The sequence below is a fragment of the Sturnus vulgaris genome, unplaced genomic scaffold (genome assembly GCF_052056855.1).
Source record: "Sturnus vulgaris isolate bStuVul1 unplaced genomic scaffold, bStuVul1.hap1 Scaffold_198, whole genome shotgun sequence".
Classification (NCBI taxonomy): domain Eukaryota; kingdom Metazoa; phylum Chordata; class Aves; order Passeriformes; family Sturnidae; genus Sturnus; species Sturnus vulgaris.
The window spans coordinates 2,676,082-2,818,630 of NW_028276185.1; the positions used below are offsets into that span (position 1 = coordinate 2,676,082).

A 142,549-nucleotide genomic window follows, 5' to 3' on the forward strand; every position below is an offset into this window, starting at 1 on the left:
TCTGGCGCGCTGATTGGGCAGAGCAGCAAAGGCGCCATTGTGGCAGCGTCAGTGCGGGCCCGGCAGCGGCGGCAGCGGCCGGAGCCCGGGGAGGCGGCGGCGGAGCTCGGAGGCGGCCCCAGCGCAGGTGGGAGCCGCGCTCGGTTGTGCGGGGGCTCGGGGCTCGCTGCGGGCCGAGGGGGCGGCAGGGGGCTCTGGCGGGTTGGTTGTGCCGGTGCCGGCCCGTGTTGGCGCTGGGCTGAGGGCGCTGCGGGAGCGGCTGCCCGCGGTCTCCTTCCCGCTGGGGCCTCGGCAGGAGCCGGTGCCGGAGCAGCGCTGGCTCGTCCCGGTTGCTGTGGGTGGCACAGAGGTGTCTGCCCTGTGCCCGGGGCTGTGCGGGAAAATTCCCGTGGCCAGAGCTTTGTGTGCCCGCAGGAGACGGAGGAGTCCTGTAAAAGTGACTTTCTTCATGAACAAAAGGAAAAGCCATGCGGCATTTGCCATGCGGTCTCCCCGATTGTTGTAGTACGCAGCCTCCTTTTTATTCTCATTTTCCCGGCTGCATTCCCCCTCTCCCTTTCCCCTCTGGCTGACGTTTTTGGAAGGTTCAGACTTCCCGATCCGCCTACTGCATGTTAATATGCACCCCTCTTTTTGTATAACATGCGATATTCATGGCTTTGTTAAGTGTTTCTCCTTCTCGAAGGTCAGGCACTGAGCAGGATCTTGGCTGAGCAGCTGTCTCTGGAAATTAGTAACTTTTTCTGAAGATGATGGTTTCTCCCGTTACTTCCTTTTATACAAATCCCTGGCCCTATCTCCAGGCATATTCATCTTACTCCTCTCAAATCCCGTTCTCATTTTCTCAGTAATTATCTTTACGAAATTTAATTACCACTGGTTCACTCTCATTTCCTGGATCCTCTTTGATTTGGGATTATTCTCAGTGACCTCATTCCCTGTCCTTTTGTAGCCGTTTCAGGATCAGGAGGCCTGGCTGCCACCTGCATCCCCTTGCTCACCTGCTGAATGAGCTGCACTCAGCAAGGTGTCGTGCATGGTAAAAAGATGAGAGTTGCTGCAGCACATCAGAGGAGGAACTGCATTCGTTTAACCCATGGAACCCCAAAAACTTGTCTAATTCTCATCCTTTCTGCTTTTCTACCAGAATATGAGCTACTTTCTACTTTCCTTTGTTATCTGTTTCACCAGTTTTCGATTATCATCTGTTTGCAAATAGTAGTTTGAATAATTTAATTTTCCACAAATGTGGCCTTCATCTTTGGCGTGGTTTGGTTGTCATGAAGGTCAGGAGCTGGATCTGTCTGCTTCATTATTATTTCGAGGACATCTTGTCATCTAGTCCTGTAGTTCGAATGATAAATGGGTATTTTCCCCAGCAGTTTTAATCTGCGTTTCTAAAGCTCTTCTGACTGCCTGGAACCAAAGGTTCTCTTCCAGAGCAGGCATTGCGTGACTCACATGTGGCCCCCCCACAATCTGCTTTTTACTTGATATCTTTAGTGTTAGAGAGTCAAGGCATTATTTGATTCTGGGCAGGATGTGCAACAGAAATCATTTCATCCACACATAATTGCCTGAGTGTGCAGAGAAAATCATTCCATGACATGTGAGTTTTACTAGATTTTTCCTGAACTTTATACAGTCTTAAACCCTTTGGAATCCATTGGTTTAGTGTTCGTTGCTTCTAAGTTGGGTAGTTCTTAATATTTGGTCCTTGATTACCTCTGGGAGAATGTGCAAACTCCCTCAACATGCTCTCAAGGGACCCTTCAGAGATATTTTGGAATCATCATCCCTTTTGCTGGGAGCCCTTCGTGGCTTTCCCTTTCTACCCTCCATGGGTACCCTGCCATGTTTAGTCCCCGAAGATCCCACTGTAGTCACTGCTGAGATTTTCATTGCTCTCTGGCTGCCGACTCTTCCCAGCCCCCCTGATCTGTCACTCGTCTGTCTCCTGGCCCCAGCGCCCCCCGGCAGGGGAATTTGGGGAGGTGGGAGGGGGGGAGCGCCAAGGCCGGGCCCCCCCGCGCTGTGGTGGCGGCAGCGGCTGCAGTGGGGAGCGAGTGCGGGCGGGAGCGGCCGAGAGCCCAGCGCTGCCCCAGCCCGAGCTGCCCCAGCTCCATCGCTGCCCCTGCGCTGGGATGCTGTGGGTTTGGGGGGAAGAGGGAGCCGGCAGTGGGTGCTGGGGCTGGGGGCAGCAGGAGAAGGGAAGGTGAAGCAGAATTGAAGAACAAAATGGTCAAAGCATGACCTTGGGAGGAGAAGGTGGGATTGTGCAGGAGAAAGAGGAATAATGGGAGGAAGAGGAGTGTGAGGAAGAGTAGGGACACCAGAGGAGGAGCAGAAATGGGAAGCAGCACAATGTTCAACTCCTCCCTGTATGTGCAGCCTCTGCCCCAGCCCCAGGAGCGTTGGTCCCCCCGCATGCAGCAGGTGACTGAAGAGGACCATCCATGATTTTCACAGGGGTGAATCTTGGTGTTTGTGCGGTTTATTGGATTAAATGTTGGTGCTTTGATTTTTTGCAGAGGCTCAATCTTTATATTTTGTAAGGGATTTGGGCTGAAACTTGCTTTTTGGGGAGTTTTTTATCTGTGTCATGATGTTTTGGAGGATTTTTAGGCTGATTCTTGGTATTTTGTAGGTTCTTCCAGGCATCATATGCTCAATAACTTCCTGGTTTCCATTTGGGCAAGGAGGGACCCGCAATTTAAGGCACTCCCCTCTTGTTTTTTTCCCCAAACCAGAATTTTACGTTCCCAAGGTGTGAACAGATGGAGGAGGAAGAAAAGCCCCGGAGATCGTGTGGGACGAGGGGCTGCAAACCCAGCCTAGTGAGCTGTGAGGAGCAAAGACCCTCCTCGAGCCAGGAAGGAGGCTGGAGATGCAGGCGGAGCTCAGAGTTGTTGGAGAAGTCTCCTGGAGGAGAGAAACCCCACAAGTGCTTGGAATGTGGGAAGGGTTTCAGCTGGAGCTCTGGGCTGATCCAGCACCAGATGATCCACACTGGGGAACGGCCCTACAAATGTGGGGAATGTGAGAAGGGATTCATGACGATCTCTAATCTGATGCAGCATGTGCTGGTCCACACTGGGGAAAAGCCCTATGAATGTGGGGAATGCGGGAAGAGCTTCCGCCAGCGCTCCAGCCTGATGCGGCACAAGGTGAGCCACACTGGGGAACGGCCCTACACCTGCTTGGAATGTGGGAAGAGCTTTGGGCATAACTCTGCCCTGAGAAGACACCAGCGCGTCCACACTGGGGAGAGGCCCTACGAGTGTCCCAAGTGTGGGAAGAGGTTTCAGACCACCTCCAATCTCCTCCTACATGAGCGGATTCACACAGAGGAGAGGCCCTTCCGCTGCCCCGACTGCGGGAAGGGATTCAACCGCAACTCCACCCTGACTGTCCACCAGCGCATCCACACTGGGGAGAGGCCCTACGAGTGTCCTGAGTGTGGGAAGAGCTTTTCTGACAGATCAACCTTTACCAGACACCAACGGAGTCACCACTAAGGGAAGCCTTGCGAGTGACCCGAGTGTGGGAAGAGCTTCGTGCTCTGCTCCAGCTCCATCCCCCATGGGAGGATCGGTGTTGGATGATCCCCAGTGACCCCCGTTGGGCAGAGCCCTGGTGATCCCTGTTGGGTGGGGGGAAGGGGTTGGAGAGATTTCTTTCCCTTCTCCTTGTCCCGCTGTGATTTGGTTGGTAATAAATTCCCTCGCTGTGCCCAGGCTGGCTCTGTTGTTCCCGTGCCGGTGCTCGGGCCGGGATCTCTCCTGTTCTTTCTCTCAACTCCCGGGCCTCTCCTCAGCCAATCAGAGAATGCGATGGAGAAGATTCAGCCAATCAGGGAGAGCAGCTGTGATGACTCACCAGTTGCCGGGCAGACCAGCAGCACCCAGTGTTCCCCACCTGGACTCCACCCTCCCCTCCAGCCACGATCCCCCCGCGGGGTCCCCCCGAGTCCCTCCCCAGTCTCACCCCACAATAAAGGGGACTGCGGAAACTGGGAAACTTTACTGGGAGCACTGGGCGCAGCCGGGCTCCCAGCGGGGCTGAGGAGAACACACGACACCCCCAAAATCAGTGTGGGATCGGAGCAGGGGGTCCTGGCTGCGTCGGAGGCCACAGGGCGGGGCTGAAGCCACTGCTGGCTCAGTAGAGCAGAGAAAAGGGGGTGACACCCGGTTGGGGGCCTCAGGGGGAGCACATACGCTCCGGGACACCTCCCCCCCATCTTCTTTCACAGGTCGAAGCCGAGCCCCAGCACCAGGAAGACGAAGCCAAACACGAAGCCCCCGATCCCCATCAGCACCTTGCTGCGGGCGGTGTTTGGTGGCATCTCTGGGGGTCTACAGGGGTCAGGAACCCCCAAAACCTCTCATGGACACCCCGAGACCCTCCAAGCACCCTCCCAATCCCCCCTAGCCCACCCAGGGCCCCCTTTAACCTCCTCCTAATCTCTTTCCAGCCTCTCCAGGACCCACCAAAGCCCCTCCTGTCCCTCTCAGGGTCTCACAGCCCCCTCCTACTTTCCCCCCACTACTCCGGGACCCCCAAAACCTTTTCCAGTCCCTTCCCAGCCCCTCCGGGACTCACCAAGCACCCTTCCACTCTCTTTCCAGCACAACTAACGTCATTCCAACTCCTGCTTTTCCATCCCCAGTCTCCTTTCATCCCCTGCAGACTCACTCAAGCACTCTCCCAGTTACACTCAGCATCCCCACACTCCTTCCCAGTTACATCCAGCACCCGCAAACTCCCTCCCAGTGCCCACCAGCACCTCCGGAACCCCATAACTCCCTCCCCAGCATCCTTCAAATCCCTTCCCAGCCCTTCCAGACCCCGAGGCCCTCTCCCCATTTAGACCAGGCTCTCTCCAACTCCCTCCCAGTTACTCCCAGCACATCCCAGTGCCTCCCCCGTACCGAAGTGCTGTCTCAGCGGCTGCTCCAGGTTGACGTGCTCCACCTGGCGGGTGTAGTTGACCCCAAGCCAGGGGTGGTTTCCAGAAGCACCAGGAGCTGGTGGGTCCATTCGCCGTTGGCGACCACGTCGGTGGCTACCACGTGCTCCGGGAGCTCCTGCTGGCCCTGGAACCATCTCATGGATGTGGGCAGAAGTCCATCACGGAGCAGAGCAGGCGGCCGGGACCGGGCTGGGAGTTCGAGGGCACCAGCGAGATGGAGACACTGGGGGGCACTGGGAGAGAGTGGGGACGCACTGGGATCAGCTTGGGGGAACTGGCAGAGAGAGGGGAGGGGTGGTGTGGAACTGAGAAGGACTGGGAATGGGCTAGGAGAGACTGGAAATAGACTGGGAGGGACTAGGAATGGACTGGGAATACACTGGGGGTGGACTGGGAGAGACAGGAATGGATTGAGAGGGAACTGGGAGAGTGGGTAGAGGTCTGAGTTTGAAATGAGAATGAACTGAGATCAGACTCGGAATGGACTGGGAATGGGCTGAGAAGGTGCGGGAGGGACTGGGGCCTCACTGGGGGGTACTGGGGCAGCACTGGGAGGATCTGGGGGAAAAGCGCCCGGCCCTGGGAGGCCGAGTCCAGCGCGGGGCACTCGGCGCTGCGGATCTGCCTGGCAACTGATGAGTCATCAGAGAGCCGCGCTCTGATTGGCTGAGAGGCGTCAGTTCCAACCATGCATGAGACAGACACGCGGGGGGGCACCAGGATGGACTGGGAGAGCCACGGGGGCCACTGGGAGGGATGGGAGGCCCCGGGAATCGGCACATGTACGCCAGGGGCTCTGGGGTGATTCCCAGAGAGGTTTTGAGGGGCTCCAGGGTCATTGCCAGGGCAGGGCCTGTGGGGACACGCTCTGCCCCACGCTCACGTCTGCGCTCCACGAGGAACGGGGCGTACAAGTCGTAGTTGTACCTGCAGGACGTGTCCACCCGAGCCCGATAATACTCCAGTAATTCCGGGTCGCTGTTTCGGTACTGGGCCAGTTGCTCCCCATGCGGGGTGTCCCCTACGTAAAGCCCCATATCGCTGCCGAAGTGTGCGAGCTGCTCCCGGTTGTAAATGTGCCTCAGCACGAACCTCACCTTCTCCGTGCCGTTAATGAAGTGACACTCGCACTTTCCCATCCTCTGGAACACCGCTGTGTGTGCAGGATCCCCACCCCGCACCCCCTGTGCCCCACGGCCGCCATGGGACCCTCCTGCCCGCGCTCCCACTTCCTCTTTCCCACCCTTCCCTCAATTTCCTCTCCCCTCCCACCTCCAGCCGCTTCCCAAATCACTTTTGGTGTCCCATTCCTTCCACTTTCCCACCCATTTCTCCCAATTCCCAACCCTCTCCCGCTCAATTTTGAGGCCCCACCCTCCCCTTTTCCCCACTTTCCCACCCTCTCCCACCCCTTCCTCACCTTCCCCCAATCCTCAGCCCCTCCCGCTCGTCCTTTGGGGGGTCTCCTCCTCCTCCTCCTCCCCCTTCAATTTCGGGCTCCCACTGCCCCCTTTTCCCCCTTCTCCCCTCCCGCTCACCCGAGAGCTCCGCGCCCGCACCAGGGGGGGCTCCCAGCACCACCAGTAGGGCCCCAGCTGCCGTCACTCGCCCCGTGGCCAGCGCCCAGCAGGTGCCGCCAGCCCCACAGCAGCCGCCGGGGCTGCACTGGGAGCACCAGGCCGGAGCAGGGCCGGGCTCAGCAGCGCCGCGCGCTCTGATTGGCTGAGAGCACTTTTGGGGACCCGTTTTTCTGAGGCTGCCCCTGGCAACTGAGGAGTCATCAACTCTTCGCACTTTGATTTGCCGCAGCGCGCTCCGGCTGCTTTTGGATCGCAGCCCCGGGTGGGGTTTCTTTGCGGAGGGGGAACCGTGGGACGCTGGGCAGGTGGGAGCTCAGGTGTGCCCAGAAATGTGTGCCCAGGTGGGTGCGGGATCTCAGGGTGCCCATGGCGAGGGCTGGCCCGATGCCGGGCACCCCCCAAAGCCGCTCTGTCCCTGCCCTCGGCAGCCGCACAGGGGACAAAAAATGGAACCGAGGGTTCCTGGGTGGGGATAAGGACCGGGAGAGATCCTTCAGCAAACTCCGGCACGGGAACAACAGACCCAGCCTGGGCACAGCGAGGGAATTTATTACCAACCAAATCACAGCAACATAAAGAGGAGGGAAAGAAATCTCTCCAATAGCTTCCTCTCACTCAACGGGGATCACCAGGACCACGGATCACCAGGGCTCTGCTCAACGGGGTCACTGGGGATCATCCAACACCGATCCTCCCATGGGGGATGGAGCTGGAGCAGAGCACGAAGCTCTTCCCACACTCGGGGCACTCACAGGGCTTCCCTTAGTGGTGACTCCGTTGGTGTCGGGTCAAGTGAGAGCTCCGGGTCCCTTCGTGTCTCCATGACTCGATCGGGCCTTCCCCTGGTGGGCACTGATGGGTGATGAGCTCAGAATTCCACATTCCAGGTCTTCCCACATTCCAGGCCGTTCCCTGGTGTGGATCTTGCGGTGCTTGGTGAGGTTGGAGCTCCAGCTGAAACTCTTCCCACATTTCCCACACCCATAGGGCCATTCCCCAGTGTGGATGTTCTGGTGTTTCCTCAGGTGGGAGCTGTAGTGGAAGCTCTTCTCGCATTCCAAGCACTTGTGGGGATTTTCTTCCTCCTCCATCCAGCCGTGGCTTGGGAATGACAAATCCTGGTTTGGGGGGGAAAACAAGGTGGAGGCTCTTTGGGCTGGGGGCTCCTCCTGCCCAAATCCATCTCTAGAACGTAGGAGGTGTCTTGCATCCATGAAACTCTCCACAATATCAAGATTCAGCCACAAAAAAAAACCACTTCCAAGGTGTTCCCCATCTCTGATCTCTCCACTTTGGGGTTCCAGAGGTTTTTCTTCCCTGGGATGATGGGGGTCCAATGGCTCCAGGGGTTCCCCCTTCTCCAGGGTCCTGCTTAGAGATGATCCAGGGGCTTTTGGGGGTCCATGGGGTCCCTTCTTCACTGATGCCTCACTTTGAGATCCCTGGGATCCCAGGGGTCCCTCCTCTCCAGACTCCCCCCCTTTCCAGGCTGCCGGAGATCACCCCTCTCTGCTCTCCCTACTCTGGAGGTCCCAGGGGTTCCTCTCCTCTGCTCTCCCGGGGTCCCCAGGACCAATGTCCTCCCCCCTGCCGACACTGGGCAATGGCCACATGGACCCCCAGAAGATTCCCCCAAGGGGCTCAGCTTTGGGGTCCTGCAAGATCCAAACATACACACAGAAAAAAACCTCCCAGTGATGCCAGACGATATTTGGGGTTCAATTCCTCAATCTGCGAGCTCCAAACACACCTCAATTAAAAAAACCCTCTCAGGGGCCCCCCGATAAATTTGGGACCAGCTTTCCCTCCCCGCTCACCTGCAGGATGCTGTGGGGGCGACGGGGGGCACAGGAACCTCCTGTTTCTCCTTCTCTGCCTGCTCCTGCTCCTCCTCTTACTGCTCCTCCTTTTCCTATCTTCCTCTTCCTACTCCTCCTCCTTCCTAATCCCACCTCCTCCCCAGTTTCTCCATTCTGTAAATTTAGAGTGGAGAACTTTGCTTGTTTTTAGAACTAGAACAAAGATCCAAGATGGAACAAGCCTTGCTGGTTTTAGTCAGAAGCATCAGTGACTAAAGGTCACGTTTCCTTTGGTTTTGTCCCGTCCTTGTTCCCCCTCAGTGTTCAGGCTGGACTATGGGGTGTCCTTGTTTGCTGCATTTTCAGAGTTCCTCTTGGATCCTTTGGGCAGTAGGCTGTGCCCTGGAGGATTCTTTGTGCTCCTTTGTGACTGTCTTCGGTTTGAGTTGTTAATTTAAAGAAACTTATTTTTTTCTGTTGTGAGACAGAACCAGCAGCAAAAGAGCAAGGCAGGCCTAAAATTTGAGAGAGTCTAAAAGAAAATTTATTAATTACACAAACAAAAAGAAAGGAAAAAAAATTTAGAATAAGATTTTTCAGATTATTCCTTCCCTTTCTCTCCTAATCTTTATAACAACGGAACAAAAATATAACAAATACTTTGGTCAGTCCCTAAATTTAGTTTTTCTTAGTTCACTTCTGGAGAGAGAAGCCTCTTCTTGTTGAAGTTGTAGGGATTTTTCCTACAAGAAGGAAAAAGACAGTTTTATTGTGGTTTTATCTTTTACGATTTGTATCTGCCTGGGAACCTGTAACTGTGACGCTCCTCCCAACTCTACAGCCGTCCCAAAGCTGTAGATGTGGGCCACGTCTGTCCCATGGGGTATTACTTTTAAGAATGAAATGTTCGACAGCAAAGATTCTCTCTGTCTCCTTTTTCTCTGCTCAGGCTTCATTTTCAGAAAACTGAAATCCCCTTCTTTTCTCAGGACAGAAATTCTCAACACAGGTGCTTTTTAGTCAAATCATTTATTAAATGGAACATTTCCATCCCCCCATGTCTTTTTCTATGGTTTATAGGAATATTCAGTACATCAGTTCATCCCTACAATTTTACAGAAAAATTTTCAGCCATTTCAGCATCTTCTTATTTTCTTTCCATCTTAGAAACTTAGCTCTTACATCACTGACTTCAGAAATCTTCTTATTCCCTTTCATATTCAAAGGAAAGGCTGGAGGCTTTGCAAATCTTATCTGAGCACTAAAGAGTTAAAGTTTAACACAACTACAAGAGTTGGGCCAGGCTCAGGCCGTGCTGGGGGGCAGCCGAGGTGTTAATCAGCCTTTCTGGGGCTGGGCTGCAGCCCCACACTGCTCATGGCCACCCGGGCAGCCCCGGCCCGTCCGGCAGCAGCAAGAGTCGGCCTCCCCCCACGCCAGAGCCGCAGGCCCGTGGAGGAGGAAGCCGTGAAGGTCTTATCACAAAACATTTTCTCCCCCCGGCCATCGGGTCCCCCTCGTTGGCAAAAGGGGCCCAAGCGGCCTCCCGAGCCTCCCCCCCGCATGGGGAAGGGAGAAGCTCGGGTTGGTGTTACCTGCTCAGCCGCCGGAAAGACCAAGAGGCTCAGTTCTGGATTACCTTCCTCAAAATGTGTGTGCACGGAGCGAACTAACTTTCTCTAATTGGCTGTTGCAGGTATCCCAACCCCCACAGAAAAAATTCCCTTAGGAAGAACCTCTTCTGAGTTTCTTCTTCCTAAGTCAACCTATCACAGTGACACAGAGAACCTTCCAAGCGTTCTTTCCGTGAGCTGCTGCTGTGATGTCACAGGAGCGTTGCCACATCCCAGTGCTGCTCCCGTTGCTGTGGGACACAGAGGCCTCAGTGCCCAGAGGCTCTGGGTGCCTGCTGACTGCCGGAGGATCCTCCTGCCCGAGGCATTCTCGGCAGCCAGCCCAGCCCTGACCCGTGTCCGTGTGTGCCTGCAGGGGTGCAGCCTGCAGACGTGTGCAGCGCGGCCACAATGATCCAGCAAGTGGTTGCTGCAGTTTGCACTCTGTACTCTGTGGCTTATTCGGGGTATTTTTTAACTCACTTGGCAAGTAAGTCGAGGTTTTATCTCGGTGCAGCATCTGTGGCTTTGGGCTTGCTGTGTGCTTTCTGTTCTTCCTCTGGACCTTTGAGTTGACTTTGTAACCAAATTGCCATGAAGACACCGTTGGTTTGGGAGAGCTCCTGCCAGCAGCTGCAGCTGGAAAAGGGGGTGTCTGCAGCCAGCGAGGCGTTTGCAATGAGGCCTGGGGGGGTTCTGTTCCCTCGAGCAGGGCGTCTGTGGCAGTGGAGCCTGGAACTCCCTTTGTTTGCTGGTCCAGCCAAGAACTGACACAGCCCAGGATTTTGTGCTATTCTCTTGCTTGCTCTGTGAAGGGACTGTGGCTCCTGGAGGGATGCTGTGAAAGCAAAATGTTCTCTTGGGGTTACCTTGCTCCGTGGCATTTCACACAACAGGCAATTTTTTTCCTACCAGCATCTGGTTCATGTTCCCTTTCCCATTGCAGGGCACCTCATGCGTGGATCCCAAGCAGCTCCTCCTTCGGTGAGTGGGAAGAAACCTCTGGTGCTCAGAATTGTGCAGCAAGTTGTGAGCTCTGTGTGTGGCAGCCGAGTGCCATCCTGGGAGGCTGAAGGAAAGTCCCTGTCAGGGTCTTTGCAGCAGCAGCAGCAAAGGAATCCCTGTCAGTTTTCTCCTTTTCTGCTGAAGAGTTTTAGAAGAGCTGCAGGTCTGGTTTTGCAGGCAGAGGATTTGCCTTAGCCATGGTGAAATATCGAATTCCCAACAATAAGTGGCAATGTCACTTTTAGCCCATTGTGTGAACAACTCTGAACTCTGTTTCTGCTTCGTGCAGCTGGATGTGTAGCTGAGGATAAATAAGGTGACAACTGAGACAGAACTTCCTGTCCCTCACGCTGCTGTCTGTCCTCAGGGCACCAAAGCTGCATCAGCACCTCCTCTGGCTCCCTCTGCTTCCAAAGAGGAAGAAGACAGCAGTGAGCTTCCCGCTGTTCTGGGGGACGATGGTGAACACCCCGTGGTTTGGGAATACAACAGCAAGGCTCCCGCAGTGTGGGACAAGGACAGTGGACATCTCCCGGAACGGGAGGAGGATGGTGGATGTCCCCTGGCATGGGACAAGGATAGAAAAGCTCCCATGGCGTGGGATGAGGTCGACGGACATCTCCCGGTGTGGGATGAGGACAGAGGACATCCTGTGGCTCGGGAAGAGGAGGGTGAACATATCCCAGCACGGGATGTGGATGGTGAACGTCTCGTGGCTTGGAAAGATGATGGAGAACCTGCCTCTGCTTGGGAAGAGGTTGGAGAACCTGCAGCATTTTGGGAAGAGGACGAGGAACCTCCCTCTGCTTGGGAAGAGGACACTGAACCTCCCTCCGCTGCGGGATCCTGGGCTGAACATTCTGACAGCAGCACAGCCCTGCAGCCAGAGGGGACAGGGGAGCGGTGCCTGATGCAGCTGAGTACGTCTGTTCTGTTCCTGTGTGCCAGAGCAGGGTGCTGTGTGTGTGTCTCAGCATGAGCTGCACCCAGTGCTGCTCTGCAGCTGAATGTCACCGAGTCATTCATTGTCCTTCCCCAGCTGACACCAAGGGGCTCATGGCCCCAGGGAGTGGGGCTGCATTCTGGCTCTGCTGCAAGGCGGGGTCTCCATCTGGGAGGGAGCATCTTCTACGTGGTTTCTTTCAGGGAACATCGTGAGCGTGGGGGAGCCTGCTGAGAAATACCTGGGACTGGAGCAGATTGGCCAAGGGTAAGTGCATGGCAGGTCCTTCTGCACAAGCAGGGCCCAGGTATTTTGCTGGAGTCAGGAGAGCTCCAAACACCTTCAGACACTGGGGGATGATCCTGCTGTCTCTCAGTCCTGGTCAGAATTGATAACTGTGGTCAGAAGGCACAGTCAAAGGCCCCTGAGGCTGGCAGTGTCCTGCCTGCAGCAAGGAGCAGGACCTGCAAGATCTTCTGTGTCTGGAATTTGATTGCCCTAAAGAGCAACTCACCATCTGGTGACTCTCAGAAAACAGTTCTCAAGAAGAACTAATAAGTGCTTTTTTCAGCACAGGTAATAAACCCCATACATTCAGTAACAGACACAGAGCTGCTGCACTCGAGGGGAAAATGCATCACCTGCCTGATGGCAGGGCCCTTGTGGATCCTGCAAGTCTTAGGCAGGAAATGCAAAAGGATGAAATACATTCTTTTCCAGTTCTTTAGACACACACCCCCCACCTCAGGTTTTGAACTAAAGGAATTCAGTGTGGACATTTGCTCCAGCCCTTTTCCTTCGTGTTGGGCTCAGTTTTCTCTTGCACACCTTGCCTGGCAGACGGCTGGTGGCTGCTGCACTGCTGTTTGAAGGGTCGGTGCACTCAGGTGTTTTGTGAATGCTGCAGGCAGCAGAGATCTCCTGTCTGGGCTGCCTTTCACTCCCAGGGCCTAAAGCTCTGATTCTTTCTTCTCTGCTGTTTTGTCTCCAGGGCTTTTGGAACTGTTTGTAAAGGACTCGACAGGGCCACTGGAGGAGAGGTCAGTGCCACCACGTCCAGCACGTCTGGCAGCTCTCGAGGGCTTTCCCCTCTGCTGGGGGCTGTGGCTGCAGCTTCCGGGGCCCAGCAGAGCTTTCCTGCACAGGCTGCTCCTCTGAAGGCAGAGCAGTGTCAGCCTTCAGAACACAGCTGGGACAGACTTGGTGCTTCTGAAGTGCCCAGAGGAATGCAAGGAGGGCAGTGGTGTCTGTCAGAGCCGGACACCATGGCTTGGTCTTCATATCTAAAACCATGAATGTATCAGCAGGTGGAATTGAGGCTCAATTTATCTTCATCCCAGCCTTGGACAGGAACACTATTTATCAGTTTTTCCATCCTGCTTTTCATCTTCAAAGGATACCTCACGGCCTAATTAGGGGGAGATCCTGCTTGGGCTCAGTTTGGGCTTTTAGTCCTACTGCAGCTGTTCACAGAGAGAGAGGGAGAGAAATGAGAAGATGGATGTCCAGAGCAAAGCTCTCTCCTCAGCTCTGCAGTTGAAACACAACTGGGTCTGGTGTCAGTGACACCCTGTGACAATGGATGTCTGTGTTTGCTTTGTTGTGCAATCCCAAACAGAGCAGTGGCATTTGAAATCCTGACCAAGTCCCATAGAATTGCTAAAGGGTTCTGGGCTGTTTTGCTCTGTTTCATAGCATCAGAATTACCTCCTGCTTGCAAAATGTGTTTAAATAGTAGTGATGATGATCATCATCATCATCAGAGTGATGGTAGACTCAGGCCATTTGAGAAGACTGTAGGTGCAGAAAATGTTGTTAAGAGCTTTGAGGCTTATTGAGGGACCATTTCTGCAGAGCTTACAAGGCCAAATGTCTCTGGCCACGTGTCCTGTAAGCAGCCCCCAGCCAGCAGAGGAATGGGCTGTGGGAATGGCACTTGCTGAGCTCTGGTGTCCCATGCCAAGGCAGTTTGGCACAGCCTGGCTCTGTCGCTCCAAAAAGATTCACTCCATGCTTGCTGTGGTCTCCTGCCACAGACCCCTCCAGCTAAAGGTCTGCAATGTCACTTCAGGTGGCCATAAAGAAAATGAGTCTCAGAGAACAGAACAGGGAACGAGCTGTGAATGAGATCCTGGTCCTGAAAGGCAAGAACCACCCCAACATTGTCAACTCTTTGGACAGGTGAGTGCTTCAGGTCTTATCCTGTGCAAGGGCCCTGTGTTAATCTTTCATCCATAATCTGTAGCCTGTTTTGAAAAAGCCTGACCTGGCCATATCTTCAACAACAGCCTGGCAGTTCACTCCCTCCGTGCTTTTGTTTGTTTTTTTCTTCAAGCTGAACCTCTTTGCTGTGCCTTATGACAAGTGCTGATAAACCATGGCAGAAATTATTTCCCTTGGCTTCTTCTTCCCAACTCTTTTCCATTGCTGCAGATGCCAGGAAGTCCAGGTTTCCAGAAATGCCTCATTTGCCCATTTTTCAATGGCCTTGCCTGTTTCTGAAGGGACTTTGTGCAAGGTTTTCCAAACAGTTGATAACTTTTGTCCCAACTTTTGACCTCCTTGCCTGGATAACTCTGGAAGTTGCATTGCCTTGTTCTGGAGGGAATGGTGGAACTGATGAGTTCAGATGCTGAACCAGCTGGGGGCAAGTGTTGTGGTTCCACACTGATCTGGGCTGTTGCTAAACTGCGTTTTTCTCTTGCTTGCCATCTAAGGCATCTCCTTTCTCACAGGTGTCTCCTTCTCCTTCAGACTGTGCAGATTCCAAGGCCTGTGCAGGAATGTCTCTCCATCTGATCGTGTTCTCATGGACAAGTGACCTGGAAACAAAACTCCACTCGAGGCTTTTCCATGGGGGAATTGAGCAGTGCACATTCATCTCCATGCTGTTGTTTTCCTCTTCCAGCTTCCTTGTTGATGAAGATCTCTGGCTGGTGATGGAATACATGGATGGAGGAACTTTGCAGGACGTTGTCAGACAGACACGCATGGCTGAAGGAGAGATGGCAGCTGTCAGTCGGGAGGTGAGGGATCCTGCTTGTGCTTCCCATGGCTTGGACACGATGGTCCTTCCAAACAGGCTGTGAGAGCAGGAGGGGCTCCATGCTCAGGGCTTTGTTTCTGTGTTGTTTTTAAGAATTGGAGAAGGAAGAGCCTCTGGAGTCAGTGGCCTGCCAGTATCACTACACTTCTACTCTGTTCTTGTCCTCTTTCCTGCTGCTGTGGTACTCTCTCTGTCTTTGATTTGATTTGATTTGCTGTTCTCAGCTTTTCCTTGAACCATTTGCCTGCACTGTCTCCTGGCCTGCCACAGCAAAGTTGCTGCTGGGAGAATTCCAAACTGTCCTTTCTTGTGTGATGTGTTCTGGCCACTGATTTTTACCCTTGTGTTTCTTGTTGTCTCTCAGTGTCTGCAGGGCCTGGATTTCCTCCATTCCAACCGGGTGATCCACAGAGATCTGAAGAGCTCCAACATCCTTCTGGGAATGGCTGGCTCTGTCAAGCTGGGTGGGTGTTCGTGGCCAGGCACGGTGCTCCCGGGGTGTGAGTGTGAGGCTGTTTCCAGTGATGGTCAGAGCCCCACAAGTGCTGCTGCTGGCACTGCCCGGCCCCTGCTGCCAGCTGAGAGTGGCTGCCCCGTGCAGAGAGCTCAGGAGAGGAGCAGAGTGTCAGGAGTGGCTTTGCTCTGGGCATGGCCCTTCCAGAGGGACGGGAGTTGGAATCTAAACTTCAAGGGACTCAGTAAAAGCCACTGCATGAATGCTGAGGGTTTGTTTAAGGGTCCAGTTCCATCATTCCTTGGCCACAGCCCTGAGGACTTTTCCAGCTGACGTCACTACTGCATTCTCACACTGAGAGAGGGGAATCTTTGTGCTTGGTTTCCTCATTGCAGCTGTCTTTGACAGTGTTTGTTTCTGTCCTCAGCTGATTTTGGCCTCTGTGCTCAGCTCAGCCCTGAGCAGGACCAGTGCAGCTCCATGGTGGGCACTGCTCACTGGATGGCCCCAGAAGTTGTGACCAGGTCTCCTTATGGCCCCAAGGTGGACATTTGGTCCTTCGGCATTGTGGCCATCGAGATGGTGGAAGGAGAACCTCCTTACTTCAAGGAAACAGGGGCTGTGGTAAGAGGCAAATTCTCCAGGGTTTGCAGAGGCCTGTGAGCACAGGCTGACCCTGCACTGGGAGGAGCTGCTGGAGGTTTCTGCATATTGGGAAGGGAATTCCCAGAGGACTCGAGCCTGAACACAGATGAATATTCTGCAGTCTCCAGCAACAATTTGCTTTGGGTTTCAAATTGTTGCAGCTCTTCTGTCAGTGAGGATGACCTGAAAACGTGCAGCCAGTGTATCAGCTCTAATGTTATCTTGCAAAAAAACCACAAACCAACCCCAAAACCCATCCCCAAACCCAACAAGTTTTCTGAAGGAGTTTCTTAAAGAGGTTTTTAAGAGAGGTTTAAGTTGAACTCCCCCCTGATTTTTCTCACTGGGAAACTTATCTAAAACATGAAGATGATTGCTTAACATCCCTGTAGTCCAACATATTTCTTTCCTAGTCCAAGCTACTTTCTCTGTCATCAAGCCTGAGCTTTCAGCAACCCCAACCTCCTGTTCCTTGCCTGGCAGTTTCTGGGATGGAGCATCAGGAATTCATTTACTTCAGTGTCAGTGGCACTGCAGACATGTGTTTGATGCAATTTAAAATAACACACGCAGACCACACTGACTCTTGAAAATGGCCTGTAGAGCTGGTGTCCGTATTTGGAGAAGCAAAATGTGCTGTTTCTGATGGAGGTTCCTACTAACAAAGTCAGACAACGAAATGGCCTCTCAAGGCAAGATCATTTGGATGTTGCAATGGCTGTGGCTGCATCAGGGTTTGGGGATTTTGGCTGGCATAGAAAAATGAGCCGTGAGCAGCATTTCTGCCGGGGAGGAAACTGCCCCCGGAGCTGGGGCTGGGTTACCGGGGTCGATGTGAGCAGCTGTGGGTGTGAAGGAAGCTGGCACAGCGCTGCCTTTGCTTTTCCTGCAGGCTCGGGCTCTGATCCGGCAGAACGGGACCCCGCAGCTGCAGGAGCCGCGGCGCCTGTCGGCTCTGCTGCGGGACTTCCTCGAGTGCAGCCTGGACTCGGACGACGAGCGGCGCTTCTCTGCCCAGGAGCTGCTGCAGGTGAGCGCGAAGCGGCTGCAGGGGAAACAGCAGCGCCAGGGAGGGCTTTTCTTGGGGACCCCCCTTCCGATAATCTCCAGCCTCGCTGCTTTTCACACGCAAAGCAAGCAGAATCCTCGCCTGGTTGGGGTTGGCTGGGTCCATTCGAGGTCATCTGGACCTGGTGACCCACAACGAGCAGGGACATCTTCAAGTGGGTCAGAGCCCTGCCTGACCTGAGCTTGGATGCTTCCAGGGAGGAGGCACCTCCCACATCTTCGGGCTCCCTCTGTCAGTGTTTCCTCTGGTAAAAAAAATCTTCCTTAGACCTAATCTGAGCTCGCTTCCATCTCTTGAGTTTCAAACCATTCCCCTTCGTCCAGGAACTTGACTCTGGAAAGTAATGGTTCATTTCTTTCTTTTTTATCCTTTGGGCAGCACCCATTTTTATCATCAGCCAAGCCTCTCTCCAGCCTGACCCCTCTGATCGCTGCAGCAAAGCAACCACGGGTGCAGCAGAGGAGACAAAGCACTTGAGAACAGCTTTTTGTTACAGTAGTTAGGACAGTTAGTTAGGGTCGTTAGGACTGTTTGTTATGGAAGTTTTTTGAATAAAAACTCTCTTAAAACCTCAACACCCTTGTGTCCCTGCCTTCTCCCCCTGTGACTCAGCTGCCCCGAGCAATGTGAGGGGAGAGCGGGCCCAGCCTCGCCCAGAGCTGAGCCCCGGCAGAGCCCAGAGCAGCCTCGGCATCTGCAGAGTCAGCCTGGAAGGAGGCGCTTGGAGCCTCCTCGGCTGCAGCCGCCCCTTGGTTACAAACTGTGCGTGGTGGGAAATGCCACTGGTTCTGCCAGAGGGCAGAAGGGGTCCGGGGAAGGCCCAAGTGCTCCATGCAAGGGAAAAACCCACCCAGTGCTGGAGAAAAAACACGCTTTTATCCCCTCCAAAAATGTAATCCTCAACCAAGTGGAACAGGGGAAAGGGAGGAACCCCGGACCTTCGGGCCCTGCGAACCAAAGCCTCCCGCGGGTGTTGGTTTCTGCCGGGCTCGCTGCCCCCAGACCAGCCCAGCTCGGCCCAGCTCGGCTCAGCCCAGCTCAGCCCAGCCCAGCTCAGCCCAGCTCAGCCCAGCCCGCGGGCAGGGACACGCGTTTGGAGGAACCTGCGAGGGCGAGCAGGTGAAGGGGCTCCGGCAGTGACGGGTGAAAGGAACAGGGTGAATGTGACTTAAACAAACCCTGGGAATCTGCTTGGAAACAGGGCCAGGGACTTGTAGGTAAGAAGGAACGAAAGAGATTGTCAGTTCTAGAAAATGTTGCTAATTGGCATGGACTGTTGTTCAGCCAAGGCTGTGTTAAATTCTTGAACTAGGGAAGAACAAAGACTTAAGAGAATTATGAATATTGTTTTGTTTTACTAAAAAAAAAAAAAAAAAAAAAAAAAAAAAAAAAAAAAAAAAAAAAAAAAAAAAAAAAAAAGCAGGTGTGTGTGTGCACATTGGAGGGGGAGATGGAGTGGACAGATCGAGAAGTCTGAACCTTCCAAGGTGCAGTCCTGGGGACAGGGCAGCCACCTCTGTACTGCAGACAGGAACCGGGAACAGTGACACGATCTGACTGTGACCCCCATCCCCTGTGTGGGGACAGGGGAGGGAATGGAGAATAACGGGAAATCCGGGAAGGAGGGAAGGGTGAGGGGAAGGAAGATGTTTTCGTAGGAATTATTTTACTTCTCATTCTCTTGCTCTGACTTGTTTGATAATGTTGAAAATTTTTATTAGTAACAATTATAAATGGATACAATTAAAGTATTGGAGATGAATACAATCAAAATGCATATATTTGAGAATATAATTTAGTATAATTGAGGTTCGTATAAAGCATAAGCAAAACCGACCGGGGATACGGGGAGTGGCTCCCATTCCTCACGTACCAAAGCATCCAGGCCAAAAATCCTATTTATATACTATGTGCTACAGAAGTTTCTAGAGAACTCCTCCTAGTTTCTATTCCTAAAATCTACATCACTATGTTGTATGGTGCATGCTCTACTAATGGGTTAGGGGGTCTCTCATCCTTTTGAGGGTCTTATTTCTGATGAAGGCTCATCATCTTCATCAGTGTCCGCTGTGTGACCTGCAGGTAGCGCATGCCCACTGTGTGACTGAGCAGATGTTTTCCGTAACAAGACTTGAATTATATCCCATGCTTGGAATCGTCCCATTTTGGCCCATTTGCAGGTCAAAACTCTATTTCTAGATGCTACTTATCAGACCTACGTCCTTCTACTATTCGCTTCCAACATCCTTCTTTGACTCCTGTCACAATCCGCTATTAATGCAGAGCGGGGGTCGTGATGGTTCTTTTGATCTCAAAGGTGCAAACAGGCAAAATGCAGGGGACAAAATCAGTTTATTCAACAGCAGAAAATCAGTTTATTCAACAACAGCAATGCATTTCATCAAATGCCAACAATTCAGTTACGGTAAAGGGGAGAGATATAGGAAACAAAGTATATAGAGAGAGAAAGAAAAGAAGGGGATGGGAAAATAGCTACCAACAGACGAGATGGGCGTCCTCACGGCCCAGCCGATAGACGAGTCTTCATCCGTGGGGAGATCTCAGGGGTCTTCTCCAGAGGGTCGCTCTTTTATAGTCCTTCTCCAAAGCGAGTGGCCTCTGGCCAAGAGGTGGGAAGATTTATGGACCATTGTGTGGTGCTGCAGGAGACAGGTACGGACAAGCAGTCCTCAGTTGGTACAACACAGTCTCTGGTTGGTGCCACAACAGCACAGTCCAGTGAACACAATACACCAGCACACAGTCACGAGCATCCACCTGGCCCGGCCAGTAAACCATTGTCCAGAGTCAGCCTGGGTGGGGTCCTCGAGGTCTCCTTGCAGCGGTCGGGAGGCAAAATCGAGGGGAACTTCGGACTGACCCTTACACAGAGTCAATTCCTGCCATCCTCCTGTCACCCCAGCAATGGAAACAGGATCTGTCCCCACATGTCCCAATGGCATTAGGGTACACTGTGCACCAGGATCAACTAACACTCTATATTTCTGTGGCTCTAATGTGCCAGGACATCGGATCCACACCATCCAAAAACCCCAATTTTCCCATGCCTCAACCTGGCTAGAAGCAGGGCCCCTCTAGCCCTGGTTATTATTTCTTTCCTGGGGATACATGCTGGAGGTTCCTTCAAGGGGATCTGACAGATCATCCTCCCTTCTGTAATACCCAACACCTCGGCCAGAGGAGTCTGAGGCTACCTTCACTTTATCAGAGCTTCCTTGGTTTGTGTTTCCCCCTCTGAGCTGACGCACCCGTGCTGCCAGGACAGAAGTGGGTTTCCCATCCCACCTTCTCATGTCTTCCCCATGGCCCTGCTGAAAAAAACACAGGTCAGCTCGTGGGGTGTACCCTCTCTCTAGCTGGGGGACATTGGGCTCTGACTTTGGGGCCTGTGACTCGCACTGGTGCTGCACTGATCTTCCTCATCTCTTCCCTCATCTCCTCTTTAAACTCCTCTTTGTGTTCCTTAATCACAGCAGAGACATGAGCCTGCATCGGGCCATTGATCATACTCTCCTAATTTCTAAGTTTGTTGGTGACAGAACCCACTGTTTCTCAGCTGCTGTCAGCACTAACCATTGCAATAAAGGTGGTGTATTGAGATGGCCCCAGGTTTGCCAGATTCCACAACATCTGCCCTGTGCACCTGACCTTGTCAGGGTCATTGTCATGCTGTCCATCCCTCCCAAGTAGCACCTCCAGCACTGCCACTTGTCTCAGCTCTTGGATCCCTTCCTTAAGGGTCTTCCAACACATTCTATGATGGTGCTCCTGCATTCTCTCTCTGTGGACAAACCTCTCTCTCACACTTATTAAAAGCCACTCCCAGAGGGAAAGGGGCCATGTTGGGTGCCAAAAATCTGTCCTGGTTTGAAAAAGGACAGGTGTGTGCTGGAGAAAAGCAGGGCCTTCCCTCGAAATTGAGCTAATAAATCCCTCCCTCTGAATTAGTATACTTTTGGAATTATGGGGATTTCAGGCAAACATATGGGGATAGGAATAAGAGTTCTTTACTAGTATATATACATATATATAACAAGGCAAACAAAACAACAACAACTAAGTAATTAACAACAAATAGAAGACGGGAACCCAGTAACAGTTTTTCTGGTTGTGGACACCTTTCCCCTCTGCTGCAGTTACTGTCCGAGTTGGCAGTCAGTGCCAGCTGGCTCCCCGTGGGCAGGGGCAGATGCGGTGATCCCGTGTGGCTGCAGGAGTGCTGGGGGTGATGGCGGATGTGTCCTGGGTGGGAAGGGTGGAGGAAAGACTCTGCTCATGGATCCTTGGAGGCAGTGTCAGTCCCAGTGCTCCAATAGGTTGTGTGGATGTGGCAGGGCATCCAAGCAGGAGGGTGCAGGGTCCCACAGCCGAGGAAAGGCAGCTCCCGGCGTTGGGATGGCAGGGCGAGGTTTTCCAGTGGCCATCCTTCTCCGAGCCAAACGAGCGAGAGCGAGCAGCTGCACACACCTCTCCTTTACCTGCCCCTGATCTCGCAGTGTTCTCCCTCTTCCCTCCCCATCCCCCCTGCCCTACGAGAGAAACTCCAAAAAGGGTCAGGGAGTCTCCCCTATCACTAGCCATCTTAGCATGTCAATGGGAAAAAATTCCAGACAGCAAGGCGAGGGAAAAAAAAGAAAATAAAAACAACCCCCAAGAGAAACTTAACCCAAACTTTACTGAACCAAGCCCGCATTGGCTGCCTGTCACTGCGGTGTCGCTGTTGCCGTGTCCCTTTACCCAGTCAGCTCTCTGATCATGTGGTGTCCACGCATCTCCCCAGCCCATCACTGCCTCACACACGAGGTGACCACCAAGCCACTCTCCGGCCATCTGACCCGCAGCTGAGCCCTTCCCAGAGTGCCCGCACCCGCAGGGAGCGCAGGGCTGGATTTGGCCGCCAGAGAGTTGGTGACCCTCGTGAGATCCTCGGTGCATTTAGTTCCTACAGGAGTGTGGTCACCACTGGGAAATGATCTGCATGCCTTGTTAATTGGATGTTCTTCCACCGCTAGCCTGGGGCAGGATCTCTCCCGGTCCTCCTCTCAACTCCCGGGCCTCTCCTCAGCCAATCAGAGAAGGCACCAAAATAATTGAGCCAATCAGAGCGCGCGGCGCTGATGACTCCTCAGGCAGTCCCAGAGCGCCCAGAGCTCCTCACCTGGACTCCACCCGCGCCCCGCCCCCAGCGCCCCCCGCCAGGAGAATTTGGGGAAGGGGGTATCGCATTTTATCTTTTATTCTTCCAGAGTCGGGATTAAATGCTCGAGAGACGGAATTTCATGTTCGGACTCAGATATTTATTAATTCTTATCTATATTACAGTGAGTTCTACAGCACTTCTAGCTAACAGGCTAAAAATGGACACGTATCTCTCTCTACAAGGCCTTTTAAGGGCCAATCTGTCCAATTAAGAACACACAGCTAAATTCTTTTTACGTTTAACCCAACAACCAATCACCTGTGACCTGCAATATGGAATTTTCTATCCAATTGCAAAAGTACCACCTAGACCCGTGAAGAAGGTGAAAAAGAAAGAAAACTCCACCCTAAAACCTCCATCTTGCTTTATATATATTAATATATTCTAAAACCCCAAATTCTAAGTTTTCCACCATGGGACATTACACACTTCTATTCAAACTACACACCAGTGATCCCAGTTCTATCACACAATTCTGGAAAGCATCTTCATGGCCTCTGGTAAAAAGCAGTGTTTTCCTGGAGGTCAATGCCTGTCAGCACAGAAAGACCAAACCCCTCAGTTTCCAGGGTTCCAGCAGGGGGGAGGTGTCAGACCCTGCCCGGCGCTGGCCATGGGGCGTGTGGCGGGGGCCCGGAGCTCTTGGCTACTGTGGGCTGCTGGGGGGCTGCTGGAGGGACACCCCCTAACCTGTGTCCTGCACACACAGCGCTGTTCCAGGAGATGGTTTAGTCCGAGTGTCACTTCATTCACGGCACCGACCGGCTGAGGTTCGTGGAGAGGAACATCTCCAAGCGGGAGCAGTTCCTGCACTTGGGCAGCGATGTGGGGCTGCACGTGGGGACACCTCCTTTGGGGACAAGGCTGCCAGGCACTGGAACAGCGACCCGCAATGGATGGAGTACAGACGGGCTGCGGTGGACAGGCACTGCCGGCACGACTACGAGTTGTCCAGCCCGTTCCTCGTGGAGCGCAGAGGTGAGCGTGGGGCAGAGCGTGTCCCCTCGAGCCCTGCCCTGGAAATGACCCTGGAGCCCCTCAAAACCTCCCTGGGAATCACCCGAGACACGTCAGCCCTTCTTGTGCCCATCCCCGGGGCCTCCTCCCCCAAGTGACTCCGGTTGCTCTCCCACTCCATCCCAGTCTCTCCCAGTGTCCTCACGGTCCCTCCCAGTGTCCTCAGAGTCCCTCCCAATTCCTCTCAGTCCACAGGTATTCCATTCCCTGTCCACTCCCAGTATTTCTAATTCCAATCACAGACCTCTACCCTCTCTCCCAGTGCCTTCCCAGTCCCTTCCAGTCTGTTCCAAGTCCTTTTCAGTCTAATTCCAGACTGCTACCCTCTCTCCCATTATCCCAATCAACTCCACTCTCTCTCAGTGTTCCCCCACTCTCTCCAATTTCATTCCCAGTCCTTCAAAGTGCCACACCAGCCCTCCTTCACCTCTCCCAGTTCCCACCAGCTTATCCCATTGTGTCCTCACTCTCTCCCAGCGCCACCCAGTGTGTCCATCTCACTGTGGCCCTCGAGCTCCCAGCCCGGCCCCGGCTGCCTGCTCTGCTCCCTGATGGATTTCTGCCCTGCCGACATCCAGCTGAGCTGGTTCCAGGGCCAGCAGGAGCTCTCGGGCCACGTGGTGGCCACCGACCTGGTCCCCAATGGGGACTGGATTTCTACCAGCTCCTGGTGCTGCTGGAAACCCCCACGGCACGGGGTCAGCTCCAGCTCCAGGTGGAGCACGTCAGCCTGGAGCACCCCCTGAGCCGGCACTGGGGCACGGCCCGGACCCCACAGTGTGGGGGGAGTGGGGGAGGAACCGGGAGAGCTGGAAGAAGGATTAGGGTGTGCTAGGAGTAACTGGGAGAGAGTTTCAGACTGTCTACTTGAAACTGGGAGTACGGATCAGGGGTTTAGAAGGTCTGAGAAGGAGTTTGAAGAATGCTGGGGAGGGTGGGATGGGGTTGTAGGGGTCCTGGTGGGCACTGGGAGGGAGTTTGGGGATGCTGGGTGTAACTGGGAGGAATTTGAGTGAGTCTGGAGGGGCTGGAAAATGATCAGGGATTGGAAAGCAGTTGGAATGAGGTTGGTTGTGATGGGAAGAGACTGGGAGAGTGTAGGTGAATCCTGGTGGGACTTGGAAGGGACTGGGAGAGGGTTTGGGGGTTCTTGGGCAGTGGGGGGCAATGGGGAGGGGGCTGTGGGATCCTGAGAGGGACAGGAGGTGCTTTGGTGGGTCCTGGGGAGGCTGGGAAGAGATTAGGAGGAGGTTTCAGGGGGTCCTGGCTGGGCAGGGGGATATTGAGAAGGTGCTTGTAGGGGCTTGGGGTGTCTGAGAGGTTTTGGGGGGTCCTGACCCCTCTGGACACTCAGAGATGTCGCCAGACGCCACCCGCAGCAAGGTGCCAATGGGGATCGAGGGCTCAGTGTTTGGCTTCGGCTTCCTGGCCCTGGGGCTCGGCTTCTGCCTGAGAAAGAAGGTGAGGGAGGGTCCTAGGGAGTCATATGCCCCCTATCCTGGAGCGTGTGCTCCCCCTGGGGCCCCCACCCAGTGTCACCCACTTTGCCCACAGAGCAAGAGCCCGCAGCCCCTCCCTGTGGCCTTCACCCAGCTGGGACCCCCAGATACATCCACCCGCTGATTTTGGGGGGGCCATGTGACCCCCAACACAGCTGCTCCCAGTGTCCCCAGTAAAGTTTCCCAGTTCGCCCCGTCCCGTTTATTGTGAGGCGGGACAGGGGAGAAACTGGGGGGACCCCGGGGGGGGATCGTGACTGGGGGGGAGGGTGGGGTCCAGGTGGGGAACACTGGGTGCTGCGGGTCTGCCCGGCAACCGGTGAGTCATCACAGCTGCTCTCTCTGATTGGCTGAATCTTCTTCATCGCATTCTCTGATTGGCTGAGGAGAGGCCCGGGAGTTGAGAGAAGGAACAGGAGAGATCCCGCCCCGAGCACCGGCACGGGAACAACAGAGCCAGCCTGGGCACAACGAGGGAATTTATTACCAACCAAATCACAGCAGCACATGGAGAAGGGAAAGAAATCTCTCCAAACCCTTCCCATGAACCAACAGGGATCACCAGGACCATGGATCACCAGGGCTCTGCCCAACGGGGGTCACTGGGGATCATCCAACACCGATCCTCCCATGGGGGATGGAGCCGGAGCAGAGCACGAAGCTCTTCCCACACTTGGGGCACTCACAGGGCTTCCCTTAGTGGAGCCTCCGTTGGTGTTTGGACAAGTGAGAGCTCTGTGAGAAGCTCTTCCCACACTCAGGACACTCGTAGGGCCTCTCCCCAGTGTGGATGCGCCGGTGGTATTTCGGGGCAGAGATCCACCCAAAGATCTTCCCACATTCCAAGCAGCTGTAGGGCCGTTCCCCAGTGTGGATCACCTGGTGATGCATCAGATCAGAAATAGTCGTGAAGCTCTTCCTGCACTTCCCACACTCGTAGGGCTTTTCCCCAGTGTGGATCATCTGGTGTTGGATTAGCTCGGAGCTCCACTTGAAACCCTTCCCACATTCCAAGCACTTGTGGGGCTTCTCCCCTCCAGGAGGCTTCTCCACCAGCTCTGAGCTCTGCCTGGATCTCCGGCCGCCTTCCCGGCTCAGGGAGGGTCTTTCCTCCTCGCAGCTCCCTGGGCTCAGTTTGCAGCCCCTCCTTGTGAGAGATCTCCGGGGCTTTTCCTCCTCCTCCATCTGCCAACGCCTTGGGAATGAAAAATCTGGTTTGGGGAAAAAACAAGAGGGGAGTGCGTTGAGCTGGCGGTTCCCCCTTGCCCAAGTTCATCCCAGAAAATTATTGGCCATATTGTGTCTGTAAAAACCTCTGAAACAGCAAGATTCAGCCCCAAAATCCTCCAAACCTCAAGATACACATCAAAAACGCCCCACAAAGCAAGGTTCAGCCAAAATCCCCTTGAAAAACAAAGATTCAGTCCCCGCAAAAGAAATAAAGCACCAACTTTTACCCCAATAAAGCTTTCAAACACCAAGATTGACCCTTCAGAAAATCATAGATCCCCCTCTCTGGTCACCTGCTGCATTTGGAGGGCGGCAATGAACTTGGGGCTGCAGGGGTGAGGCTGTAGATAGAGGGAGGGATGGAAACTTGTGTTGCTTCTCTTTTCTGCTCCTCCTTCTCCTGTGTCCCTGCTTTTCCTCACATTTCTCTTCCTCCTACTACTCCTCCTTATCATGCACAATCCCACCTGCTCCTCCCATATGCATTATTTGACCGTTTTGTTCTTCAACCCTGCTTCTCCTTCCCTTCTCCTGCTGCCCCCAGGCCCAGCACCCACTGCCGGCTCCCTCTTCCCCCCAAACCCACAGCATCCCAGCGCAGGGGCAGCGATGGAGCTGGGGCAGCTCGGGCTGGGGCAGCGCTGGGCTCTCGGCCGCTCCCGCCCGCACTCGCTCCCCACTGCAGCCGCTGCCGCCACCACAGCGCGGGGGGGCCCGGCCTTGGCGCTCCCCCCCTCCCACCTCCCCAAATTCCCCTGCCGGGGGGCGCTGGGGCCCGGGCCGGGCGCAGGTGGCTCCAGGTGGGCAACGCTGGGAGCTGCGGCTCTGCCTGGACACTGCTGCGTCATCACCGCCGCGCGCTCTCATTGGCTCAGCGCTGCCCGAGGGGCGGGGCTGCACCAAGCCGGGACACCCTGCTCCAGGGGGGATGGCCCCAAAACGGGGGACCCCCATGCAAGGAACAACAGCAAAGGGTCTCTACAAACACAGGCTGCGAATCCGCTTGGACACAGGGCCGGGGACGTGGACATAAGGAAGTGACAGCAGAAGCCACCAGGGTCAGAAAATGTTATTAATTGACCACACAGACTGCTGCTCAGCCAAGCTCCTGCTACGTTCATATAAGACTCCTCTGTCTTCTTTGAGCACAGAAACCTCTGGTGATGTGAATTTTTCCACACACCTTGGGGGTCGGCAGGAATTCCTTCCCCCGCCCGGGGTGGAGGGCAGTGTGTGGAGCTGAAGGTGCCTCACCCAGTTTGGGTGATCAGCTCCCTTGGGTGGCAGCGGCATCGGGCATGGACTGGGGTTGGGAAGGATGAATTAGGGAAACCTTATAAATACGAGTGCCTAACAAAAGACTTTGAGAATAGGAAAAATATAAGCAAAATAGAAATGATAGCCATTTTTGACTGTGTGGCTGAAAGCAACTGAATGCCTGAAGGCCCCTTTGTTAGATGCTGCGAATACCAAAAAGCAAACAGACATCCTCCCTAGGCATGGCACGAAGGGTCCCAGATAAAATTTAGAGATAAGAAAAGCAGTAAAACATGGTAGTATAGTCATTCCTATAGGTTGCATACAAATGTTAGACAATTTGTATCTTCTAGAAGAGTGGTTAGTGGAAACTAGAATATTCAACATAGAAGAAAATTTCTTGTATCGTAAACGGGAAACTCTCACTCTTATGCACTTACTCTTGCCATCTTTCTTACTCTCTTACGCTCTCTGCTCTAACTCTTGCTCTATCCCTCTCTCTCCTTCCTGCTCTGAGCTGCAGCTGCAGTTCCTAGCAGGGCCTTATATATACCCACGCCCTACCAAATAAACTGCAAACTTCGAGACCAGAGCGCCTCAGTTTGTCCCTACAATCCCAACGCAGTAATTCCTACAGACTGTGTACCCGAGAGTGACCAGGAGACAGACGAGTGACAGATCAGGGGGGCTGGGAAGAGTCGGCAGCCAGAGAGCACTGAAAATCTCAGCAGGGACTACAGTGGCATCTTCGGGGTCTAAACATGGCAGGGCACCCATGGAGGGTAGAAAGGGAAAGTCAGGAAGGGATCCCGGCAAAAGGGATGATGATCCCAAAATATCTCTGTAGGGTCCCTTGGGAGCATCTTGAGGGAGTCTGCACATTCTCCCAGAGGTAATCAAGGACATGGACACCCAGAAGGGCAATAAGGGAAGTCCAGAAGGGATTTAGACAACAGGGGATGGATGGTGTTGGTGTGATGAGAAGGGATTGGGTGAAGGGGAGTGTGCAGGAATATGGTTCAGGAAAGAAGAAGCAGGAAAAATCTATGTGGGAAGAATAAAGATGATGGAAAAGAGGAGGAAGAGAAAAATACTGAGGATGGGGATGTTTTTCAACAGGCTCTTATCCTCAGAAGTTGCCAGCTGCTGCAGATCCTTTGTATCCCCGGTTGCCAGGACAGGCACACAAGGAGGTCAGGATTGCAGGGGGTTTCTCTGTGCTGGGCAGCGGCAGGAGCGGGCGCAGAGGGGCGGCACCGGGAGCACGGGCTGGGGGCCTGTGGGGAGCTGCGGGGCCGGGCCGGGGCTGTGGGGCAGCCGGGGCTCAGCGCCGGGCGCTGCCTGAGCCCAGCACCCCCCGGCAATTGCAGGCCCGGCAGTGGCCCCCGGCCCCCAGGAGGCTGCGGGACGCCCCGGCCGCTGCCCGGCCCCGTGGAGCTGCCGGCCCTGCCCGCCGGGGGGGCCGCGTTTGGACACTGCGGCAGGACAGGCACCGGCTCTGGGATACGGGCTGGCCACGGCAGCCACAGCACAAGGAGCAGCAGGACAAAGGAACAGCTGGGAAACGGGGATTGGATGGGCAAGCACCGAGATTAGCTTTTAAGCATTTTCCTTGGGTCAGTGCAGAAAGGAATGATTTAGCAGGAAGCTCAGCAGCTGTCAGAGGATGAGCACCCCCAGGCACTGAGGGGGCTGCAGGAGGGGCAGAAGAAGCCCCTGGAGCACTTGGTCACAAAGGCACAGCAGGGGAATGCAAGAAGGGATGAGGAAAAGGCCAAGGGGAAGGCAAAGGCCATGGCAGAGTTTCTACAGCCCCTGAGGGATGAACCCCAGGGCCCAAGGGGGCCCCAGCACCCAGGGGCTCTCACATCCTTACACCATCTTCAACCAGGTGCCCTCCTCACACTGACACCATTCAGTCCTTGATGGCAAAGATGCTTTCTGGGGATGCCCACTCACACAGGATGGTAAACTGGATTTTGCCTTGGAGTGGGAACAAGAGGTAGAAGGGAAAATGAGAAAGACATGGACGGTCCTTCTGCAGGGATGCAGGGAAGCACCAGCCTTATTGGGGCAAGCCTTGCAGAAAATATCACAAGAATTTACCCCACCCCAGGGATTGGGTTAATGCAGGATGTGGATGACTTGCTGCAATCAGGAGGACAAGAAGTGGTAGAAGAAGCCTCTGTGAATTGGCTGAACGTTCAGGCTAAAAAACATCTTTGATTATTTGAAAAAACAGCGCAAATGGTGGAGAAAAAAGTAAAATATTTCGGACATATTTTGACTCAAGGTTTGTGGTGTATTAACCCAGGGAGGGACCAGGGAATCTCAGAAGCAATATTACCCAGCACTAAAAAGCAGCTGGGACAATTCTGAGGATTAACAGGGATTTGCAGAACCTGCATTGAGGATTCTCTGTTCCAGCCCGAATATTGTACGACTTTTTAACCCCAGACAGCCCTAGTATTATGGTATGGACATAAGAAAAAGAACAAAACTTGACAAAATGAAAAAACAAAGTGATTGACGCCCCTGCCATGGCTCTACCAGAGTCAGAAAAGAAATTGGAATGGGATGTGGATGTTGAATAGGGCCATGCCAAAGGAATTTGGAATTCCCGGCTGCAGGAGCAGCATGGGAGGGCACCACTGACCCTGCACTGAAGGCAACGCAGCAGCAGCCAGGGCTCCACATCGGGCCAAGCCCCTGGGCCTGCCCACAGATCCTCTGCTGAAATCCTCTGCCTGGGCACCCTCCTTTGGCATCTCCACACACTGGGGCCAATCCTTGCTGCCACTGCTGGAGCTTCGCTGCTTTCTGTGCCTGCACTGCCACAGCTGCTGGGGAAGACAACGGCACAATTCCACTCTGCCCCTCAGTTACACTCACACACTGGGCTGACTGGGATTCCATGGTCGGAAAATATACCAAGCTAAAATTATTAAAAATCTATTTCTCTACTCAGGCTTCATGTGCCTTTGCATTGGGGAAACAAATTTTGAAGAGATTTCTAAGGAATGTTCCTCCACTCAACAGAGAGGAGTTTAACATCTCAATAGACTGGGAATAGCCCAAAAGATACTCACAAAGATAACGACCATTAAGGCCCATCAGGAAACATCAAGGAACACCCACCCCAGACACTGCCCCTGGCATAGTTGGAGATGCCTGGTCTGCAAAAGGATAAGAAGGAAATCCAGGAGTGCGGACCTAATTAATATAGAGGGGAAGAAATCCGGGGCCGATAGGAAATTAAATACTTAGAATTATATAAATTGGAAGCAATGAACATAAAACCAGAGGATTTCTATAGGTTTTGAATGTAAAAAGTTAAGGGAAAATCTAGTAAAACTCACATCTCATGGAATGATTTTCTCTGCACACCCGGGCTATGTATGGCTGAAATTATTTCTTTTGCACATCCTGGCCAGAATCAAGTAATGCCTTGATTCTCTAACAGTAGAAATGGTGTTGAAGAGTTTTGGGTCCTCCCGCAGTTTTGGTGACAAGATTACACCATTAGAATGTTTTTTCTTAATACTCCTACTTTTGTATTTTCAGTTAAGATTGGGCCAAGGGTGTGAGAACCACTTTTTAGTGTTAGGGTAATAAGCAGAAAAAATATTTATTCCTTTGGGGATTTTTGGTGTATGTTTATGAGTGGCTGTTAGTGATGGCAAAATTTTGGTATGGAATTTGTAATGTTCACTGTTCTCCTTTAGGCTGCATTTGGCAAAACCAGAAGCCCTGTAATATTTAATAGAATATTGTTTTAAAAAGAGACCAAAAAAGAAAAGCAGCGGGAGGGGGGACGGGAGAGAGGAAGGAGAGAATATGTGAGTCACCTGATGGGCTTTCAAGAGGTGCTTGAATTGGGGAAAAGGGGGTTGGATCCCCAGAGGTAGCAGGAGGGACCTGGAGCTGTCCGCTTTGAAACTACACCCCAAAAATACTGAAAATCAGGGATTCCTCCCAGAAAAAAGCTGTCAGGAGTTGTCCAAAAAGAGTGAAAGAGGGGATTGGGAACCCGAGATTGAGCAGGAGAGGCCTGGAACCCCCAAAAGCAAGAACGGGGCAGGGGGTTTGATGTTGGAATGATGATTGGGAATGGGCCAAAGAATGGGGGAAAAGAGGGAGCTGGGACGCCCAAAGATTGGGGGAGGGGGCTGGGAAACCCACATTGAGTCGTGAGGGGTCAGTAGATTTGGGGAATGATGAGAAAGGGGGGGAGAGGGGAGGGAAAGGTGGAGTTGGGATGGAAGAAAGGTGGTTCCCTGTCCCTTAGCACTCGATCCCTGGAGCGATTATCTGCGGCTTGGATGGGGGGGCAGATCCGCACTGGAGGGGCCCCCTGCCCATCCCAGTGTGTCCATCTCGCTGCTTCCCTCGAGCTCCCAGCCCGGCCCCGGCTGCCTGCTCTGCTCCCTGACGGATTTCTACCCTGCCCACATCCAGCTGAGCTGGTTCCAGGGCCAGCAGGAGCTCTCGGGACACGTGGTGGCCACCGACCTGGTCCCCAATGGGGACTGGATTTCTACCAGCTCCTGGTGCTGCTGGAAACCCCCCGGCACGGGGTCAGCTCCAGCTCCAGGTGGAGCACGTCAGCCTGGAGCACCCCCTGAGCCGGCACTGGGGCACGGCCCGGACCCCACAGCGCCGGGAGGGGCTGGCAGGACACGGAGGGGATTGGGGGTCCTGGGCTTAACGTGGACACCCTCCCTGGGAACCCTCTTCCCGCTCTCCCATCTCCCTTTATACCCCCTCTCCCACCCCTTTCCCACCGCTCCCGTTCCCGCCCCGCTCACCCGAGAGAGCTCCTCGCCGGCAGCCGAGAGATGGAGGAGAAGGAGCAGGAGAAGGAGGATCAGGAGGAAGAGGAGGGGTAGAGGAGGAGCAAGAAGAGGAGGAGGAGCAGCGAGAGGAGGCAGCCCGTGCGTCCATCGCTCTCTGGATGTGCAGCCCCTTCGCGCCCGCAGTATCGGCCCCCCCGTATTGTGTAGGTGACCGGGGAGGGGGACCTCGCCCCGAATATCTTGGGCGGTCCTGGCAGGGTTTTTTTTGAACAGGAGAGGGATATTTGGAGCTCACCCGAAGTATCTTTGGGTCTCCCTGTTTCTTTTTTTCGGGAGGCGGCGGGCGGAGCGATGTTTGCATCTTGCAGGGCTCCAAAGCTGTCCCGAAATCCCCTTTTGGGTCCCCGGGTGGTTTTTTGGGGATGTCTGGGTGGTGGCTGCAGACAGAGCCCCGGCGGTGGGTGGGGGATGGAGGTCCCCGGAGCCCCGTGGGGATCGCCCGGGACTGGCAGGGCGAGGGGAGCAGCCTTGAGGGGGGGAAAGCGAAAAGGGGAGAGCCCCGGGAGTGCCAGAGCCTGAAATGGGGGCCTGGAGAGGGGGGACCCCGAGAGCCGGGAGTGAGGGGAGCCTGGAGAAGGGATGAGCCTGGAGACGGGGAACCCCTGGGACACCAAAGTGGGGACCCCAAAGCCTCCCCGAGCTCTGGCCACGCCAGGGGCTACAAGGCCACGAGGCCGGGGCTGCTCCGGGCCGCTTCCAGGCTGTCCCTCTGCTCTTGGGTGCCGGGGGTGGCCCTTTGTGACACGGGCGTGTGTCAGGGCCCTCGGTGATGCGGGACATTGTGGTGCTGTCATGAATGAGAGCGTTTGAGATCGCTTAAAAATCGGTGACAAATGCATGAGCAAAAGTCAGATTTAATATTAAGCAACAAATTACAATAAGTTTGTTGGCAAGATTCACTCCACTGCCTACAGGACAGGTGAGGCACAAGAAGGCAAGAACAACACCAAATAAAATCCATGCAATCAGAACAGAAATTAACTGGGAACTCTCTAGGGGAGTGTGGGTGGGTGTGTGCTGTGTTTAGGTGCATGCAGGGATTAAAAGGAACACGGCTTAAAAATTTTACAACTCTAAACAACACTTTAACTTCTCCCTTAATTTGTCACTTAACTTATACCTTAGCCCCAGCAATCCAACAGAGGTACAAAACTGAACTAATACCTAGCTTAACTTATAACTTAACAATTCCACAGAGCAATAACACTTAGTAGCATTTAACCTAACTTACAGCTATAACTTCCAAGTTGTACTTAGCAACTTAATACAAAAAACCCACTTATGACTTACATTTAAGAACGTAGCAAAACATTTAGCATTTAACAGCATTTAAGTATGTTCATAACTATAACTGAACCTTGCTTACAGGCCTAACTTAGATATCCAAGGTACTTCCACATCTAGGAAAGCTGTATTTCTCCCAGATTTGCTATAGCATATGTGCAGGGGCACACACAGACAGGAATAGTCAATGTAGGCAATTCACCTCAGAGCTCAGTGAAATCCTCCCTTCAGATGTTTTTGCATCTCCCACTGGCCGAAGGATGGGCCTTGAGCAGTGAGGGTATGGGCCCAGGACACGTCGTGTTTCAGCGATCCTCCAGGCACAGCAAAGCCGAGGGTTTGCTGGCTCTGAGAGGCCCCTCAGAGGGAGACTGCTGGTCACAGCCCACGGTGGCCCAGGAGAGCTCAAAGGTCTCCTTTTGGATTTCTGTTGATAGAGAGTGGGATCCAGTCATAACAATGTTTCATCCTGGCCTCAGTTTGGGTGGGACTTTCTCTAGGAGTGGGGGAATGCATCCCCACACTGGGATCTCAGGGGTGCCCATGGCCTGGGTGACGCTGGCCCGATGCCAGGCACCCACCAAAGCCACTCTGATCCTGCTCCTCCAGCTGCAAGGGAAGAGAAAGTTAAACCAGGAACTCCAGGATCAGATTAAGATACGACGAGCAAACACACAAAACAGCAAAACGGGCGTCACAGACACAGCCTGGGCACAGCGAGGGAATTTATTACCAATCAAATCATAGCAACAGAAGGAAAAGTGAGAGAAATCTCTCCAACAACTTCCCCCCACCCAATGGGGTTCACCAGGACCACAGATCACCAGGGCTCTGCCCAACGGGGGTCACTGGGGATCATCCAACACCGATCCTCCCATGGGGGATGGAGCTGGAGCAGAGCACGAAGCTCTTCCCACACTCGGGGCACTCACAGGGCTTCCCTTAGTGGTGACTCCGTTGGTGTCGGGTCAAGTTAGAGCTCTGTGAGAAGCTCTTCCCACACTCAGGACACTCGTAGGGCCTCTCCCCAGTGTGGATGCGCCGGTGGACAGTGAGGTTGCCATGTTGCTTGAAGCCCTTCCCGCAGTCGGGGCAGCGGAAGGGCCTCTCCTCTGTGTGAATCCGCTCGTGTAGGAGGAGATTGGAGCTTCTCTGAAACCTCTTCCCACACTTGGGACACTCGTAGGGCCTCTCCCCACTGTGGATGCGCTGGTATCTCAGGGAGGACATCCACCCAAAACTCTTCCCACATTCCAAGCAGGTGTAGGGCCGTTCCCCTGTGTGGATCACCTGGTGCTGGATCAGGGTGGAGCTGTTGCTGAAGCTCTTCCTGCATTCCCCACACTCGTAGGGCTTTTCCCCAGTGTGGATCATCTGATGCTGGATCAGCCTGCACTTGTAGCTGAAACCCATCCCACATTCCGAGCACTCGTGGGGCTTCTCCCCTCCAGGAGGCTTCTCCACCAGCTCTGAGCTCTGTCTGGATCTCCGGCCGCCTTCCCGGCTCAGGGAGGGTCTTTCCTCCTCGCAGCTCCCTGGGCTGGGTTTGCAGCCCCTCCTCATGAGGGATCTATTGGGCTTTTCACCATCCTCCATCCCCCCACGCCTTGGGAATGAAAAATCTTGGTTTGGGGAAAAAACAGGAAGAGAGCTCCATAAACTCCTTGCCCAAGTTCATCTCCAGAATTCAGGAGGACTGGGCATGTCATGTCTGTAAGAACCTCCCAAACACCAGGATTCAGAACCAAAAACCTCCTGTCTTTGTTTGAAAGATAGGGGTCTGTTAAGAAAGGTTAAGGAACCTCTCTTTAAAATGGTGAATGTAAACCCCCTCCCTCCAAGTTATTTTAATTTTGAAATTAAGGGGCTCTCAGGGAAAGATATGGGAATAGAAATTACAGTTCTTTACGAGGAAAAATTAAAATGGAACTACAGAATTACAAAGAACAAACCCAAAACACTGACTGAGTCAGAATACAACCTGACACTCTGTCAGTCAGGGTGTTGGTAGCAGTCCCATTAAATGGTGGCTGCAGTCCTCCTGGAGTGACAGATGTGGTTCAGGTGAAGCAGTGCTCCTGTAGACGGGTGAAGTTTTGCTCCAAAGGTTCAGTGATGATGCAGAAATCCAGTGGAAAAAGGTGCCTTGGTGTTCCAAATCTCAGATTTTATCTAGGTAGGAAAGGCTTGGCTCCTCCCCCTGGCTGGAGCATCTCCCAATGGAATGATGGAATTTTATCAATCATGCAATGGGACTCAATGGCCCATTAACAGAAGATATCTTCCTGGAGGAAGGATGGGTTGTGGAAAAGATAAAGAACACTGCCCCACCTGGTTTTAACAGATGGCCCATTAGCAGAGGATATCTCCCACAGAGATAAGGATCACTGTCCCACATATGGTGATAGAATTTGTACTTTTGGTCACATCCTGTGACCTAAGACACATCCCCTGCTCGTCAGGGCCACCAACAGCTTGGGGCATCTGCTTTTTTCTACAAATAACACATGGTATCTATGGATAACATCCAGAGGCAGTTTTCATACTGTTGTGCCTTCAACAGGAAGGGCTGAAGATTCTTCCCATGCCCTGTCTCATCCTTTGCTCTTTTGATTTTCATACACCTGGGTGCTGGCTGAATCTCTTCAAAGAACATTTTTAACACTGCTTGTTTTACCCTATGTATCTAGAAGAAAATAATATTATTCAGTTCAGACTTAATTTTTGTGTGGTTGGCCACTCACATTTTGAACAATTAATATTCCATGGTACCTCTTGCCTTTTCCTTACTATCAATCTCCCTGTGTACTGCACAAGAAATATTCAGAGGAAAATACAGTGGCAGCTGAGGCTTCTGGAACTCCCAGAATACTGAGCCTGCAGAGGAGGCAAACAGCCCTGGCAGTGCCTGAGGGGACTTCTCCTCACAGACTCCTCTCAAAGTGTGTCACTTCAGCACGGGAAGGCTTTCAAACCTTTGCCTGTCCTTCCTCCTGTGATAAAATTTAAGGCTCCTCCTGAGAAAATACTGACCTACAAACAATTCTCCATTCCTCAACAAAGCTACTCAGGTGCTCAACTTAAGAAAGAGCAAAACCAAAGGTGGTCAGAAATTTAATATCAAGGCCTATTTGCAGAGAAACCCCATCATATGGGAGCAAATATTTATTAGCATCAGTTCACCCAAAAGAAACCCAACTCTGTATTAAGCAGAGTTTTAAACTAACTTGAATTCTTTTTCCGCTCATATCAGCTGGACTGGTTTGCTCCTTTTTTATCCTAGAGAGAATATTAGAACGATTTGCTCTTGACAGGACTCCTTGGGTGGTCCCCAGCGCTGGCTCCTCACCACGCCTTACCTGGGCTGTTAACGCAGCCTGTCAGCACCACCTGACTTTGGCAGCCTGTTCAGGCCTCGGGCACGGCTGGTGCCACGGTCCCCTCTGGTGCCACGGTCCCCTCTGGCTCCTGGCATATCCCTGCTGCTGGAGGAGCCCTGCTCGTGCTGCTGCCTGCGTTCAACAACGCCGGTCCTGCTCCCCAGGCAAAGAGAGACCAAAATCACTGCTTTGGGCAGCTCGTTTGAACGAGTTGAACACTTACTCATCTCTAACACAGACCTCTTAACACCCACACACCAACACCTGGAAGTCACCTCATCTACAGAGGTGAGGAAGCCTGAGAGAACAGAAGGTCGGCGTTCAAGCACATCAGGTTTTTAATTTAGTGGAAGCGCTCACTCGTTCACAAGCCTTACTTGTCTGAGGGGCCTCTCAGAGCCAGCAAACCCTCGGCTTTGCTGTGCCTGGAGGATCACTGAAACACGACGTGTCCTGGGCCCATACCCTCGCTGCTCAAGGCCCCATCCTTCGGCCAGTGGGAGATGCAAAAACATCTGAAGGGAGGATTTCACTGAGCTCTGAGGGGAATTTTTCACAGGTACCTTGCCTACACTGACTGTTCTGTCTTTGTGTGTGCCCCTGCACATATGCTATAGCAAATCTGGGAGAAATACAGCTTTCCTAGATGTGGAAGTACTGTGGATATCTAAGTTAGGCCTCTTAGCAAGGTTCAGTTATAGTTATGAACTTACTTAAATGCTTAAGTGTTAAATGTTTTGCTAAGTTTTTAAATCGAAGTCATAAGCTACGTGTTGATTTTCCATTAAATTACTAAGTACAACATGGAAGTTATAGCTATACCTTTGGTTAAATGCTGTTAAGTGTTACTGCTCTGTTGAGTTGTTAACGTTAAGTTATAAGTTAAGTTAGGTATTAGTTCATTGTTGTACCTCTGTTGAATTGCTGGGGCTAAGCTATAAGTTAAGTGACAAATTAAGGAAGCAGTTAAAGTACTGCTTAGCATTGATTAGTTTTTAGGCCATGTTCCTTTTAATCCTTGCCTGCACTCTCTTTTGTCCCATGCACCTGAACACAGCACACACCCACTCACACTCCCCTAGGGAGTTCTCAGTTCATTTCTGTTTTGATTACCTGGATTTTTTTGGTTTTGTTGTTGCTTGCTTTCCCTTGTTGTGCCTCAGCTGTCCTGTAGGCAGTAGAGTGAATCTTGCCAACAAATTTGTGCTTTGTCGCTTAATATTAAATCTGACTTTTGTTCATGCCCTTGTCACCAATTTTTAAGCGATCTTAAATACTCATTCATGATGAGTGCATAAATGGATTTCAACGGATTACAATCTCATTCATGACAGCACCACAATGTCCCGCATCACCGAGGGCCCTGACACACGCCCGTGTCACAAAGGGCCACCCCCGGCACCCAAGAGCAGAGGGACAGCCTGGAAGCGGCCCGGAGCAGCCCCGGCCTCGTGGCCTTGTAGCCCCTGGCGTGGCCAGAGCCCTGGGAGGCTTTGGCCACGGTGGGAGCCGGCAGCCCCAGCCCCGGCCTGCAGAGCCCTGGGGCTGCAGCCCGGGCTGGCCGGGGCAGGAGGAATTGGCCGGGCCGGACGTGCCAGGGCCTTGTGGGCAGTGGCTCCGTGTCCCGCGGGAGGCCGGGGACGAGGGGTGTCCCTCAGGGCTGTGCCCGGGCACCGGGGCTCGTCAGTGCCTCGCTCAGTGACACCCAGGGGCACCGAGCGCAGCCTCGGCGCCTTTGCAGGGCACGGGGAGCTGAGCGGGGCAGGGGCACCACGGAAACACCGAGTGCCTGCCCGGGGCAGAGCCGGGGCAAAGCCGGGCTGGAGAGCCGGGAGAGGCTGCTCAGAGCTGGACCGGGCACTTGGGCACCTGGGAGACAGAGCCCGGCTCTGGGCTGACACTGAGCCAAATACCTGAGAAATCACAGCCGGCTTTTCTAGACACACTTCGTTATTTTGTATTTTCTCAACGTCACTTTTTATCAGGGAATATTTTCAATGCTCATTTTACTTTATTTTTTACCCTATAGAAATAATTCCGTTGTATTTTGTAATGTGCGAAGAGGTATGTGCAGGGAAAGGTCGTGGGAAATGGAATTTTTTATTCAATATCGTTTCAAATCTGAGATGTGACAAGACCAGACTTTGACTCCAGCAGCAGTGTCTGGTTCCAGACTGCTCTGCTTTTCACAGTGACATCTCAGTTTATTCAAATCCAGCAATCAATGCCCTTGAAACATGGAAAAGCTGGGAATGAGTTTAAAGCCCTTGGAGGGGTTGCTGTGTCCGTATATTCCCCATCTCTCCTGGTTTCCGTTCAGCCTCTCCACTCCTGTCCTAGAGCACATTGCTGGATCCAGAGTTCAGTACATGCTTTTATAGATAGATATTTACATGTGATTAGTGCGTACACGATTCTCTTGCAGTGAGTTACGGTGATGGTAATTCCATGATCCTCTGCTTTGTGCCCAAAGAATGGTTATTGTATCTAAACCCCGGCAGCCCGGGAGGGGATTTGTGCGGGGCCGGGGCGGGGAGAGGCTCCTTGTTCATTCCGCGGGCGTTTTGAAGCCTCGCTGCTCGGGTTTTCTGCGGCTCTCTCTGTGCACCGTGGGTTTTTGCTCGGCTCGAAATCCCCCGGTCCAAGCCTGGATAGTCTGACCGGTGGTTTCCCCGGGAAATGGATCTAACGACTTTTATGGAGAGAGACAGTTTTGATCCAATTGTTTGGAAAAAGAATTTTAATGAGGTGAAAACAACAAACAGGAAGGCGTGCACTGTACTGGGAATGAACTGGAAAAAAGCAGGGTCCAGGGTAGGGTAGGGATATTTATACACTGGGGTGCAGGGAGGGATTAAGGCAGGGTCTGAGGGAGAGATCCAATGGGAAAGAGCAGTTAGCAATATTATAATTCCTGCAGCGAAAAGTAAGCAATAGGAACAACGAGATCTGAGAACTTGCTACTAACAGTCTACACAACTGAACAGGGGAAGGTTGGGAGGCTTATACAACCTGGTTACTTTGGGTCTGAGGCCCTATGGGTGCAGGTGTGCAACTGGATGGTACTGAGGCAAGGAATTTGGGACCTTTGACCCAGGACTCAGATCTCTTTCCCTCTGGGAGCGACTTTTAATGAGCGTAAGAGAGATGTTTTTCCACAGAGAGAGAATGCAGGAGCACCCTTGAGGAAGGGATCCAACAGCTGAGAGAAGTGGCAGTGCTGGAGATGCTCTTTGGGAGGGATGGACAGCATGACAATGACCCTGACAAGGCCAGGTGCACAGGGCAGATGTTGTGGAATCTGGCAAACCTAGAGCCATTTCAATATAGCACCTTCATTGCAACAATTAATGCCGGTAACAGCCGAGAAACAGTGGATTCTGTCACCAACAAGCTTAGGAACTACAAGAGTATGATCAATGGCCTGATGCAGGCTCATGTCTCTGCTGTGATTAAGAGCCTCCAAGAGGAGATGAGGGAAGAGGTGAGGAGGAACAGTTTCCCAAATGGCATTTGTGTAAGTCACAGACCCCAAAGTCAGAACCCAACATCCCCCAGCTAGAGAGAGTATACACCCCACAAGCTGCCTGTGGTTCTTTCTGCGTGGCCATGGGGAAGACATGAGAAGATGGGATGGGAAACCCACTTCTGTCCTGGCAGCACAGGTGTGTCAACTCAAGGAGGAAAACACTAACTGAGGGAGCTCCACTAAAGTGAAGGATGCTTCAACCTCCCATGACCGAGCTGTTGGGTATTACAGAAGGGAGGATGATCTGTCAGATCCCCTTGAAGGAACCTCTGGTATGTATGCCCAGGAAGGAAATAATAACCAGGGCTAGAGGGGCCTTGCCTCTAGCCAGGGAGAGGCACAGGAAAACTGGATCATTTGGATGGTGTGGATCCAATGTCCTGGCACATCAGAGCCACAGAAATATAGAGTGTTACTTGATCCTGGTTCACAATGTACCCTAATGCCACTGGGACATGTGGGGGCAGATCCTGTTTCCATTGCTGGGGTGATGGGAGGATTGCAGGAATTGACTCTGCTGGAGGCTGAGGTGAGCCTGACTGGGAAGGAATGGCAGAAACATTTCAATTTTGACTGGCCACTTCCCAGGTGGGCGTTGCCCATGGTGTCTCTGTTGCAGCTCTTGCAGCTGTGTCCAGTCCATGGCTCTGAGCCCCTTCTCTTTCTTCTCTGGAAAATCACATTCCTGTATCTCCATCTGCTTCTTGTTTTTGTAAGAATCTTCTATTTACAAGGGTCCCCAGCAGGTTCTTCTATTTACAAGGTCTGGACCTCCACAGCTCTCGACTGCTGGCAGCTCTTCCCAGTCACCTTCCCCCACTGGGGTTCCAACTCCACCACTATCCCCACAGCCGGGCTATTGCCTATCACATCGGGGTCACCACTCATTGCAGTTGAGACAGAAGTGATGACAAAAAACTCTGTGTTCGTGCAACAAAAAACAACTTTTATTGAGGGCTGTTCTCCCTATATAGCCTTTGAAGTCTGCACGGTTAGCTCAGCTTGGCTAAATTAGTTGCCATCTGGCTAACTGGCCAATGGCTGCCTGTGTCCCAGATGGCCTAGACCTGCTCCCCAACAGCCCAGACTGCTCAAGTTATAACATTACAGTAGTTATAGAATTATTTACATTATAAAATTACAGTCGGGATTAGTTATAACTGGAAGGCCTCCAGGCCAGCTGTTAGCTACTACAGGTTTAGTGCTGGCCAAATCTTCCACTAGAATTATTTACTCATTTCCTGCTGTGAGACAGGATTAGGAGGAAGGCAAAGCAGGCTCAAACTTTAAAGGGTATAAAAGAAAGAACTTTATTAACAGAACTAAAAGAATTATAAGAATCAGAATAAAACCTTCAGAACATTTCTCCCTCCACACCCTCTTTTCTTTACACTGACAGCATGCAGGAACAATTCAGCCAGTTTACCATCTCTAAAATACTCTTTTTCCAGTTCACTTAGGGAGAGGAGTCTCTCTTTTGTCATGCTATGGAGACTTCTCCACAAGAGACAATTCTCTCGTGGCTTCAAAGTCACAATGAATCAGCTGCCCAGGAGAATGGAAATCTCATCAATTTATAAAAGTCCCTCCCCTCGACCTACAGCTTTCCCCACAATTGTATTTGAGGGCTCAATCTTTGGCTAATAGGGTACACTTTTAAGGATGAGCTGTTCAGAAGCAAAGGTTCTCTTCATCTATCTCTGAGATCATCTTCATCTCTGGGAACAGAGATTCTCTTCTTCTTCCCTGGGGTAAAGAGTCTTCATCACTCTCATCTCTCTCTGTTCAAGCTACTTCAATATCTGTTTGTTCAGCATGGATGCTTTTGCTCATGTCTACAATTTGAACACTTCATCCTCCACGTGCTTTTGTACAAGTTACAGGGAAATAGAGTCTGACATATCAACTTTATCTTTCCCATAGACTTACAAGAGGATTTCAGCCCAAGAGTGAGGCATCTCCTCAATCCCTCCCATCTGGGACCTGAATTCTACTTCTCTAACCTTGGGGTCCACATGTTGTTCCTCTACATGTCTTCACTCTGTCCTGTTGTCTCACTCGAGAGAGAATTGAAGGTCTGCAAGTCTCATCTGTACAGTGAAAGAGATAATATCTTGTTCCAAGGCCTGCAGATAATCATATGATCCCTGCTGGTGGTGGCCAGAGCTGTTTACAGTGGAGAATTCTGGGGGGCTGTGCCAGGATTTTTAGGGGGCCCAGCCAGAACAGTGTGGCCGCTGTGGCTGCACAGCTTTTTCAGTGGTTTAACAGGTTGTCAGTTCTCAAAACTAATCACTGATTAGATTTTGTCAGACATAGAGAAAGCTCTTAGCAGCTCCTGTCCAAAAAAAAAAGAAAAATTTCTGGGGGTGGCTTCTTCCCTCCTCACAAAATGTCAAATGTGCAAAACCAGCACAGAGGGTCCCCCCTTTCTGTTGTGAGGTCTCGTGTTGTCACCCTTGGCTCCATGAGGCCCTGTAAAGTCAAAATGGATCCTTCATTCCAGGAGACCCCACAATGTCATAATGATCTCTGGACACCATAAGGGCTTGAGGCATCACAATGGCCCCTTGGTTCCAAAAATCCCTGCAGAACCATAGGGGCCTCTGGATTCCATGAGACCCCACAGTGTCACAGGATCCCTTTCATTCCCTGAAGCCCCAAAATATCACAAAGGATTCTTGGTCCCATGACGTCTTGCAGAACTATAAGGGCCTCTGGATTCCACAAGACTTCAAAGTGTCAGAGTCACTTTATTTCTCCAAATCCTGAAAGTGTCACAATGGATTCTTGGATTCAAGAGACCCCCACAGTGTCACAGTGTCCCCTCAGTTCCATGAAGTCGCAGAGAACGACAAGGCCTTGTGGGATCACAATGGATCCTTGGTTCCATGAGGACCCGCAGAATCACAGGGGCCTCTGGATTCCACAAGACACTGGAGTGTCACAGTGTCCACACAGTTCCATGTGTCTCCTGAGTGTCACAATGGCCCCAGGGTTCCATTTGTCCCCTCAGTGGCACAATGGTCCCACAGTTCCAAGAGGCCCTGAGGTGTCACAATGTCTCACAGTTCCGTGTGTACCCTGAATGTCACAATGTCCCCACAGTTCCATGTGTCCCCTCAGTATCACAAGGGCCCCAGAGTTCCATGTGTCCCCTCAAAGTTACAATATCCCCAAAGTTCCACGTGTCCCATTAGTGTCACAATGACCCAGGGTTCCATGTGTCCCTTCAGTATCACCATGGTCCCAAAGTTCCAAGAGACCCTGCCGTGTCACAATGGCCCAATGGTTCCATGTGACCCCTCATGTCACAATGGCCTCAGGGTTCCATTTGTCTCCTCAATATGACACTGGCCTCAGGATTCCATGTTTCCCCTCAGTGACACAATGGCCGCAAGTGTTCATGTGTCCACCAGTGTCACAATGGCTCCACAGTTCCATGTGTCCCCTCAGTGTCACCATGGTCCCACAGTTCCAAGAGCCCCTCCTGTATCACAATGGCCAAATGGTTCCGTGTGTCTCCTCATGTCACAATGACCTCAGGGTTCCACGCTTCTCCTCAGTGACACAATGTCCCCAGGCTTTCATGTGTCCCCTCAGTGTCACTTTGGCCCAGGGTTCCATGTGTGCCCTCAATATCACAATGGTCCCACGGTTCCATGTGTCTCCTGAGTGTCACAATGACCCCACGGTTCCAGGAGGCGCTGCAGTGTCACAGTGACCCCACGGTTCCATTTGTCCCCTCTGTGTCACAATGGCCCAAGAGTTCTCTGTGTCCTCCCAATGTCACAATGTCCCTACAGTTCCATGTGTCTCCTCAACATCACAATGGCCCCAGGGTTCCATGAGTCCCCTCAGAATCACAGTGTCCCCATGGTTCCATGTGTCCCCTCAGTGTCACCATGGTCCCAAGGCACCAAGAGACCCTGCTGTGTCACAATGGCCCAATGGTTCCATGTATCCCCTCATTTCACAATGGCCTCAGGTTTCCATGTGACCCCTCAGTGTCACAGTGGCATTCATGGTTCCACGTTTTCCCTCAGTGTCACAATGGCCCCAGGCTTTCACGTGTCCCCACAGTGACACAATATCAGCACAGTTCCACGTGTCCCCTCAGTGTCGCAATGCCCCCACACTTCCAGGAGGCTCTGCAGTGGCACAATGGCCCCACAGTTCCATGTGTCCCCTCAGTGAGACAATGGCCTCAGGGTTCCATATGTCCCCTCAATGTCACAATGGCTCCAAAGTGTCATGTGTGCCCTCAGTGTCACAATGGCCCCACAGTTCCACCTGTCCCCTCATTGTCACAGACGAGCAGCACTGGAGTGGGAGCAGCACCACTGGAGGGGTTGCAGCTGCACTGGAACAGGAGCAGTGGCTGTGGAACAACAGGGGAGAAGCTGTGGAACACAAGTCCTGTGAGGAGCAGCTGAGGGAGCTGGGAATGTTTATCCTGGGGAAGAGGAGGCTCAGGGGAGACCTCATCACTCTCTACAACTCCCTGACAGGAGGGTGCAGCCTGGTGGGGGTCAGGCTCTTCTCTTAGGGAACAGGGACAGGAGAAGAGGACACAGCCTTAACTGCACCAAAGGAAGGTTTATCCTGAACATTAGAAAGAATTTATTCACAGGGTGATTGGGCATTGGATTGGGCTGCCCAGGGAAGTGTTGGATTCACTTGTAAATGGGGTAACTGCACCACCTAATTAGTGCCTTGTCTTCATTTTCTTTTGGTTTTAGTCAGAGACAGGATTAAAAACACAAAGGAGGTGAATTTTCTTGAATTTGGGCTTGGTTGTTTAATGAATCTTAATGTACAGAGAGTTCTGCAACATGTCTAGCCACCAGCTAAAGGCCAGCAAAATAGAGGCGTATCAAGCTAGATACAAGGATTTTAAAGTTAAAAAGTTCAATTAAGAACTAACACCTATATTATTTATACTTTTCACTAAATAACCAAACTGCTGTGACCTACTGTGCAGCAATAACTGTCCAACCAGAATCTACTACCTGAAACCATGAAGAAAGAAGAAGAAGACAGAAAGAGACAACAATTAAAGCCTTCCGTCTTGTTCCATACTGTCCTAGGGTGATGTTATGGTGCTTGTATCTCCAGTCATGTGTTCTATTTATGCTTGGTATTATGTCCTGTGCTTTCAGGACTGAATCTGAAAGTGAAGGTTTATTTTGTCTTGTTATCAGCCGGCTCATCTCCCCCATGGTCTGTGTTTAGGAGAGGCTTGCTCGCTTGCTCACTTTTGCTCCTACTTTTTTTGCTTTTGCCCTTGCTTTTGCTTATTAGTTAGCTCAGCTAGGCAGTCCAATTTTTTCTCTGGACTGTTTTTTTTCTCTCCCTTTCCTGAATACCATCTGAACCTGTTCTGGACGGGGACCTGGGAAACACCAAGGAACACCGGCAGTCTGCATTCTGTCACCTGCAGCAGTCATTCCCCAGTGCCAGAGACTGATAACTGAGCGACCACTCGCAGGAGAGACTCTCTGAGTTTGTCATCCATTCAGAGGGGTGAAAGAGTTTTTTATCATCATGTCTTTTTTTGTGCTGGGGAGTGTTTTGCTTGTTAAATAAACAGGTTTTTTCCCACATCTCTCTGAGGAAATTTTTCCGGTGGTGGGGGGAGGAGTCGTGGGTGTTTGCTTTCTGGGGGCTCCTTCCAAAGGTTTTCCCCCCAAGTTTGCCCTAAACCAGGACATATAAATTTTACTATATTCTAAAAACCCCAAATTCCAAACCCTTCACCATGTGAAATCACATATTTTATTCCAATAATACACCTGTGACTCCAGCTCTATTATTCAAATTTGGAAGCCTTCTCCAAGGCCTCAAATCAAAAGCAGTGTTCTCCTGGGGGTCAGTGTCAGAAAGCACAGAAAGTTCAAAAGTACCAGGTTTCTGGGATCCAACAGTCACCATCCCTGGAAGTGTTTAAGGAAAGACTGGATGTGGCACTCAGTGCCATGGGCTGGTGACAAGGTGGTGTTGGGTCATTGGTTGGACTGGATGATCTCAAAGGTCTTTTCCAACCTCAGTTCTGTGATTCCGTGATTCAATGGAGCATCAATGGCAAATGGGTGGATAAAGAGTGGAACAGGCCTGGCAGCTGTTCTGGGAGCAGTGCTGGAGATGCCGAAGGGAACGGCGGCGGAGCGGGAATGGAGCGGCGCCGGAGATGCCGAAGCTGCGGGACACAGAGCGGCTCCGAGCGCTGTGTCCTGCAGGAGCCAGCCCTGCACACCAGAGCCGAGCCCGTCAGGCTGACCCAGAGCAGGGGGCAGAGGCAGGAATTGCTGCTGGGCCATGGGAGGTGCGGATCGAGTGCATTTAATGGTGACTTGGGGGTTTGATTCTTGTCACTGCAGCCACATTCTGTGGTGCCAGGACCCTTCCAGTTCATCTGAAGTCATGAAATCAGGACAAAAGCAGAACAAAAGGAATCCAACGGCCTTCTCAGCTGCAGGGGAACACATCTTGGTTTAATGATTTCTGATACAGGAGCCAAACTGGGTCAGTTATTGGCCTGTGGTTTTTTTTAATCCAGGAACAATTTGCAAAGTACTGACATTTGGCATTAAAAACGAGCAATATGCCTCATCATCTGAATATTGCATATGGAGTACAGAGCTATTTCTGGTTGTTAATATTGCATTTTGTCTTCTTTTTCTTCCTCTGCCAGAGTTAGAATTAAAAGCTCAAGAGACGGTATGTTGCGTTCGGACTCAGATGTTTATTAATTCTTATCTATATTACAGTGAGTTCTACAGCACTTCTAGCTAACAGGCTAAAAATGGTGATGTATCTCTGTCTTTACAAGGCCTTTTAAGGCCTAACTGTCCAATTAAGAATGAACACCAAAATTATTTTTAGTTTTAAACCAATAACCAATCACCTGTGACCTGCAACGAGGAATTGCCTATCCAATTAAACAAGATCCCACCTCGACCCATAAAGAAGAAGGTGAAAAAGAAAGAAACCTCCCTCTTGCCTTCTACATATTACTATATTCTAAAACCCTAAATTCCAAAATTTCCACCATGTGATATTACACACTTTTATTTAAACTTCACACCAGTGATCCCAGTTTTATCATTCAATTTTGGAAGCCTTCTCCACAGCCTCAGGTCAAAAACTGTATTTTCTTGTGGGTCAGTGTCTGTCAGCACAGAAAGTCTAAAACTCTCAGTGTCCAGGGTTCCAACAGTTATGATCAAGAAAACAACTGGAATTATTTTCTTTCCTGCTTTCACTTTTTCTTCCTCTCTCTGGGTTTAAGCCTCCACCACTCCCTGCAGGTCTGCTTTCCATAATCTGCTCCTCGGGAGTTGGGATGTGACAAATGAGCAGTGGGAAGAGGGAGGATAATGGATAATGGACCATTCCTACTGCAAACTCTGCTTTAGTAGCCACTGGATTTCCAGTGTTTAGAAATTCTCATGTTCTAAACTACCTGACCAAATCCCACGTTTCTCACTTTTGCCCTGGCTGAAATCCTTCCTTTGGCCTGATTTAGGAACTCACCCTCAGAAACACCTCATTGCAGACGCTTTTCTGTTGGGTTTGATAAGAGATGACCAGAAAATCAGCACGAGGGGGAGGGATGAGGGAGAGGGAAGAAACAATTCCTTCCTTCTGTCTTCCTTGTGGAAAGTCTCCTCTAGAGGTTGTGCTGCAGCTGGAGACTTGGCCAGAGGGAAGTGATTGAGCTGAGGCAGCAGAGGCATCTCCTCCCTGGTTTGTAGCCCTGGGGCTGGGAGGGGACACAGGTGCCCCCCTTGCACCCCACAACCCCCTGGAATGGGGGATTCTCCCTGCCTCTGCCAGGTGCTCCTTATCCATGCCTGGCCTGGGTGCTCCTGGTCTGAGCTCCCTCCCATGGTCATTCCTGGTGGTGGGGAGTGGGAGGAAGGAGTTCAGTGCCAATCTGGGAGGTGCCAGCAGGGTCAGAGATGTGGGGAGGTGACAGTGACAGAGTGACAGGATGTGCAGATGGACACAGGGACAAGACAACACCTCTGGGGGAAACCTCTTGGAGATTTGGGCGGTTTTTGTCTGTAAAATACACACGGACACAGAGCAAAGCCTTGCTCAAAGGGTTTATTGATTATTCAGAGGGAATGGCCCTGGGCTCAAAGGGTTCAGGGGGTTCCTCCAGGGATGATCATCTCCTCATGCCACCAGAGGGGATCAGGACAATGGTGTCCCCACAGCTTGCAATCCTAAAAATCAAAACCCAGAAGGTGACCTCTGGTGCCCACTGGGAAATGAGAGGGGCCCTGTCCCCACCCCTCTCCCTGCAGGCACGGCTCACCTAGACACCCAGAGAGGCAGCCAGGCGCTTCTGCCGCAGAACAGCCTCCAGCTTCTCAACAAGAGGGGGCTGGGGACAAACACAGCATTAGAGACACACTGGGGACACTGGGCTGCACTGGGAGGTGGGGAAAGAACAGGGGTCATTGGGGAAGGGGCCTGTGGGGGGAAATGGGGGGCAGGAGTTGCTGTGCTCCTGCCCAGAAGCCCTGGGGTCCTGCCAAGAGGCACAGCTGGGGCAGGGGCTGCGTCCTGGGTCACCCAGGGGGGTGCTGGGGGAACAGGGATGGGAATGCAATGGGGGCCTGGGAAAGGGGCGCTCTGGGGAGGATCTGTGGGGCAGGGGAGTTGTCTAGGATGTCAGTAGGGGTGCATTGGGCTGTGCTGGGACAAACTGGGATGGTCTGGGGTGTGGTGGCCATGCAACGGGAGGGTCTGACACTGCCAGAACTCGTGGTACCCACCAGAGGCGTCTCCAGGATCACGACATCTTCTACATCAATCTGCAGAGAGACCAGGAGACCTCGCTGGGCACTGGGATGGCCCCGGTGCCAGCAAAGGATGGGGGGAAACAACCGTCCCCAAATTCCCAGAGGGAATGCCCTCCAATCCCAGCACCCCACTCACCTCCCGCAGATCATCTTGGGTTCCTTCCAGGAGCGCCTGGGAAACAAGAACAAAACTTTAACCTGGATAAGATCCAGTGGGGCTGTGGGGGGACAGGGAGCAGGATGGAGGTGATGGGGTGGGAATTCAGGGCCTCCAAGGAGATCTGTTTGAGGTGGAGGGAGAGCCAAAGACACTGAACTGGGGTCAATGGAGGGCCCAAGGGACTGGGCTGGGTCTGGGGAAGGGGCTCGGTGTGAGGTACAGGGGAGGAGAAAGGAATTGCAGGGTAGGGACATGGGAATGCAAGGGAGGGGCTGGGTGGGGACAGAAGAACGAGGATGGGTGGGGACAAAAGCGACAGGACCGAGTGAGGATTTGGGAAGGGGGCATGAGTCAGGGCATTGTTGAAGGGGACCCTGCTGCAGTAGCCAGGGAGAAAAGGAAATTATTGCGGGGGGGGGGACATGGAAGAAAAGGCTTCGGGAATGGTCAATGGGAGGCGTTTGAGGACCCTGGAGAAGACACAGAGGAGGGAGCAGGGACGGAATTCCTCAAGGAATCCAAAGGGTGGGACGGGAGGGGACAAAGGGCAGGGTGTGGGGACAGCGTTTGTCTGGTGCCTCACCTTGGCCTGTGCCGGGGGGCACAGCAGGATGGAGAAGAGCAGGGCCACGCTGAGCACAGCCACCTTCATCTTCCTCTCGCACTGGGCAGCGCTGGCTGAGGCTGCAGCAGGGCAGGAGCACCTTTATCCCTGCCGGGACTCCTCCCTGCGCCCTCCCTGACAGCCCCCAGGCCAAAGCCCGGCTTGGCACAGCCCCCAGCCCTGGCCACAAGCCCAGCCCTGGCCACAAGCCCAGCCCTGGCACAGAGTCCATCCCGGCTGTGGCACGGATCCAGCCCCGCTCCCCGCATCCCTGCAGCTTCCTGCACGGGGCAGCTGCCCCTGGAGGGGACCGGGCACCCGGGGGGCCGAGGGGGGCAGGCAGGGATCCAAAGGCAGCTGGGGATCCTGTGGGGACACCCCCACTCCAACACAATCCATCCTCCAACAGCCCCCAGCCCCACAACCCCCATCTCCCGGTACCCCTCCTCTCCAAGGGTTTTTCCTTCCAGACACCCCAGAGCTGACCCCAGCCACTCACCCAGTGGGTCTGAGCAGAATTGCCACTGTTCATCCTCCTGCCCCACGGGGAAACAGGAGATGGACTGACCCCCTCTTCTTGGGACAACGAGACTCTGGAATATTGGAAAATTGGGATATGATAGGACAGAGGTGTCATGAACCTGGGAAATAGCCAGGTGATTTGGATCTCCAGGCACTGGAGACACTGGAGAGAACTGGGAAATGATCACCTCAAGACAAGGCTGAAGCTTGAGGAATTGTTCAGGTGTGGCACTTCCCACATCCACACCACCCATTATTTCCACAGCTCTGGGCTGTCCCACGGGGAAAGCTCTGGGAAAAAACAGGCAGCGGGGGAATCACAGCCATGGACAGCTCTCAGGAACCACTTCTCAGGGGATTTTCACTTCTTGGATGCCCAAGATGTCTGAATGTCTTCCTGGTGCTTCAGGCCCTGGGTAAACAGGGCTTATCAGAGATTCTGACAGGACCAACATCCCTCCCTTGACTGGGCACCTCTGTTTGTCCAATTAGATCCCAATGGCTGCTCTAGGAGAAGTGCCAACTTCCCCATATTCCTTGGGATGGGCACATCCTGCTCAGGGCCAGTGCTGGCTTGGGCAAAGGCCAGGGCATTGCAGAGACCCTGTATGGGGACAAGGGCCTTGGGGAGCTGTGGGCAAGTCCCAGGCAGGGACAGAGCTGGAGTGGGAGCTTTGTTGGGGATGGGGTCGCTGGCCCCGGATGCCTGCTCTGCTCCCTGATGGGTTTCTACCCTGCCGACATCCAGCTGAGCTGGTTCCAGGACCAGCAGGAGCTCTCGGGACACGTGGTGGCCACCGACCTGGTCCCCAACAGAGACTGGATTTCTACCAGCTCCTGGTGCTGCTGGAAACCCCCCCCGGCACGGGGTCAGCTCCAGCTCCAGGTGGAGCACGTCAGCCTGGAGCACCCCCTGAGCCGGCACTGGGGCACGGCCCGGACCCCACAGCGGGGGGGGAGTGAGGGAGGTATTGGGGGGACTGGTAGGGGAATTGAGGTGTGCTGGGAGTAACTGGGAGAGAGTTTAAGATAGCCTGGTTTAAACTGGGAGTAAGGCTGGGGGTTCTAGAATGGCTGAGGAGTCTGAAGGATGTTGGGGAGGGTGGGATGGGGTTCCGGGGGTCCTGGTGGGCACTGGGAGGGAGTCTGGGGATGCTGGGTGTAACTGGGAGGGATTTGAGTGAGCCTGGAGGGGATGGAAGATCAGGAATGGAAAAGCAGGGGTTGGAATGAGGTTGGTCGTGCTGGAAAGAGACTGGGAGGAGATTTTAAGGGGTCCTACGTGGGCTGGAGGCAATTGGGAGGGTGCTTAGAGGGGTTTCGGGTATCTGTGACAGGTCTGGGGGGGTTCTGACCCTTGTGAACCCCCAGAGATGTTGCCAGACACCGTCGACACCAAGGTGCTGATTGGGATTGGGGACTCCGTGCTGGGCTTCATCTTCCTGGCACTGGAGTTCGGCTTCTACCTGTGCAAGAAGGTGAGAGGGGGTCCTAACGAGTCGTGGGCCCCCTCCTCCAGAGCCTGTGTGCTCCCCCTGGGGAACCCTGGCTCAGTGTTACCCCCTTTTCTCTGCCCACAAAGCTCCTGTCCCAGCAGCCGCTGCAGACCCTGCTGTCACCATCCGCTATTAACGCAGAGTGGGGGTCGTGATGGTTCTTTTGATCTCAAAGGTGCAAACAGGCAAAATGCAGGGGACAAAATCAGTTTATTCAACAGCAGAAAATCAGTTTATTCAACAACAGCAATGCATTTCATCAAATGCCAACAATTCAGTTACGGTAAAGGGGAGAGGTATAGGAAACAAAGTATAGGGAAAGGGGAAGGAAAGGAAGGGATGGGAGAATAGCTACCAACAGATGAGACGGGCGTCCTCACGGGTCATCCGATAGACGAGTCTTCGTCCGTGGGGAGATCTCAGGGGTCTTCTCCAGGGGGTCTTCATCAGTGGAGAGATCTCAAAGGGTCCTTTCCAGAGGGTCGCTCTTTTATAGTCCTTCTCCAAAGTGAGTGGCCTCTGGCCAAAAGGTGGGAAGATTTATGGACCATTGTGTGGTGCTGCAGGAGACAAGTACGGACAAGCAGTCCTCAGTTGGTACAACACAGTCTCTGGTTGGTGCCACAACAGCACAGTCCAGTGAACACAATACACCAGCACACAGTCACGAGCATCCACCTGGCCCGGCCAGTAAACCATTGTCCAGAGTCAGCCTGGGTGGGGTCCTCGAGGTCTCCTTGCGACGGTCGGGAGGCAAAATCGAGGGGAATTTCGGACTGACCCTTACACCTGCCCAGGTGGGGAACACTGGGTGCTGTGAGTCTGCCCGGCAACCGGTGAGTCATCACAGCTGCTCTCTCTGATTGGCTGAATCTTCTTCATCGCATTCTCTGATTGGCTGAGGACAGCCCCGGGAGTTGAGAGAAGGAACAGGAGATCCCGCCCCGAGCACCGGCACGGGAACAACAGAGCCAGCCTGGGCACAGCGAGGGAATTTATTATAACCAAATCACAGCAGCACAAGGAGAAGGGAAAGAAATCTCTCCAACCCCTTTCCCCTATCCAACAGGGATCACCAGAGCTCTGCCCAACGGGGGTCACTGGGGATCATCCAACACCGATCCTCCCATGGGGGATGGAGCTGGAGCAGAGCACGAAGCTCTTCCCACACTCGGGGCACTCACAGGGCTTCCCTTAGTGGTGACTCCGTTGGTGTTGGGTCAAGGTTGAGCTCCTGGAGAAGCTCTTCCCACACTCAGGACACTCGTAGGGCCTCTCCCCAGTGTGGATGCGCCGGTGGACAGTGAGGGTGGAGTTCTGCTTGAATCCCTTCCCGCAGTCAGGGCAGGAGAATGGCCTCTCCTCTGTGTGAATCCGCTCATGTACGAGGAGATTAAAGGTGGTCTGAAACCTCTTCCCACACTTGGGACACTTGTAGGGCCTCTCCCCAGTGTGGATGCGCTGGTGGAGAGTGAGGGTGGAGTTGCGGTTGAATCTCTTTCCGCAGTCGGGGCAGCGGAAGGGCCTCTCATCTGTGTGAATCCGCTCATGTCTGACGAGAGTGGAGCTTCTCTGAAACCTCTTCCCACACTGGGGACACTCGTAGGGCCTCTCCCCAGTGTGGGTGCGCCGGTGGTTTATCAGGCCGGAGCTCCACCCAAAGCTCTTCCCACATTCCAAGCAGCTGTAGGGCCCTTCCCCTGTGTGGATCACCTGGTGCCGGATCAGGCTGGAGCTGTAGTTGAAACTCTTCCCACATTGCCCACACTGGTAGGGCTTTTCCCCAGTGTGGATCACCTGGTGCCGGATCAGGCTGGAGCTGTCGGTGAAGCTCTTCCCACATTCCCCACACTCGTAGGGCCCTTCCTCTGTGTGGATCATCTGGTGCCGGATCAGGCAGAAGCTGTCTCTGAATCCCTTCCCACATTCCCCACACTCGTAAGGCTTTTCCCCAGTGTGGATCATCTGGTGCTGGCGCAGGTTGGAGCTGTTCCTGAAGCTCTTCCCACAATCCCCACACTCATAGGGCTTTTCCCCAGTGTGGACTCTCTGGTGCCGGATCAGGCTGGAGCTGTTGATGAATCCCTTCCCACATTCCCCACACTCATAGGGCTTTTCGCCAGTGTGGATCCTCTGATGCTGGATCAGCTGGGAGCTGTACCTGAAACCCTTCCCACATTCCGAGCACTCGTGGGGCTTCTCCCCTCCAGGAGGCTTCTCCACCAGCTCTGAGCTCTGCCTGGATCTCCGGCCGCCTTCCTGGCTCAGGGAGGGTCTTTCCTCCTCGCAGCTCCCTGGGCTGGGTTTGCAGCCCCTCCTCAAGAGGGATCTCCGGGGCTTTTCCTCCTCCATCTGCCAATGCCTTGGGAATGAAAAATCCTGGTTTGGGGAAAAAACAAGAGAAGAGTGTGTTGGGCTGGGTGTTCCTCCTTGTCCAAGTGCAACTCAGGAACTCATTGGGCATCTTGTGTCTGTAAGAACCTCCAAAACACCAAGATTCAAACCAAAAATCCTCCAAACATCATGACGCAGATCAAAACCCCCACAAACACCAAGATTTAGCCAAAACCCTCTCCAAAATAGAAAGATTCAACTGCTGCAAAAAACCAAAGCACCAACATTTAGCCAAATAAAGCTCAGAAATACCAAGATTAACCCATGTGAAAATCATGGATCCCCCTCTCCGGTCACCTGCTGCATGTGATGGGGACAATGCTCCTGAGGCCTGGGGAGAGGCTGCAGATACAGGGAGGGGGGAACCTTGTGCTCCTTCCTGTTTCTTCTCTTCCTACTCCTGTGTCCCTACTCTTCCTCCTATTATTCCTCTTTCTCCTGCACAATCCCACCTGCTCCTCCCACGTGCATCCATGGCTGCTTTAGGAATACAATGGGACCTTCACAAGCCCTTGCACCCCCAGAGCTCAGGTCAGGTTGAAAGAACAAACAGGAAATAAAGAAACACCTTTGGAAGCTGGTGATAGAAGCCAAGATGCCATGGCTATGGCTTTTGCCATTGGCTTTGGCCAGAAAAAGTGCCAGATCCAGGGCAGATATTCCATTATCTCCCTTGGAATTGGTGTGTGAAATTTTTTACCCTGGTAATTCTCCATCTAGTGGAGAATAATCCTAATTTTGTGTTGTCAGTTAGGTTTGGGCCAAGGATGTGACAAGCAATTTTTACTCCTTGGAGAAGAAGTAGGAAAATCTTGATTGCATTGGAAATTTTTGTGTATATTTTTGAATGGCTCTTAATGATGGCAACATTTCCATATGGGTTTTTCCATGTTCACGTTTAGGGTGGATTTTGCAATACCAGAAAAGCTTTAAAGGTGATGCTTCAATGCATAAACATTTAAGAAAATATTGTTAAAAAGGAAAAAAAAATGGCAAAAAATAATGCAGATTGTGGGGGTGCACTTGTGGATCACCCAATGACTGCTCTGGAATAGAAGCATTGGACCCAGGCACAGCCAGGAGAGGAGCTTTAGAAATGCAAATTAACACAGTTAGGGCAAAGTGTGCACAATGTACCAGGGTCTTGTTCCCTGGGAGAGGAATTTCGCTGATTTCCTCTGCCCCTCACCCCAAGCTCTGCCTGCTTGCACAGATGGAATTTGCACAACTAAAGGCAGAGCCCATAGTGAGGATATCTGACTGCAACAGAAACTGGTTAAGCTGCAAAGGGAAACAGCAAAGGCAAACGTTGTGAAAACTTCATGAAAAATGTGGGAGGGGGGAATAATCCCTCTCCCCAGTCCAACATGTGCTGTCACTGTTCAGAGAAATCAGTTGGGAATCCAAGTATTTGATGATTATTTAGAGAAAAGTGGTCAATTGATGCAGCCCTGGCTGGAGGGAGCACCCAAAAATGGGAAAAAGATGAACGGCCACCAGAACAAATCCTACAACACCACGGACCAGCCCCTGGAAGCCCTAATGATTTCGTACCAGGAGACAAAAAAAATCCATCCATAATTTGAGTGGCATAATTAGGTTAAAAACTGTCCTCGAAATAATAACTAAACAGACAGCTCCAGCTCCTGACTTTACTGCCCACCAATCCAAGGAAATGAAGAATGAGACATGTCACCATGGGATAGAATCAGATTATCTATTAAAAGAAGGAGAGGAGTTTGTGGAAAATTAAATGATTGAAACTGCTATTTGCAAACAGATGATAACCAAAAAGTGGTGAAACAGATAACAAAGGAAAGAAGAAAACAGCTCATATTCCAATCCAAATGTAGAAAGGATGAGAATGGGACACGTTTCTGTGGTTCCCTGGCAGACCATGGGTTAAACGAATGCTGTTCCTCCTCTGACGTGCTGCAGCAACTCTCATCTTTTTACCATGCACTGAGTGCAGCTCATTCAGCAGGTGAGCAAGGGGACGCAGGTGGCAGCCAGGCCTCCTGATCCAGAAACGGCTACAAAAGGACAGGGAATGAGGTCACTGAGAATAATCCCAAAATCAAAGAGGATCCAGGAAAAGAGACTAAGTCAATGGTAATAAAGTTAGTAAAGATAATTATTGAGAAAATGAGAAGAGGGTTTGAACAGAGTAAGATGAATGTGCCTGGAGACAGGGCCAGGAATTTGTACAAAAGGAAGTAACAAGACAAACCATCATTTTCAGAAAATTAATTGGTACGGACAACTGCTCAGCCAAGATCCTTCTCAATTCCTGAACTTCGAGAAGGAGAAACACTTAACAGAGCCGGGAATATCGGATGTTATACAAAAGGAGGGGTGCATATTAACGAGGGCATGAAGTAGGCGGATCGCGAAGTCTGAACCCTCCAAGTACCTCAGGCAGTGGGGAAAGGGAGAGGGAGATCCGGCCGGGAAAATGAGGATAAAAAGGCGGCTGCGTTTTAGAGACCGCATGGCAAATGCCGCATGGCCTCTCCCCTTGTTCATGAATAAAGTGACTTTTACAGGACTCCTCTGTCTCTTTTGTGCACACAAACCTCTCGCCACGTGAATTATCCCGTAGAGCCCCAGAGACAAGGGCAGCTACCTCTGTGCTGCCCACAGGAACCGGGACGAGCCAGCGCTGCTCCGGCACCGGCTCCTGCCGAGGCTGCAGGTGGGTCTGGGCTCCATCCCGGACTCACCCCCAGCTCCCAGCGCCCTCAGCTCCCGCTCACCCCGAGCTCCCGGCGGTTCAGGGCAGCAGCGGTTCCTTGGCCTCCTGCCCGCTCCTCAGGCGAGGTTTCCGAGAAATGGCGGAGCTCGGGCAAAGGGAGCAGAGTCCGTGCCGCGTGCAGAGCCCGCCCCTCGCGGCGATTGGCTGGTTCCGCTGTCACTCCTCGAATTCGCGCGCTGATTGGGCACAGCCAGGGAGAGCCCGGCCCCGGGGCCGCCGCCACCAGGAGACAAAGAGCGAGCGAGGGGGACGGGGCTTGTGTGACTTAGAGCAAAGGATAAATCCATCTCAAACAAAAGATGTTCTTAACAAGCAAAAAGATTTTCACAGACAAACAAGAAAGCTGGTGTGGCAAGTAGAGAAAAGATCTCAGAATTTTCCAGTGCAAGAAAACTGAAAAAGTACTTCGAGCTTAAAGTGTGTCATACTAACCTTTGGTGATTGGACAATAGTAACATGAATATGGTAATGTTAGTAGTAAGGATAGGCTATAGGTAACAGTAAAGGATGCTCTGTAATGGAAAGTATAGAATGCACTGTAACCAGAACTAGAGAAGCTTCAGACGAACCTACAGCTGTGGCTGAAAAGGCTCCACGACCTGTGAATTGCGGTATCATCTGGATACAAAAAACAGCATTTTAAAGAGCCGTCTGGAGCCCCACATAGCTCGTTTTGGCTCTTACAGACGGGCACACACAGACACACAGACACACAGACACACACCCACCTAGGCACAGTCTCCACTAATGCTCACCTGCCCACAGGCACAAGACCTGTTGTCCTTAGAGAGCTCGTGCACACGAATACGTGCAGTGTCATTGACACACGGATGTCCCACACAGAGCCGTGCTCACCCTTGCGGAGCTGTGCACACCTACAAGCACAGAGCTGTGCACAGACTCCACACACGTGTACACAGCAGTGCACAGATGTGAACAGTGCTGTGCACACCCGCACACATGGACACTGTGCAAAGCAGGACGGGCACTCTTACATCTGGACACGCTAGAAAATATCCGTGTGTGCAGCTGTGCACACTGACACACGTGTGCACTTCGGTGTCTGTGTGTGCACACAGAGCTCTGCACACTGGCACACACGTGCACTGCACTTTTCTAGAGCCCTCCTGGCCCCGACCCCCCTGTGGGTCTCTCTGTGGGATCATGACACGGTGGGGATGGGGACAGGAGAGGGGAGTATGGGTGGGACACTGTGGCACAGTTCATGCCTACAATTAGTTAAAATATGTCACTAGAAGTTCTTCTTACTTCCCCAACCCTCCCCCACACACATACTCGAAGACAGGTCCCGCATTCCTGCAGGCAGCACAAGGCTTCACAAAACCCGGTCTTTGGGGACAATTTCTTAGTTATTTCACTCTGGCGAGGCTCGGGGGGGGGGGGGACAAGGGGACTGTTCCTCTCCTCTCATGTTCTTAGGGACAACCAACCCTGTTCCTTTCTTCATCTCACTCTCTGCAGAGCTCTGCCCACCATCATTCGCCTTTAATGAAGAAACAAAAGACAACCTAGAAATCTCCTTCCCAGTGCAAACAACACTCAGAGAATCTGTGCTGGAAAGAGAACACCCGTGGTGAACAGTGAGCTTGTTCTGCACAAACAGGAAAGGCCAGGCCAGTGCCCACATGAGACGAGTCACATCCAGTGCTTGCCACCCTCCCAGGCAATATTCAACCTCTCAGCCTCACAGATCTCTGTTCTAGTACTCCCCGTGGGGTCCTGGAAAGAGAATGGTGGCACATCTACTGCCTGCTACCCCCCTCTAGGCAATATTCAACTGTTTCGTTCACAGACTAATCTTCCAGCACTCTCAGTGGGCTCAGCAGAGCCACTTCCCACTGGTGGGGGCAAAGAGCACCCTCTGTGCCTTTGTGGTGGGAGCAGACAGTGTTGTCTCAAAGGAAAGGTCAGAGAGAGACCAAGCTGGACCTCTGCCTCCTGTCCCTCACCCCACAAGGGCAGGAGGGCACAAAGCTGAGCTTTTTTTTTTCTTTTTCTGTCCTGTCATTTCCAGGAGCTTGACTAGCTCGAAGGAGAGGATTAGAAGGATTTCTTGAGGATCACTGCCAGTGCACAGCACACATGGCATCCCTCACCCCTTACATCATCCTGGGATGGAGGGGTAGGAACCAACAACAGCCCTACCCCACTGCTCCAGAAGCCAAAACCCCCATGCAAGCATTTAGTTATGGCCTTCTTAGAGAACCACATTCCCACGTGAGAGCCCTCCCGCACAGCCGGGCTGGTTCTCCACCCTCGGCCGCGCTGTCCGCGCCACCTCTGGGCTGGCGAACGCCGGGAGTTGCTGGGCTGGGTTTGATGGCCCCGCTCAGCGCTTTCGGCCGCTGCTCACGCGGCACCCTCGCGATTTTCGCTGGCAATCAATGCAGATTGGCCAGGAAAATCCAGAAAGCAAAAAATAGAGACCAAGGGCATTCCAGAAGGGATTTCCTGCAGCCAGACACACAGCAGCAGTTTCCAGGAGCTGTCACTTGCTAGTCCACGGCTTTAAGGATGCTGTGGCAGTGCCACAGGAGAAGACCCTTGGTGTTGTGCTGGAACAGGTTCCTGCAGAAGAAAAGGTGATGTTCCTATGTGCAGGGAACTCTGTGGCATCAGCAGTGGAGGAGCAGGGTGAAGAAGATCTCCAGCCTTGGGATATTTCTGCAAGAGCCTTCACCCCTGCCAGAGCCTGGGTGAGAGCAGCCAGAGTGCAGAGGGAGGCAGCCCTTTGGACAGGCGTCCTTGCTCCCTCAGAGCCACGGCTATGAGACAAACAGCCTCATCCCTGAGGATGCAGATGGGCAGGAAATGCCTGGAAGTAAAAAGGGGAGCCCAGCCATCTCCAAGAAGCTGTTCCCAGAGGCAAGTGTCCCAGCAGGAAGTGTCCTGGAGCCACTTGTGTTCAGCCTACAGTCAGTTCCCAGAACGCTGTCCCTGTTCCAGTGGGGAACCCCCCACGCTTTGCAGCGGGAAAGATTCACATGAAACCAAGGAGGCTCTTGCATCTGCAGGAAGCTTCTCCCCTCTGCTAGTGAGATGGCCTCTGACTACCAGGAATGTGTTTACAGATTAAGATCTGATCTTCTTCGGAGCATTAGTGTTAAATACATTAGGATTTTCTCGGAGACTTGTCAGAATGTTCCCACTGTTTTGGATTTGACTGGTGTGATAATTGACAAAAGATTCGTGTTAATCACAAAAGCATTGGGGTTTGTATAAACCAGTATACTAAGCTCTGAAATGAAGCATGGACACTAGATAAAGGAAATTATATGATAAAATAATTCTGTTTAAAATCACCTTGTTATGTTATATTATGTTGTATTATCTTACATTATAATATGTTATGTTATGTTATTCAAATAAGTTGTATCGGCTACCCGCTTGCAAAATCGGACTTCCCAAAAAGCCCTTCCTGCCTTTGTCTGATCAATACTGCCTATCTCAAGGACCAGACTCCAAGAACTTCTCTGGTGATTATCTACAAGGACCGGATGGCTATCTGTGACTGATTATCACCCAAAGGCTTTGTGAATTTGTGTACAACGAGAACCCACAGTATAAGAAGAGGCTGCAAACCAAGGTTGGGTGGAGCGTGGAGTGGGCGGTGACCCCTCACGTTCCCCAGCGCTGCTTGCTCTTTCTTTATCAAATAAAGCAATCTAAATTTTGCTGAATATCGAGACTTTTGTCTCTCATTTATAACAACTAGAATATGTACTACTTCTCTGGCCTCTAAGATCTTTTACTCACTAAAAGCACTTAAAACTTATTCCATTTACTTACTTATTGCTCCCTCGTTCTACAACCTAAACCTTCACCTCTGCTTTATGTGTGAGAGGCTTAACATATTTCAATCCATCTCAAGAATTTCATTCAATCCCTGCACTCTGATCTCTCTCTGGAGGATTCAGACAAACTCTTGACTTACTCACTCCAACACATCCCCACACTGATTTTAGAGGAGTCGTGTGTCCCACACCCAGCCCCGCTGTCATTCTGCCCAAGCACAGCTGCTCCAGTGTTCCCAGTAAAGCTTCCCAGTTCACCCGGTCCCGTTTATTGGGGGGAGGGACCTGGGGGGACTCCAGTCCTTACAAACAGAAAATCCTGGATTTGGGTGAAACACTGGCTTAGGGTGTGCTTTCTTTTCCTCCTCCCTTTTGCCAACTCCTGCTGTTTTCTGTCTCTCTGTGAATGCTAATTTTTGCTGTACATTTTCCCTCAGATAATTGAACTGCTTACCATATCCAATGTAACAGTTGTTCTTCACCCAAATTTAACACGAGCAGGTGCTACTTCTCTTTCAGGTTAAGATCAGAGCTTGAATGCAGTGATTTCCAAGTGAATAAATTACCTTTCCCTCTTTCAGTCCAAAGTGAGCTACTGCCACCTGCACTTGCCCTTCCCTTCCTCTCCTGAACCACTGAACAGCCCCACTGGGATGGCAGGAGCTGGGCCTGGGAACTGCTGCCTTTGGAGTTGCATCTCCTCCTCCCGTGGCCACTGCTCAGAGCCCAGAAGTGCTCTGAGAACTTGAAGTTGTGGCAGCTGGGTTAGAGCCTACATGGGAGGAGGAGAAGGTTCACCAGAGCCCTTCTCCTGCCGTGCCAGCTCCAGGGCAAGGAGTGCAATGGAAGCCAGCCAATGTCCAAACCCCATCTGCTCTGCCAGTTCCTGTGGGAATGAGCTGCTGCAGAGGGGAAGATTTGGGTGGAAATGTGGTTCTCTAAGAAGGCCATAACTAAATGCTTGCATGGGGATTTTGGCTTCTGGAGCAGTGGGGTAGGGCTGTTGTTGGTTCCTACCCCTCCATCCCATGATGATGTAAGGGGTGAGGGATGCCATGTGTGCTGTGCACTGGCAGTGATCCTCAAGAAATCCTTCTAATCCTCTCCTTCGAGCTAGTCAAGCTCCTGGAAATGACAGGACAGAAAAAGAAAAAAAAAAGCTCAGCTTTGTGCCCTCCTGCCCTTGTGGGGTGAGGGACAGGAGGCAGAGGTCCAGCTTGGTCTCTCTCTGACCTTTCCTTTGAGACAACACTGTCTGCTCCCACCACAAAGGCACAGAGGGTGCTCTTTGCCCCCACCAGTGGGAAGTGGCTCTGCTGACCCCACTAAGAGTGCTGGAAGATGAGTCTGTGAACTAAACAGTTGAATATTGCCTGGAGGGGGGTAGCAGGCAGTAGATGTGCCACCATTCTCTTTCCAGGATCCCACTGGGAGTACTTGAACTATCGACGATGAGAGAGAGACGGGGACACTGAATGGTGATCAAAATCCAATTTTTACTGAGCACTACATGTGCTTATATACCATTTACAGGAAGACTGGTAATATTTTCCTGCAATCACATAGACAAACCTTACATAGACAAACTCTCACATAGACAAACTTTACATTTGGACTTAGTAAAATCTTATTTCCCATAACCCAGACTTGATCCAGTCCTCTTGCAGTCAGATCTCTGTTTGCTCTTGCCAGGCATCCTCGTTGTCAGGCTGCATTTGCTGATTCAATCTGCAGTACTATCAGTCTCATTTGCATTACCCATATCCACATCTCCCCCGTTTCTTTTAACTAAAAATACACTCTTAAGCGATTTGTCGATTAAATTCTTAACACACTGTAAAATACAAGGAATAACTACTACAATGCATAATATGATGCCTAATACATACAAACCTATTTTAACTAAATTCCTGATCCAGCCAGTGAGTCCCCAGTGCCCTAAGAGCCAGTTCAGCCAGTCGTACCCATGATCTACCCGAAGTTTATTCCCACCTTCTTTCAGGGCTTGAATGCTGGCATAGATGGGCTGGGAGTGGTCAGAAAGGTTAAGGCAACACATCCCATCGAATTCCTCAGCCACAGGCGGCGGCGGAGCTCGGAGGCGGCCCCAGCGCAGGTGGGAGCCGCGCTCGGTTGTGCGGGGGCTCGGGGCTCGCTGCGGGCCGAGGGGGCGGCAGGGGGCTCTGGCGGGTTGGTTGTGCCGGTGCCGGCCCGTGTTGGCGCTGGGCTGAGGGCGCTGCGGGAGCGGCTGCCCGCGGTCTCCTTCCCGCTGGGGCCTCGGCAGGAGCCGGTGCCGGAGCAGCGCTGGCTCGTCCCGGTTGCTGTGGGTGGCACAGAGGTGTCTGCCCTGTGCCCGGGGCTGTGCGGGAAAATTCCCGTGGCCAGAGGTTTGTGTGCCCAAAGGAGACAGAGGAGTCCTGTAAAAGTGACTTTATTGATGAACAAAGAGAGAGGCCATGCGGCATTTGCCATGCGGTCTCTAAAACGCAGCCTCCTTTTTATCCTCATTTTCCCGTCTGCATCTCCCTCTCCCATTCCCCTCTGGCTGAGATACTTGGAAGGTTCAGACTTCCCGATCCACCTACTGCATGTCCCTCTTAATATTCACCCCTACTACGATATTAATCTTACTGCTTTCAATCCTTCCTTTTCTCATAGTCTCAAGAATTGCCTTTACTAACTTTTAATTTCCATTGACTCAATTTCTTTTCCTGCATCCTCTTTGGTGCAAGGTGTCGTGCATGGTAAAAAGCTGAGAGTTGCTGCAGCACGTCAGAGGAGCAGCAGCATTCGTTTAAGCCGTGGTCAGACAGAGAAACACGAAAATTTGTCCCATTCCCATCCTTTCTCCGGAATACGAGATATTTTCTTATTTCCTTTGTTATCTGTTTCACCACTTTTCGGTTATCATCTGTTTGCAAACAGCCGTTTGTGTCACTTAATTTTCCACAAACTCCTCCTTCTTCTGTAAGTAGATAATCTGATTCCATCCCATGGTGAAATGTCTCGTTCCTCATTTCAGCGGTTTGGTCAGCAGGAAAGTCAGGAGCTGGAGCTGTCTCCTTGGTTATTATTTCAAGGATACTTTTAAACCTAATTATGCCACTCAAATTATGGATGGATTTTCTGTGTCCTGATATGAATTCGTTAGGGATCCCAGGGGCTGGTCCATGGTGTTGTAGGATTTGTTCTGGTGGCCGTTCATCTTTTTCCCTTTTTGGGGTGCTCCCTCCAGCCAGGTCTGCATCAATTGACCACTTTTATCTTATGAAATGATAAAATGTTTGGATTCTCAAGTGATTTCTCTGGACTAGCAAAAACACCTCATTGCTTTGGGGAGAGGGATGATCCCCCCACACACACTTTTTTTCATGAAATTTGCTCAATATTCTCCGTTTGCTGTTTCCCTTTGCAGCTTAACCAGTTTCTGTTGCAGTCAGATATCCTCACTATGGGCTCTGGCTTTAGTTGTGCAAATTCCATCTGTGCAAGCAGGCAGAGCTGGGGGTGAGGGGCAGATGGACTCAGGGAAATTCCTCCCCCTGGCAAGAAGGCCCTTGGGCATTGTCCACACTTCTCCAGAGCAATGTTAATTTGCATTTCTAAAACTCCTCTCCTGGCTGCCTGGAACTAGGATTTTCTTCCAGAGCAGCCTTTAGGTGATTCACACGTCCACCCTCACAACCTGCTTTATTTTTCTTTATTATTTTTTTTAACGATTTTTTATTAACAGTTTATGCGTTAAAGCCTCACCATTAATACTCTTCTAGGTTTGCAAAATGCAACTTAAAGATGAGCTTCTAAAGATCCATTCCGATATTCTCCCGTCATTAAGAGCCACCACAAATATATAGAAAAATATTCCAATGCAATCAAGTCTTTTCAGCCTCTTCTCCTAGGAGTAAAAATTGCTTGTCACACCCCTGGCCCAAACCTAACTGACAATCTAAAAGTAGGATTAATGTGAAAAATTTTTCTCATGGTGTAATCTTGTCACTGAAACTGCAGGGCCAATAAAAATCTCTCCAACAATATCTTTAGTGTTAGAGAGTTAAGGCATTACTTGATCCTGGTCAGGATGTGCAACAGAAGTAATTTCATCCACACATAGCCCGGGTGTGCAGAGAAAATCATTCCATGACATGTGAGTTTTACTAGATTTTCCCTTAACTTTTTACAGTCCGAACCCATTGAAATCCATTGGTTTAGTGTTCATTGCTTTAAAGTTGTGTAGTTCTTAGTGTTTGGTTTCCTATTGCACACGGATTTCTCCTCTTGTGATGTTAATTAGATCCACATTCCTGGATTTCATTTTCAGTCTTTTCCAGACCAGGTGTCTCCATCTGGGCCAGGGGCAGTGTCTGGGGTGGGTGTTCCTTGATGTTTGCTGATGTTTCCTTGATGTTTTGTTGAATGTTGTTCTCTTTGTGGATATGTTTTGGGCTATTCCCAGTCTGTTGAGATGTTAAACTCATCTCTCTTGAGTGGTGCCACATCTCTTAAAAAAAACCTTTTAAAATTTCTTTCCTGAGAGAAAGGCAAACTGAGCCTGACTAGTAAAATGGAATATAAAAAAAATTTAAATTTGGTATACTTTCCAGCAATGGAATCGCAGGCAGCCCAGTGTGTGAGTGTAATTGAGAGGCAGAGTCCTGGGTGGATGCTGTGAACAGCAAAGTGCCAAGGCAGGCTCTGTGCCAGCCCAGCTTCCTGTGGCAGAGATTTCACAAGAGACAGGATTCTGGCCACAGACTGCTTGAAATATACATCCCTTATCTCCAGCCCGCACTAGGTGGAGAATTCCCAGGGTAAGGAATTGCAAAGATCAATTCCAAGGGAGATAATTGAATATCTGCCCTGGCTCTGGCCAAAGGTTATAATGGCCGGATGCTTGGCCTTCAGCCAAGGGCACACACTGACTCAGAAAACACTTCCTAAATGCAGCAACATGTTGCATATTCATAGACCTTCATGCATTATTCTGAATCATTCTCCCTGATACCGAAATAATGAGAAAAAGGACTAATGTAGATATAGTAGTAGTCATGCTAAGGCTTAGAAAACTGCAGTTCTCGGACAGGCCCTGGGAACCAGCCCTGGGAATGAGCTGGGGACTGTGGAAACAATAATTAAAGATAATTAAAGAATTTAGTGGAGCATATAAGAACATCTAGAAACTTTCAGGATAAGGCTAAAGTATAATAATAAATAAAGGGTTCTGGTGATGGGAAAACATGCAAGGGGGAATTAAAGGGGGGTAGCCTATAGTTTTGAATAGACAAGCATGCAAAATTTATAAATTTTAGGAATGATATCTACAAGATTTATGTATCTGTATTGTCTTGAAGAATGTGTACCTCTGCAGGTGGACTACTTTGTAAAAAGGTATAAAAAACTTGACGAAAAAGGGAACTGTGGGACCCTGACTTTGGACGCTAGTCCGCAGGTTCCCCGGGCCCTGAATAAAGCACCGCATAAACTGACACTCTGTTAGTTTGTGTTCTGTTTGGGGCATCGGGCAACATCGCCAGACCTGTAAATCGTTATTTTTTCCTTCCTGGGATTCTGGTGTCCCATAATCCAGGAATGTGAAGAATTTCCTGATTATCTTTTTTACCATTCTCTGAGTTAGTTACATGAAGAAAAGTTTTTTACATCAAAATGTTGTAATTACAAAAAATATATTTACCACAACTATTTCTAAGTTCTGTTAATCGCAGAGCTAAAATAAACTATGTTCATACAGCAAAGTTTTCCAAGAGATAGCATTCATTTTAATATTTGCAAAAAGACAATAATATAATATGTACTTATAACACACGTAGAATCCCAATTTCTTTCCTGAGTCTGGAATAGTCATAGCTGTGGCACCAATCATTTTGTTAGTTTTCATTTTCTCAGCTTTTGTTCCCTTTCTTCTGTCCATACCCCAACCTTGAGGCTATTGGGGTTTAGAAAGTGATGCAATGTTATGGGTAGAACAGAGAACTCTCAATTCAGGTCCTGCAGTTTCCTATTAATGCTCAGAATTCTTGCACCTCCTTTTCAGTCCTGGATGACTTCTGAGACTCCCCTGACCCCCTCTAGTTCAAGATACCACAAACCTTCAGACAAAATATCTCACAAATATTTAACTCTTTTCTCTAGCATTTGGTCTTTTTTTTTTTCAAATACTGAAAGATTATTTTTAGGCTGAACATTCAGCCATTTCACAGAGGCTTCTTCTACCACTTCTTGTCCTCGTGATTGCAGCAAGTCATCCACATCCTGCATTAACCCAATCCCTGGGGGTGGGGTAAATTCTTGTGATATTTTCTGCAAGGTTTGCCCCAATAAGGCTGGTGCTTCCGTGCATCCCTGCAGAAGGACCGTCCATGTCTTTTCCATTTTCCCTGGAAAAACAGTGACGCCATGGGCACAGGAGCTGTAGGAATTCTGCCATGGCCTTTGCCTTCCCCTTGGCCTTTTCCTCCTCCCTTCTTGCATTCCCTTGCTGTGCCTTTGTGACCAAGTGCTCCAGGGGCTTCTTCTGCCCCTCCTGCAGCCCCCTCAGTGCCTGGGGGTGCTCATCCTCTGACAGCTGCTGAGCTTTCTGCTAAATCATTCCTTTCTGCACTGACCCAAGGAAAATGCTTAAAAGCTAATCTGGATGCTTGCACGTCCAATCCCCATTTCCCAGCTGTTCCTTTGTCCTGCCGCTCCTTGTGCTGTGGCTGCCGTGGCCAGCCCGTATCCCAGAGCCGGTGCCTGTCCTGCCGCAGTGTCCAAACGCGGCCCCCCCGGCGGGCAGGGCCGGCAGCTCCACGGGGCCGGGCAGCGGCCGGGGCGTCCCGCAGCCTCCTGGGGGCCGGGGGCCACTGCCGGGCCTGCAATTGCCGGGGGGTGCTGGGCTCAGGCAGCGCCCGGCGCTGAGCCCCGGCTGCCCCACAGCCCCGGCCCGGCCCCGCAGCTCCCCACAGGCCCCCAGCCCGTGCTCCCGGTGCCGCCCCTCTGCGCCCGCTCCTGCCGCTGCCCAGCACAGAGAAACCCCCTGCAATCCTGACCTCCTTGTGTGCCTGTCCTGGCAACCGGGGATACAAAGGATCTGCAGCAGCTGGCAACTTCTGAGGATAAGAACCTGCTGAAAAACATCCCCATCCTCAGTATTTTTCTCTTCCTCCTCTTTTCCATCATTCCTTTTCTTCCCACGTAGATTGCTCCTGCTGCTTCTTGACTGAACCATATTCCTGCACGCTGCCCTTTTCACAATCCTTTCCCAGCACACCAACAGCATCCATCCCTTGTTGTATCAATCTGTTCTGGACTTTCCTGATTGCCCCCCTGAGTGTCCATGTTCGTGATTACCTCTGGGAGAATGTGCAAACTCCCTCAAGATGCTCCCAAGGGACCCTTCAGAGATATTTTGGGATCATCATCCCTTTGGCCAGGAGCCCTTCCTGGCTTTCCCTTTCTACCCTCCATGGGTGCCCTGCCATGTTTAGTCCCCGAAGATGCCACTGTAGTCACTGCTGAGATTTTCAGTGCTCTCTGGCTGCCGACTCTTCCCAGCCCCCCTGATCTGTCACTCGTCTGTCTCCTGGCCCCAGCGCCCCCCGGCAGGGGAATTTGGGGAGGTGGGAGGGGGGGAGCGCCAAGGCCGGGCCCCCCCGCGCTGTGGTGGCGGCAGCGGCTGCAGTGGGGAGCGAGTGCGGGCGGGAGCGGCCGAGAGCCCAGCGCTGCCCCAGCCCGAGCTGCCCCAGCTCCATCGCTGCCCCTGCGCTGGGATGCTGTGGGTTTGGGGGGAAGAGGGAGCCGGCAGTGGGTGCTGGGCCTGGGGGCAGCAGCAGAAGGGAAGGAGAAGCAGGGTTGAAGAACAAAATGGTCAAACGATGCACGTGGGAGGAGCAGGTGGGATTGTGCAGGAGAAAGAGGAATAATGGGAGGAAGAGGAGTGTGCGGAAGAGTAGGGAAACCAGAAGAGGAGCAGAAATGGGAAGCAGCACAATGTTCCACTCGTCCCTGTATCTGCAGCCTCTGCCCCAACCCCAGCAGCGTTCCTCCCCCAACATGCAGCAGGTGACAGAAGAGGACCATCCATGATTTTCACATGAGTGAATCTTGGTGTTTGTGAGCTTTATTGGCCTAAATGTTGGTGCTTTATTTTTTTGCAGGGGCTCAATCCTTATCTTTTGGAAGGAATTTTGCCTGAAACTTACTTTCTGGGGAGTTTTTTATCTGTGTCTTGATGTTTGGATAATTTTTGTGCTGAATCGTTGTGTTTTGGAGGTTCTTATAGACACAAGATGCCCAATGACTTCCTGAGTTGCACTTTGGAAGAAGGAACCCTCAGCCCAAGGTGCTCTCTTGTTTTTTCCTCCAAACCAGGATTTGTCATTCCCAAAGCGTGGGTGGATGGAGGAGGAGGAAAAGTCCCAGGGATCCCACAGGAAGAGGGGCTGCACACCCAGCCCAGGGAGCTGCGAGGAGGAAAGACCCTCCCTGAGCCGGGAAGGCGGCCGGAGATCCAGGCAGAGCTCAGAGCTGGTGGAGAAGCCTCCTGGAGGGGAGAAGCCCCACAAGTGCTTGGAATGTGGGAAGGGTTTCAGCTACAGCTCCCAGCTGATCCAGCACCGGAGGATCCACACTGGGGAGAAGCCCTACGAGTGTGGGAAATGCAGGAAGAGCTTCAGGAGTATTTCTTATCTGATGCATCACCAGGTGATCCACACTGGGGAACGGCCCTACACCTGCTTGGAATGTGGGAAGAGCTTTGGGTGGATCTCTGCCCTGAGATACCACCAGCACATCCACACCGGGGAGAGGCCCTACGAGTGTCCCAAGTGTGGGAAGAGGTTTCAGAGCAGCTCCAATCGCCTCAAACATGAGCGGATTCACACAGAGGAGAGGCCCTTCCGCTGCCCCGACTGCGGGAAGGGATTCAAACACAGCTCCACCCTCACTGTCCACCGGCGCATCCACACTGGGGAGAGGCCCCACGAGTGTCCTGAGTGTGGGAAGAGCTTCTCACAGAGCTCTCACTTGACCCGACACCAACGGAGTCACCACTAAGGGAAGCCCTGTGAGTGCCCCGAGTGTGGGAAGAGCTTCGTGCTGTGCTCCAGCTCCATCCCCCATGGGAGGATCGGTGTTGGATGATCCCCAGTGACCCCCATTGGGCAGAGCCCTGGTGATCTTTGGTCCTGGTGATCCCTGTTGGGAAGACACCTGGCTGGGGGGGCTCTGCATCATCCTGTCTCCCTGTGGGCACCTGGATGAATGCAGGGGCAGGAACGTCCATCAGGGCCCAAACTGACATTGGGAATTCCTTGAGGAGAGCACATTTGTTGACTTTCAACCCCAGAAAATCTTCTGTGTTCAGTCCTGGTGGCATCCAGGAATACTGAACTGTCTTGGAGATCTTTTCCAACCTCACTGATTCCAGGATTTTCATTTCCTATTGCCCAAGGTTGTCTTCCACTGCCAAATGGTGATGAACTGAGGCAAAGACCAAGATTTTGGATGCAGTGGGGTAGAAAGTCCTCCAAAAAATGTTTTTCCCTCCCACTCAAGCACATTGGTCCTCAGCTCACACAGACACAGAAATCCTTTTCTTTTAGCCTCGATTTGCTTTTCATTTCTCTTCATCCTTTTAAAACAACCAACACGGGTGAAAATAAAGACACTGAACTGAGACATGGGTGTGGATACGGAGGGACAAAGACATGGTGGGGCACAGACATGGAGAGTTGAATCATGGTTTGAAAGAGTTAAGATTTTTGCTAAGGGTAGAAGGAGTTTCCATGACCAAGATGTAAGTTAGGTAGGTAATTACTTGATCCTTAGGCAAGAGCTAATTGGTATAATTATCTGCTATTATGAACTTAGGTATAGAAGAACATAAAATAATAAACCGTTATTTATGAAGCACAAGGCCTTGGATCGTGCCAGAGGGTCACAGAGACCTGATGAAGACTCTCCTGACTTCATCCTTTGAGACCACTGACCCATTTCGAGACCACTGACCCAATTCAAGAGAAGAACTGCGCACACGTGAAGGACGAATGGGCTCATTTTAATATGGGATGGGGATGGGAGGTGCTGGGGTTATGCACATGTATTGTATGTAAGATCTTGGGCAATAAATAGAGGGCAAAGAACCTTGTTCGGGGCGGTCATGCCTTTGGGAGGTGACTCCCGTGCCGGTGAATAAACACACCACTTTGTAACTTTAATTAGTTACAGCGCCTTTGTCCGTGATTATTCCGGTTTTTAACGATTCAGGGGGACAAACTGCGGTCACGTGGGGACACTGCAGGGTCATTGTAGTGACCCAAAACAGGACAGGCGACCTCAGGGTGGCTCTGATGTCCCCAAGGCAAGGACACCAAGGTTCCCAGTGTCCCTCGGGGTGACAGTGGCACTTCCATGTCCCCACCCTGTCCCTACCCCTGCCCTGCCACCACATCCTGGGCCACCTCCAGCTTTCGCGTCACCTCCTTGTGTCCCTCCACCAATGTCCCCAAGGCCACCATGATGTCCCCGAGGGCCTGGGCACCTCTGGGGACCCCCTGTCACCATGTCCCCCACGTGTCAACACTATGTCCCGGTTAACAGCATCCACCAAGTACCCCAGGTGCCATGTCACTGTCTCCAGCCACCCCTGGACATCTGCAGTGACCTTGCTGGTGGCCACGGCGGCCTCAGCACTGGCCCTGGCCGTCGCCACCCGCTGGGTGCGGTCTCGCAGATGCTGGGCCATGGCCCGGTGCTCATGGGCGGTGGTGGCCAGGTGTCACCACGATGTCACCGAGGCCTGCAGGGCCACCTGGCAGGACACGGCCACCGTGCCCAGGGCCAGCAGCAGGTGACTGTCCTCGGCCACCCCCAGGGCAGAGCACGCCGTCCAGAGACACTGCGGGGACATGGGGACCCAGCACAGTGGCACCTGAGCAGTCGCTCTGGGGACACCCCAGAGCCACCAGCCCAGTGTCCCCAGGGCTGCCCCAGTGTCACCATCCCAGTACCACCTGTTCAGTCACAGTGTCACCAGCCCAGTGTCCCCAGTTCAACCCCAGCGCCACCAGAGCTGCCCCAGTGTCCCCAGTCCTGTCCCAGTGTCACCAGCCCAATGTCACCAAGCCAGTGCCACCAAGCCACTCCCATCCCAGTGTCCCCAGTCCTGTCCCAGTGTCACCAGCTCACTGTTCCCAGTTCCTTCCCAGCCCAGTGTCACTGCCCCATTGCCACCATACCAATTTCACCATCCCAGTGCTCCCAGTCTCCAGTCCATCCCAGTGTCCCCCATCCTGTCCCAGTGTCCCTGTCCCAGTGCTCCTAGTTGTGTCCCAGTGTCACCAGTTCCATCTCAATGCCACCAGTTGTGTCCCAGTGTCACCATCCCAGTGCTCCCAGTTCAATCTGTGTCTCCAGTTCCCTCCCAGTGTCACCACCCCATTGTCCCCATACCAATGTCACCATCTCAATGTCACCAAACCAGTTTCCTCCCAGTGCTCCCAGTGCCAGCCCAGTGTCCCCCATGCTGTCCCAGTGTTCTTGTCCCAGTGCTCCCAGTTGTGTCCCAGTGCCACCAGTTCCCTCTCAGTGTCACCATCCCAGTGCTCCCAGTCCCATCCCAGTGCCCCCCCCCATTGTCACCATACCAGTGTCACCAACCCAGTGCCACCAGCCTGGTGTCACTAACCCAGTTCCAGCCCAGTTTCCCCTGTCCTATCCCAGTGCCACCAGTCCTGTCCCAGTACCACATCCCCAGTGTCCCCATACCAATGTCATCACCAGCCCAGTGTCCCCAGTGCCAGCCCAGTGTCCCCCATCCTGTCCCAGTGTTCTTGTCCCAGTTCTCCCAGTTGTGTCCCCGTGCCAGCCCAGTGCCACCCCATCATTGACCCGTACCAGTGTCACCAGCCCAGTGCCACCAGTCCTGTCCCAGTGTCACTAGCTAAGTGCTCCCGATGCCAGCCCAGTGCTCCCAGTGCCAGCTCACTGTCACCAACCCAGTGTCCCCAGTTCCATCCCAGTGCCACCAGTTCTGTCCCAGTGTCACCAATCCAGTGTCACTGGTCCTGTCTCAATGTCCCCAGTGCCATCTCAGCTTCACCAGTGCCACCCATGGCACCACCCCAGTGTCCCCAGTTCAATCTCAGTGTCCTCAGTCCTGTCCCAGTGTCACCAGCCCAGTGTTCCCAGTTCCATTCCAGTGTCCCTGTCCCATCCCAATATCCCCCATCCTGTCCCAGTGCACCCAGTTGTGTCCCAGTGCCACCAGTTCCATCCCAGCCCCATACCAATGTCACCATCTCAATGTCACCAAACATTGTTCCCTCCCAGTGCTCCCAGTGCCAGCCCAGTGTCCCCATCCTGGGACAGGGGAAGGTCTGTACTGGTCCATACTGGTCTGTACAGGTCTGTACTGGCCAATACTGCTCTATACTGGTTTATACTGGTCTCTACTGGTTTATACTCACACACAGCACCATCAGCCCCACGGCCAGCCCATGCCCAGCCTGGAGCTCAGCTCACCTAAACTGGTCTGTACTGGTCTGTACTGGTTTATACTGGTTTTTACTGACACACAGTGTCATCATCCCGATGGCCAGCCTGTGCCCGGCCCAGAGCCCAGTTCACCCAAACTGGTCTATACTGGTTTATACTGGTCCATACTGGTCTATACTGGTCCATACTGGTTTATACTGGTTTATACTGGTCCACACTGGTTTTTACTCACACACAGCAGCGCACAGCACCATCAGCCCCATGGCCAGCCTGTGCCCAGCCCATAGCCAGCTCTGGCACTGCTGTGCCCCTTCCTCCTCCTGCTCCAGCATCATCATCACTGCTGCCTCAGCCAGGACCCCTTGGTGCCGAAGCTCCTGCTCGTCCTCGTCCCCCAGGGTCCCCCCGGCCACCGCTGGGGCCACCTCGGCCTTTCTGGCCTCCTTCAGCTCTTCCAGGGCTACTTGGGCCTGATACAGCGTGACCTTGCCTTCAGCCAGTGCTGCAGGGACGGTGCTTGGTGTCCTCAAGGCCTCAGCCAGGGCCACCAGGGCCACCAGGGCCACCAGGGCTTGGCGCCACATGGTATCTGCCTGGCCCAGCTCGGGGGGCAGGGCAGGGGGGGACAGCTGGGGACAGGAAAGGGGGGTTAGGGGTGGGGGAGGGGAGTTCTGGGGAGGGTTTGGGTGGTCCCAAGTGAGAATTCTCAAGGATTTGGGGTTTCCCGGATGCGGCTTGTGATAAATGTGATTCGTGCTAATTAAATTGTAACTATATTAACAAAATTATATTTAGATCAATAGAAGACAATTGTCACAGAGTGAGGGGGGAGATGGGTGAGACAGGATAAAAGACATCTCCCAGATGTTGGCAGTCGAAGAAGGAGGTTCGAAGAAAGTCAGACAAGAATAGTAGAAGCACGTAGGTCTGACAAGCAGCATCTAGAAATAGAAAGTTTTGACCTTGAAATGGGCCAAAATGGGATGATTCCAAGCATGGGACTCAATTACAGTCATGTTATGGAAAACATCTGCTCAGTCACACAGGGCGCCTGCGCTACCTGCAGGTCACACCTCGGTCACTGATGAAGACAATGAGCCTTCATCGGAAATAAGACCCTCAAAAGGGTGAGAGACCCCCTAAGCCATTAGTAGAGCATGCGCCGTGCAGTATAGTTACGTAAATTTTAGGAATAGAAACTAGGAGGAGCTTTCTAGAAACTTCTGTAGCCTACAGTATATAAGTGGGATTGTTAGCCTGGATGCTTTGATACGTGAGGAATGGGAGCCACTCCCCGTATCCCCGGTCGGAGGGGGCCCCTCCCCGGTTGGTTTTGCTTATGCTTTATACGAGCCTCAATTATACTAAATTACTTACTGCCAAATTTTGTATATTCTTAAATATATGCACTTTGATTGTATTAATCGCCAATACTTGAATTATCATCTTCAATACTTTGATTTTATTCATTTTATTACTATTAAAAATTTACTATTAAATTTAATCTTGTTGCTTGATAATTGGAAAAATAGAACATGATTCATATCAATAATAATATTATGATTAATGATTATGATTAATGTCACGTTGAAATACACATCCACACATCTTTTAGAGTCATAGTATACTTTGGGTTGGGATCAAAAATCATCTAGTTCCATCCGATTATCTTACACATTCTTTTTCTCCCTCTGAGTCCTCTGAACTCATCCTTGCAGGTCCACGTCCTCCTTATGCTGGGCCCCCACACACGGATGTCGTGCTCCAGGCAGGGTCTCACAACAATGGCCCAGAGGGCCACGCTCACCTCCCTTGGCTGCTGCCCTTTGTCCCTTTCCATGCAGCCCAGCCCACGGCTGCTTTCTGGGCTGGCAGCACCCACTGCCAGCTCCTGCTGAGCTTCTCCTCCATGCGCACCCCAAGTGCTTCTCCTCAGCCCCTGCCCCGCTCGGCTTCCTGTCCCCTGCACAGCCCGAGCTGAGGGCAGCTCCAGCCACTCTCTGCTCCATTGGCAAAGCCGAGGCAGAGCCCTCCCTGAGGGACACCCCTCATCCTGCTGACTTTGCCACATGCTCTCATTTGCACCCTAATTGAGGCAGAGCCATTTCTGATCATTTTCATCAGTGGATCAGAACAAGGGGCTAGAAGCCCTCCAGTCTGGCTGCTGCTCCATGCCACTTCCAGGGGCTTGGGCTGCTGAAGGGGTGCTGGGCTGGGCCCTTTGTGACACAGGGCCGTTCTATCGGGTTCCTGGGTGCTGTTGGCCATTCTGTTGTCCTGGTGACATGGCACAGCCCCGCCCTGCAGGGGTATATACGGGGCACAGGGCCCTGCGCTGCCCAGTGCCAGGAGTGCCACTGGCTCAGGAGGAAGCAGCTCCCAGGATCTCTGTGCTCCAGACAGTTGCACATGGAGGAGGAAAAGGTGAATCCCAACTCCAAAGCAGCCAGCCCCATGCCCAGCAGGCTGGAAGAGCAGGCCCTCAGCGGGCAGGGGCTGGGGACAGGCGACAGCTCAGGCCTGCAACCATGCAGCAACCTCAGCAACAGCTGCCATGAGGGATCCCAAGGGGAAGCCTGCATTGAGCAGGAGCTGTCCCCACAAGGAACCACCAGAGACCATCAGGCATCCTGAGGGGAAGCCTGCATTGAGCAGGAAGTCTCCCTAGAAAAAAACACCAGCAACCATTAGGAATCCTGTCCCGGCTGGGAGGGCTCTGCTCCCTGCGCGCACGAGGGGCGGCGTGGGCAGAGCACAGAGACCTTCCAGGGGCCTGCGGGAGGGACATTCGTGGCCAGCGCCTTCCAGCTGATCCTTGCTGTCTCCTGCTTCCTCCAGGCCATGGCAAGAGCTGCCGTGTGGGATGGATGGGGCACGATGAAAGCAACCCCTTGGATGTTAATGCATGCAACAAGTCCTTTAAAAGGTCAAAACACATGTCAAATTTTGTGATGCAAGACAGAAACAGCTGGAAGGGCTTGAAAATGTGTTCCAGGAACTCGTGATATGACAGCACTGGTGTTGCTTGGGAACTGTTCTTCCTCACCTCCTCCCTCATCTCCCTCATCTCCTCTTGGAGGCTCACAATTACAGCAGAGACATGAGCCTGCATTGGGCCTTGATTACACTCTCAAAATTTCTAAGCTTGTTGGTTGCTGGCAACAGAACCCACTGTCTCTGTTATTATCAGCATTAATTGTTGCAATCAAGGTGGTGTATTGAGATGGGCCCAGGTCTGTCAGATTCCACAACATCTGCCCTGTGCACCTGACCTTGTCAGGGTCATTGTCATGCTGTCCATCCCTCCCAAAGAGCACCTCCAGCACTGCCACTTCTCTCAGCTGTTGGATCCCTTCCTCAAGGGTCTTCCAGCACCTTCTATGGTGGTGCTCCTGCATTCTCTCTCTGTGGACAAACCTCTCTCTCACACTCATTAAAAGGCACTCCCAGAGGGAAAGGAGGCCTGGCTCCCTTACAAATACCTGATCCACACCTGAGTCCTGGGTCAAGGGTCCCAAATTCCTTGCCTCAGGACCATCCAGTTGCACACCTGTACCCATAAGGTCTCACACCTGCAGTAACCAGGTGGTAAAAGCCTCACGGCCTCGTCACTCAATGTCTTTTTGCAGAGTATGGAGACTTTTGTATGACAGGGACTTGGGGATGATCTCAACCTCTGGCTCCCCTGCTGGTTGTGAGGGCCCTCCTTTCTTATCCTTATTATCTAGGTGCCTTGTTTTCATCTTAGACTTCTTTGTTTCCACAGGGGTGACTATTGCTCTCTGTGAGTGCCCTTGCAGTTCAGCTGGAACCTGAACAGATGTAATGTCTGTGGGTTCCACTGCTGCACCATCAGACTCTCCCTCTTTAAGGCAGGGGGAGGGTTTCTCACCAGCTGGGGCAAGGTACTCCTTCAGCATCTGGCCCATCTCACACATCTCCTTCACTAAAACACCCACCCAATCCGGGTGTTTCATTTCTGAAGTGGGCTGTGGGGCAGGGTCAGGCTCTGCAGCAGCATCCCAATTTCCTGGGGTAGGTATCAGGGTTGTTATCCAAATCAATCTCCCCTTATCTCTGAATGTTAAATAGAACAGGTTTAACAGGCATATCAGCAACACCAGCCACTGTAAATGCATTAGCATTTAGAGAAGATTTGAAGCCTTTGAAGCCTTTGAAAACGGGTGGGGTGGACCTAAACAGTGGACTGGATGAAGGGAAGGGAGAAAATTTCCCATGCTATTTTCCTCACAGTAAGTACCATTATTGAAGTAACCCGAAAAACACACAGTTAAGAGTGCAATAGCTCTGAACCCACGTTGCCATCTTCCAGAGGAAGTTAAAAACCCATGAATTCCTCACCTTATCAACCCACAAAATGAACTGGATAATAGTCACAGTAGCCTTAGTGATAGGACCCATGTTCAAATAAGGGCCTGCAAATGGGAGAGATGTAGCTGTGACCACGTGCAGCCCAAACCAGGGTAAGCTGGACAACATGGTGTCACCTAAAACACAAAATCAGGTCACTCAAGAACTGTTATTGCCTTTCCAGCTTTTCCACTCAATGTCCACAGGTTTTACCGTTGGGTGCCAAAATCACTCCTGATTTGAATAAAAGACAGGTGTGTGCTAGGGAAAGCAGGGCCTTCCCTTGAAATGGAGGAAGTAAATCCCTCCCTCTGAATGAGTATAATTTTGAAATTAAGGGGCTCTCAGGCCAAGATATGGGGACAGGAATGACAGTTCTTTACTAGTGTATCTAAGAAGGCAAACAGAACAACAACTCTGGAATCAAGAACAAGCAGAACAGGAACCCAGTTCCAGTCCTTCTGGGCCTCAGGCTCTTTTCCCCTGTGCTGCAGTCACCGTCACCGCTGGCAGTGAGCGCTGGCAGATTCCCGGTGGACGGGGCAGATGTGACGATCCCGGCACCTGCAGGGGCTGGGGGTGATGGCAGCTGTGTCCCAGATGGGAAGGGATGGAGGAGAGGCAGGATGCTGGGAAAACAGCAAGCTGAAGCAGGAGGGCGTCCAAGCAGGGCTGCGGGGTCCAAAACAGAGAGGCAGCTCCCGGCGTTGGGATGGTGGGGGGGTAGCAATGACCTTTCTGCTCCGAGAGCCAAAAGCGAGCGAGAGCCAGCAACTGCCCCCACCCTCCTTTACCTGCTTCCAATCTCACCGTGTTCTCCCTTTCCCTCCCCCCACCCTCCGAGAGAAACTCCCAAAAAACCAGGGAGGCTCTCCCTGGTGCTGGGACCCAACCATCAGTGCTTCTTAGCATGTCAATGGGAAAAAAATTCCACAGGCAGAGAGGAAAGGAAAAAACAACCCCCAACAGACGCTTATCCAGTTCTTCACTGATTTGAGGTTTATCTGCTGTTGCAGACACTGGGATGATGGTACAATGTTTTAATGTTTGGTAATAATCTAATTTCACAAGTGTTTTTAATTATATCAGTTATCGGAAATGGTTTGGATTGTTGTATCAGAATTATTCCCAGTTACTGTAAGTTTTTGGTTTTACTACATGCTTTGTTTTGTTTTGAACTTGCCTTCATGTTCATGGCAAGTCATGAATGCTGTTTTTAAAACACGGAAGGGGGAATTAGCTCCTAAATTTATATAATTACAAAATTTTTTTGCAATATTTACGCCAAAAAAAAGTAAAATTTTTTTGTAAGGCTCTTCAATTGAATGTACAATGACAAAGTCAAATCAATTCATTAACTTAAGGAGAAGGTATGCATGTGGTCTTATCATCAACAAGTTCAAAGTAGTCACCTGTTCATTCAGCCAAACATCAAATGCGTCCAAGAAAATGAAGCCCAGTGAGAAGAAAAAGAACCTAATCACCATGCAGCCTTCGTGGCCAGAACAAAACCAGAAGCAGGAGTGCCAAGACATCGCTGTGTCTGGAAATTTACAGGCAAATTGCCAACAAAAGCCTTGTGTCATCATCATGGTATAGTGTTCCTACTAACCTTCTTCAGTTATTCCCTGTTTCAGGATCCAAGAGCACATTCAGTGATGTCAAAGATCAACATTTCCAGCTAATGGACTATTTGGACTTTAAAACAATGGTCATTTATTCCCATTTGCCTAGGAGACATTGGACATAATTCTTTTGTTTTCTCATGCTGTGAAACCCTGTGTCAATGACATGATTGAATTTGCTAAGTTTTGTTGATTGTAATCGGTCTTTTATGTATCTTATCCCTTATCTAACAGATAACCAGTGATAACCTTAATGAGATAACACCCTCACGAGAGAGAGCTATTTTAACATCAGAACATATGAGCCATCTTTGAATTAAAGAAAAAGGGTGAGATGTTGCAGTCAGATAGACAAACTATAAAAGAAAGGCTTCATAAAATCAGGTCTTGCTCTCTGCTAATTAATAGCTAGCCTGTCACTTCTATGTGCAGCTAAGTAACTTGCTTGTTCCCAGGTGAAAACAATCTTAAGCATGAAAACAATGAACACAACAAGCTATTCTGGTAAGAGAACCATTTGCACCTGCAAGAAATAAGAAATCTGTCCTGCTGGGGACAAGGACGTTCATTCCCTTCCAGGAGCCCAATGCCCGGCTGGGGCTCCAGGGCAGGGGGTCCTTGAGCAGCTGCCCCAGAACCTCCGCCAGGGTCTCCCAGCGCAGCCGGAGCCGCTCGGCCTGGGGTCCCCAAAGGCCTCAGCGAACCCCAAGTCCCTGCCAGGAACCCTCAACTCCCTCCAAGCCAGCATCCCCCACAGCCCCTGCAAGTTCCCCCCATGGCACCGGCCGTGGCCGTGTCCCCACATGTCACTGGCCATGTCCCACCATGTCCTCACCCATGGCTGTGTCCCCACCATGTTTCCATCCCTGTCACTGTCCCCCACATCTCCATCCATGCCCGTGTCCCCCCATGTCCCCAGGAATGGCCACGTCCCCCTCCATGTCCATGTGTCCCCATGTCACTCTCCAGGTCTGTGTCCCCCCATGTCATTGTCCCCCCATGTCCCCACCCATGTCTCAGTTCAGTGTCTTTATTTTTACCCCAGTGTTGGATGTTTTAAAGGGATGAAGAGAAATGAAAATCAAATCCAGGCCAAAAGAAAACTATTTCCATGTCTCTGCGAGCTGAGGATTAACGTGCTTGGGAGGGAGGGAAGAACATTTTTTGGAGGAGTTTCCCCCCAACTGTCTGCAAAATCTTGGTCTTTGCCCCAGTCCATCACCATTTGGCTGCAGAAGACACCCTTGGACAATAGGAAATCAAAATCCTGGAATCACTGAGGTTAAATGTAGTAGTTTTGGTTTATTAATTTGAATTTTTTTTTTGTGAGGTAGGATTAGGAGGAAGACAAAAAGCAGGCTTTACTTTAAATGGTATAACGATAAATTTTATTACTAGAAACTATAAGAAAAATCCCTTAGAATAAAACTTGAGACTACTTTTTTCTTCCATACATTTTTTTAACACTAAACACGTACAAAAACAACTCAGTTAGTTTAACATCTTTAAAACAGTTTTTTACTAATTTACATGAAAGAGGAGACTTTTATTCAGTCTATGGAGATTTTTTCACAAGAAAACGGATTCTTCTTGTTTTGATGTTACAGTGATTAGCTTCCCAGGAGAATGGAAATCTGATTACTATCTAAAAAGCCTTTATTCAGACTAACAGTTTTTCTCATAACTTTTATTGAGGACTATATTAACTTATGAGGCACAGTTTAAGGATTATAACACTTTAAACAAAAGCTTATTTACTTTTGAGAACAGAAGTTTTTTCCTTTTTCTTTTTGTTGGCGGGAACACCAGGGGTTTTCTTATTATTTAAACCTAGGAGACTACTGCAATTTTAACATCTGTTTGCTTTAATATTAATGATTTTGATTATATGTACAGCTAAATCATACTCAATTCAAAAATATTAAAATATTTTTACATGTTTTAAAGGAAACAAGAGCTTTTTCTCCATAGTTTAAAAAGAGAGAAATGTTAGTGCATGACTTTTCTCCTTTCTTTATTTCGGATTTGACTTTCCTTTTTGTTTGATTTCGGTGCTTTTATATTGTTTCTACGTGTATCACTATTTTGGTGGGTTTGGTTTTTTTTGGTTTTGTTTTTTTTTGTGTGTGTGTGTGGTTTTTTTGTTTTTTGTTTTTTTTGTTTTTTTGGGTTTTTTTGTTGTGGTTGTTTTTGTTTGTTTGTTTTTCTTTGGTTTTTGTGTTTTTGGGGTTTTTTTTGGATCATCCAACACCAATCCTCCCATGGGGGATGGAGCTGGAGCAGAGGACAAAGCTCTTCCCACACTCAGGGCACTCACAGGGCTTCCCTTAGTGGAGCCTCCGTTGGTGTCGGGTCAAGGTTGAGCTCCTGGAGAAGCTCTTCCCACACTCAGGACACTCGTAGGGCCTCTCCCCAGTGTGGATGCGCCGGTGCCTGATGAGGTTGGAGTTGCGGTTGAATCCCTTCCCGCAGTTGGGGCAGCGGAAGGGCCTCTCCTCTGTGTGAATCCGCTCATGTAGGAGGAGATTGGAGCTGGTCTGAAACCTCTTCCCGCACTTGGGACACTCGTAGGGCCTCTCTCCAGTGTGGATGTGCTGGTGTTTTCTCAGGGCAGAGCTCCACCCAAAGCTCTTCCCACATTCCAAGCAGGTGTAGGGCCGTTCCCCAGTGTGGATCACCTGGTGATGCGTCAGATGATAAATAGTCCTGAAGCTCTTCCTGCATTTCCCACACTCGTAGGGCTTTTCCCCAGTGTGGATCATCTGGTGTTGGATTAGCTCGGAGCTCCACTTGAAACCCTTCCCACATTCCAAGCACTTGTGGGGCTTCTCCCCTCCAGGAGACTTCTCCACCAGCTCTGAGCTCTGCCTGGATCTCCGGCCGCCTTCCCGGCTCAGGGAGGGTCTTTCCTCCTCGCAGCTCCCTGGGCTGGGTTTGCAGCCCTTCCTCCTGAGAGATCTCCGGGGCTTTTCCTCCTCCTCCATCTGCCAGTGCCTTGGGAATGAAAAATCCTGGTTTGGGGAAAAAACAAGAGGGGAGTGCCTTGAGCTGGCGGTTCCCCCTTGCCCAAGTTCATCCCAGAAAATTATTGGCCATATTGTGTCTGTAAGAACCTCTGAAACACCAAGATTCAGCCCCAAAATCCTCCAAACCTCAAGATACACATCAAAAACGCCCCACAAAGCAAGATTCAGCCAAAATCCCCTTGAAATACAAAGATTCAGTCCCCGCAAAAGAAATAAAGCACCAACTTTTACCCCAATAAAGCTTTCAAACACCAAGATTGACCCTTCAGAAAATCATAGATCCCCCTCTCTGGTCACCTGCTGCATTTGGAGGGGGGCACTGAACTTGGGGCTGCAGGGGTGAGGCTGTAGATAGAGGGAGGGATGGAAACTTCTGTTGCTTCTCTTTTCTGCTCCTCCTTCTCCTGTGTCCCTGCTTTTCCTCACATTTCTCTTCCTCCTACTATTCCTCCTTCTCATGCACAATCCCACCTGCTCCTCCCATACGCATTATTTGACCATTTTGTTTTTCAACCTTGCTTCTCCTTCCCTTCTCCTGCTGACCCCAGGCCCAGCACCCACTGCCGGCTCCCTCTTCCCCCCAAACCCACAGCATCCCAGCGCAGGGGCAGCGATGGAGCTGGGGCAGCTCGGGCTGGGGCAGCGCTGGGCTCTCGGCCGCTCCCGCCCGCACTCGCTCCCCACTGCAGCCGCTGCCGCCACCACAGCGCGGGGGGGCCCGGCCTTGGCGCTCCCCCCCTCCCACCTCCCCAAATTCCCCTGCCGGGGGGCGCTGGGGCCAGGAGACAGACGAGTGACAGATCAGGGGGGCTGGGAAGAGTCGGCAGCCAGAGAGCACTGAAAATCTCAGCAGTGACTACAGTGGCATCTTCGGGGACTGAACATGGCAGGGCACCCATGGAGGGTAGAAAGGGAAAGCCACGAAGGGATCCCGGCAAAAGGGATGATGATCCCAAAATATCTCTGAAGGGTCCCTTGAGGGCATGTGGAGGGAGTTTGCACATTCTCCCAGAGGTCATCAAGGATAGGGACACCCAGGGAGGCATTAAGAGAAGTCCAGAAGGGATTTAGACAACAGGGGATGGATGGTGTTGGTGTGCTGGGAAGGGACTGGGTGAAGGGGATTGTGCAGGAATATGGTTCAGGCAAGAAGCAGGAAAGTTGCCAGCTGACTGACATCTTTTATATCCCCGGTTGCCAAGACAGGCACACAAGGAGGTCAGGATTGCAGGGGGTTTCTCTGTGCTGGGCAGCGGCAGGAGCGGGCGCAGAGGGGCGGCACCGGGAGCACGGGCTGGGGGCCTGTGGGGAGCTGCGGGGCCGGGCCGGGGCTGTGGGGCAGCCGGGGCTCAGCGCCGGGCGCTGCCTGAGCCCAGCACCCCCCGGCAATTGCAGGCCCGGCAGTGGCCCCCGGCCCCCAGGAGGCTGCGGGACGCCCCGGCCGCTGCCCGGCCCCGTGGAGCTGCCGGCCCTGCCCGCCGGGGGGGCCGCGTTTGGACACTGCGGCAGGACAGGCACCGGCTCTGGGATACGGGCTGGCCACGGCAGCCACAGCACAAGGAGCAGCAGCACAAAGGAACAGCTGGGAAATGGGGATCGAGATCAGCTTTTCAGCATTTTCCTTGGGTCAGTGCAGAAAGGAATGATTTAGCAGAAAGCTCAGCAGCTGTCAGAGGATGAGCACCCCCAGGCACTGAGGGGGCTGCAGGAGGGGCAGAAGAAGCCCCTGGAGCACTTGGTCACAAAGGCACAGCAGGGGAATGCAAGAAGGGATGAGGAAAAGGCCAAGGGGAAGGCAAAGGCCATGGCAGAGTTTCTACAGCCCCTCAGGGATGAACCCCAGGGCACAAGGGGCCCCCAGCACCCAGGGGACGGGGTCGGCCACAAGGTCCTGGCAGAGGCATTGCCCTCCTCGGCAGGGGAGAGCCGACCCAAACAGTCCCTGGGAAGGAATCCGGGTTCCATGTGCAGGGCAGAAGGACACTGGAAGCAGATACAGGAGCACCCTCAGGAGGAGCAAGTCCAGCCCTTGATGGACATACATTGTCAGGGGTGTCACAGCTCCCATTACACCAGGGACACAGAGCATTGGGGCCCTTGAGAACATTCAGGGTGGATCTGGATCGAGAGGAGGCCTTTCCTGATGGACACAGAGACCTCTCCATCCACTCCCAATCTTAGATTTAAGGTGACAAAACGCCAAAAATTATTCAGGGGATAAATGGGAAAGGTGAGCTGGTGTGTTTTATTCAACCGCTGTTAGCAGCTGTGGGGGATGGGTTTGTAATTTAGGAATTTTTATTTCCTCCTAATTGTGATTGTAATTTACTGGGAAGGGATTTGATGGCTAAATTGGGAATGCAAATTGATATTGGAAAAGGTGATACAGAGGCTTGTTGTGCCTTTGTGTCAAATGTCTGGCAAGGCCTATGCTGAAGTGAAACCAGAAGTGTGGGCAGCTCCAGGAAAATAGGGAAATTAGATATGGAGCCTCTCCAAAGTACTTTGAAGCAACAAGGACAACTGGAGTCTGAAAGCAATACCCTATTCCAAGGGAGGGAAGCAAGGGCTTAGAGCCTCTTACTGAGTCCCTGCTAAAGGCAGGGCTTTTGGAGACAGGTATTTATTCCTAAGACATTCCTGTCTTGCCAGTCAAGAAACTGGAGGGATGGACACCAGGAGGAAAGCAGAATTTTCAAGTGTTAAAAAGCAGATTAACTGAGCCTCCTGCCCTGGCCCTACCACAAAGGGAAAAAGAATTTGAATTGTATGAGAATGCTAAACAGGGCCATGCCAAAGGAATTCTCATGCTAAAATATTTAACCCAGTGGCCAGAGTGGCCTCATTGTCTGCAGAATTGTGCAGCCACAGCTTTAATGGGACCTGAGGCCCAAAAACTGCTGGAAGGAGGATGTCCTGTTGGTCAAGTCTTGCATCAAATTAAAGCTTTGATAACCAAAAGAGTGCCTGCACTGCCACAGCTGCTGGGGAAGACAATGGCAGAATTCCACTCTGCCTCTCAGTTACACTCACACACTGGCCTTGCCGGGATTCCATTGTTGGAAAATATACCTAGTTTAAATTTTTAAAAGTTATTTCTCAACTCAGGCTTGTTTTGCCTTTGCACTGGGAAAAGAGGGGAAAGAAATTTTAAAGAACTTTTTAAGGGGTGTTACACCAGTCAATAAGGATGAGTTTAATATGTCAACAGACTGGGAAAAGCCCAAAAGATATCCACAAAGAGAATGCCCATCAACAAAACCTCAACGAAACATCAGCAAATATCAAAGAACACCCACCCAGACACTGCCCCCGGCATCGAGCACAGATGGAGACACCTGGTCTGGAAAAGGCTGAGAAGGAAATCCAGGAGTTCGGACCTAATTAACATCACAAGAGGAGAAATCCGGGTCTGCTAAGAAACAAAATACTAAGAACCACACAACTTTGAAGCAATGAGGAATAGACGAGTGGATTTCTATGGGTTCAGGCTGTAAAACCTTTATGAAAATCTAGTAAAACTCACGTGTCATGGTATGATTTTCTTGGCACATCCGGGCTATGTGTGGATGAAATGATTTCTGTTGCACACCCCGACCAGAATCAAGTAAAACCTTGACTCTCTAACACCAAAGATATTATTGGAGAGTTTTGTTTTTCCTGCAGTTTAACTGACAAGATTACTCCATTAGAAAAACATTTCATAATAATCCTACATTTATATTATCAGTTAGGATTGGGCCAGGGTTGTGACAGTTTTTACTCCCAGGAAAAGCAGAAAAAACTTGATTGCATTGGAATATTTTTGTACATATTTACAGGAGGCTCTTAATGATGGCAGAATGTCGGAATGGATTTTTGGATGCGCATCTTTAGGTTGCATTTGGCAAAACTAGAAGAGTATTAATGGTGAGACTTTAATGCATAACCAGTTAATACAAAATCGTTTAAAAAAAAAAGCAAAACAAAACAAAACAAGCAGGATGTAGGGGTGCACATGTGAATCAGCAAACCGCAGCTCTGGAAGAGAAGAATCGGTTCCAGGCAGCCGTGAGGGGAGCTTTAGAAATGCAAATTACCTGAAGCAAAGTGTGGACAATGCCCAAGGGCCTTCTTGCCTGGGGGAGGAATTTCCCTGAGTCCATCTGCCCCTCACCCCCAGCTCTGCCTGCTTGCACAGATGGAATTTGCACAACTAAAGGCAGAGCCCATAGTGAGGATATCTGACTGCAACAGAAATTGGTTAAGCTGCAAAGGGAAACAGCAAACGGAGAATGTTGGGAAAACTTTAATAAAAAAAGTGTGGGGGGGAAATTATCCCTCTCCCCAGAGCACTGAGGTGTTTTTGCTAGTCCAGAGAAATCAGTTGGGAATCCAAACATTTGATGATTTAATCAGAGAAAAGGGGTCAATTGATTCTTCCCCGGCTGGAAGGAGCACCCAAAAATGGGAAAAAGATGAACGGCCACCAGAACAAATCCTACAACACCAGGGACCAGCCCCTGGGATCCCTAACGGATTCTTATCAGAAGACAGAAAAGCCATCCGTAATTTGAGTGGCAGAATTAGGTTAAAAAGTGTCCTCAAAATAATAACCAACCGGACAGCTCCAGCTCCTGACCTTCCTGCTGACCAATCCACTGAAATGAGGAACGAGACATTTCACCATGGGATTGGATCAGATTATCTATCAACAGAAAGAGGAGGAGTTTGTGGAAAATTAAATCATTCAAATTGCTGTTTACAAATAGTTGATAACCGAAAACTGGTGAAACAGATAACAAAGGAAATAAGAAAGTAGCTCATGTACCAGTGCAAACAGGGAAAGGATGGGAATGGGACACGTTTTCGTGGTTCCCTGGTAGACCATGGCTTAAACGTATGCTGCTCCTCCTCTGACGTGCTGCAGCAACTCTCAGCTTTTTACCACGCAAGACACCTTGCGCCAAAGAGGACGCAGGAAAAGAGATTGAGTCAATGGAAATTAAAAGTTTGTAAGCGCTACTCTTGAGAAAATGAGAGAAGGAGGGATTGAAAGCAGTAAGATTAATATCGTAGTAGGAGTGCATATTAAGAGGGACATGCAGTAGGTGGATCGGGAAGTCTGAACTTTCCGAAAACGTCAGCCAGAGGGGAATGGGAGAGGGAGATGCAGACAGGAAAATGAGGATAAAAAGGAGGCGGCGCTTTAGAGACCGCATGGCAAATGCCGCATGGCGTCTCTCTTTGTTCAGGAATAAAGTCACTTTTACAGGACTCCTCTGTCTCCTGCGGGCACACAAACCTCTGGCCACGGGAATTTTCCCGCACAGCCCCGGGCACAGGGCAGACACCTCTGTGCCACCCACAGCAACCGGGACGAGCCAGCGCTGCTCCGGCACCGGCTCCTGCCGAGGCCCCAGCGGGAAGGAGACCGCGGGCAGCCGCTCCCGCAGCGCCCTCAGCCCAGCGCCAACACGGGCCGGCACCGGCACAACCAACCCGCCAGAGCCCCCTGCCGCCCCCTCGGCCCGCAGCGAGCCCCGAGCCCCCGCACAACCGAGCGCGGCTCCCACCTGCGCTGGGGCCGCCTCCGAGCTCCGCCGCCGCCTGTGGCTGAGGAATTCGATGGGATGTGTTGCCTTAACCTTTCTGACCACTCCCAGCCCATCTATGCCAGCATTCAAGCCCTGAAAGAAGGTGTCAATAAACTTCGGGTAGATCATGGGTACGACTGGCTGAACTGGCTCTTAGGGCACTGCGGACTCACTGGCTGGGTCAGGAATTTAGTTCAAATAGGTTTGTATGTATTAGGCATCATATTATGCATTGTAGTAGTTATTCCTTGTATTTTACAGTGTGTTAAGAATTTAATAGACAAATCGCTTAAGAGTGTATTTTTAGTTAAAAGAAACGGGGGAGATGTGGATATGGGTAATGCAAATGAGTCTGATAGTACTGCAGATTTAATCAGCAAATGCAGCCTGGCAACGAGGATGCCTGGCAAGAGCAAACAGAGACCTGACTGCAAGAGGACTGGATCAAGTCTGGGTTATGGGAAATAAGATTTTACTAAGTCCAAATGTAAAGTTTGTCTATGTAAGGTTTGTCTATGTGATTGCAGTAAAATATTACCAGCCTTCCTGTAAATGGTATATAAGCACATGTAGTGCTCAGTAAAAATTGGATTTTGATCACCATTCAGTGTCCCTGTCTCTCCCTCATCGTCGATAGTTCAAGTACTCCCAGTGGGTTCCTGGAAAGAGAATGGTGGCAACATCTACTGCCTGCTACCCCCCTCTAGGCAATATTCAACTGTTCCGTTCACAGACTCATCTTCCAGCACTCTTAGTGGGGTCAGCAGAGCCACTTCCCACTGGTGGGGGCAAAGAGCACCCTCTGTGCCTTTGTGGTGGGAGCAGACAGTGTTGTCTCAAAGGAAAGGTCAGAGAGAGACCAAGCTGGACCTCTGCCTCCTGTCCCTCAACCCACAAGGGAAGAAGGGCACAAAACTGAGCACCTTTTTTTTTTTTTTTTCTGTCCTGTCATTTCCAGGAGCTTGACTAGCTCGAAGGAGAGGATTAGAAGGATTTCTTGAGGATCACTGCCAGTGCACAGCACACATGGCATCCCTCACCCCTTACATCATCATGGCATGGAGGGGTAGGAACCAACAACAGCCTTACCCCACTGCTCCAGAAGCCAAAACCCCCATGCAAGCATTTAGTTATGGCCTTCTTAGAGAACCACATTCCCACCCAAATCTTCCCCTCTGCAGCAGCTCATTCCCACAGGAACTGGCAGAGCAGATGGGGTTTGGACATTGGCTGGCTTCCATTGCACTCCTTGCCCTGGAGCTGGCACGGCAGGAGAAGGGCTCTGGTGAACCTTCTCCTCCTCCCATGTAGGCTCTAACCCAGCTGCCAGAACTTCAAGTTCTCAGAGCACTTCTGGGCTCTGAGCAGCGGCCACGGGAGGAGGAGATGCAACTCCAAAGGCAGCAGTTCCCAGGCCCAGCTCCTGCCATCCCAGTGGGGCTGTTCGGTGGTTCAGGAGAGGAAGGGAAGGGCAAGTGCAGGTGGCAGTAGCTCATTTCCGACTGAAAGAGGGAAAGGTAATTTATTCACTTGGAAATCACTGCATTCAAGCTCTGATCTTTACCTGAAAGAGAAGTAGCACCTGCTCGTGTTAAATTTGGGTGAAGAACAACTGTTACATTTGATATGGTAAGCAGTTCAATTATCTGAGGGAAAGTGTACAGCAAAAATTAGCATTCACAGAGAGACAGAAAACAGCAGACGTTGACAAAAGGGAGGAGGAAAAGAAAGCACACCCCAAGCCAGTGTTTCACCCAAATCCAGGATTTTCTGTTTGTAAGGAGTGGGGTCCCCCCAGGTCCCTCCCCAGTCCCGCCCCCCAATAAACGGGACCGGGTGAACTGGGAAGCTTTATTGGGAACACTGGAGCAGCTGTGCTTGGGCAGAATGACAGCGGGGCTGTGTGTGGGACACACGACTCCTCTAAAATCAATGTGGGGATGTGTTGGAGTCATTAAGTCAAGAGTTTCTCTGAATCCTTCAGAGAGAAATCAGAGTGCAGGGATTGAATTGAAGTCTTGAGATGGACTGAAATGTGTTAAGCCTCTCACACATAAAGCAGAGGTGAAGGTTTAGGTTGTAGCACGAGGGAACAATAAGTAAGTAAATGGAATATGTTTTAAGTGCTTTTAGTGAGTAAAAGGTCTTAGACGCCAGAGAAGTAGTACATGTTCTAGTGAAGGTTGAAAGACATGCTAGTGTTTCCTCCGAGGCTCCAAGAACCTCGCTTCAGACATAATAGAGTTAGAGTTAAGAATATTGCTTACATTTTTCAGTTAGAACAAGACAGGCCATGTACATAGTTTATATGTAGCACCGCACCACTCTGTGGATCCCAATGGAATTAGGCTCTCTGATGGAGAGCATCTACAGACCTCTTGGAGATGGATCCCAGTAGTGTCCTGTGGATGCTCTACATCTCTGTCTTCTTGGTGCTCAGGGTCCCCCACAAACACTGAGTTCAGGGGGTCCATACACACTTGGGGCAGGTGGGAAGGCCCAGGTTCCTCCCCTGGCAGGGACAAGTCTGACACAGGCTCTGGCAGCAGCCTCTGGCTCTGCTGCATCCCTTTGCATCAGGAGCAGTGCTCTGCTGCAAGGCCTCAGCAGTGAGTCTGGGCAGCGCTTTGGGGCTCTTGGATGGATTCTGGCACCTCCTCAGCTGCCCCTCACGGCAATGTGCCGTGGATGTGGCCTTCCCGGGGTGGGGATTTTCCAGCGGAGCCAGTTTGTGTGAGGGAGGATGGGTGTTCAGTGCCTGTGGGCAGAGGTTCCTCCACAGCCCCAGAACTCTCCTCCTCCCTGGCTGGCTGTGGGCAGTGTGTGCAAACGTGGCCTCAGCAGATGAGCCTGTGGGCTACGGCCTCCCCCAGCCCCAGCCTGGCCCAAGCTGATTTTCAGGACAGCTGCTGGCTTTGGCTTTCTTTGGATACATTCTCCTGCCTCAGTTTTGTGTCCTTGTCCCTAGACCAGAGGCAATTGATCAATGGTGTCACCTTGATGGTACCTCAGGTGCTGTTAGGCCGCTCAAGTCCCAGGCCAAAGCTGCAGTCAGGTGAAGGAGGGCTGGGCTGGGGTGGTCTCAGCCTCTTTATTCAGTTCAGCCATAATGTGCAAATCTCCTTCCTGGCAGCGTTTAAGCCATTCCCCATAACATTTCAGTGTGTGACAGCGCTGTTGTGCCCAGAGCCCTGTGAGGCCCAGTGGCCCAGGACAGACCCCCCGAACACCACAGTGCCAGGCCTGGCTTTGCAGGCTGGGCTGTGCGGGGCCAGAGGAATTGGCCGGATGGACGCAGGCAGGGAGTTGTGGTCAGCGGCTCCATGGGCGGCTGCAGGCCGGGGATGAGGGGTGTCCCTCAGGGAGGGCTCTGCCTCGGCCCCGGGGGGGCCCAATGCGAGGGTGAGGGGCTGGGGGGGCCATGGGGGCGTTCGATCAATGGGGAGGGCCCGGGGAGTGCTGAGAAGGGGGTGGGGAGTGTGGGGGGAGGGAGGGGTCCCATGGATTTGGGGGGAGTCTTGATGAGTGTGGGGGGAGTCCCATGGATTTTGGGGTCCTGGTGACGGGGAGGGAGCGGTGAGTGGGGGGGTCCCATGGATGGGGGAGGGGCGGTGAGTGAGGGGGGGGTCCTGGCGCCCTGGGGTGGTCCCAAGTATCCGGGGGGTCCCAGCGCTTTGGGGCGGTCGGTGAACGGGGGGGCAGTGAATAGGGGGAGCCCCGGTAAATTGGGGGGGTCCCTGATGATAACCGGAGGAGGAGAGGGGGGAAAGGAGCGAGCCCCAAGGGACTCCCCCCGGTGCTGGGGACACCCCGGTGCCCCCCCAGCGGACGGCCCCTCCCCATTCCCGCTCCTGTTCCCGGGGGAAGTCAAAGGGGAGGGGCGGAATCCCCGGGATGGGCAGGGGGGGCACAAAGGGGGGTCCGGGCCCTGTGCACCGGAGGGTGGTCGGTACACGAGGGGGGGGTCCAGTCCCGGTGCCCGAGGGGGCGTCCCGGTGCCCGGTGATTCGTGAGGGGGTGTCCGGTGATTCCTGGGGAGGTCTCCGCTGGTCCTGGTGCATGACGGGGGGGTCCCGGTGACTCATGGAGGGGTCTCCGGTGATCTCGGTGCCCGAGGCTGGCGATGTTTGAGCGGGGGTCCGGCGGTCCCGGTGCACGATGAGGGGGTGTCACTGCTCGATGGGGGGGGGAATCCCGGTGCACGGTGACGGTGCTGATTGATGGGGGAGGTCCTCTGGTGGTCCCGGTGCCCGGTGATTGATGGAGGGGGTCTCCGGCGATTCCTCGGGAAAGGGGGGGCGGTCCGGTGATGCCGGTGCACGAGGAGGGGAGAGAGGAAACTCGAGGGTCCTGAGGGGGTCCCGGTGCACGAGGACGGTTAAATTCGGGGGTCCTGGTGCTCGGAGGGGGGGTCGGTTCCTGGTGTGTGACACAGAGAGAGACCCCGGTGACACAGGGGACCCTGGCACGGGGCTGGTGACACTCAGGGGCTCCGGGTGGCACAAGGAGCTGGGGGCATCTGGTAACACAGGGCTCTCGGTGTGACTCGCAGGGCTCTGGGTGACACGAGGAATCTCCCCGTTCCTCCTGGTGGCACTCGAGGAGCTCTTGGTGACTCTCGCGGGGCTCTCAGTGACACGAAGAGCCCGAAATTCCTCTGGGTGACACAAAGAGCTCCCTAAACTGGTCTGGGTGGCACGAGGAGACGGTGGCACGAGAGGAATCCTTTACACGAGGACCCCCAAAATTCCTCGAGCGAACCCCCCCGAAATCCTCGCGCGGGACCCCCCACTCACCGCGAGCCCAACCCCCCCCTCCTCACCCCGGGGGTCTCCGGGTGATTCCGCCCCACGTCTTCCAATTTCTCCCTTTTCCCCCAGGACTGGGAAGGTCGGAGGGACTGAAGGGGGGGTGCAGGTGCGGGTTTTTTCGGGAGGGTCCCGGCGGCCCCCGGGGCGGGGTCAGTGCTCAGCAGCGGGGCCGCGCCGCTCGCACCCGTTGGCCGAGATCGGGGGGGGCGGGGGCGGCCCGGGGACCACGCTGGGCCCCCAAATCACACCCGGGTCTGCTGCTTTAGTCCTGTGCTCCCAGCGCTGATTTTTCTCCTTATTCAGTCTTTTGATGTATATTTTTTGCTAAGATTTAATAAACCTTTAAAATTTTACAAAGTGAGCGTCGTTTCTCCAACCGTGCACTGCCGGGTTGGAGGTGCAGTTGGAAGGAGAGAGGGGTGAGGGAAAGCTGGTTTGAGGGTGTGATCAATGTGATTCGTGCTAATTAAATTGTAACTATATTAGCAAAATTGTATTTAGATCAATAGAAGACCATTGTTACCGAGTGAAAGGGGGGGAGATGGGTGAGACAGGATAAAAGACATCTCCCAGATGTTGGGAGTCGAAGAAGGAGGTTGGAAGAAAATCAGATAAGAAGAGTCGAAGGACGAAGGTCTGATAAGTGGCATCTAGAAATATAGCTTCAACCTTGAAGCTGTCAAAAATGGAATGATCACAAGCATGAGACTTAATTAAAATCATGTTATGGAAAACATCTGTTCAGTCACACAGGGCGCCTGCGCTACCTGCAGGTCACACCTCGGTCACTGATGAAGATGATGAGCCTTCACCGGAAATAAGACCCTCAAAAGGATGAGAGACCCCCTAACCCATTAGTAGAGCATGCGCCGTGCAGTATAGTTACGTAAATTTTAGGAATAGAAACTAGGAGGAGCTTTCTAGAAACTTCCGTAGCCTATAGTATATAAGTGGGATTGTTAGCCCAAATGCTTTGGTACGAGAGGAAGGGCAGGCCCCTCCCCGTACCCCCGGTCGGTTTTGCTTATGCTTTATACGAACCTCAATTATACTAAAACACTTACTCTCAAATTTTATCCATCCCAAATTATACAACTGTAATACTTTACTTGGATGGTATTCAGTTTCAATAATTTTTGTAATCATCTTTAATACTTTTGATTGTATTCATTTATAATTGTTACTATTAAAAATTTGTTGTTACTTTTAATCTTTGTTGTTTGTTTAATTGGAAAAATAGAAAACCATTCATAACAATTTGGTGCCGAAACCCGGGAACTCCAGTCCAAGTGAAGAATGGCTAATTTTGGGAAGGAGCTCCCCACCAATTGTTAAGGTGGTCCCAAGGCTAGACCAGGCTCTCTTGGAAAAGGAGTTCCAAATTAAAATAAAGCATAAGCAAAAGAAGCTCGCTACAAGGAGGCGCGCCAGAAGAAGAAGGCTCCCGTGGGAACGCCGGCAGAAAGGGAAAGGTGCCCGTAAAACGTCTTGTGCACAAGAACCCTGTGCGAAAACGGGGCTGTGTGAGTACCATGGGGTTGGGTAAAGGGGGCGGCTGTGTGCTTGTGTGTGAGTGAGGAATGTCTGAAAGGGGAGAGCGAGTGAATACCCCGGGAGGGACTGGGAGGGAAAGTCCCAGCCCGAGAACTCACGGGAAAAGTCTTTGAGAAGGGAGCTGATGCTCGGAGAAGTGATGTAAGAAGGGAGTGAATGAGTCAGGTTCAACTATCTGTTGGGAGGATAATAGATGGAAGTTTTGGTACGTGATTAAGAAAGGATTGTGGAAAATAGTCAGAAAGAGAGGTTGGGGAGAGAATAAAAGGAAAAGAAGGAATTAGGTGTGAAACAAGTGGTTGGCAAAAGAAGTGAGATTGGTATATTAAGCGAAGGAGTTGAACCGCAGAACAAATGAGAGAGAGCAAGGGAAATGTTGCCGCCAGAGATGGGTCAGAGGAAAAGTAAAATCTCTGACCCAGGGGTTGTGAATTATGAGAATAGTTCACGAGAACCCGGTGTGCCTGGGAACCGAGAGGGGGTTTCCCAGAAGGGGAGCGAGATTCCTCAGGACAGCCCCCTGGGAATCATGTTACAATACTGGGATACAAGTGAATCCCGGAGAGGAAAAAGTAAGCAGAAAATGATACAGTACTGTATGTTTGAGTGGACAAAAGAAAAGATCCGTGCAGACAGTTTATACTGGCCAGAGCTTGGATCATGTGAGGATTGGATTTGTCAGGCTTTAAATCTGTATGTGAATTCAAAACAACGTTTTAATTAAGAAGAAAGTGAATATGCTGCTTTGTGGCTTCCAAAAAGTGTGTGAGGGGTAAATTTATAGTTCAAAGGCAAGAAAAAAAAAGGTTATTCGTTATACCCTTTGCAAACTAAAGGACGGGCAGCAAGAAGGGACTGGCTAAAGCCATGGGACTCGTTAGATCACCTCCCACCCCCATACAGACAGCCTGGCCAGCCTGTCCAGCCCTTGGTCCCCGATGCACCCCCTATTCAAGACGAGCCAGTAGCACACAGAACTAGAGGCAGAAGGGAACAAGAGGAAGAAAGTGACAAAGAGAGTGAGGAAGCAGGAAGGGAAGATAGATTATACCCTCTTAGAGAGGTTCCAATGGCAAATCTGGCCCCAGGACAGGGACCTATTGGTTACATGAGTGTTCCCCTGAATACTAGGGACGTTAGGAAATTTAAGAAAGAGATGGGCAGGATGCCAGAAGATCATATTGAGGTAGCAAAGAAACTAGATCAGTTATTAAGACTCAATATTTACACCTGAGTGGAATTGCAGTCTATTTTAGAAATCTTGTTTACAGTGGAAGAGAGAAATGATTAGATAGTCAGGAATACAGGCTTAGAATAGAGATCATTAGAAGCCAAACCAAAGAGATCAGAAATGGCCTATGGCAGATCCAAATTGTAATAATCAGGAGGTAGAACATAGGCAAAATGTGAGAGATTTCAAGTAAATGATTATCCAAAGTATTCAAGAAGCAATGCCCAGAGGACAAAATATAGGGAAATCTCTGAGTGAGCACCAAGGGAAAGATGAATGCCTGGCAGAATGGTTAAAGAGACTAAAAAAAAAAGGATTTGCAGTTATACTCAAGCATAGACCCCGATACACCAGCAGGGCAGGTCCTTTTGAAAACACAATTTGTAGCTAAGTCTTAGGGGGGGACATCAGGAAAAAGTTAGAAAAATTGGAAGATTAGCAGGATAGGAGCTTCAGGAGTTGTTAAAGGAAGCACAATAAGCGTATGTTCATAGAGATGAGGAAAAGAAAATTAAAGCCAGGATTCTAATGACAGCAATCCAAGAAATACAAGCAGCCACAAACACAAAGAATTTATCAGGAAAGAATAAAAATAAGAAAGAAAAATCAGGTCCTGCTTCTGAGGACACAAGACCTATGTGCTTTTCTTGTCAAAAAAAAAAAAAGGACATACACAAAAAAAAAAAAATAATTCAAGAAAACTAAAGGGGGGGTCAGAGGCTCATTTATTTAATATGAACCAAAATACCAGAAGACCCCTTGATAAAGCTGAAAGTAGATTCTCAAAATGAAGAAATCATATTTTTAGTAGACACAAGGACTTTGTTTTAGTTTAAGGTAAATTTAGAAAGAAACTTTTGAATAGAATTTTTCTGGGAAACAAATTTAATCAATCTCTTTTTTAATTAGTTAGAGAAAAAAAAAATTTCCTCAGAGAGAAGTGGGAAAAATAACTATTTATTTAACAGGCAAAACACTTTTCAGTATAAAAATGAACAATATTAAACAACAAAACTTCTTATTGTTTCAAAAAGATGACAGATTCAAAAGAAGGTTTTTTTGTGAGTTGCAGCTTAACTTACTTAGTCTGGTATCAGTTCCTTCAGTGCTGGGAAATGCCTTGGCCCAGGCCAGGCTAGGTGAGCTACAGTGTGAGCTTCCAGTGCTTTCTTGGGTTTTCAGTCCAGAGCAAAATTGAATAATTCAAGAAAAAAAGAAGAAAAACACACTCCAGGGAATTTTTTTACTTTAATTGGTTAAGAAGAAGAAAAAAAAAAAAAAACCTAACCAAAAAGCAAAAGAGAGTTCTCTCCCGCTGTCCACTGCAGACAACTAGGTCTGTGAGCAGGAATGTGGGGGAGGCAGTGTAGTTTCTGATAACTAATTCTGCACTTTTTCTCTCCTCTTTCACTCCTGGAATCAGTCTTAAAGCTGCAGAATTCAATATTCAACACCAACTGAACAGACTATTTAAAGATACAAGCATCATAAAATAAAAAGAAACAATTTGGCTGATAATAAAGCAGGGGGGAGCCCTAGGAGAAAACGGCAGTGTGAGTGTGGCTTTTCGGGAAGCAAAAGCACAGGGTGGGGCACCATGCTTTTCCTTGGCAGAAGTGGAGGCTGTGAAAAAGCTGGGGGTAACCCTGAAAAAAGGATGAATTCTTCTGCCCAATAGTAAAAGAGCGGTGCCAGGACTTTTGGCCCAACAGATCCCAGACAGCTCACATGGGGGGATTCACTGGGGCACGAGAGCACTTTGTGACCATTTTTGTAAAATTTTATTAAAAAAAAAAAAAAAAACCAAATTACTGAAAAAAAATTGTAATAAATCAAATGAAACTAAGGAGAGTACTGGGTGCCAAAAGCTACAGTCCATATAGAGTTAGCATAGAACCCCTGTACTTTGGGACCAAGGGAGAATGTGATTTTTGTATGTGCAGTGAAAAAAAATATTATTTTACTGCTGTTTGAAATACCAGTTTAAAGTTGTTTTAAAAAGTGCATTATCAAAGTCTGGACATCCTGAATTAACTGCCTGCTGCAACCTCATTGAACCTGAAGGCAGAACAGCGCTGATGAGAAAGAATCAGACACTTAGTTGATCAATGAAAACAGCCCAGGAGGATTGAAAAATTTCTCCAAAAGCCTCCAACAGTCAACATTAACTGATTTATTTGAAGAACTACCACTCAAGAGAAAGAGACTGGTAACACCTATTATTGAGGAGGCCCAAAAACAATTAGAACATTGGCAATGTCGTACTCATGGCTTAGAATGCCGCCCATGGATTTGTATTCTTTGCACTTGCTGTTTTAATTCATGGTGGAGAGTAACTAGGGCAAAAGAAAAAGAGAGACAATTGCTTTGTTTCAGTTGTTCAGGGCGTATGCATGATCAGCTAACAACAGAAAGATTTATTAGTGACTTCTATGGGAAACCATTAAGACATGAAAACGGGACCTTTTATGCCGCAATTCAACTAATAGAGAATCAGGACCAACTACTCCTTGCCATATTAACTTTTGTGCAGGCTAAAGAACAAGCAATCCAAAATATTATAAATCAGAGTATCATAACTGGCAATTGCTGTGGAGAAGAAGTCTATGTGCCACGTAGTAAATACATCTCACCAGCAAATTGGCATCGCGAGTATATCTATTGGTGGAAAAGAAGGTTTAGAAAACCAAAAAGAAGAATTATTTAATTGAAATAGTGTAATTTTGTTGTGGTTGGCATATCTCCGGAGCTTTACTAAATTGGAGAAAAAAAAAAAAATTATTAGCTAATCAATCTAGGGAAAGAGATAAGGCAGTGCTGCAGAACTATAAATATTTTGTGCCATCTTTGGAACAGAAAAAGTTAAAATAGATCGTGCGAACCTTATGAGGCCAAGGGTACCAAAGAAAAAGAAATCCCAGGATGAAAACTTTGCTACCGAGACGATGGACATCTCGGCCCTTGGCTGCAACCCAAGGGGCCTTGAGACAGGTAGAAAGTTAAAATTCCTGAGGATTCTTTTCATGGTGCTTACAATAATACCCCTAGCAGCTGGCCAGAACCGTAAGACTGCATGGAATGGAAAAGAACAGGCCATGCAGGAACAAATTACAAGACGACAAACCACTCAAGAAGCAGAAATAAAGACACGAACCCTTCCTGATCCCTGTGACAAATGCAATCAATCCATGTGGGTCAAGAATAAGATGGAATCAGTATTTGTGGCACACCCATATATTAGTGCAGCTTGTTATGATCATAACAGCTTCTTAGAAATTTGTGTAAAAAGTTCAAAATTGTATTGGGTAAGAAAAAATTTGGGATTCAGGGGACGAGCTCCTTACCCTAATGATAATCAACTCGGTCCTAGATACGAACATTTTTTGTGTTTTGAAAAGGATGAAAAAGGAAAAGGGCCAAAGAAAAAACTAATTGGAAAACAAAAAGAAACAATGAAGGATAGGGAAATAATCAAAAGGAAAGAATTAGAAGAACTGGATGAGCTGTATAAACAACTAAAACAGCACTATAGCGACTGGGATTTGCCAACTTCAAACAAAAATTTGTTTGTAGATCTGATGCAAGAAATTGCCACCGAATTAGGATTATCTAAATGTTTTGTTTGTGGAGGACTTAGGATGGCTGAAAGATGGCCATGGAGAGGTGAGGGTTTGGCTCCAGAACAATTTTTAAAATGGAATCATACACAAATTTCTAAGACCCTAAAATGGCCTGAAGGCTGGGTCCTGAGTCATCAAGTCATTGGAACAGTTTGTATAACTCGGGAAGGGAGAAAATACACTGAAGTGGTGGGATATACTCCTTGCCTATCTACTTTAGTAGTAAATTCAGACAATAACACAAAGACCTGGCGACCCAAGAGTCCTACTGGATATTGGGGAATAGCAAAAGAAATGAATTGCGAGTGGAATAATCAAACTAATTTGTGCTGGCATAACAGTTCTGGAGCTAACCCCTACCAATCCATAAAAGACTTGAAATCTTATTGGGAACAACCAGAAAATACAAAAGAAAGATGGAAAGCCCCTGATGGAATATATTGCATTTGTAGGCAACAAGCATACAGTTAACTACCCTGAAAATGGGAGGGAACTTGTACCTTAGGATTATACGACCCTCCTTCTTTGTCATACCAAGGTCTAAGAGCAATATACTAGGAACACCACTTTATGAAACCTTAGAAAGAAAAAAAAAGAGAATTAAATCTCGACTTTCTGATGGCGGGAGGAAACCAAAAATGGAAAGATGAAGAATGGCCTGCAGAAAGAATTATAGCATACTATGAACCTGCTACTTGGGCTCAGGATGGGTCTTGGGGATATAGAACTCCAATTTACCTATTAAACCGGTTGATAAGGCTCCAGGCCGTAGTAGAAGTCGTCTCAAACCACACAGCAGACGCTTTAAAGTTGTTGGCCAAACAGCATTCACAAATGCGAGCATTTGTATATCAAAACAGAATTGCCCTAGACTATCTGTTGGCAGAAGAAGGAGGAGTTTGTGGGAGGTTTAATGAATCTGAGTGTTGTGTGGAAATAGATGACCACGGGGAAGCCATCACCAAACTTGCTGACGAAAAAGTGGCACATGTACCAGTTCAAAAATGGAATTCTATCCTGAAAGCTGACTGGTGGAATAATCTTTTTGAGGGTGTGTGGTGGAAAAAAATTAGGATTCATGCTATTGTGTTCTGTTTTAGGTCTATTGTTTCTGCCTTGCATGATATCCTGTCTAATCAAACTAATCCACTCAGTAATTCAAGAAATGCAACTTACAGCCATGCCCATAAATCTAAAATCAACAGCAAAAGAGAAATTAAATTCCTTGATGTTACTGAAGGCACAATCCACTTGCACTCCAAGAAAAAAAAAAGAAAAAAAAAAATTAAGAAAATAGTGACTAAATGCAAAAAAAAAAAATACCCTGGCATGAGTAATGTTAACCAAATTTGAGAAAAAGTGTGAAGAGCTAGATGCCACATGAAAAATATTAAAAAAATTAGAAACTAGTATAAAGAATCATAGACAATATGAAGTAGCAACTTTTTAGAGCACGAATCAATATAATCGAAAAGAGAAATGGGGGAATTGTGATAAATGTGATTCGTGCTAATTAAGTTGTAACTATATTAACAAAATTGTATTTAGATCAATAGAAGATAATTGTTACAGAGTGAGAAGGGGGAGATGGGTGAGACAGGATAAAAGACATCTTACAGAGGTTGGGAGTCAAAGAAGGAGGTTAGAAGAAAGTCAGATAAGAATAGTAGAAGGACGGAGGTCTGATAAGCAGCATCTAGAAATACAGCTTCAACCTTGAAGCTGTCAAAAATTGAATGATTCCAAGCATGGGACTTAATTAGAGTCATGTTATGGAAAACATCTGCTCAATCACACAGGGCGCCTGCGCTACCTGCAGGTCACACCTCGGTCACTGATGATGATGATGGGCCTTCACCGGAAATAAGACCCTCAAAAGGATAAGAGACCCCCTAACCCATTAGTAGAGCATGCGCCGTGCAGTATAGTTACGTAAATTTTAGGAATAGAAACTAGGAGGAGTTTTCTAGAAACTTCTGTAGCCTACAGTATATAAGTGGGATTGTTAGCCTGGATGCTTTGATACGTGAGGAATGGCGAACCACTCCCTGTATCCCCGGTCGGAGGGGGGCCCCCCCCGGTCGGTTTTGCTTATGCTTTATACGAACCTCAATTATACTAAATTACTTACTGCCAAATTTTGTATATTCTTAAATATATGCACTTTGATTGTTTCATCTCCAGTACTTTAATTGTCATCTCCAATACTTTGATTGTATTCATTTTGTTACTATTAAAAACTTACTATTAAATTTAATCTTGTTGCTTGATAAATTGGGAAAAATAGAACATCATTCATAACACCCCTAATTAGGAGCATCAGTGCATGGTTTTGATTTCCCGCACAAAAAGGGAAAACTGCTCCAAAGCCCTGTGGATGATTTGGAGAGGGGAGAGATTTCTGGCAGAAAACTCCAAAAACTCAGAGCATGAGAAGTAAATGAAGACCCTTCAAACCAGTTTTCCACTCGCCTCCCTCTTCCAGCTGCACATCCTACCTGGGGAGTGGAGGGTGGGAGAAACGACGCTCACTTTGTAAAATTTTAAAGGTTTGTTAAACCGTAGCAGAAAAAAATACACCAAAAGACTGAATTAGGAGAAAAATCAGCGCTGGGAGCACAGGACTAAAGCAGCAGACCCGGGTGTGATTTGGGGGCCCAGCGGGGTCCCCGGGCTGCCCCCCCCCCCCCCCCCCCCCCTCGATCTCGGCCAACGGGTGCGAGCGGCGCGGCCCCGCTGCTGAGCACTGACCCCGCCCCGGGGGCCGCCGAGACCCCCCCGAAAAAACCCCACACCTGCACCCCCCCTTCAGTCCCTCCGACCTTCCCAGTCCTGGGGGAAAAGGGGGAAAGGGGAGGACCCGGGGCGGGATCACCCGGAGACCCCCGGGGTGAGGAGCAGGAGGGGGAGGTTGGGCTCGCGCTGAGTGGGGGGTCCCGCGCGAGGATTTCGGGGGGGTTCGCTCGAGGAATTTTGGGGGTCCTCGTGCGACGGATCCTCGTGCAAAGGGCTCCTCTCGTGCCACCGTCTCCTCGTGTCACCCAGACCAGTTTGGGGAGCTCTTTGTGTCACCCAGATGAATTGGGGGGTTCCTCGTGTCACCGAGGGCTCCGCGAGTGACACTGAGAGCCCTGTGTCACCAAGAGCCACTCAAGTGCCCCCAACTCCTTGTGCCACCAGGAGCCCCTGGAGCGCCACCAGCTCCTCGTGTCACCGAGAGCCCCTCGTGCCACCAGGACCTCGTGCCAGAGAATTTGGGGAGAGTCTCTGTGCCACCCGGAGCCCCTGAGTGTCACCAGCCCCGTGCCAGGGTCCCCAGTGTCACCGGGGTCTCTCTCTGTGTCACACACCAGGAACCGACCCCCCCTCCGAGCACCAGGACCCCCGAATTTAACCGTCCTCGTGCACCGGGACCCCCTCAGGACCCTCGAGTTTCCTCTCTCCCCTCCTCGTGCACCGGCATCACCGGACCGCCCCCCCCCCTTTCCCGAGGAATCGCCGGAGACCCCCTCCATCAATCACCGGGCACCGGGACCACCAGAGGACCTCCCCCATCAATCAGCACCGTCACCGTGCACCGGGACTCCCCCCACCATCGAGCAGTGACACCCCCTCATCGTGCACCGGGACCGCCGGACCCCCCCTCAAACATCGCCAGCCTCGGGCACCGAGATCACCGGAGACCCCTCCATGAGTCACCGGGACCCCCCCGTCATGCACCAGGACCACCGGAGACCTCCCCAGGAATCACCGGACACCCCCTCACGAATCACCGGGCACCGGGACGCCCCCTCGGGCACCGGGACTGGACCCCCCCCTCGTGTACCGACCACCCTCCGGTGCACAGGGCCCGGACCCCCCTTTGTGCCCCCCCTGCCCATCCCGGGGATTCCGCCCCTCCCCTTTGACTTCCCCCGGGAACAGGAGCGGGAATGGGGAGGGGCCGTCCGCTGGGGGGGCACCGGGGTGTCCCCAGCACCGGGGGGAGTCCCTTGGGGCTCGCTCCTTTCCCCCCTCTCCTCCTCCGGTTATCCCCAGGAACCCCCCCAATTTACCGGGGCTCCCCCTATTCACTGCCCACCGACTCGCCTAAAGCGCTGGGACCCCTCCCTCACTCACCGCCCCTCCCCCATCCATGGGACCCCCCCCACTCACCGCTCCCCCCCCGTCACCAGGACCCCAAAATCCATGGGACTCCCCCCACACTCATCAAGACTCCCCCCAAATCCATGGGACCCCTCCCTCCCCCCACACTCCCCACCCCCTTCTCAGCACTCCCCGGGCCCTCCCCATTGATCGAACGCCCCCATGGCCCCCCCAGCCCCTCGCCCTCGCATTGGGCCCCCCCGGGGCCGAGGCAGAGCCCTCCCTGAGGGACACCCCTCATCCCCGGCCTGCAGCCGCCCATGGAGCCGCTGACCACAACTCCCTGCCTGCGTCCATCCGGCCAATTCCTCTGGCCCCGCACAGCCCAGCCTGCAAAGCCAGCACCTGCTGGGCACCTGCTCCATGACACTTCCAGGGGCTTGGGCTGCTGAAGGGCTGCTGGCCTGGGCCCTTTGTGACACAGGGCCGTTCTATCGGGTTCCTGGGTGCTGTTGGCCATTCTGTTGTCCTGGTGACATGGCACAGCCCCGCCCTGCAGGGGTATATACGGGGCACAGGGCCCTGCGCTGCCCAGTGCCAGGAGTGCCACTGGCTCAGGAGGAAGCAGCTCCCGGGATCTCTGTGCTCCAGGCAGTTGCACATGGAGGAGGAAAAGGTGAACCCTGTTATAAATGAGAGACAAAAGTCTCGATATTCAGCAAAATTTAGATTGCTTTATTTGATATAGAAAGAGCAAGCAGCGCTGGGGAACGTGAGGGGTCACCGCCCACTCCACGCTCCACCCAACCTTGGTTTGCAGCCTCTTCTTATACTGTGGGTTCTCGTTGTACACAAATTCACAAAGCCTTTGGGTGATAATCAGTCACAGATAGCCATCCGGTCCTTCTAGATAAGCACCAGAGAAGTTCTGGGAGTCTGGTCCTTGAGATAGGCAGTATTGATCAGACAAAGGCAGGAAGGGCTTTTTGGGAAGTCTGATTTTGTAAGGTGGTAGCTGATACAACTCATTTGGAAAACATAACATATTATATAATGTAACATAATACAACATAATATGACATAACAAGGTGATTTTAAACAGAATTATTTTATCATATAATTTCCATTATCTAGTGTCCATGCTTCACTTCAGAGCTTAGTATACTGGTTTTTACAAACCCCAATGCTTTTGTGATTAACACGAATCTTTTATCAATTATCACATCAGTCAAATCCAAAACAGTGGGAACATTCTGACAAGTCTCCGAGAAAATCCTAATGTATTTAACACTAATGCTCCGAAGAAGATCAGATCTTAATCTGTAAACACATTCCTGGTAGTCAGAGGCCATCTCACTAGCAGAGGGGAGAAGCTTCCTGCAGATGCAAGAGCCTCCTTGGTTTCATGTGAATCTTTCCTGCTGCAAAGCGTGGGAGGTTCCCCACTGGAACAGGGACAGCGTTCTGGGAACTGACTGTAGGCTGAACACAAGTGGCTCCAGGACACTTCCTGCTGGGACACTTGCCTCTGGGAACAGCTTCTTGGAGATGGCTGGGCTCCCCTTTTTACTTCCAGGCATTTCCTGCCCATCTGCATCCTCAGGGATGAGGCTGTTTGTCTCATAGCCGTGGCTCTGAGGGAGCAGGGACGCCTGTCCAAAGGGCTGCCTCCCTCTGCACTCTGGCTGCTCTCACCCAGGCTCTGGCAGGGGTGAAGGCTCTTGCAGAAATATCCCAAGGCTGGAGATCTTCCTCACCCTGCTCCTCCACTGCTGATACCACAGAGTTCCCTGCACATAGGAACATCACCTTTTCTTCTGCAGGAACCTGTTCCAGCACAACACCAAGGGTCTTCTCCTGTGGCACCACCACAGCATCCTTAAAGCTGTGGACTAGCAAGTGACAGCTCCTGGAAATTGCTGCTGTGTGTCTGGCTGCAGGAAACCCCTTCTGGAATGCCCTTGGTCTCCATTTTTTGCTTTCTGGATTTTCCTGGCCAATCTGCATTGATTGCCAGAGAAAATCGCGAGGGTGCGGCGTGAGCAGCGGCCGAAAGCGCTGAGCGGGGCCATCAAACCCAGCCCAGCAACTCCCGGCGTTCGCCAGCCCAGAGGTGGCGCGGACAGCGCGGCCGAGGGTGGAGAACCAGCCCGGCTGTGCGGGAGGGCTCTCACGTGGGAATGTGGTTCTCTAAGAAGGCCATAACTAAATGCTTGCATGGGGATTTTGGCTTCTGGAGCAGTGGGGTAGGGCTGTTGTTGGTTCCTACCCCTCCATCCCATGATGATGTAAGGGGTGAGGGATGCCATGTGTGCTGTGCACTGGCAGTGATCCTCAAGAAATCCTTCTAATCCTCTCCTTCGAGCTAGTCAAGCCGCTGGGAAAGACAGGACCGAAAAGAAAAAAGCATTCTCAGTTTTGTGCCCTCCTGCCCTTGTAGAGTGAGAGACAAGAGGCAGAGGTCCAGCTTGGTCTCTCTCTGACCTTTCCTTTGAGACAACACTGTCTGCTCCCACCACAAAGGCACAGAGGGTGCTCTTTGCCCCCACCAGTGGGAAGTGGCTCTGCTGACCCCACTAAGAGTGCTGGAAGATGAGTCTGTGAACTAAACAGTTGAATATTGCCTGGAGGGGGGTAGCAGGCAGTAGATGTGCCACCATTCTCTTTCCAGGATCCCACTGGGAGTACTTGAACTATCGACGATGAGAGAGAGACGGGGACACTGAATGGTGATCAAAATCCAATTTTTACTGAGCACTACATGTGCTTATATACCATTTACAGGAAGGCTGGCAATATTTTCCTGCAATCACATAGACAAACCTCACATAGACAAACTCTCACATAGACAAACTTTACATTTGGACTTAGTAAAATCTTATTTCCCATAACCCAGACTTGATCCAGTCCTCTTGCAGTCAGATCTCTGTTTGCTCTTGCCAGGCATCCTCGTTGTCAGGCTGCATTTGCTGATTCAATCTGCAGTACTATCAGTCTCATTTGCATTACCCATATCCACACCTCCCCCGTTTCTTTTAACTAAAAATACACTCTTAAGCGATTTGTCGATTAAATTCTTAACACACTGTAAAATACAAGGAATAACTACTACAATGTATAATATGATGCCTAATACATACAAACCTATTTGAACTAAATTCCTAACCCAGCCAGTGAGTCCCCAGTGCCCTAAGACCCAGTTCAGCCAGTCGTACCCATTATCTACCCGAAGTTTATTCACACCTTCTTTCAGGGCTTGAGTGCTGGCATAGATGGGCTGGGAGTGGTCAGAAAGGTTAAGGCAACACATCCCATCGAATTCCTCAGCCACAGGCGGCGGCGGAGCTCGGAGGCGGCCCCAGCGCAGGTGGGAGCCGCGCTCGGTTGTGCGGGGGCTCGGGGCTCGCTGCGGGCCGAGGGGGCGGCAGGGGGCTCTGGCGGGTTGGTTGTGCCGGTGCCGGCCCGTGTTGGCGCTGGGCTGAGGGCGCTGCGGGAGCGGCTGCCCGCGGTCTCCTTCCCGCTGGGGCCTCGGCAGGAGCCGGTGCCGGAGCAGCGCTGGCTCGTCCCGGTTGCTGTGGGTGGCACAGAGGTGTCTGCCCTGTGCCCGGGGCTGTGCGGGAAAATTCCCGTGGCCGGAGGTTTGTGTGCCCGCAGGAGACAGAGGAGTCCTGTAAAAGTGACTTTATTGGTGAACAAAGAGAGAGGCCATGCGGCATTTGCCATGCGGTCTCTAAAACGCACCCTCCTTTTTATCCTCATTTTCCCGGCTGCGTCTCCCTCTCCCTTTCTCCACTGGCTGAGATACTTGGAAGGTTCAGACTTCCCGATCCTCCTACTGCATGTCCCTCCTAATATGCACTCCTACTACTATATTAATCTTACTGCTTTCAATCCTTCCTTCTCTCATTTTCTCAAGAATTGCCTTTACTAACTTTTAATTTCCATTGACTCAATTTCTTTTCCTGCGTCCTCTTTGGCGCAAGGTGTCGTGCATGGTAAAAAGCTGAGAGTTGCTGCAGCACGTCAGAGGAGGAGCAGCATTCGTTTAAGCCATGGTCTGCCAGGAAACCACGAAAACGTGTCCCATTCCCATCCTTTCTCCGGAATACGAGCTATTTTCTTATTTCCTTTGCTATCTGTTTCACCACTTTTCAGTTATCATGTGTTTGCAAACAGCCGTTTGCGTCATTTAATTTTCCACAAACTCCTCCTTCTTCTGTAAATAGATAATCTGATCCCATCCCATGGTGAAATGTCTCGTTCCTCATTTCACGGCTTGGTCAGCAGGAAGGTCAGGAGCTGGAGCTGTCTGCTTGGTTATTATTTCAGGGATACTTTTAAACCTAATTATGCCACTCAAATTATGGATGGGTTTTCTGTGTCCTGATATGAATTCGTTAGGGATCCCAGGGGTTGGTCCATGGTGTTGTAGCATTTGTTCTGGTGGCCGTTCATCTTTTTCCCTTTTTTGGGTGCTCCCTCCTGCCACGGCTGCATCAATTGACCACTTTTATCTTATGAAATGATAAAATGTTTGGATTCCCAACTGATTTCTCTGGACTAGCAAAAACACCTCAGTGCTCTGGGGAGAGGGATGATTCCCCCACACACACTTTTTCTTTCATGAAATTTGCTCAATATTCTCCGTTTGCTGTTTCCCTTTGCAGCTTAACCAGTTTCTGTTGCAGTCAGATATCCTCACTATGGGCTCTGCCTTTAGTTGTGCAAATTCCATCTGTGCAGGCAGGCAGAGCTGGGGGTGAGGGGCAGATGGACTCAGGGAAATTCCTCCCCCTGGCAAGAAGGCCCTTGGGCATTGTCCACACTTTTCCAGAGCAATGTTAATTTGCATTTCTAAAACTCCTCTCCTGGCTGCCTGGAACTAGGATTTTCTTCCAGAGCAGCCTTTAGGTGATTCACATGTCCACCCTCACAATCTGCTTTATTTTCGTTTTTATTTTTTTTAACGATTTTTTATTAACAGTTTATGCGTTAAAGCCTCACCATTAATACTCTTCTAGGTTTGCAAAATGCAACTTAAAGGTGAGCTTCTAAAGATCCATTCCGAAATTCTCCCATCATTAAGAGCCACCACAAATATATAGAAAAATATTCCAATGCAATCAAGTCTTTTCTGCCTCTTCTCCTAGGAGTAAAAATTGCTTGTCACACCCCTGGCCCAAACCTAACTGACAATCTAAAAGTAGGATTAATGTGAAAATTTTTTCTCCTGGTGTAATCTTGTCACTGAAACTGCAGGGACAATAAAAAACTCTCCAGCAATATCTTTAGTGTTAGAGAGTTAAGGCATTACTTGATTCTGGTCAGGATGTGCAACAGAAATCATTTCATCCACACATAGCCCGGGCGTGCAGAGAAAATCATTCCATGAGATGTGAATTTTGCTAGATTTTTCCTGAAATTTTACAGTCTGAACCCATTGAAATCCATTGGTTTAGTGTTTATTGCTTCCAGGTTGTGTAGTTCTTAGTGTTTGGTTTCCTATTGCACACGGATTTCTCCTCTTCTGATGTTAATTAGATCCACATTCCTGGATTTCCTTCTCAGTCTTTTCCAGACCAGGTGTCTCCATCTATGCCGGGGCAGTGTCTGGGGTGGGTGTTCCTTGATGTTTGCTGATGTTTCATTGATGTTTTGTTGAATGTTGTTCTCTTTGTGGATATGTTTTGGGCTATTCCCAGTCTATTGAGATGTTAAACTCATCTCTCTTGAGTGGTGCAACATCCCTTTAAAAATACCTTTTAAAATTTCTTTCCTGATAGAAAGGCAAACCGAGCCTGACTAGTAAAATGGAATGTAAAACGAATTTAAATTTGGTATATTTTCCAGCAATGGAATCGCAGGCAGCCCAGTGTGTGAGTGTAATTGAGAGGCAGAGTCCTGGGTGGATGCTGTGAACAGCAAAGTGCCAAGGCAGGCTCTGTGCCAGCCCAGCTTCCTGTGGCAGAGATTTCACAAGAGACAGGATTCTGGCCACAGACTGCTTGAAATATACATCCCTTATCTCCAGCCCGCACTAGGTGGAGAATTCCCAGGGTAAGGAATTGCAAAGATCAATTCCAAGGGAGAGAATTGAATATCTGCCCTGGCTCTGGCCAAAGGTTATAATGGCCGGATGCTTGGCCTTCAGCCAAGGGCACACACTGACTCAGAAAACACTTCCTAAATGCAGCAACATGTGGCATATTCATAGACCTTCATGCATTATTCAGAATCATTCCCCTCCAACCTGTAAATCATTATTTTTGCCTTCCCTGGGGTTCTGGTGTCCCATAATCCAAGAATGTGAAGAATTTCCAGATTATCTTTTTTACCATTCTCCAAGTTTGTTACATGAACATAAGATTATGACATTATACTGGAACAAAAATATATTTATCACACAACTCGTTATAACTTTTGTTTATTTATATATATTTATTTGTATTTATAAGTTTTGTTAATTGCAGAACTAAGAGAAACTATGTTCATACAACAGTATTTTCCAGCATACGGCATTCATTTTAATATTTGCAAAAACTCAATAATATAATGTACACTTATAACACACATAGAATTCAAATTTCTTTTTCTCAGTCTGGAGGAGACATAGCTGGTGATCCAATCATTTTGTTATTTTTCATTTTCTCAGGTTTTTTTCCTTTTCTCCTGTCCATACCACACACTGAGGATATTTGAGTTTAAAAAGTCATACAATGTTGTGGCTAGAGCAGAGAATCTTCAATCCAGGTTCTCCAATTCCCTATTAATCCTCAGAATTCTTGCACCTGCTTTTTAGTCCTGGATTACTTCTGAGATTCCCTGGTCCCTCTCTGGGTCAATACACCACAAACCCTCAGTCAAAAATATTTCCCAAATATTTAACCCTTTTCTCCACCATTTCCTCTTTTATTTCAAATAGACAAAAATGCTTTTTAGCCTGAACATGCAGCCATTTCACAGAGGCTTCTTCTGCCACTTCTTGTCCTCCTGATTGCAGCAAGTCATCCACATCCTACATTAACCCAATCCCTGCGTGTGGGGTAAATTCTTGTGATATTTTCTGCAAGGCTTGCCCCAATAAGGCTGGTGCTTCCATGCATCCCTGCAGAAGGACCGTCCATGTCTTTTCCATTTTCCCTTCTACCTCTTGTTCCCACTCAAAGGCAAAATCCAGTTTACCATCCTGTGTGAGTGGGCATCCCCAGAAAGCATCTTTGCCATCAAGGACTGAATGGTGTCAGTGTGAGGAGGACACCTGGTTGAAGATGGTGTAAGGATGTGAGAGCCCCTGGGTGCTGGCGCCCCCTTGGGCCCTGGGGTTCATCCCTCAGGGGCTGTAGAAACTCTGCCATGGCCTTTGCCTTCGCCTTGGCCTTTTCCTCATCCCTTCTTGCATTCCCCTGCTGTGCCTTTGTGACCAAGTGCTCCAGGGGCTTCTTCTGCCCCTCCTGCAGCCCCCTCAGTGCCTGGGGGTGCTCATCCTCTGACAGCTGCTGAGCTTTCTGCTAAATCATTCCTTTCTGCACTGACCCAAGGAAAATGCTTAAAAGCTAATCTGGATCCTTGCACGTCCAATCCCCATTTCCCATCTGTTCCTTTGTGCTGCTGCTCCTTGTGCTGTGGCTGCCGTGGCCAGCCCGTATCCCAGAGCCGGTGCCTGTCCTGCCGCAGTGTCCAAACGCGGCCCCCCCGGCGGGCAGGGCCGGCAGCTCCACGGGGCCGGGCAGCGGCCGGGGCGTCCCGCAGCCTCCTGGGGGCCGGGGGCCACTGCCGGGCCTGCAATTGCCGGGGGGTGCTGGGCTCAGGCAGCGCCCGGCGCTGAGCCCCGGCTGCCCCACAGCCCCGGCCCGGCCCCGCAGCTCCCCACAGGCCCCCAGCCCGTGCTCCCGGTGCCGCCCCTCTGCGCCCGCTCCTGCCGCTGCCCAGCACAGAGAAACCCCCTGCAATCCTGACCTCCTTGTGTGCCTGTCCTGGCAACCGGGGATGGAAAGGATCTGCATCAGCTGGTGACTTCTGAGGATAAGAGCCTGCTGAAAAACATCCCCATCCTCAGTATTTTTCTCTTCCTCCTCTTTTCCATCATCCATTTTCTTCCCCCATAGATTGCTCCTGTTTCTTCTTGCCTGAACCATATTCCTGCACACTGTCTTTTACCCAGTCCCTTCCCAGAAAACCAACAGCATCCACCGCCCTGTTGTACCAATCTCTTCTGGACTTCCCTGATTGTCCCCCTGAGTGTCCATGTTCGTGATTACCTCTGGGAGAATGTGCAAACTCCCTCAACATGCTCTCAAGGGACCCTTCAGAGATATTTTGGGATCATCATCCCTTTGGCCAGGAGCCCTTCCTGGCTTTTCCTTTCTACCCTCCATGGGTGCCCTGCCATGTTTAGTCCCCGAAGATCCCACTGTAGTCCCTGCTGAGATTTTCAGTGCTCTCTGGCTGCCGACTCTTCCCAGCCCCCCTGATCTGTCACTCGCCTGTCTCCTGGCCCCAGCGCCCCCCGGCAGGGGAATTTGGGGAGGTGGGAGGGGGGGAGCGCCAAGGCCGGGCCCCCCCGCGCTGTGGTGGCGGCAGCGGCTGCAGTGGGGAGCGAGTGCGGGCGGGAGCGGCCGAGAGCCCAGCGCTGCCCCAGCCCGAGCTGCCCCAGCTCCATCGCTGCCCCTGCGCTGGGATGCTGTGGGTTTGGGGGGAAGAGGGAGCCGGCAGTGGGTGCTGGGCCTGGGGGCAGGACGAGAAGGGAAGGAGATGCAGGGTTGCAGAAGAAAATGGTCAAATACTGCACATGGGAGGAGCAGGTGGGATTGTGCGGGAGAAGGAGGAATAGTAGGAGGAAGAGGAATGGAGGAAGAGCAGAGACACTGGAGGAGGAGAAATGGGAAGCAGCACAAGATTCCAAATCTCCCTGTATCTACAGCGTCCCTCCAGTCCTAGGGTTTTCCCCCCCCCCCCACATTCAGCAGGTGACCGGAGAGGAGGATCCACGATTTTCAGAGGGGTGAATCTTGGTATTTCTGAGCTTTTTGGGCTAAAAGTTGATTCTTTGTTTCTTCTGCTGGGCCTGAATCTTTATATTTTGGAGGAGTTTTGGGCTGAATCTTGATATTTGGGAGGTTTTTACAGACACAAGATGCGCAGTGACTTCGTGAGTTGCAATTGGGCAAGGAGGAACTCCCAATCCAAGGTGCTCTCTTCTCTTGTTCTTTCCCCAAACCAGGATATTTAATCCCCAAGGCATTGGCAGATGGAGAACAAGGAAAAGCCCCAGAGATCCCTCACGAGGAGGGGCTGCAAACCCAGCCCAGGGAGCTGCAAGGAGGAAAGACCCTCCCTGAGCCGGGAAGGCGGCCGGAGATCCAGGCAGAGCTCAGAGCAGGTGGAGAAGTCTCATGGAGGGGAGAAGCCCCACAAGTGCTTGGAATGTGGGAAGGGTTTCAGGTGGAGCTCCCATCTGATCCGGCACCAGCAGATCCACACTGGGGAAAAGCCCTATGAGTGTGGGAAATGTGGGAAAAGCTTCAGGGACAGCAATTACCTGATGCAGCACCAGGTGATCCACACAGAGGAACGGCCCTACACCTGCTTGGAATGTAGGGAGAGCTTTGGGTGGAGTTCTCACCTGAGAAGACACCAGCGCATCCACACCGGGGAGAGGCCCTACGAGTGTTCCAAGTGTGGGAAGAGGTTTCAGACCAGCTCCAATCTCCTCAAACATGAGCGGATTCACACAGAGGAGAGGCCCTTCCGCTGCCCCGACTGCGGGAAGAGATTCAAGCACAACTCCACTCTCACTGTCCACCGGCGCATCCACACTGGGGAGAGGCCCCACGAGTGTCCTGAGTGTGGGAAGAGCTTCTCCAGGAGCTCAAACTTGACCCGACACCAACGGAGTCACCACTAAGGGAAGCCCTGTGAGTGCCCCGAGTGTGGGAAGAGCTTCGTGCTCTGCTCCAGCTCCATCCCCCATGGGAGGATCGGTGTTGGATGATCCCCAGTGACCCCCGTTGGGCAGAGCCCTGGTGATCCGTGGTCCTGGTGATCCCTGTTGGGTTGGTGGGAAGGGTTTGGAGAGATTTCTTTCCCTTCTCCTTGTCCCGCTGTGATTTGGTTGGTAATAAATTCCCTCGCTGTGCCCAGGCTGGCTCTGTTGTTCCCGTGCCGGTGCTCGGGGCGGGATCTCTCCTGTTCCTTCTCTCAACTCGCGGTCCTCTCTTCAGCCAATCAGAGAATGCGATGGAGAAGATTCAGCCAATCAGAGAGAGTAGCTGTGATGACTCACCGGTTGCCGGGCAGACCCGCAGCACCCAGTGTTCCCCACCTGGTCCCGCCCTCCCCGCCCAGTCACGATCCCCCCGCGGGGTCCCCCCAAGTCCTTTCCCAGTCCCGCCCCACAATAAATGGGACCGGAGGGAACTGGGAAGCTTTATTGGGAGCACTGGGAGCAGCTGTGCTGGGGGGGTCACATGGCCCCCCCAAAATCAGCGGGTGGATGGATCTGGGGGTCCCAGCTGGGTGAAGGCCACAGGGAGGGGCTGCGGGCTCTTGTTCTGTGGGCAGAGAAAAGTGGGTGACACTGGGTGGGCTCCCCAGGGGGAGCACACACGGTCCAGGATAGGGGGCACACGACTCCCTAGGACCCTCCCTCACCTTCTTTCTCAGGCAGAAGCCGAGCCCCAGGGCCAGGAAGCCGAAGCCCAACACGGAGCCCTCGATCCCCTTGCCGCGGGTGGCGTCTGGCGGCATCTCTGGGTGTCCAGAGGGGTCAGGACCCCCCAAAACCTCTCAGACACCCCAAGCCCGTATAAGCACCTTCCCAATCGTCCCCAGCCCACACAGGACCCCCTGAAACCTCCTCCTAATCTCTTCCCTGCCACCCCAGGACCCACCAAAGCACCTCCAGTCCCTCTCAGGATCCCACAGCCCCCTCCCAATTGCCCCCCACTGACCAAGAACCCCCAAACCCTCTCCCAGTCCCTTCCAAGTCCCACCAGGATTCACCTACACCCTCCCAGTCTCTTCCCATCGCAACCAACCTCATTCCAACTCCTGCTTTCCATTCCCTGATCATTTTCCAACCCCTCCAGACTCACGTAAATTCCTCCCAGTTACACCCAGCACCCCCAAATTCCCTCCCAGTGCCCACCAGGACCCCTACAACCCCATCCCGCCCTCCCCAGCATTCTTCAAACTCCTTCTCAGACCTCCTAAACCCCTGAGCCGTACTCCCAGTTTAAAGTAGACTGTCTAAAACTCTCCCCAAGTTACTCCCAGCACACCCTAATCCGTCTTCCAGCTCTCCCCCACTCCCCCCACACTGTGGGGTCCGGGCCGTGCCCCAGTGCCGGCTCAGGGGGTGCTCCAGGCTGACGTGCTCCACCTGGAGCTGGAGCTGACCCCGTGCCGGGCAGGGTTTCCAGCAGCACCAGGAGCTGGTAGAAATCCAGTCCCCGTTGGGGACCAGGTCGGTGGCCACCACGTGTCCCGAGAGCTCCTGCTGGCCCTGGAACCAGCTCAGCTGGATGTTGGCAGGGTAGAAATCCATCAGGGAGCAGAGCAGGCAGCCGGGGCCGGGCTGGGAGCTCGAGGGCCGCAGTGAGATGGGCACTGGGGAGCGCTAGGAGAGAGCGGGGACACACTGGGATCAGCTTCGGGGAACTGGGAGAGGTGAAAGAGGGCTGGTGTGGCACTTTGAAAGACTGGGAATAAAATTGGAGAGAGTGGAGTGGATTGGGATAATGGGAGAGAGGGTAGCGGTCTGTAATTGGACTGAAAAGGACTTGGAATGCACTGGAAGAAACTGGGAGGGCACTGGGAGAGAGGGTGGAGGTCTGGGATTGGAATTAGAAATACTGGGAGTCGACAGGGAATGGAATGGCTGTGGACTGAGAAGAATTTGGAGGGACTCTGGTGGCACTGGGAGGGACTCTGAGGACACTGGGAGGGACTGGGATGGACTGGGAGAGCCACCGGAGTCACTTGGGGTGAGGGGCAGGAGGCCCCGGGGATGGGCACAAGAAGGGCTGACGTGTCTCGGGTGATTCCCAGGGAGGTTTTGAGGGGCTCCAGGGTCATTCCCAGGGCAGGGCCCGAGGGGACACGCTCTGCCCCACGCTCACCTCTGCGCTCCACGAGGAACGGGCTGGACAACTCGTAGTTGTGCCGGCAGTGCCTGTCCACCGCAGCCCGTCTGTACTCCATCCATTGCGGGTCGCTGTTCCAGTGCCTGGCAGCCTTGTCCCCAAAGGAGGTGTCCCCACGTGCAGCCCCACATCGCTGCCCAAGTGCAGGAACTGCTCCCGCTTGGAGATGTTCCTCTCCACGAACCTCAGCCGGTCGGTGCCGTGAATGAAGTGACACTCGGACTTCACCATCTCCTGGAACAGCGCTGTGTGTGCAGGACACAGGTCCGGGGGTGTCCCCCCAGCAGCCCCCCAGCAGCCCACAGTAGCCAAGAGCTCCGGGGCAACCCCGACTCTGCACCCCCAGTGCCCCACGGCTGCCATGGGACCCTTCTTCCCGCTGTCCCATTTCATCTTTTCCACGCTTCTCCGTATTTTCCTCCCCCTTTCCCAACACTCCCCAGTCTCCAGCCCCCCCCCCCCCCCATCATCTGTTTGGGGGTCCCACCTCCCCATTTCCCTTTCTCTCCCCACCGTTCCACCACTTCCCTTCCCGCCTCTCCCGCTCACCCGAGAGCTCCGCGCCCCCAGCCCGGGGGGCTCCCAGTGGCACCAGTAGGGCCCCAGCTGCCCCACACGCCCCATGGCCAGCGCCTGGCAGGGTCTGACACCTCCCCCTGTTGGAACCCTGGAAACTGAGGGGTTTGGGCTTTCTGTGCTGACAGGCATGGAACCCCAGGAAAACACTGCTTTTGACCTGACGCTGGGAAGAAGGTTTCCAGAATTCAGTGATAGATCTGGGATCACTGGTGTGTTGTTGGAATAGAAATGTGCAGTGTCACATAGTGGAAAATTTAGAATTTGTGATTTTAGAATATAGTAATATATATTAAACAAGATGGAGATTTTAGGGCGGAGGTTTCTTTCTACTTCAATTTCTTCGCGGGTCTAGGTGGTACTTTTGTAATTAGATAGAAAATTCCACATTGCAGGTCATGGGTGATTGGTTCTTGGGCTATTATGGTGTCTTTTTTAAATTGGACTCATTGGCCCTTAAAAACCCTTGTAGAGAGAGGTACGTCGCCATTTTTAGCCTGTTAGCTAGAAGTGCTGTAGAACTCACTGTAATATAGATAAGAATTAATAAATATCTGAGTCCGAACACGAAATTCCGTCTCTAGAGCATTTAATCTCGACTCTAGAAAAACAAAAAAGAAGATTAAACGCGATACCCCCCTCCCAAAATTCTCCTGGCGGGGGGCGCTGGGGGCGGGGCGCGGGTGGAGTCCAGGTGAGGAGCTCTGGGTGCTCTGGGACTGCCTGAGGAGTCATCAGCGCCGCGCGCTCTGATTGGCTCAATTATTTTGGTGCCTTCTCTGATTGGCTGAGGAGAGGCCCGGGAGTTGAGAGGAGGACCGGGAGAGATCCTGCCCCAGGCTAGCGGTGGAAGAACATCCAATTAACAAGGCATGCAGATCATTTCCCAGCGGTGCCCACACTCCTGTAGGAACTAAATGCACCGAGGATCTCACGAGGGTCACCAACTCTCTGGCGGCCAAATCCAGCCCTGCGCTCCCTGCGGGTGCGGGCACTCTGGGAAGGGCTCAGCTGCGGGTCAGATGGCCGGAGAGTGGCTTGGTGGTCACCTCGTGTGTGAGGCAGTGATGGGCTGGGGAGATGCGTGGACACCACATGATCAGAGAGCTGACTGGGTAAAGGGACACGGGAACAGCGACACCGCAGTGACAGGCAGCCAATGCGGGCTTGTTTCAGTAAAGTTTGGGTTAAGTTTGGGTTAAGTTTCAAGTATAAAAAGGCTCAGTTGGTTACAATAAACGATCTTCTTCAGACCAAGCAATCAAATCCGTGTGTCTTTGTTCCTCATTGCTACACATGACCATGAGATGGCCGTGACGATGACTCAGCTGTGATCCTGACATGACCATCATATGATTGTGGCCATGAGTTGACCACAAGACGAGCATGAGATGAGAACGACCATGAGATCACCATGACTTTAGGGGGTTGGTTTTTTCCTTTCCTCTCTGCCTATGGAATTTTTTTCCTATATACATGCCAACAAGCACTGATGACTAGGTCTTAGCACTGACACCTAGGGACAGGGGCAGGCGAAGCCTCCTTGGTATTTTGGGAGTTTCTCTTGGAGGGCTGGGGGAGGCAGGTGGGAGGGAAAGGGGGAACACTGTGGAATTAGAAGCAGGTAAAGGAGGGTGGGGGGCAGTTGCTGGCTCTCGCTCGCTTTTGGCTCTCGGAGCAGAAAGGTCATTGCTACCCCCCCACCATCCCAACGCCGGGAGCTGCCTCTCTGTTTTGGAGCCCGCAGCCCTGCTTGGACGCCCTCCTGCTTCAGCTTGCTGTTTTCCCAGCATCCTGCCTCTCCTCCATCCCTTCCCATCTGGGACTCAGCTGCCATCACCCCAGTGCCCCTGCAGCCGCACGGGGATCGTCGCACCTGCCCATCAGGAGCCTGCCAGAGCTCACTGCCAGCTGTGACAGCAACTGCACCAAAGGGGAAAGTGCCCGTGGCCCAGAGACCGGAACTGGCCTCCTGTTCTGTTTGTTGTTAATTTCATAGTTGTTGTTATTCCTATCTCCATATCATTGCCTGAGAGCCCCTTAATTTCAAAATTATACTAATTCAAAGGGAATGGATTTATTTTCTCCATTTCAAGAGAGGGCCCTGCTTTCCCTAGCAGACTTTCAAACCAAGACACACTTCCTGACCAGCAAGGGAGAGTTCTCCCTGCAGTTGATCACCCCAATACGGTATATTTTTGTCAGCTCTGAATTTCCCTTCTCCACCTTCAGGAGAAGAAAAAAGTCTGACTTTGTCTCTCGGGTTTCCTGATCATTCATAACTGAAAGCTGTTGAGGTCCTGAACTTGCTCCCATGGTGTTGGACCCATTGTGCCCCCCCAAATATCTTCCTTTACCCTATAAACAACTGACATAGATGGAAAGCACAGTAACAGGTCGAGTTGCAGGAATGCACCAGCTACAAATCTGTGCCACCTTCTGTCTACTGCCCTGACCTACCAAAATAGGGCTTGGGGAAAGTTTTTTTTATAAATGCACATGCTCTTTATTTTTTCTTTTCTTTTATGAGAGCTGCCAACCCTTTTGTACCCTGAATGTCTCTCCAAGTCTCTACCCAAGGGCCTGACCCAAGCTGTGATCCTTCCAGCCAGGACCCCACCGTGAGGGGGTGGCAAGAGCTCTGTGTGTCAGCCCGGCTCTGGAGGCTGAGCTGGGAGTGATAATTATCCCTTTTCTAATGTCCTGTGAGCGGTGACTGCCAATTCTCCAAGGGCTGTGACACATTTTCACCAGGAGTGTGATGTCCATTGTTAAAAGTTTCCATTTTTACAAAGAAAACATTTTCAGTTTCGTTTTCTCCCTGTGGTGGAAGAAGAAAAATCACGGCTACTATTGTAAATAAACCAAAAGCGTTTCAGGCAGCGTTTCAGAAGTTGAAACATCGACTCCTCAGGGCACAGCCTCAGCCTTTTTACAAGGCTTCCTTTGAATGCAATGTGGAATTTCCTTAAATAGGAACTGCTGGTTGATGCTTCCTGAGATGGATTTTTTCTCTTGGATGCAACTGTCTCCAAACTGGAGGATATTTAACAAACTAATAAGTAAATCAGTTTTGTCTCATTTAGGGTGTGGAATGCCAGAGCGATGCAAAGAACTGGTAGAAGGAGGATATGATGTTCGACTGCCAGACAAAGAAAATGTGACTCTTCTTCACTGGGCAGTGATAACAGAGAGGAGCTGGTGAAGTGAGCTGGGAGTCCCTGTGACAGAAACAGCAACAGCATATTCTGCCGCAGTTACCTACAATGACTTTGTTGCTTTTGTACTTAAAGACAGAGGAATGCCCTGCTTGAGAAGAAAAGGGTAGAATTCAAATCTTAATGAACTTAGCTTTGTGAAAATGTCACCGAAATGGAAAGATAGCCCATTCTCTGCATTCCCGAGCAGCACGGAGGCAGGGAAAGCAGGCACATTGGATCCCATTGCCGAATTGCAGCGTAGCAAAGTCCCGAAGCCGAATGCACAAAAGCTCCCACAGCGACCATGCAACTGACTGCACTGATCCACTGATGGAAGGGAAGCAGCCAGGGTTACACCCCTGTCACTGAACTCCAGGATTAAACCAAGATTCTTTTGCTCTAGGTAGATTTTTCTAGGAGAAAATCCCAACCAGATATTCTCAAGAGGTAAAAAGCACACAGTTTACTAGCAAACTGGCAAAAAAGTTTTACAGGCAAACTAGAGAAAATTAAGGAACATTGTCAAAAGAGTAAACACAATACCACTTATCACAGCATAGACTTAGCCCACAGAACACAGAAAACCTTTACACTCATTTGATGTTACCGTCCGTGAGAGAGAAGAAAGAGGAAACCATAAAGACAGGAAAGATACAGAAAAACAGACATCTGTCTATGGAGTCCTGGGTTCCAGTGATGTAAAACTCCAAGATGAAGGTAGGGCTAAAGGATCATGTGCTTGCCTTATGGTGATCCTTCTTCCTTATGGTGTCCCCAAACCTTTTCAGCCCATCCTGGGCCTTCCTCCCCAGAGGGATTTCTGGTCTTTTGGCCACTTGGGTGCCTCCAGTGTGCCATGACTGACAGACATCGTGGAGCAGAGCACTACCTTCCCAGAGATCTGATCTACTCCTAGCACACATTCCCAGCCCCTCAGGATGTCTCAAAAAAGATTACCTTTTCCAGACTCTGACAGGCAGGACCCACCCCCCACAAAATCTTGGGCAGAGCGTACACCTTTAGCACAATGTGAAACTGCCTAGGCAGCCTTTAAAAACTCGTGTCTGAGAGCAAACCCCTCTGTCCTCCTCAAGGTTTCCTGGTTCTCAAATCCTAAAAACACAGTGACCATCTTTTTGGCACAAAGGGTCATGGGACAGATACTTTATCACTAAGAATCCCTCCTAAGCCAGCATCCTTCCAGAGAGTTGGAGAGAAAGAGAGAAGGTCCTCCCTGAGCCTCCTTTCCTGCAGGCTGAGCCCCCATCTCCCTCAGCCGCTTCTCATCTGACTTGTGCTCCAGAGCCCGCCCCAGCTCAATTCTCTGCACACACTCGAGCACCTCAAAGTCTTTCTTGTAATGAGGAACCCAAAACTGACCCCAGGATTAAGGTGAGACCTCAGCGGTGCCCAGAACAGGGGGACAGTCACTGTCCTGGTCATGCTGGCCACACTATTGCTGACACTGGCCAGGATGCCATTGTCCTTCTTGGCCACCTGGGCACACCTGGGCTCGTGTTGGCCAGGTCTCGGTCAGCACCTCGAGGTCTTTTTCTGTGGGATGATTGGAAACTGCAGGGAACGATCAGTGGAATGCGGACAGTTTAGTAACAACTCCAGGGGGCCCAGTCTGATTTCGGGACTCTTTGGCCGCTTTGGTAACAAGCCAAGTCAGCCCAGTTCCCCTTAAGGGCTCTGTGGCCGCCTGAAGTAACCAGCCCGTAGCCCTACAGGGGGATGTTGTAACCCAAGTGCAGGTGTAAGCTATTTCTTTGGACACCCGTTCCCACTCTTGCAGAACGTTGGGGTTTATTTATGGATCCCTCGTGCCCGCTGGCCGAAGCGCCTCCTGCCCCCGCTGTTGTTGCTGTCGGAGCTCGCAGCGCAGCCCTGCAGGAACGGCCGCTGCGCGCGGGCCCCGCTCCGCCGCTGCCCCGGTGACGGCCGAACCCTGGGCGCGAGCACCGCCACGGGGGCGGGGCCTGCGCCCCTCGCGCTGCTCGGCCACCAATGGGGAGCCGTGGGACGGGCGGGGCGGGCGGGGATTGGCTGGGGCCGGTGGGCGGGGGCGGGGCCCGGAGGGGCCGGGCCCGGCTGAGGGGCCGTTGGTGCGGCAGAGTGGGAGCGGCGGCGGCCGGGGCGGCGTGGGGGAGCGGAGTGCGGTGGGGAAGGGACCGACCCCCGGTGGGAGAGAAACCGACCCCCGGTGGGAGAGAAACCGACCCCCGGCGAGAGAGGGATCGGCTCCCGGCGAGGAACTGAGTGGCCTCTGGCGAAGGAGTGAGCCCCGGTGAGTGGCCCATAACGAGTGCCCCTCGCGGCGTGGTCTCGCGTCCTGTGCCCAGTACCAGCGCTCTCTGACTGATCCACATCTGTACTTGCATCTGTTTGACATCTGGAACAGGACTTCCATGCTGACCTCCATGGCTGCTGGCATATATTTATTCCCTTTGTGTCACTTTCCAGGTACATTATTGAGTTTTGATCCGGATGCAGTGTCTGGTTTCTCACACAGCTGTTGAATGAATCCTTTTGCACAAAAGGTGGTGGATGATGCACTGGCATTTACTCTTTGGTGTTTCACACTTTCCAAGGCATTTTGGAATCCAAATGAAGCTTATGTACTTAGAAATTAAATATGTAGGGAATGTAGTCAAATATTGCTTGTGTGACGTATTCCTTAATGAGTTCTTTTAGAAAAAGCAACTATATAGAACTGTACCCATTTGTTTTAAATTAATACACAAGATCAAAATAAAAGGACAAGGAGCCGAATCTAATTGCCAACTGTCCTGCCTCCCCACCAAAAAAGGGTGACAACCTTACATGCAATCCATTTTTAGAGCTGTGTGACAGGTTAGATGTATTGGTAGTCTAGAATCACTACATCTGTTTACTGCCGTATTGGCTTACCCAATACTTAACAGAAACTTAATAGTAATATTTGGTATATGTATGTAAGGGATAGTGTTTTGAGGGGTTTTGTCTTATATGCATTTACTGTGAGTACATTCTCTCTTTTCTCGGTGGTTTTGTATGTGTCCATGCCTGACTTCTGCCATAAACTTCTCCCTGGCTGTGTGGGAGGTGTACAAGGAGGTGCTGTCACCCCTGCTGGGAAGGTCTTCCTTGGAATACATGCACACCATGGAATCCTCTGAAGTTATACTATGTCTGTTCTTAGAGTATTTAATAACCATTGTGTAGCCAGAGCAAACATGGACATAAAGGCTCTCACCTTCCTCACGTGTTCAGTTCAAACAAAACCAGAAAGCAATCTATGTCATCTTTTAGAATAAGTTATAGCATTTGTATTTCTTATAATTAGTAACACTGTTGATCTGGTAGGCACCACATCATCAATGGAAAAGTACTGGTTGATAATTTTGGAACTTAAAATTGTCACTGGACTATTGCTGGTATTTGACAAGATAGTTTTACCTGCTCAAGCTCCATGAACCCAAGGGACTTGAACAAAATGTGTGATGTGAACTGTTAGAAAGAGTACTACAGTTGTTACTAACTTGTTCCTATAATTCCTAGGGTTTGGGAGAGAGTCTAATTTCAGTTTTGTGATGAGAAAAGCTCAGCCTAACAAAGCCTGATGGGTTTGGCAGAGTCTAAAGGAAGATTCAGAAAAGTGCCTCAGGGTATATAATTGTGAGGATACGGAGAGAGAAGTCATTTCATGAGCACTTGATGGAGCTTCTGTGTGTTCTGTGCATCCCCATATTAATTAAAAGCTCTATTAATGCAGGGTCACTAACACTCCGTTTTTTCTTCATATTTCAGGTGTCATGAGTAAATCTGAAATCAGTTGACTTCAGGCCTGGATCACTGCCCGTGTGCTTTGGTTTGGAAATGCTTCTTGCTGCCACTTGTTCTCACCTACCATCATTTTTGCCAACTGGATTCCTCTCCTGTGGTGTGCCAATATCTTGGGATTTGCAGTGGCCGTGTTTGCAATGATGAAAGGCTACTTTTTCCCTGCCAGTGCCAAAGACTGGTATGTAAGTTTTAGTAATGAGAGAATACTGGTATCAGAGATTAAAACTGCTAACTAAAATTCGAGTATATAAATGGAATGACAGAGGCACAGGGAGCTAGGCCAGTGCATGGCAGTGGTTCTTTGCTTCAATAGCACCATCCCCTGTGTCTCATGCTGCAGCCTCAGTGTCACAGGTCCTCCCACAAAGGAGGTTTGATTGTTGGTTGCTTGTCAAGGGATGAACGGTGGAAATGCTGAACTGCAGAACCTGATCTTAAACAAAAGTTTGTGAAAACTGTTATAAATTCGTGTCGTTTTCAGCACTTGACAATATGGAACATGACCAACTGAGTTTTATTTTGATACTGAAACCAGACTTTATGGAGCTACTGAGCTGAGCAGGTTGGCCTGGGGTAGTAGCTGGTATGGGCATTCTTTTGGATTGGAGCTGAGACAGTGTTGATAACACAGGGATGTTTTCACTGTTGCTGAGCAGTGTTTACACAGCATCAAGGGCTTCTCTGCATCTCACCCAACCCTCCAGGGAGCGGCTGGGTGAGCACAAGGAGTTGGGAGGGGACACTGCTTACCCCAGGTGAGCCAAGGAATATTCCAGGCCCTATGGCATCATGCTCAGCACATCAGGCTTGAGGAAAAAGGAAGTGGAGGATGTCAGGAGTGATGGTATTTGTCATTCCAAGTCACCATTACCTGTGATGGAGCCCTGCTTTCCTGGAGATGGCTGAACATCTGCCTGCAGGTGACAGGTGGGGAATAGATTCCTTATTTTGCTTTGTTTGTGTGCTTGTACTTGTTAAACTGTGTTTGTCTCAACCTGTGAGTTTTATCCTTTTCCTGATTCCCTCCCCCATCCCACTGGGGGAGTGAGCAAGCAGCTGTGTGGGGCTGAGTTGCCAGCTGGGGTTAAACCATGACAGTCCTTTTTGGTGCCTGACATGGAGCTCAAAGGGTTTGAGTTAACAGCAGCTTTGGCTGGAATGTGCTGGATTGGATTTATAGCTGTTGGTGCTGTTGAGTTGTCTGACTCCTGTGCTTGCCATGGGGCTCTTTAGGGGTTCCATTTTGATTTTACTGCTGGCTCTAGTGCTTCTCCTCTTCCTGTGCTGTGCCTGGGGACACTTGGATGACAGCCATGGTGACACACTCGGGCTGGCAGGTGGCCAGGGCATCGCTGCTGTTTCTGTGCTGCTGGAACTCCAGTGTGAGCTCCAGTTGAGGGAACTGTGACCTGTGGGTGAGCCCACGTGGGAACAGGACACCCTCAGGCATCAGTGGCTGGGAGTAAGCCCATGGCAGAGCAGGAACCTCTCAGAGCATCAGTGCCTGTGGCCGTGGCCGTGCCCAAGAAGGAATTGTGGCCCAAGGATAAACCTGAAGCCCCTGTGGCTGTGGATAGGGCCATGCTCAGCAGGTGCCCCATGGAACATCAGTGCCTGTGCATGGGGTCGTGCTGGAGCCCCTCAGAACCATGGCCATGGATAAACCCCTGGCAGAGCAGTTACAGCCTTGGAGGTGCTGCAGCTGTGGGGAAGGCCACATCCACTTCTTTAGCGTGGAGAATGGAAAACTTCATTCTCTATCACTTGTGTAAAATCATGTTTGCAAAAATTTAAGGTTATAAATTCTTAGTTTCAGGACAAATAAAATACTGCTAATTTCCCTTCAGCTACTTCTTTTCCTGTTACATGGTTATCTTTCAGAGTGACTAAGGGATATAAAAGGACCTCTTGAGAAAGGTTAATTTCAAGAGCTCCTTAGAATTCTGTTTTCCAAGGTGAAACAAATAAAAAGAAAGAGGGATCATAGTATGAAGTATGCAGCTTATAACAAGTTTGGTAGTTATGTTCAAGCAAAAAGACTTTTTTTTTATTATGGCACATAAATATATTGTTAGTTTTTAGAGGAAGTAGAAAAGTGTGTAAGTTGAAAAGTGTTTTTGTAGAAGCAGCTGAATGCACTGCTCTTCGTGGCAGGATTGGATGAGTTGTGGTGGTGAGTGTGTGTTTTGGTTTTGTTGCAGTCATCCTGGAGAGGATGGTCTGGGCAGGAGAAAAAGGCTCTCTGCAAACCTAGAAAACAAGTGTATATTGGAGCTGAGCTTTGTTTGGCAGCTGGATCTACACACATCATTTTCTTATGTAGCCTTGGAAATTGCACTGCCCCTTTGCTGTTAAAGCCACGGTGATTTAAATATTGCAAGATAATCTGGACTCCTAAATCGTGGTAGCCTTGCACAGCACAGTGTGGTCCCTTCTGTTCCCTGAGAACTGTTGGATGTTTTATGGAAGAAATTGTCCCTTCAAGAGTAATAAAAATCCCATTTTAGTCTGTTCTGTGAGCTTCATCCTAATATAAGCACTGTGTAAGCAGTGCTCCAAGCAGCGTCCCACTAATGTCACCCTTGAAAACTGGAATCTGAAGGACCATCAGCTTGCTCATCTTCATGCCTGGATCACTTTGTTGTGTGCATGGCAGTGCTGTTAAATTCGTTTATTCCAGAATACCAAAAGAAAAATAAAAAAGTGGAGTATATTTGGGGGTGTATATTGGATTAACTTCTGTCATGATATTTCCTATTAATTGATACTCTGTGGTCAATATCACCTATGAAGTTTGAAGATCACCCATTCAATCTCTGTAGTATGCTGGGAATTTCAAATATAAAAGTGTCAATATTTGCAAAATGGTACTTTTTAAAACTTGGGTTAAATAAAACAGAATGGGAAAACACAGCAAAATGATCTGGTAATCTGGTAATTACTTGGAGCAGTTAACAAAGTAGTTTGGTTGAGTTATTGTAGGAAGAAAAGTTACAAATTCTCACTTGAAGGGGGCGTAAGAGGATGAGACTCTTCCAGATTGTTTTAGATCTACCTAAGGAACAAAATACACCCCAGTGTTGTAGTGTACCACCTTTATGGATCGTCAGTGTTCGATTTATGGGTGAAATGGAGTGGGGAGAGGGGAACCTGCAATACCTCTGGGAGGGGAGATTGCCTTCACACGTGGAAAACCTCTGCCACCTCTGGCAGTTCTGAGACCAGGGCTCCACCTTTGCAGTGTAAGGGTGGCTGTGATGGAATGGGATTGCTCAGTTCCAGTTTTACTCTGACAGTGGGAATGACAACAGGAGAATGTGCTGTTGCCTCACGATGAGAGCCAAACTCTTTTCTGCTTTTAATTACCAGTCTAAGGTTCTGATCATGTATCTAGGGCTGCACTGCCTAAATTGAGTCTCTTCAGTAATGCAGAGTCTTCACTCAAGGTTAAAAGTGATGTGCAGTTGAAGATAAAATTATAATAGCATATTTTTTCTACTTTATTTCATGCAGGATAAAAAGTGTAAATGTGTGTGTCAAATCAAAAGCTCGCTTCGTTTTTAGATGATGGATACAGATCTACTACCAAACAGGTAATTAAACTATTATTTTTAAATTATGATATCCAAACTTTTAAAAATATACTTTCCCTTAAAAATGTAAAAAATTCTTGCAGTCCACAGAAATGTGAAATACATGTTTTATCATTTACCAAAGTATAAATCAAAACAACAAAAAATGTCTTATAAGTACATGTTGCAACAGCTATAAAGTAGTATGGAAGGATTGGAGAATCATTGCAAGAATAAGTAATAGGAAATGTCTTCTAAATAGAGGAAGTGAAACCAGGAAACAGATGAGTTCACAAGAATATAACACAGAGAAAAAATAACCCTTGTTTTCTGCAAAAAAAAAATCTGACAAATATGTGTAATTATATCATGTACATAGAGGAAATTAATAATTGTATTGTATATTGTGAAATACTAATCTGGACAAAGATGGTGTATAATCTAGGATATGAAATAATAAGACTTGCAACAGTTATGAAGCATAGTCACTATAAAGGTTTTGAGAAAGATCTTAAACTTTTTGTACACTGTAAAGAGTTACAGAAGAGATGACGTATTCAAAGCTAGAAGAAGAGAATCAAGGTATGAAACCTTTAATCTTGAAGGAGAATGTAAAAAGTAGGCCTCCAAAAATGCAGGACAAGAGGCCAGAGGACCAACAAGGACACAACCCTGAGGATGCAGATGGCCACAAAAGGCCCAGAAGAAAAAAGAGGAGCCTGGTCCTTTCACAGAAGCTGTTCCCAGAGGTGTGTCCCAAAACCACCTGTCCTGCACTGTCAGTCACCAGTCCATGGCTGCCTCAATGCTGTGAGAATGCCATAGGAGAAGATGCTCAGAATGGTGCTGGAGAAGATGGTCCAGGAGCAAAGGCAGGTGATCCCATCTCCAGTGAAGTCCCTGCTATCAGCAGTACAAGAGCAGGATAAGTAAGACCTCCAAAACTGGGATACTTGTTGCAAGAGACTCCATAGCTTTAAGAGCCTTGGTGAGAGCTGCCAGACTGGAGAGGGAGGAAGCCCTTTGGACAGGACTGCCTGCACCCTCACATCCATGGGCATCTGTAAGGTAGGAAGGATTCATGGTCCTCAGCCTTAGTAGAAGTGGAAAGCTTTCCTCACAGTGCACATAGATTTTTTAATATTTTGGCTATCAGGTTAGAATAGCTTGAGCCTGGACAGCCAATAGTAGAAAAGTTCCACTGTCTGCTAAGCAATAATATACATGGTGGATTCCCTAGTAGCAACATCAGCTTTCATTTCCTATCACAATTGCTTGCAGAATAATTTCTTCTCCATACCACCTTATTTTTGCTACTTACTCCATTTTGGAAACTTTGTTACATCTCTCCTGCCTTGACTGAGTAGTGTTCTTTGTTCTCTTATTCCAAATCCTCTTGGTTTTCTTTCCCTCCAGGCATCGGCAGAACCTGCTGCTCCTTGAGCAAGCAGATTGGCCAGGAAAATCCAGAAAGCAGGAGTGGAGGCCAAGGCCATTGCTGAAGGGGTTTCTGGCAGGCAGCCACAGAGCAGCAATTTGCAGGAGCTGTGGCTTGCTAAATCACAGCTTTAAGGATGCTGTGGTGGTGCCAGAGGAGAAGACGCTTGGTGTTGTGCAGGAACAAGTTCCTCCAGAAGAAAAGGTGGCGTTCCTTTGTGCAGGGAACTCGTTGGTATCAGCAGTGGAGGAACAGGGTGAGGAAGGCCTGCAGCCTTCGGATTGTACTGCAACAGCCTTCACCCCTGCCAGAGCCTGGGTGAGAGCTGCCAGAGTGCAGAGGGAGGCAGCCCTTTGGACAGGCGTCCCTGCTCCCTCAGGGCCACGGCTATGAGACAAACAGCCTCATCCCTGAGGATGCAGATGTGTAGGAAAGGCCTGAAAGCAAAGCTGTGAAAACCTTTGAGTGGTCGTCCATCTTGCATCCATCTTGGGTAGATCCATCGCTGTGCTCTTGTACTACCCAAGGTGTATCCTTTGAAAGCCTTTTTATAAACCTCTCCTGGATTCCTTTTACACTGTCCAGCTGCCTCTGTTCCAGGCAGCCTCTCCTAGGCATCACACCAAGGAACACTGCAAAGTCCTTGAAGAGGGCAAGCCCTGCTCAGCAGAAAGCAAAGCACCCGCCGTGTTTGATCCACAGCATTCCCATGCAAACAGAACACGTGCCAGCCACTGGCAGGAAAGAAACCATATGGCAGCCAAAACCAGAGCAGTGGGAGCACCATGAGCGCTCCTTGGCAAATCCTGATTTATTTAGAGCACAGGCACTGCAGAAGTCAGTGAGCTGCTAACAAAATCCTCTTTCTGCCTTCGACAGCCAGTTCAGGAGAGCTCCCCAGAGACAGAGGAACTTCAACTCCCTTTGTCTCTGGAGGGTCTGCTCAGGCACAGAGTGGTACGTGTTTCCAGCTGGATCTCACCTTGTAGGAACAAACAGAGCCTCTGTCCTCTCTCAGGGTCCACACCTGGCCAAGGCCATGGTGTGCGGCTGTGAGGAATCTCCCTGGGAGGAAGAAGGCTCTGCCACGAGCCACAAGGCCTGGCCTGCATTTGCCTGCCAGCGGTTGGAGGGAAAGAAAGAGGAAGAGTTCATCAGGGCTCAGGGTGAAATGAGGTTTTGGTGCTTCTGGCTCTTCTCCCAGCTTTGGTAGCAGAGCAACATCTCTGCCCCTACCACCCGCAGGCCCTTGGAATGCACACAGAACCCTCCCTTTCACTTCAGGAGACACCCAAGTGGCGGCCTCAGCTTGAAAGGACAGCTGTTGTTTCAGTGTTGCATTTCTTGGCTTGTTAAAGGCCCTCCTACCTGTGCTCCAGCCTGTGCTGGAAGACACAAAGTTCCCATGCAGAAGGAAAGGCAAGGAAAGCTTGAAGAAGGCTGAAGGGAGCACCTACGGGACTACACCTTTTGCTAAGAGATTTCTTTAGCTGCAGCTGCTGACAAGGAGCAAACTTGACACCCCTCAATGGGTTTGTTTATAGTTTTATTTTTTTGAGTCATGTGTGAGACGTGGGAACTGGGTGCTGCAGAGGCTCCGGCAAGGCATCAGAAACGCCCGGCCCGCACTCAAGGGTGCCAGAAAATCTCCTCTAGCTCTGGCCTGTTCGCAGGGTGCTTGGACAAACACCAGCGGATCAGATGTTCGCACTCTGGGCAGAGAAGGCAGAAAGTGCCGGTCACTTGCAGAAGGCTCCTGCCCAGCTGCCCCCGGCGCCCGCAGGACCCGACCGACTCTGCCCCGTGCGGGAGAGCGGCACGGCGGGACACGGCCACCGCCTTCAGCCACGCGTGCCGCACGGAGCCCGTGGGCACGGGCCGCCTCCCGCGGCCGGCCCTTGAGGGCACAGCGACATCCTGCCCAGCTGTGCGAGGGCCCCGCCGGGCTGAGTGCCGCCATCTGCCAAAGCCTGCCTTCTTGAGGCCGGATACCAACCTGGAGAGAGCTGGAGCCCGAAGAAGAGCTGCCCCGACACGATGTCGCGGTCGTCCCAGAAGGGGAGGCTCCCGCACACCATTTCGTACAGCAGCACGCCCAGGGACCAGACGGTGGCTGAACGGGCCCTGGTAGCAGCCAAGGCCGATCCCCTCGGGCGGGCTGTACGCGCGTGTTCCTAGGGGAGACAGGCGGCGCTGTGCAGGCGCAGGCCGCTGCCTTCCAGAGCCTGGTGCCGGCCTCCCGGCTGAGGCAGGGGCTGCGCCGGCGGCCCCGACTTCCCCCGGAGGCCACCGCACGTCCCCCAACCACCTGGCCAAAGCCAAGAAACCATTCTGCAAGGCGAAGAAGGCCAGCGGAGCAGCCCATGCCCTTGCGGGCCAGGCAGGCCGAGGGGCCGAACCCCGGCTTCTGCAGCCCCCTCTCTGTGGGCAGGGCCGGCAGCCGGCTCCTGGGACACGGCATCTGCCCCGTGCCAAAGGGCAGCCAGCAGCCGGCTGAAGGCCGCAGCCCGCGGCCCAGCAGGGAATGGCGCCGTGCAGTGCCTGGCCCTGGCAGCGGGGCCCGGGCTGGGGGGTCACCGGCAAACCGTGTGTAGGCCCGCTCCTGGAGGAAGGTGCCGCAACCGAAGTCAATGAGCTTCAGGTCGCTGCTCTCCAGGACCACGAGGAGGTTCTCCGGCTTGATGTTGCGGCGCAGGACGCTGCAGGCGGTGCACACGGCCTCCAGCACCTGGCGGAAAAGCCAGCGCGCCACCTCCTTGCTCAGGAAGCCCTGCTCTCACAGGAACTGCAGGAGATCCTACGATGGCTTCGGACACTCCATCACCAGGAGGAAGCTGTCAGGCAGCTCAAACCAGTCGAGCAGCTGGATGATGGAGTGGCAGCCAGAGCCCACCTTCTCCATCAGCACGATCTCCATGGGAGCACGGGTGCTGTCGGGCTGTGAGGAGGAGACAATGCCTGCAGCAGACCTGATGCCGCCCTGTAGCTGCGCTGTCCCCTGCCTGGGATGCCCCGCAGTCTCCCTGGTGCTTGGGCTTCCTGCCAAGCCCCAGAGGATGCTTGCGAGGTGCCCCCTGCCCCAGCCCCACTACCAGTCTCTGGCATCCCCAGGCCCGCGATGCTCCGGTTCGCACGCTGAGCCCACGCCCGCCCCGCTCCCCCCCGCCATCCCCTGCCTGTCACTGCCGGGGACCCGGGCTTATCCCTGCCCACCCCGCCCCGCTCTGCCTTGCTCTGTCCCGCTGGCCGCGCTCACGCACCAGCTCGTCCCACTGCAGTACGCTCTCCCGGGCCACGCGTTTGATGGCCACCTGCAAGCCATCGAGAGAGGGGGCCTGAGCTCAAGCCCTGCCCCTCCTCCCACGCCGGCCGTTGCGGCCACTCACCAGGCTCCCGTTCGAGAGGCGGATACCCGAGAAAATGGTGTTAAAGCCACCGGTCCCCAGCTACGGGCCCAGCTGGTACAGCTCCTGCAGCTGCTTCTTTTGCCCTGTGGCCAAGAGCGAGCCATCAGCCTCGAGCCCAGGGCCCCCTGTTCAAATGTCCACCAGTCAGGCGCGCCGGGCCAGCGCGGGCCACGCTGCTCTCACCTGCTTCCTGCTGCGCGCCGGGCTGCGGCCACCGCGGGGTAGCCGTTGGGCTGGCGAGCGGCACAGCCGGGGCAGGGCAGGGCACGGAGGCGGCTGCAGGAGCCGCGGTGCAGCGGGGCAGGGCGGCACCGTCGTTGTCCCCGGCGTCACGGGCTGCACTGTGATGTTGAGAACAGCCGGGGCTACAGCCCGAGGCGTCACACAGGGGGGTCCCAGGAGCAGCTGCAAAGCAGACAGGGCTTTTTGAAACCTCTAAAGCCCTTGACGTCACAGCCACTGGAAGTAGCCGTGGTGTCTTCAGGGGCCCTGGCCCGGCCTGGGGATGCCCCTCAAGAGCCCAGGGGAAACCTAAGACAGCTCTTAGGCACATCTCACCTGCTATTAGAGAGGCCTTCGTGGTGGTTGAAGTCTCTCTTGGGGCAGCTTCCTGGAGATGGAGGAACCCCCTTGGTGTCTCGAGGGTTGTCTCCACCACGAGGCTGGGGCTGTTGCCGGCTGGCACAACCGGCACAGCATCCTGGCAGCTGTGGGCCTGCAACTGCTGGCTCCAGGATGCTCGCTGCTCCGCCAGCTGCTCCTGTGAAGGCTCCCCTGGCTCGGGCTGGGCTCCCACTTGGACTTCTGGGCTTTCCTGGCCACGTCAACGGTCAGGGTTGTGCCCAGGTTCTTGACGCCCAGGGAGCTGGGAGACCTGTCCACGGGCTCTGCACCGTCCGCAGGCAGACAGGTCTCATTGCGCCTCTGCAAGGGATGGAGGCTGTCAGAGATAGCAGAGGCTCCTGCCAGGATGGAGGCTCTCTGACAGCCTGAGGTCCCTGCAAGGATGGCAGGTGTATGCTGGTGTGCTGTCCTTACAAGGGTTGAGGCTCTCCCAGGCAGCCTCTCCTAGGATCACACCAAGGAACAGTGGCCAATGGCCCAGCAGACAGCCACAGTGGCCAGCAGCAGGACAAGCACAATCACTGGCACGTCACTGTCACTCATGGCTCTAGTGCATCCCGTCGCGACTGCAGTGGCAGTGGCGGCTGCTGGCCCCTCTTATATAGCGCCAGCACAGTGATGTCACAGCGCTGTGGCCAGCACATCACAGCCCTGCCTCACCCAGCACTCAGCCCTTTTGTGCCATCACAGCCCAGCACACCTCAGGGATCAGCAGAGCAGATCATGGCTGAAGATGCACGTGGCCAGAGAAAGCCTGGAAGTAAGAAGGCAGGAAGTAAGAACGGGAGCTGAGCCCGTTGCAATGAATCGTTCCCTGGAGCCAATGGGACGTGAGGAGGAGTGCTGGTGCCAGCAGTGTCAAGCCCACAGTTCCCAGGACACTGCAGTATTCCCAACTGGAAACACCGATCATTCTGTACCTGAGCAGATCCTCCAGAGACAAAGGAGACTTGAAGTTCCTCTGCCTCTGGGGAGCTCTCCTGAACTGGCTGTCGAAGGCAGAAAGAGGATTTTGTTAGCAGTTCACTGACTTCTGCAGTGCCTGTGCTCTAAATAAATCAGGATTTGCCAAGGAGCTCTCATGGTGCTCCCACTGCTCTGGTTTTGATTGCCATATGGTTTCTTTCTTGCTAGTGGCTGGCACGTGTTGTGTTTGCATGGGAATGCTGTGGATCAAACACGGCGGGTGCTTTGCTTTCTGCTGAGCAGGGCTTGCCCTCTTCAAGGACTTTGCAGTGTTCCCTGGTGTGATGCCTAGGAGAGGCTGCCTGCAACAGAGGGAGCTGAAGAGTTTTAAAGGAACCAAGGAGGTGTTTACTAGAAGCCCTTCAAAGGATACACCTTGGGCAGTACAAGAGCCCGGCCGTGGCTCTACCCAAGATGGACACAAGATGGACGAGTGATTCAAAGGTTTTCACAGCTTTGCTTTCAGGCTTCTCCTGCCCATCTGCATCCTCAGGGATCAGGCTGTTTGTCTCATAGCCGTGGCTCTGAGGGAGCAGGGACGCCTGTCCAAAGGGCTGCCTCCCTCTGCACTCTGGCAGCTCTCACCGGGGCTCTGAAAGGGTTGAAGGCTCTTGCAGAAATATCTCAGGCTGGAGATCTTCCTCACCCTGCTCCTCCACTGATGATACCACAGAGTTCCCCGCACAGAGGAACGCCACCTTTTCTTCTGGAGGAACTTGTTCCTGCACAACACCAAGGGTCTTCTCCTCTGGCACCACCACAGCATCCTTAAAGCTGTGATTTAGCAAGCCACAGCTCCTGCAAATTGCTGCTCTGTGGCTGCCTGCCAGAAACCCCTTCAGCAATGGCCTTGGCCTCCACTCCTGCTTTCTGCATTTTCCTGGCCGATCTGCTTGCTCAAGGAGGAGCAGGTTCTACCAATACCTGGGGGAAAGAAAACCAAGAAGATTTGGAGTAAGAGAACAAAGAACACTACTCAGTCAAGGCAGGAGAGATGCAAACAAGTTTCCAAAATGGAATAAATAGCACAAATAAGATGATATGGAGAAGAAATTATTCTACAAGCAATTGTGATAGGAAATGAAAGCTAATGTTGCTACTAGGGAATCCACCATGTATATTATTGCTTAGCAGACAGTGGAACTTTTCTACTATTGGCTGTCCAGGCTCAAGCTATTCTAACCTGATAGCCAAAATATTAAAAAAATCTATGTATATTTGGAAGAAAGGCTTCCAGTTCTATTAAGGCTGGGCACTGTGAATCCTTCTTACCTTACAGATGCCCATGGATCTGAGGGTGCAGGCAGTCCTGTCCAAAGGGCTTCTTCCTTCTCCAGTCCAGCAGCTCTCACCGAGGCTTCGGTGTTTCAGTGTTTTTTTCTTCAGCAAGTTTTTCTCCTGATGGGCTGCCATGATGTCCTTTAGGAAAGAAAACATGAATCCTATTACTCCAGCTGGTTCTTGGTAATTCTTATGCCTCTACAAGAGAATCATGAATAAAAGTTACTAAAATCAATTGTATAGCCTTCAGACCACGTGAAATTTGGGGGTGGAGGAGAGGAAGCAAAAATGGTTTATCAATTTTCTATGAAATTACATTCAGTAAAACATAAACAAAACACTGATATTATAGTAATCCATTAAACTTCTTGCTAACTGGAAGTTTCTTTGAGGATGTATAGTCAATATATGGCTTATTATTTACACTTAAAGGCAAACGGGAAAAAAAGCTCCGCCACGTTCTCATAAACCTTTGAAAATAAATTTCTATAACTTAACTGCCTCGCTGAATTCAAGAAATTGCTACTGCAGTAACATAACCTGTACTGGACCTTGTCAATTGGATGCTTTTGCAGCAGAGTCCTTGCTCCATATATGTAATCTACACCATAGAAAACATTTTATAATCCTACCTAAGTGAAAAACCAATGGGAATGGAGAATTACTTTCTCAGCAACACCTAATTCCCCATGTGGAACATGCTCTGTACCTTTCTTTCAATCTGATCAAACACTTCTTATGGTAAAGATCATCATCCTATAATTGGAAACTATGGACTGATTTCCCTGTTTGATGTGCCTCATTACCACAAACCTGATCCATCACCAGGACAATGACTGAGCCTGGCCATACCTTCTGCATCCACCACCTCCACTGGCAACCTGTTCCAACGCCTGAGCACCCTAACAGCAAAAATCAAACTTTAATATGTAATCCGAATGTCCACTATCTCATCTTATGGCCACTTCCTCTCGTAGCCATGTAAGCTTCTTTTCAGAAGTGATGAGAGGAGAAGGTGGCTCGTCGTTCCTCTTTGCCGACACGGCTGGCTCCCTCCCAGGCCCGGTCGCACACAGGAAGGAACGCAGCATCCACGGGCCCGAGACCACGACGCGAGAGGCAGTCGTTAGGGGCCACTCACCGGGGCTCACTCCTTCGCTGGGGCCGATCCCTCTGTCGACAGGTGCCAGTCCCTCTCTCGCCCGGGGCCGGTTCCTCCCTCGCCGGGGGTCGGTTTCTCTCCCACCGGGGGTCGGTCCCTTCCCCACCGCACTCCGCTCCCCCACGCCGCCCCGGCCGCCGCCGCTCCCACTCTGCCGCACCAACGGCCCCTCAGCCGGGCCCGGCCCCTCCGGGCCCCGCCCCCGCCCACCGGCCCCAGCCAATCCCCGCCCGCCCCGCCCGTCCCACGGCTCCCCATTGGTGGCCGAGCAGCGCGAGGGGCGCAGGCCCCGCCCCCGTGGCGGTGCTCGCGCCCAGGGTTCGGCCGTCACCGGGGCAGCGGCGGAGCGGGGCCCGCGCGCAGCGGCCGTTCCTGCAGGGCTGCGCTGCGAGCTCCGACAGCAACAACAGCGGGGGCAGGAGGCGCTTCGGCCAGCGGGCACGAGGGATCCATAAATAAACCCCAACGTTCTGCAAGAGTGGGAACGGGTGTCCAAAGAAATAGCTTACACCTGCACTTGGGTTACAGCATCCCCCTGCAGGGCTACGGGCTGGTTACTTCAGGCGGCCACAGAGCCCTTAAGGGGAACTGGGCTGACTTGGCTTGTTACCAAAGCGGCCAAAGAGTCCCGAAATCAGACCGGGCCTCCTGGAATTGTTACTAAACTGTCCACATTCCACTGATCGTTCCCTGCAGTTTCCAATGGCCTCACAGAAAAAGACCTCGAGGTGCTGGCCCAGAGCTGCCGAACACGAGCCCAGGTGTGCCCAGGTGGCCAAGAAGGACAATGGCATCCTGGCCAGTGTCAGCAATAGTGTGGCCAGCATGACCAGGACAGTGACTGTCCCCCTGTTCTGGGCACCGCTGAGGTCTCACCTTAATCCTGGGGTCAGTTTTGGGTTCCTCATTACAAGAAAGACTTTGAGGTGCTCGAGTGTGTGCAGAGAATTGAGCTGGGGCGGGCTCTGGAGCACAAGTCAGATGAGAAGCGGCTGAGGGAGATGGGGGCTCAGCCTGCAGGAAAGGAGGCTCAGGGAGGACCTTCTCTCTTTCTCTCCAACTCTCTGGAAGGATGCTGGCTTAGGAGGGATTCCTAGTGATAAAGTATCGGTCCCATGACCATTTGTGCCAAAAAGATGGATTTTAGGATTTGACTGCCAGGAAACCTTGAGGAGGACAGAGGGGTTTGCTCTCAGACACGAGTTTTTAAAGGCTGCCTAGGCAGTTTCACATTGTGCTAAAGGTGTACACTCTGCACGAGACTTTGTGGGGGTGGGTCCTGCCTGTCAGAGTCTGGAAAAGGTAATCTTTTGTGAGACATCCTGAGGGGCTGGGAATGTGTGCTAGGAGTAGATCAGATCTCTGGGAAGGTAGTGCTCTGCTCCACGATGTCTGTCAGTCATGGCACACTGGAGGCACCCAAGTGGCCAAGAGACCAGAAATCCCTCCTGGGAGGAAGGCCCAGGATGGGCTGAAAAGGTTTGGGGCCACCATAAGGAAGAAGGATCACCATAAGGCAAGCACATGATCCTTTAGCCGTACCTTCATCTTGGAGTTTTACATCACTGGAACCCAGGACTCCATAGACAGATGTCTGTTTTTCTGTATCTTTCCTGTCTTTCTGGTTTCCTCTTTCTTCTCTCTTACGGAAGGTAACATCAAATGAGTGTAAAGATTTTCTATGATCATTAGGTGAAGTCTATGCTGTGATAAGTACTGTTATGTTTACACTTTTGACAATGTTCCTTAATTTTCTCTAGTTGGCCTTTAAACTTTTTGCCAGTTGGCCAGTAAACTGTGTGCTTTTTACCTCCTGAGAATATCTGGTTGGGATTTTCTCCTTTGCGCCTACCTAGAGCAAAAGAATTTTGGTTTAATCCTGGAATTCAGTGACTGGGGTGTAACCCTGGCTGCTTCCCTTCCATCAGTGGATCAGGGCAGTCGGTTGCATGGTTGCTGCGGGAGCTTTTGTGCATTCGGCTTCGGGACTTTGCTACGCTGCAATTCGGCAATGGGATCCAATGTGCCTGCTTTCCCTGCCTCCCTGCTGCTCGGGAATGCAGAGAATGGGCTATCTTTCCATTTTGGTGACATTTTCACAAAGCTAAGTTCATTAAGATTTGAATTCTACCCTTTTCTTCTCAAGCAGGGCATTCCTCTGTCTTTAAGTCCAAAAGCAACAAAGTCATTATAGGTAACAGTGGCAGAATATGCTATTGCTGTTACTGTCACAGGGACTCCCAGCTCACTTCACCAGCTCCTCTCTGTTATCGCTGCCCAGTGAAGAAGAGTCACATTTTCTTTGTCTGGCAGTCGAACATCATATCCTGCTTCTACCAGTTCTTTGCATCGCTCTGGCATTCCACACCCTAAATGAGACAAAACTGATTTACTTATCATTTTGTTCAATATCCTCCAGTTTGGAGACAGTTGCATCCAACAGAAAAAATCCATCTCAGGAAGCATCATCCAGCAGTTCCTACTTGAGCAAATTCCACGTTGCATTCAAAGGAAGCCTTGTAAAAAGGGTGAGGCTGTGCCCTGAGGAGTAGATGTTTCAATTTAACAAATCTGCCTGAAACGCTTTTGATTTATTTACAATAGTAGCCGTGATTTTTCTTCTTCCACTACAGGGAGAAAACGAAACTGAAAATGTTTCCTTTGTAAAAATGGAAGCTTTGTAACAATGGACATCACACTCCTGGTGAAAATGTGTCATGGCCTTTGGAGAATTGGCAGTCACAGCTCACAGGACATTAGAAAAGGGATAATTATCACTCCCAGCTCAGCCTCCAGAGCCGGGCTGACACACAGAGCTCTTGCCACCCCCTCACGGTGGGGTCCTGGCTGGAAGGATCACAGCTCGGGTCAGGCCTTTGGGTAGAGACCTGGAGAGACATTCAGGGTACAAAAGGGTTGGCAGCTCTCATAAAAGATAAGAAAAAGTAAAGAGCATGTGCATTTATAAAAAAAAATTCCCCAAGCCCTATTTTGGCAGGTCAGGGCAGTAGACAGAAGGTGGCACAGATTTGTAGTTGTTACATTCCTGGAACTCGACCTGTTACTGTGCTTTCCATCTATGTCAGTTGTTTATAGGGTAAAGGAAGATATTTGGGGGGGCACAATGGGCCCAACACCATGGGAGCAACCTCAGGACCTCAACAGCTTTCAGTTATGAATGATCAGGAAACCTGAGAGACAAAGTCAGACTTTTTTCTTCTCCTGAAGGTGGAGAAGGGAAATTCAGAGCTGACAAAAATATACCATATTGGGGTGATCAACTGCAGGGAGAACTCTCCCTTGCTGCTCAGGAGATGTGTCTTGGTTTGAAAGTCTGCTAGGGAAAGCAGGGCCCTCTCTTGAAATGGAGAAAATAAATCCATTCCCTTTGAATTAGTATAATTTTGAAATTAAGAGGCTCTCAGGCAATGATATGGAGATAGGAATAACAACAACTATGAAATTAACAACAAACAGAACAGGAGCCCAGATCCAGTCTCTGGGCCACGGGCACTTTCCCCTTTGGTGCAGTTGCTGTCACAGCTGGCAGTGAGCTCTGGCAGGCTCCTGATGGGCAGGTGTGACGATCCCCGTGCGGCTGCAGGGGCTGGGGGTGATGGCAGCTGTGTCCCAGATGGGAAGGGATGGAGGAGAGGCAGGATGCTGGGAAAACAGCAAGCTGAAGCAGGAGGGCGTCCAAGCAGGGCTGCGGGGTCCAAAACAGAGAGGCAGCTCCCGGCGTTGGGATGGTGGGGGGGTAGCAATGACCTTTCTGCTCCGAGAGCCAAAAGCGAGCGAGAGCCAGCAATTGCCCCCCACCCTCCTTTACCTGCTTCCAATCTCACCGTGTTCCCCCTTTCCTTCCACCCCTACCTCCCCCAGCCCTCTAAGAGAAACTCCCAAAATACCAATGAGGCCCCGCCTCCCTCTGTCACTAGCCATCACTGCTAAGACCTAGTCATCAGTGCTTCTTAGCATGTCAATGAGAAAAAAATTCCACAGGCAGAGAGGAAAGGGAAAAACCAACCCCCAACAGTCATGGTCATCTCATGGTCGTTCTCATGCTCGTCTTGTGGTCAGCTCATGGCCACAATCATGTGATGGTCATGTCAGGATCATAACTGAGTCATCGTCATGGCCATCTCATGGTCATGTGTAGCAATGAGGAACAGACACACGGACTTGATTGCTTGCTCCGAAGAAGATCGTTTATTGGAACCAACCGAGCCTTTTTATACTCGAAACTTAACCCAAACTTTACTGAAACAAGCCCGCATTGGCTGCCTGTCACTGCGGTGTCGCTGTTGCCGTGTCCCTTTACCCAGTCAGCTCTCTGATCATGTGGTGTCCACGCATCTCCCCAGCCCATCACTGCCTCACACACGAGGTGACCACCAAGCCACTCTCCGGCCATCTGACCCGCAGCTGAGCCCTTCCCAGAGTGCCCGCACCCGCAGGGAGCGCAGGGCTGGATTTGGCCGCCAGAGAGTTGGTGACCCTCGTGAGATCCTCGGTGCATTTAGTTCCTACAGGAGTGTGGGCACCGCTGGGAAATGATCTGCATGCCTTGTTAATTGGATGTTCTTCCACCGCTAGCCTGGGGCAGGATCTCTCCCGGTCCTCCTCTCAGCTCCCGGGCCTCTCCTCAGCCAATCAGAGAAGGCACCAAAATAATTGAGCCAATCAGAGCGCGCGGCGCTGATGACTCCTCAGGCAGTCCCAGAGCGCCCAGAGCTCCTCACCTGGACTCCACCCGCGCCCCGCCCCCAGCGCCCTCCGCCAGGAGAATTTGGGGTGGGGAGTATCATGTTTTATCTTTTATTCTTCCAGAGCCAGGATTAAATGCTCTAGAGACGGAATTTCATGTTTGGACTCAGATATTTATTAATTCTTATCTATATTACAGTGAGTTCTACAGCACTTCTAGCTAACAGGCTAAAAATGGACACGTATCTCTCTCTCTCTCTACAAGGCCTTTTAAGGGCCAATCTGTCCAATTAAGAACACACAGCTAAATTCTTTTTACTTTTAACCCAACAACCAATCACCTGTGACCTGCAATGTGGAATTTTCTATCCAATTACAAAAGTACCACCTAGACCCGTGAAGAAGGTGAAAAAGAAAGAAAACTCCACCCTAAAACCTCCATCTTGTTTTATATGTATTAATATAGTCTAAACCCACAAATTCTAAATTTTACACCATGGGCCATTACACACTTCTATTCAAACTACACACCAGTGATCCCAGTTCTATCATACAATTCTGGAAAGCTTCTTCACAGCCTCAGGTCAAAAGCAGTGTTTTCCTGAGGGTCATTGCCTGTCAGCAGAGAAAGCCCAAACCCCTCAGTTTCCAGAGTTTCTACAGGGGGGAGGTGTCAGACCCTACCCAGTGCTGGCCATGGGGGGTGTGGCGGGGGCCCGGAGCTCTTGGCTACTGTGGGCTGCTGGGGGGCTGCTGGGGGGACACCCCCGGACCTGTGTCCTGCACACACAGCGCTGTTCCAGGAGATGGTTTAGTCCGAGTGTCACTTCATTCACGGCACCGACCGGCTGAGGTTCGTGGAGAGGAACATCTCCAAGCGGGAGCAGTTCCTGCACTTGGGCAGCGATGTGGGGCTGCACGTGGGGACACCTCCTTTGGGGACAAGGCTGCCAGGCACTGGAACAGCGACCCGCAATGGATGGAGTACAGACGGGCTGCGCTGGACAGGCACTGCCGGCACAACTACGAGTTGTCCAGCCCGTTCCTCGTGGAGCGCAGAGGTGAGCGTGGGGCAGAGCGTGTCCCCTCGGGCCCTGCCCTGGGAATGACCCTGGAGCCCCTCAGAACCTCCCTGGGAATCACCCGAGACACGTCAGCCCTTCTTGTGCCCATTCCCGGGGCCTCCTGCCCCCTCACCCCAAGTCACTCCGGTGGCTCTCCCAGTCCATCCCAGTCTCTCCCAGTGTCCTTACAGTCCTTACCCATGTCACCAGAGTATCTCCCAATTCCTCTCAGTCCACAGGTATTCCATTCCCTGTCCACTCCCAGTATTTCTAATTCCAATCCGGGACCTCCACCCTCTCTCCCAGTGCCTTCCCAGTCCCTTCCAGTCTGTTCCAAGTCCTTTTCAGTCCAATTCCAGACCGCTACCCTCTCTCCCATTATCCCAATCCACTCCACTCTCTCCCAGTGTTCCCCCACTCTCTCCAATTTCATTCCCAGTCCTTCAAAGTGCCACACCAGCCCTCCTTCACCTCTCCCAGTTCCCACCAGCTTATCCCAGTGTTCCCACTCTCTCCCAGCGCCACTCAGTGTGTCCATCTCGCTGCTTCCCTCGAGCTCCCAGCCCGGCCCCGGCTGCCTGCTCTGCTCCCTGATGGATTTCTACCCTGCCCACATCCAGCTGAGCTGGTTCCAGGGCCAGCAGGAGCTCTCGGGACACGTGGTGGCCACCAACCTGGTCCCCAATGGGGACTGGATTTCTACCAGCTCCAGGTGCTGCTGGAAACCCCCCCGGCACGGGGTCAGCTCCAGCTCCAGGTGGAGCACGTCAGCCTGGAGCACCCCCTGAGCCGGCACTGGGGCACGGCCCGGACCCCACAGTGTGGGGGGAGTGGGGAGGCACTGGGGGGTCTGGGAGGGGATTGAGGTGTGCTGGGAGTAACAGGGAGAGAGTTTGAGATAGCCTGGTTTAAACTGGGAGTAAGGCTGAGGGTTTTAGAATGGCTGAGGTGTCTGAAGGATGTTGGGGAGGGTGGGATGGGGTTCCGGGGATCCTGGTGGGCACTGGGAGGGAGTCTGGGGATGCTGGGTGTAACTGGGAGGGATTTGAGTTTGTCTGGAGGGGATGGAAGATCAGGGATGGAAAAGCAGGGGTTGGAATGAGGTTGGTCGAGCTGGAAAGAGACTGGGAGGAGATTTTAAGGGGTCCTACGTGGGCTGGAGGCAATTGGGAGGGTGCTTAGAGGGGTTTCAGGTATCTATGACAGGTCTGGGGGGGTTCTGACACTT

The 142,549-nt window shown here is 51.4% G+C and overlaps 1 protein-coding gene and 3 pseudogenes across 1 annotated transcript; all 4 read right to left on the minus strand.

Annotated features, from left to right (window-relative positions):
* Positions 1-4,022: 4,022 nt before the first annotated feature.
* LOC148217895 (class II histocompatibility antigen, B-L beta chain-like) lies at positions 4,023-6,123 on the minus strand (annotated as a pseudogene).
* Positions 6,124-25,475: 19,352 nt separating this feature from the next.
* LOC148217896 (uncharacterized) lies at positions 25,476-35,089 on the minus strand (annotated as a pseudogene).
* A 17,102-nt stretch (positions 35,090-52,191) lies between these two features.
* Positions 52,192-57,222, minus strand: LOC148217897 (uncharacterized). The gene is made up of 2 exons (XM_088158347.1): positions 57,151-57,222; positions 52,192-54,379 (listed from the first exon to the last, which is right to left on the minus strand). Exon 2 carries the CDS (start codon positions 54,350-54,352, stop codon positions 53,195-53,197), a length of 1,158 nt encoding a protein of 385 aa, XP_088014473.1. The 5' UTR covers positions 54,353-54,379; positions 57,151-57,222; the 3' UTR covers positions 52,192-53,194.
* Positions 57,223-129,446: 72,224 nt separating this feature from the next.
* Positions 129,447-131,634, minus strand: LOC148217898 (serine/threonine-protein kinase pim-1-like; annotated as a pseudogene).
* Between the last annotated feature and the right edge of the window lie 10,915 nt (positions 131,635-142,549).

Bases quoted from the DNA above. Each gene is read 5' to 3' on its own strand.
- LOC148217897 (XM_088158347.1), bottom strand. From the start codon at position 54,352: ATGGAGGAGGAAAAGCCCCGGAGATCCCTCTTGAGGAGGGGCTGCAAA.